This window comes from Gossypium hirsutum, chromosome D05 (genome assembly GCF_007990345.1).
Source record: "Gossypium hirsutum isolate 1008001.06 chromosome D05, Gossypium_hirsutum_v2.1, whole genome shotgun sequence".
NCBI classification, from domain to species: Eukaryota; Viridiplantae; Streptophyta; class Magnoliopsida; order Malvales; family Malvaceae; genus Gossypium; species Gossypium hirsutum.
The window spans coordinates 20,620,240-20,729,857 of NC_053441.1; the positions used below are offsets into that span (position 1 = coordinate 20,620,240).

A 109,618-nucleotide genomic window follows, 5' to 3' on the forward strand; every position below is an offset into this window, starting at 1 on the left:
TTTAAATATCAATTTGTAAGTTAAGTATAAAAAATATTATAAAATCAAACTAACATGTGATGAATCTAAAATAGGGTTAAAATATGAAAAATATTACTTTGTGTGAGATTATAAACAATTACTTACCATCAAAATTTTATAATATTTCCTACCAAGAATTTAAACCTTTTATCATATATAATATTATTTTAAGGATAAACTACCGATATAGTTACTTTTATTTGTTTTAAGTTATATGTTTGAAATGTTACGTTTTAGTCACTTGCGTCATCGATTTGTAACATTTTAGTCACTGAGACATTAATTGTCGTTAACACTATAATAGTAAGCTGACATGACATGTTAAATTATCATTCAAATGAAAATTTTTGGTTAAATTATACAATTAGTCCCTATATTTTTTTTATTTTGAGCAATTTTTTTTTCTTTTATATTCTTTTAACTTTTTTTTTCCTATTCTCTTCTACTTCTCCCTTTGTTTCCTTCCCTTCTCCATGCTCCCTTTCTCTCTTCGATTCATCCATGCTTGGCTTCCAATCAAGTTTGCTTGGGAATATCCAAGAAGGTTTAGATCAATTTTATTTGTCAGAAAATAAAAGAAAATGAAAGGAATAATCTACACGATTTTGTCAAAATTTGGAAAAGAAAAAAATTGTTTTGAATATAAAGAATTCAATTTAGATTTAGATTTGATTAAGGATATGGTTTTTAATATTGGTTAGTTATATCTAGTTTTAGTTTCAAATTAAGTTATATTCAAATCGAGATTTGATTTAGAATGATTGGTATTCGGTTTTGAGTGAAATTCAATTTAAGAATCATGTGAAAGAAACAAAAAACTTAGTTTACTTGGTGGGTAAAAATTATGTTTCTACAGTAAAGAATATAAGAATAGAGAAAATTAAAGGGGAGGAAGAAGAGAAGGAAAATAAAGAAAAAAGTTAAATTGTTTAAAAAAATAAAAGTACAAGGACTAGTTGTGGAATTTGACCTAAAATTTTAGTCTGATATGATGAAATAACAGGTCACGTCAGATTACCGTTATACCATTAACAATAGTTAATAATTCAGTGACCATGTCGTAACAAAATGATAAGACTAAAACGTAAAATTTTAAATATAAATGACTAAAATAAAACTCAAGACAAACAAGAGTGAGTATTTTAATACCCTTGTATTAATGTAAAACCTTATTCCAAATTTCATCAGCGTCCGAGAGATTTATCGTTTTACTAAATGCTTTGTAGGGTGTTCGGAGGATTTTGTAAATTGCGTGGAAACTCAGAACACATATTTCAGTTCTCAAGGAAGGCGAAGCCAATGTTTTTGGAATATAGTAAAAGTCCTAAAATCACTCACAAATACAAGATCCAAAACTCACATGACTTACTGCATGTGACTCAACCCCTGATTTATTACATGTGACCAAACCATAGTTCCAAATCTTAACCCCTACTTACAGTATATTAAAAAAAACAAAAATATCTCTCCAATAATTTTTAATTTCCAAGTTAAATTACTTACTTTATTAAATCAAAGTATTAATTTTTGTCAATTTTAAAAAGTTAGTAATTAATGCCAATTGAGTCTTAGTTCAATTGATATCGGCTTTGTTGTTAGTACAAGAGAATGTGGGTTGAAGTGCGCTAAAATGCATTATCTTCTTATTTAAGGGTTAGGGAGGGGCTATGAGTATTTCTAGGCATTGTATCAAAAAAATAGATATGATTAATCATAATGTTAATATCTTCCGTTAATTGTACATAATTTTAATTAGTATAATAAGAAAATCTTGCTATTGGCGTTTTCCATATTTTATCAATTTGATTTTGAATCTAAAAAATTTAACAAGTTTAGCCTCAACATCTACCTATGTTCTGGACTAAATTTTGTTAAACCAAGACCAAACTAACAAAAAGTTCAAATTTTTAGGGCTAAATTTTTTATTGTGCTAATAAAAAACATGTATAATTGATGAAAAACATTAATGTCATGATTAATTATTCTTTGTTACTAACTTTCGAAATTGACAAGGATTACATTGCTCCGATTTTTTTAAAGAGGAATCAATTTATTGAATATAAAAAATTAAGTACTAGGTTTAGTGGTATTGGTAAGACATATTGTATTCTCAAGTAAAGATCTCAAACTTAAATTCAAATTCTAGAAATAACATTGTTAACTCTAAAAGATTTAATCTCCATGAACTATAAAAATGGACACGATGAAACAAAAGGACTATTCATGCATCATTTAAAAACATTTACGATGAAATTGGTATTTTGAGAGTAGACAAATATATATTGTGAATACTAAAATATTTAGGGTAAACTACACTTAATGTCATTGAATTATTAGTAAATTTACACTTTAGTCGTTCAATTTTAAAAAGATACAAAAATGATCTTTGAACTATTCAAAAGTTAGCATGCACTTAACTTAAAAAGATACAAAACGGTCAGTGCGGTAGATCAGTACTCATCTACAAGTGGTAAAATATACCTTAGATTCAAGTTGATTTGATGGTTAGTACCAAAGATCAGAGAAAAAAACTATTTAAATTTTGATTTACAAATTCGTGATATTTAAAGTTGTTTCATAAAAAAAAAGAGAAAAAGGAACCTTCAATTGATGCAATAGTGTAAACAGGGAACAATAATAATTTTAATCACCTAACCACTTAAATGAAAATTTTAAATAATTTAATGATTATTTTACCACCTAAAAATTAAATTCAAATATATGTAGGGGATATTTGGCAAAGATGAGAAATAGATAGAGTGTAAGATTAAATCGGGATTCACATGCAGAACTTCATTTCACGTTTCTTTACAACTCCCAAAGCCGAGAAGTTGGTGGCTTTTTTGATGATGCAATTGAATAGGTTTGCAGACACTCTTGTTTAAATTTCAAATTCTGTGTGGTAAGGTATTGAACTAGAACTGGTTGGTAATTTTAAAAAAATGAACATCAAAAGCATATTGTTAACGTACAAGTAGGAAGCTTGGCTAGGTACAAATTGCTTGTGAAGTGGGAGGCAGGCTGCGGGCTGGCGTTTGTTGCCGTCGGGGAATGGGCCCCATCTCAGTATCCAAGTGGGCAAATCCTAAAGACATCATCATCGTCTCTCCATGCTTTTTATATACACAAATTGTATCAACTCTCCTGGGCTTGATTTTATGTACAAAGTGCATTCCTTTTTTTGTTTAGGTAATCAGGAAAATTAAGAAAGTTACAAAAATAAACCCACACCACTTTTTTAAGTTCAGACTGAAACATAACATGTATTTTTAGTAGGAACACATGATATCATATTAAGCAAGAGAAAGAGCCTATGGAGATTGAGGCCAACCCAGAATTCCTGCTTCTTCGCCATTTCCTTCGTAGAATCTCAGCTCAAGTTCCTCGAATCTCCCCTCATCGTCATGCCACATTCCGTCATAGATGTCGTAATCATCGTAGTCGCCCATTTCAAACTCCCAGGCCAAATACTCGGAATTGTCAGAGTAGTCCGAGCAATCATCATCCCAATCATCCATCTCATAGTAATCCATGACAAAGGGCCCTAAGACCTTTAATTTCGGGAACTTTTCCTTCATCAACTGACTATCGAGTTTCACATCCCAGCAGCCTCTTAAATCCAAAAGTTCAAGCTGGGGACAGCTGGCAAGGATGTTCATAACACTCCCTGTGCTGATAAGATGATAAGCCATCTCGAGGCGCTTCAACCTAGGCATCGTAGTAGCTATGGCATTTGCCTCGTCATCCTGCAAGAGCTTACCAGCTGCATCCAGTGGGTGCATGTTGCGGCACAGGGTGACAAGCAGTTTGCAATGCCTCCCAATGGCCTCTAAAGCTTGGGCACCGATTTTCCCACAGTAACTCAAATCCAAAAAGGTAATCGTGGAAAGCCTCCCCGCAGTTCGTTCAACCACCGAATCACTCATTTCGCTTCTCCGCACTCGCAAAGTCTGAAGGGAACCAGCACTAGCAAAAAGCAAGAAACACAAAAAGAAATACTGTATCACTGAAAAATGTCCATTGAACAATGATCACTTAAAGGTGAGGGAAAGTATAATACTATGTTGCTTGAAATATTATAATTGTCTCATTTGGAATCTTATCATACAAGAACATCAAAGCACTTATAATCTTATCATACACTTCATACAAGAACATCAAAGCATGTATAATCTTATCATACACTTACTTCTCAGTGATGAAGGAGAAAATGGAATCATTGTGGAGGCCCGAAACACATAACTTGCGGAGAGATCCGGAGCTTCGGGTGATGAGCATTCGAAGCATCCGATCAAGATGGTGGGGCTGACATCGACTGCTCCACTCTTCAATGTCTACCTCTTGCCAACAATAGGGCCCTGTGACAGCCTTCCTCCAGGATTTGCAAACGCTGGGAATGACTGTTAGTATCTCTTGTAGGGACAGGTTGCTGAAGATCAACCCAAGTGCATCAGGAATTAGTTCATCCCAGTGACGAAACTCAATTTGCTCTTCCATCTGATCTTCATTAAGGAAATGGTGGGCAAAAGGGAAACACAATAAGCAACTTTAATGACTGTACAATAAATAACAAAATGAAGAAACTTGAATAAAAATTGGATAAGCTTAAAGATACCCCTCATTTCAAGGAAAAAAAATAAAAAAGCCCCAACACAAAATCAACGCCAAAGAAATGTTGATTTAACATTAAAAACTAAGAAATAGGACAGAGAAAATACTAAAACATTCCAAACTAACACAACAAGAAATGCAGAGTGCAGAGATATATGTTGATGTAAATGGGAGATATGAAAGTAAGATGGTAGTAAATTAACATACAACATAAAAGAACACAAAAAAAAAATGCATCTTTTTAAGAGAAGAAACAACAAAATTAAGAGTAATTTAGAGTAGTATCCTGTACTCACCAAGCAAAGGAAACAGATGTTTATGGTATAATAGAAGTAAACAAAGAAACCATTTTATAGATCCAAAAAGTCCAGGAAAAAAGAAGAAGAAAACTTGCGGTAAAGATTCAAAGGCATGTGAAAGAAGGAAGCAACCAAACAAAGTACACTGCCAACTTGTGCTAAAAACTTAAGAACCTATATTCTTAACTGGCTGGTAAAAAAAAGGTTTAATCTTTGGATTTGGAATCTAAGAAACAACTTCCAAATACTCTACTTTCATTTTCATACTTTGGAAAACAGCATAAATGTGACAAACAATAACGAACTCAAAAAAATAAAATCAAATCAAATCAAAGGAAAGAAAGAAAACTCAAAGATGGGTTACCTCAATAAACTTTTCTTGCAATTTGGATTATGCAAAAGAATCCCCCAGTTTATCAGCCTCAAAGACCGGGTTAAAAAACGAAAAGTAACTCATAAAAAGGGGGGGGGAGTAAATAAAGCAACAAAAACGTCTATATACTCACCTAACAAAGGCATCAAATGCAACCCAATAAAGAAGAACAAGAAAAAAACCGAAAGTATATTAAGTAAAAAAAAAACAAGAGAGTTGCAGAAAGGGTAAATGAAATATAAAAATACGATGTTAAAAAACTCAGGAGAGGTGGGGATATATATAAATAAAAATATAGTCTTTGGTTTACAGAAGAAGGAAGAGGAAAATGGGTTGCTGTTAATGACAGATTTGGGATAATAAAGGCATAGGTTTCATGCCATACATTTAAGTCCTTTTGAAAATATTGAAAAAGACAGAAGGGGAGTGAAAGCAAGCGCTTTAGATATTTTTAGTGTGCGTTTTAAGGAAGACCGGGAATTGGGAAAAGGTGTGGGAAACCGACACGAGTCGGTTGTTTAACGGGTTTTTTAGAGGGAAAGGTTGTTAATGGTTTTACGCCAAAGTTTACAGTGGTGGTGGGTTGCTTACGCCTGATCGTGTACTGACCAATTGGTTCATTGGCGAAGGATTTTCAAAGCTTCTGGTTCCGATGCTAATCTGTGTTGGAATTCTCAGTCCTTATTTAACCTCATTTTTTTTACTTTTAAGTTTGGGGGTGAATTGTAAGGCTGGTATTCTTGGATCCATGAAAAATGGCCTTTTTTTTTAAAATAAAAAATTGAAATTTAATCAATTCATTTGAAGGAATGATGGGAGGGGAGGGGGTGACATGAAAATGACGTAATAAAAGAGAAAATGGTAGTTGGTTCACTATGACAAGTCCACATCGTGCCATTGCCCAGTTTACACATGGACAATTTGGTCTCTCTCGCCTTGGAAGGATGACATTGGGTTTCAATTCAAGATCAGAAAACGGGTTGGCTTCATTAATACCTCTCTTGCAATAGCAGCCCAGAAAGTAAGCCTCCGAAGGACCGAAAGGATCCAAACTCAACCGCCACCTATTACAAGTTACAGCATCTAATTTGGTGCATTAAGACTAAACATATTACACGTTAGTCACGGAATTCTAAGAACTAATGTCCGACAACTATCACGGTCTTTGCATACATATATCAACGCACAACATTTGTGTTTCATACCACTTATCATAATTAGTAATACATTAATGAATTATTATTCCAATGTTATTTTAGTAATATAATAAATTCAAAAGGTTTTTTTAAATTCATATTTACATAACAGCATAAAAAGTAAGTGAGTGGTTCATTTATATCGATATAAAGTTCTTTTGTATTTTTTTTGTATCATTAATATTTTAACAATTCAACGGTTGAATTTATCAATATAATTGTTCTTGTTATGGAATATGGATGTAAATTTTTGAACTAATTTGATAATATTTTTATTATATTGATCTAAAATATCTGCTGAGTTACAGGGAGCATTTTACCAGAGGTTTGTATACATTAATATTTAGTAAATGGTTGAAAGTTTTCTACATAAAATAATTAATTAATATTTTTAAATTTAAATCAAATTTAATATGTTTGATCTATATAAATGGAATATAAAATATGATGATTGAATCGTTAAAATATTAATCGTATAAAAATATATAAAAAAATGTAAAACAATTTTAATTTTACACTTATACATCCCTCCACTAAAAAGTAATCTCTTAATTAATATATACTTGATTGTCAAAAACTTTTTATAACTATCACGTGAGGATAAATTCTATTTTTGCTCTCTTTAATGTTATCAACTTTGAGAGTTTATTCGCAACCTTTTTATTTTCCAAGGCAAAACCATGGATACATATGCAATTCACCAAAGCAATGAAATTATCAATGTCTCATTTAGTTGGGCGAATCAATATATATCTCGGTGATGGAATTGATACCTCAATTACAACGTTTAACCCTAGGCATGTGTCTTTTTCTTAATATTGATGGAGTTATTCAAAATTCTATAGCTCTATCTGCTACAGGAGGTGTTTTACAAGACGAAGCAAGGAAGTGGTTACTGAGTTATAATCAATATTTATGGAAGTGTTTGGTAATCGAAGCTGAGCTATAGGACATTTTGAATGGCTTACTTTTGATTAAAAAACAAGGATATGACAAGGTCATCATTCAATTTGACAATCTCGAGGTTGTTGAAGCCTTATGTGGAAACCAATTAGTTGGGTCGAGATCATCTTTGTTTAGAAGAATTCAACATATTCTGTCATGCAGAAACAAATGGCCCGTGAAGTACGTTCCTAGTGAAACAACTCAATTTTGACCCTAATCGAATATAGTGGTTTTGAGACCACAAATCCGAGTTAGGAAAATATTTTAAAATTTTTATTGGTATTTGCAGTATGTGAATTACTATGTGTGAAAATTTCGTATGAAAATTTGATCGTTTGAGTGCTCTATTTGAAAAAATGACTTAAACGCGTAAAATAAAAATTTAGGGGGTTAATTTAAAAGCATCAATTTGTTGATGTCTTTTTAATTGGGAGGCTTAAAGGTGCAATTAAACCACTATATAGATAGTGGGCGGTTAAGGACAAATTTAACCTTAATAAAAATATATTATATAATTAGTAAATAAGGTTAAATAAGTAAATAGTTATATATTATAATATATGATAAGTAAAAGCATGAAAATTAGGATTATTTTCATCTCCCTTAGCCGAAACTAGGAAGAAAGAAGTCATTAAAGCTTGGAAGGTTCGGCCACGTTCATGCCAAATTAAAGGTTCGTTTTTGAGATTGTTGCTTTGTGTACTACAAGACCCATGCTTTAATTTTAGAATTTGATAGTGATTTTGAGATATACCATTGATGAATGTTTGAATTTTGTAATAGTTGATGATGAAAAATGAAAGATATGTGGAAGATTAACATGTTTTGTTTTTGAATTTTTGGTGAATTTGAGTAATCAGGGCTAAATTGTGAAAATAAAATTTTGAGGGGCTAAAATGTGAAATAAATGAAATGTGTGGACTTGTATGAACACTAGGAATATTCGGCCCTAGCATGGTGTGGTTAAATTTTGTGTATTTTGTGTTTTGTGCAAAAAGGACTAAATTGCAAAAAGTGTAAAATGTCAAGGGGAAATGGCAATTTTCCCATTAATGTATTTTTGGATTTAATTGAATGATTTGATGAATAAAAATGCTAAATTTGAATATGTTTAGATCAAGAAACGAAGAAACCAGAATTGGATCGAGGGAAAAAGAAGGTAGTCGAATAGTCGATCGCGCCCGCCGATATCCGAGGTAAGTCAATTAGCAACTAAATATTATCTAAATTAAATTTAAAAATATTTAATTATCATACATATGATAAGTTGAAATTTAAAATATGTAAGTTGAATTAAACTTTGTTATGTTCCTATTTGATAACTGAATATATGAGTTGATCTTGGTAGGTTGTTTTAATGACACAAATTATATATATGTTAGCTAGATATACTTTAAGTTCAATGATATGAAACTAATAGTAGAATATATATATATATTCATAGATATGTAATTCGAATGTAAGACTTATTTCTTAGGTTGAATTTAAAGTTTGAATTATAAATTTTTGGTTCGAAAGTATAATACAAGTTCTTGAGCTAAAATTAATATTATGAATTACATATATTAATATGTGTGTGGTTCGAACATACATAAATATATATATTCAAGTTCTTGAGTTGGAAAAATTAAGGTATGAATTTTATATATCTAAGGAAGTTCGAATATAGGTTGTAAAGTCTTTTGAGCTGAATTTAATGTTTTTGAGTTATACTTATGTGGTTCGAATGTATGTTTACTTAGAATAATCGAATATAATTCAATGTTACGGATATACGGTTGTTAAGTAAGAGTTATGTAATTAAAAAGATCTTTATGAAAGATCATCTTTGTTTATGAGATTCTCAGGCTTTGTGCCTAGCAGGCTTAATGCCGGTGAAATATTTCAGACTATACATCTAGCAGGCTTAATGCCGGTGTTCTGAATCAGGCTTCAAGCCTAGCAAGCTATGTGCCGGTGATTTTGTTCAAAACATGTGATTAGAATGTTCTTGTCAATGTAAAATTAGATGCAGTTGGACATGCGAATGAATTTTGTCTTCAGGTATGTATTAGTTTAATGAATGAAAGGAAATAAGGTAAGTTGGTTGTTTGAGATGAAATATTATAAGTGATTATAATATTGTAAGTTATCATGTTTCTTTATAGATGTGAATCAGCTTATTTGATAAATAAGTTATCTTAAAGAAGGCTTATATATTTATACATATGTGGTAAGGTATGTTTGGATTAATAGAAAGGTAAATGGAAATAAAAGTATAACCAAGAGATGTATATTGTCTTTATAAAATAAGTTAATTGCTCTTTCATTTTATTAGTTAAAATTTTATCTATGCTATTGGCTTATTAAGCTCTCAATGGCTTACTGTATGTGTTTGTGTCTGTTTATTTTTGTTTTATAAATTTTGAAGTTGTTACGAGCTCGGGGATTCGTCAGAAAAGTACATCACACTATCAAATAACTACGGTATTTTAAACTTAGGTTTCTTTTGAGACTATGGCATGTGGAATTATTTATTTTGAAAGCATGTATGTATTAAAGCCGTGCGAATATGGCTTAAATAACTTGGTTTGGTTTGAATTAAAGATTACGCATATTATGGTAGTGGTTTGGCATTATATGAAATATGTCTTATAAATGAATGTTATGTGCAGTTGTTTGATTTAGTTATAAGCTATATATATATATATAACATGATTATAGATGGAAGTATGCACTGTTTTAGAATTGAATTTGATCATGAATGATAATAAAAAGTTAAACTCGTGAGGTTGGATCTTATATGAAAGTATATATGTAAAAAATGAGATATGAAATGCATTATTATAAGTTAATGAAATGAAAACTTTGCAAATGGTTTTTGTATAGATAATTACGAGTATGCATATGCGGTCTTAGTATTTATATATGTATGTTTGGTTTGGTTATAGATTAATGTTAAGTAAAATGTTTTATATTTTAATTGAACATACCTAGATAACTTGATGTTAGTTGAATTATATAATGTGAATTATATTTGTGTCTTTTAAAAAAATTAAATGTGATCAGAATATTTGTGCGTTTATATCTATATATAGATATCATATCAGGATGTTATTTATAAGGTTAAATTTTTTTTATAAGCTGTACTTGTATTATTTTGAATTTGACAAGTATAGAATAAGTTTTATTGTTTATATGCAAGATGTTTTAAATAAGTGAATAATAAAAAAAATTATTTATTTAGAACTGTTTGTGAATTATGATTTTGTATTCAATTGTGATATGTTTGGTAATACCTCGTAATCCTAATTCTGTTACACCTAGAGACAAGAACTAGGTAGCGGATGCCTTAGCAAAAATGACCTTGGTAAACGTTGAAGATTTACGCTTGTTTGATGATCGTCTTGTAAAGATTCAAGTTGTTTAAGAAGAAGATAAAGTTAGAGACATTTTGAACATGATGATTTCTTTATAAGCATTTTGGACTTTTGAGTTTATTTTATATAAAAAATTAAAATTTTATTTGAATTTTAATTTGACATAATTTTATTTTATGATGCAAGAATTAATACAAAAAAATCACCGTTAAATTCATTAATTTTTGTCTCTAATCCACAAAATCATTCACGTCAGAAAGGTGAGTTAGAATAAATATTATATAAAAAATCAAAATCATAATTTCACCTCCATATAAATCGAATATAATATATTACCACCAAATTATAAAGCATAGATCATATAAAACTTTAGAAAGTTGTATAAAATTAATAGGACTCTTCTTCTAATAAAAATATTCATTTAATATAAAAAATAAAATTTATTAAATTATGACACATCTATAACATGGGTAACAAATATATTATATTTTTCTCAAAAATTATGATTTTTTTCTTTAAAATATGATATTTTGGATTCAAATCCGATTTTATATAAAAATATAAAAAAGATAAATATATATATATATTTCTTACTTTGTCAAATGACCGATATTTGATAATTTCCTAACTAAGGTTCTGTTCGATAAACAGTTGCAAAGATCAATTCAATCAAAGTTAATAGGGATAATGGCACCATTAGCCCCTGTACTTTGGCGTTTGTTCTAATGTGGCTCTAAACTTTCAAATTCTCCAATTAGACCTTTGTACTTTATTTCTGTTTACTAAAGTGAACCCTGACCCAGACGACATTTTTATTAATGACGTGACAATTTCGTCCAATGTAATTTTGCCACGTGTACCAGTATTGACTTGAAGACTGCCTGGCGGAGACCTTTATGAACAAATAACCTTTTTTTTCTTCTTTTTTATCAATTTAAATTTAAATAGAATTTAAATTTATTTTTTATATAAAAAATATATAATTTCAGGAAATTTGCACAACAATAAAAAAATGTTTTACATAAATTCAACCAAACACTAGAAAATATCATATTTTCTAGAAAATCAATCTATTTTTTCAAAAATGATTTTTCAAAAGCTACTTTTAGTTAATCAAACAGACTCTTAGCCCTCCAATGTTTATAGGTTCTATAAATTTAGTCATAAATCTAAAAAAATAAACAAAATTAGCCTCAACTTTACACATTTTTTCAATTTAGTCTTATTAAAAATTAAATATTAAAAATATTAAAATATGTATTTAAAAGTTTATTTCTCGATAAAAATCCATAGGATTTTATAAAATTACATACAAAATTATAAAGATATTTATAAACAATTGAATATCTATTTTTCACATTTTCTAACATGAAACTTATTTATAAATAGAACAATTTAAGGGGGAACACATGAAGAAGGCTTATGCAAATTCAATTTTCCATTTTTTTTCAACATTAACAACCACTGTGTTCAAGTTGGATAAAAAACTATAGCGTGAGATTGGAAAGAGTGAGAATTGATGTCTTTAGGTTGTTACCTAGAATAGCTTTGTTGCATTTGAAATTGTGTTTGAGAGTGGGCACAATTGGAGATATATAAGCGAGGATGTTGTTTTGAAGACTCAGTTGGTGGAAGGCCATGTCGATAACTTCACAACCAATTTCTAGCTTAATGGCGCGATGATGAAGGAAGTGAAAATCGAAGAGTTTGGAGTAAGGGCTATTAGTGCCAATGGTAGTGAACAAAGGCAGTGTCCAATGCTCAACAAATTTGACAAGGACAAGGAACAAGGAGTCGTATAATAAAATTTATTATTTATAAAATAAACTAAAAGAAAAAAAGAGGAAAAGTTTTAATTTGGTTTAAGTTTTATTTGCCAGTTTTAAAAATATATATTTTATTTATAAAATTATCATTTTAATAAATAAATTTAATGGAAGAAAAAGAGAGAAATGAGTATTCATTTATTTATAATATTGTATGTAATTTTATCAAAAAAATAAAAATTTATTTTTAAAATTTCTAAGTTGTTTTATTTTTATTTCTTTGTAATTTTAAGAAGACAAAATTGAATAAAATGTGTAAAGTTAAGAGCTAAATTTGATAAATTTTTTTAGAATGATGACTAAATTGATATAATTTGTAAATATTGGAGGGCTAAATTTATTATTATGTCAATACAAAATCACCGTTAGTGATTTAATGGAGGAGTGATCAAAATATTAAATTTCGACAATATTAATAATTAAAATAAAAAAAATTAAACTTAAATATTCAAAATAATAACACACTTTGTTTTAGAAAAGAAAGGCAAAAATTGTAAACATAATAAAAACACACATATTTCAAAACCTATGTTAAAAACACTTAACTTTTTCTTTTAAAATCTTCATCAGCCAACACCCTAGTATTAGTAGTTTATAGATATCACATTTTCCTTTTTTGCACTTTAATTAATGAATGAATGAATCAACATAAATAGATATTGCCAATAGGATTGTGCCTTTCAAAAACAGTCACCTAAGCTTATCAAAATCCTTCCAACTTTTCCACCCAAAATTGATGTACATAAATCATTGCAAAACATTAACCCCATTGGGTGTTTCAACACAACCGATGGCCCTTCATTACAAGAAATATATCATAAACAAAAGAAATACAAGGAAAGGAGGGGGTGAAAGAACAAACCGAATGGATTGATGGGGTGCCATTGATTGAAATCAGGATGAGGAACTATCTTGTCTCCATAAAACATTATTCCCAGCGAAAACTCAAAGGGTTAATAAATCTTCAATTAAAAGATAATATCTTTGTTATTTCCAAAACACAATTAGCAATATAATGACATGCCATAGGTCATATCTATTACCTCCTTAGCTTAAAGACAAATAAGCATCTCGTATATTTCAGTGTCATTAACCGACAGAATGCTACAAGTTATGTCATTGAATTGGTGAACAAGGATTTTATCTAAGCTTCAATGGGAAGAGACACAATGTGCAAACACAACAACCACACATGAAAAAGGTCCAAAGCTTTCCTGAATCAGTTAAACAGAGTCCACTAGTTGAGCCTTATCATTAACAAAAATAAAATAAAATCATTTAACTGTGGTCGGTGCACATCTGCTTCAAACGTAATACAGAGTTCTCCACCTTGAATGGCTTAGAAGACAGCATCACAAATAGGACAAATGGTTGGACTCAACCATATATTATCCCACACTGCTCAAAATGTTATTTCATATATGGATGAGGAAATCCCCAGATGAGTTATTCACCTTGAATGAGGAAATCCCAAGATGAGTTATTCACCTTGAATGAGGAAATCAAATGGTCGTTTTGTATATACCACAATTCTAAGAGGGAGGAAGTGAGGATTGGTAGTATAATTCAGGGGCTAGGCTCATGATCAAATGGCAGTTATCAATCAATTGCAAAGCATTTGAAAAAATGGAGCACCTTTTCTCTATAAATTCATGCAAAATAGCTTTACTTCAAGATCAGACAAAACAAAACCAACATTATATATAATGATCAACACAAAATTCTTTTTATTATAAACAATTAGATTAAGCCAATGAAACAATAAACAATAAACCCAAAATAAGTTTACCACTTAATGAGCCATCCAAAGAGGAAATGCTGCATGATAGGAACTTTTTCAAGCACTTCAGCTTTATACATTTTAAGCATCGCAGTATTCACCTTATTCCAATTAGGCACTCCACTTATATCATTCAACAACGGCGAATGCTCTGCAAATGGGCCCTTTTTCACTTTCTTTACAAACTGAATACAAGAAAGATACATGTACTCGCTCGAAAAGTTGTCCAAAATATCATCATTATGAATCGATTTCGGCTTCATGTACTTATGATCAATCAACTGCGAACTCCCAAATATAAACGGCAAGAAATGGTAATCATCTAAACCCCAAACCCCATGGGAGCCCGCTGGTTCCAACCAATAAATAAGCTGAAGCTTCTTCATTAACTCTAGATATTTGACAAAAACTCTAGCCACCACTGCGTGGTAATCTTCTTCTTTAATGATTCCCATTCTGGCTAAGCAATATAACCAGGCTGCGAAATTGGTTTCGTGGCCGGTCCCATAGTCGATTCGGCTCGAGTTACCGAATCTTTCAGTGAAATAAGGGATGATTTCGACGGTGGATGGTTTGAGATCGTCGGGGAGGAACCGAAGCATGAGGGATTCGACGTTTTCAGTTAAGCGTTCATGCCAGGTTCGATAAGAGGTGTTGCCGTAGCGAGAGGATTGTTGAACGGGTGGAATTTGGTCGACCCATAGCCCGCAGGATTTCGATAACGGAAACAATCTTGGAGATAGTGGGGGAATCGTGGCATGGATCGAAGATTTTATGGCCATACATGGATTCTGACAAGGCTACAATGAATCCTAGCTAATTTTTAGACGCTGCGGAGTCGTGGAATTTGGGGATGTCCCCGGGGGATGTGATTTTCTTGGCTGGGGTCACAAAGTGGAAGGGAGGAGCGATGGTGGGGACCTTTTGAGATTTAGGTACAGGAGCCAGGATTACGGCTTCCGTATTATTGGGTCGGCATGTTGAGTAGGAGGAGCGATCTTTTACGGGCTAATGAAATTTTAATTTTTATAGTTTATATTTTTATAAATTTTAAATCAAATTTTATAATTTTAGGGGATTGAAATATAATTTTATCTTTATTAATTTAAAATTTTAAAAGAATTTAATACTTAAATACCAATTTTTCATTTTAGGACATTACATTCGCTTCTTATGTCGAGGGAATTGAAAGGTCGGGCCACGAGGTTGGGGCCAGGGGTGGTGGTTCCATTTCGATGAAGGAAAATGAGAAGAGAATTTTGGCGGGGTGATGGAGTGCGATTTTAACCAAAGGAAAAAGAAAACTCTCGTCGGCCGTTGCGAGTGTCCCAGAAGCAGTGGGTATTTTGGGGCGAAAAGTGCACGTCGTAGGAAGGCAATGGAACATTTATGCGTCTTTCTAAGCCCGAATATTTATTAGATATGGCCTTGAGTGGCTCCCATTTAAAATTAAAAATGGAACATAGATTTTACAAAATTTAATTGAAATGATGCATCACGTACAAATTTATTACAATATTTTTACAGACTGTGTTTGTACAGAACAATAACGGATGGAATTCATAATGTAGATACGTAATAACATTAAGATGTCCTTCGTTCCTATTCTTAGTTTTGTTTGCTTCATGACAGAGTTTTGCATGTCGAGGTTTGAGGATCCCACATCGCTGGGAGCAAATACTTACGCCCGTTAACCCCAACTGCGTTATAGCTAGCCCCCGTCGTTTCGCCCACCAAAACCTTTCCCGGATACCCCGGGAAAGCTCCTTTCCCGAATATCCCCGTACACGCGCTCACCGCCTCCAGTGGCGCCTCTGCCGGCCCTTGAAAGTACCCGTTGTTGTACGGGTTCACCACGGTTCCTGCCAAAACCGTTGCCAAGTTGATCACCATTCCGTCCACCCCTACGTCTCCGTTAGGAGCAACCAAGGGTGGAGTTTGCGGCCCGTACACGGGTTGATGAAACGGCCACGCGCAATAACCAGGACACTGACTCACCGAGTTACCTACCCAAGCGTAAGGGAACCTGCTATTCTTAACCTGAACCGAACCATGCGTACCGCACCGGCTCATGCAGAAACCATGGACCGCCACGTCAGAGGAAGTCAAAACAACGTTGACCGCTTTACCATCTCCATATCCATATTTGAAAGCCAAAACTTTGAGTTGGGAAGTTTTAAGAGCTTTGCCTAAAGAGTACTTGTCATCGAGAGTTTGCTTCCCTACAACAACGCTGCTGGAACCTCCCTTGTATTTGGCAGTCGTTCGCCACCAGGAGGAGACAGAGGGGGATGACGTCGTCTTGGGGTTGCTGAGAGAGTTCAAAAAGTCGACGATTATGGAACGCTGCGTAGATGAGAACTTCCCATACCAAACGAGATTAACAGTAATATTACCCTTAAGAAGAGGACCATGATGGTATTTAAGGAGGGGTGATTGTTGTTGTTCGAAGGCTGAGGAAGAAGATGGGAAAGTTAATGAGAAGAGCAAAAGAAGTGATAAGAAAGGGATGGGTGCCATGAAAATTTCAAAAATAACAGAGTTCGAGGAATCCTATGAAATAGGGGTTTGGGAGTGGTGGACGGAAAGCAGAGAAGGGAGTATTTATAGGGACGTAGCGTGGGACAGCTGGTGAAAATGAGGGAAATGTTGGGTTTAAATGGAGCCACGTAGGGTTGACTCCACTGCGCAATAAAGATGCACAGTAACTATTATTCCTGTGTGTAGTCTTTACTGTGGGAGTAGATTTGGATAACTATTCCCATTATGCATGTATTTTATGGGTAAAGTGTCTATTTCTATCCATTACTCAATTTATTTCCGAGCAAAATCGTACTTAAGTTGGTTTGAATATGTCTAAATCCTTTTCTGTTTTTTTGGTAATACTTTAATAAGGCCAATTCGGTGGTTAAAATATCATTAACCATAGGTGATTCCTCCTTGACCCTTGTATTTGGCTAGACACGTAGGTACAACTATTTTGGTGGATATTGGACTTAATTCAAGATGGGTAAAAGTTATTTTTAAGGTTACAATAGAGATGATCAAATCAAGTTCAATGAATTGGGTTTGACTTTTTTGTGTTTGTAAAAACAAGTAATGAAAACATTAAATTAGGATGGTAACGCGGTTATTAGTTAAGCTGGCATACGCTATACGCTCCCCTTCCCCTTCCCGTTGCATTTACTTTTCAACCATGCTTGTGTATAGAGTCAACTCATCATTTATCCAATTTGATGTAATAGTTAAGTCCGTTAAAAAATCAGTTCAACCTCTAAAAAATTATATATTTTTATAATTTAATATAATCAATTGAAAATAAAATAGACATTCGCGCATTCGGTTCCATCAACGCACCTAACAAGTAAAAAAAAAACATTAGCTTTTGCTCAACTAAAATCCATTAGGGTTTCATGGCACCGCCCTCTTCCAATAGAATCAGTAGGTGATTACTTATTGATGAACACCACTAGTTGGTCCCACAGTCTTCTTTTCTTTTAGTTGGTACCACCAAAGTCTTAAAATTCGAGATACATACAATTAAAATTGTCCATACTTTTTTATTAACAACCTATTCCAATATACAATAAATCCATTGGTGAGACCTAAATTTTGTTTGAATTAAAGTAGTAATTTGGATTCAATCAAATGAGCCATGTTGGTCCCATGCATAACCCATGGTGCATTCCAGCTAGTTCCATGATTTCTAAAGTAGAGGTATAATTCTGAGCATTGCATTTTATTCGGTTGCATTTTAAAGCTCCTATGGATTTTTAAAAACCCGAGTGATTTCTATACTATGAGGTTTGTATTGAATCCAATGATTAAAGTCTAGAAATGGATGGCTTCTTAAGGCACAATTTGTCAAACAGTTAGTGATCACGGACGCTAACTTTATCAAGTGGTGGGCTTTTTTAACGACTGATACTCCGGCGGATGGGCCCAAAATATGCAATTAGTGAGGTCGGCTAGCTTTATTTTGAGGTTAATGTTTTGTTTTAAAAGCTTAAGCTATTGGTGGATCCTCATCATGATACGTTTATTTTATCGCAAGATGATCACTGTTCAATACTTTTTAATTAATTTGTGCGTTCGTTTTTTAATTTAAGAGTTTACAAGTTGAATTATAGGTACAAGTACAATAAAAAAAATACAAGTTTAATTAATTATGTGGCACCCCACATCTGACTCGGTCGTCGAATCCAAATATATGACATTACATTATGTTGCTAAAATAACTCTCATTAACTTGTCATAATTTCACAAAGTAAAATTCATAATTTCCATTCAAAACAACAAACTCATTCATTATGATCAAATAAATACATTCATAGTACATAAGAATCTATTTCATTTAAATACAAAGTTATACCAGATCAAATTCAGAGTCAGGACTTGAAGCCAAACTCAAATGTCAAATTTCGAGTTTCTGTCTCAAGACAAGCTTCATTTATAATTTTGGTATTTTTACTTCGATATAGCAACTCTCGAGACTTAGTCTCAAGGCAAGCCTCCTCTATGTTTTATTTTTCCTTCGATGTTTGTATCTCTTGAGATAAGGTGTTCTTATCTCAAGACTTGGAGCAGGGTATAACTTACTTAGGTTCAATGTTTTATTGTCTTGAGACAAAAGGTCACTTGTCTCGCGACCTAGGTGAGATTATCTCGAGACCAGCTTGGCATGTCTCAAGACATTAAGCATTTGAAATGCACAATAATGTAAATTTTGTTCTAACGATCCAGAAACATGCTCTTGTTGCCTCGAGACTTAATGGTTTTATCACACAAAAACTCACATATTAACCATGACAATTTACAATTACCTAATTCTTTAAACATGTATTGTGGTATTTTAATAAAAAAAACTTATTATAAGAAAACAAGGGATGTGTTTAAAATATATTTAATTACAATAGACTCAAATTAAATCATTACACAATGGAAATTTATTTATTACAGACTCGAAAGGTGTCTTCTTAGACTACACCACAACTCTACTTTATGCATAATAGTCCACTTCGCCACCACCTAGGCTCACTCCTAGCGTTATTCCTCCAAGCGAAGTCTTAGTGAGCTGAAAAGAAATAACAAATATTGTAAGTACAAAAGTACTTAGTGAGCTCATGAACCATACATTGATGGATGCTTTGCAATCTTGTAAGAATTTCTATGAGTCAACTACTACTCTGCATCATTTACTTCGGCTGATACCATATAGTCTTATGACTCCCATATGCATAAATTATCATTCTCTTATTATGCTTGATCTTTCATATCTAATTAACTAGAGAATCTTTATAATTATTTCATAAATCTTTTGTCCCATAATACTTTCTTAACATAATATATATCATCAGAAAACACTTCAAACAGTCTATACCTTAACCATATTCTTAATTCAAACAGTTGTTCACTAACAATTATCATGGGTGGATACTCATATATGTTTGGCGAATACTTATGTAGAATATAATACTATCAATCCATACTCAGTCATATCCTAATTTAATACCACACATATCCTTATTGATAAATCATTGCATAGAACACTCTGACGAATTCCATGCCGTGATATATCAAAATCCCATAGCTCAAGATAACATTAACATTGGTTCAAAATACTTAAAAAGAAGATACAATACCCCTCACTTTCCATATTTACAAATCATTATAACGGATACCCTTCTTGACATATAGATACCCTTCTTGACATATAGATACATATATCTTTTTCATGGAAAACCCTTAAGTCTTAGTCCCTCATAACCCATAACATATCAGTACTTCACCTTAGCTTTACTATTACAAAACTAAAAGAATTTACTCATTCCTTACAATAGAGATGAACATTCAGGTTCAGATATTATCAGACATTTCTAACAATTTATGCCACATAGGCCTAACAGAAAATGCCACACAAGCAACCATATAGAGTATGTACCAAGGTATTCCATTCAAAATCTGCCACAAAGGCATTTCTTTCAGAGTTCGCCACAAATGCTATTATTAGCTGTCATGTTTACGATATGGATTTGTCTAAACTCACATTACATGAGGTTTGCTAATCATCGTATTGGGACACATAGAGAACTCGATTGGGTAATCACCATTCCTTAGTTCTTTTTCAGAAAGTGTCATGGTCATGGACTTTCCTTTAGAGTTTCATATCAGAGTTCGTATTTTTTTCCCTAGTGGACTTCACATATACTACCGTGGTAACTAGACACATACTCACTTTACAGAATTTTCATGCACTAACACACTCTAAGCGCAACATTTTAATTCACTAGATCATCATATACTTAAAATTATCAAATTCACTATCTATATACAGACTATACTTTTCATAGTTTTAGATTCATAATTCAATCAATTTCTTTCAAGTATCTCTCGATATGAACAGTATACATGCAGGAGTCAGCATAGAACTCACTTGATTCTCACTAACGGTGGTTCAAAACTTCAGATATGGATATCCATCTCGAACCAGTACCAACCACTGCTTTTAGAACATAATAACATCATTAAGACTCATTTGTATACAATTTACCATCAATTCGAGCATTGACAACTCCCATGCAAAGCCTTATACTTACATCTTACAGTTCATGTACCTCTTGTAGACTTACTCCTTCAAAATTTAACATGTAGAATAGTAATACTTACTTATCAATGGAATAACCACTGATCATGACATAACCTTAGCTTCTAGATTATCAATAAATAGATACATCCAAACTCAAAAAAGGTATCAATAATTTCTACTTAAGGAAGAAGAATAAGAAGAAAAAGGACGAAGAAACCCCTTTCAGAATACACTTTCAAAACACGCTTAGTGGAATTTAATAAGTGTCTTACGTATCAGAACTTGCCTTTTTACTGGCCTACAATTTTTAAGAAAAATATAAATAAGTTCCTTTCATCAAACTTATCAGGCTAAACTATACATTTCTAAATAACCAAACTATACCAACTTGTACCTTAAATGCCAATTTAGTGAGTGTAACAACTCAATTTTCGGTGGTGCAAGATAAGGCGGTTTCAAAATCCCATTTTCGTAAATTGAGTCTATAAATATTATATTATATAACTTTATTAAAGTTTGGTCTTTTAATTTTGTTTATTAATTGTTTAATTATGCTACAGTGACTAAATTGTAAAAGTCTTATCGCTATTAATTTTTAATTGGCCAAAGATATAGGGACTTAAACTATAATTAAACAAAGGTCTAAAATGGTAATTAAATTATTTTTATATTACGGTTAGTGCATGGTGATGATTTCTCCACTAAAGAATTTTAATTATTGGTTCTTGTTAATTAATTACTAATCATACTACATACGTTATCATCGTTCTTCATCCATCTTCTTTTTACCAATAGTGAGTCACGTCGAGACGTTGAGTGCCTGAGGTCATGACGGGACATACTGTTTTGACAACGTCACGAAGTCGACTTCAATCCTTTTAAACTTTGCAATTTGGTTCTATTTTGTGTTCAGGTTGATAAAAGAGCTTTGGTAAGCTCAATTAAGACTCATATTTGATTGTTTAACATGAAATGAGAATGGTTACCATTGAGTTACATGTGCGTATGAATATTTTACTGTAATTTAACTGTAGTTGCTCCGACAACGAATGTAGCATCCTGTAATTTAGACGTACAATGAGGGGTAGGGCGAGGGTTGTTACTGTGAGGGGTAGATTGTAATGACTGCTAACTAAGCATGGAGTAGAAAGGGTGGGTTTTACCTGAGCGGTGCTGATTGAGGTGAAAGATGAGATGAATTGGTGACAAATGGTGAACTATTGACCAAGTTTGGAAAGGTGTGGATCGAACTAGCTACGAAATTGGTGAGGAATTAGGTAGTGTTGAAGAAGATTAGGACAAAGTAAGTGAGATGGGTTTTGGAAGGAGGTTAAGATTTTGGTGATGGTTTGGTTGCTTAAGTGGATGAGTATTCTAAACCCAAATTCAATCCAAAGGGCAATAGTGGGGGAGACAAAGAAAGGCCTATTAGGAACGACAACAGTAGGAAGCCTTGAGACAAAAGGAAGAGTGGGCCTATAAGTTATTCTATTGTGATGACCCACATATGATCAATGATTATCCAAAGAAGGTCGCACTCTCTGCTATGGAAACAAAAGTGGAGTTAAATATGGAGGATAACAATCTTGGTTCGATACTAAGGGGTGTCAAAGATAATACGGGTCATGGCTGATGTTTGTAGACATAATCGTGGTCGATAAAAAATTAAATGCACTTGTCGACACAAGTGCAGTTGATTTGTTCATGTCCGAAGAGGTTGCTCGTAAACTTGGCCTCAAGATTGAGAGTGAGTCAGGTCGAATCAAAACGATAAACTCAGAAAGTGTTCCAATCAAGGGGGTTGCAAAGAGAGTGGATCTTCAACTTAGCTATTGGACCGGTAAGGCATCCATTAAGGTAATACCACTTGATGACTATGATGTTGTGGTTAGATTAAGTTTTCTTGACCGGGTTAATGTATTTTATTGTTCCTTCGAGTAATTACATGGTGATTTCAAATTCGAACCATCAATGCATGGTGAGAATGACAAGGAAAAAAAGTTTGAAGGGAAAAACATTGTCAATAATTCAATTTGCTAAAGGAGTATGTGGAGATGAAATCTTCTATTTAGCCACATTGAAGATCGAGAAAATCGTTAAGTCCGTTGGTGAGATCCTGAAAGAAGTGGGTCAATTGTTGCAGTTATTTTGGGATGCAATGTCCGCCTAGTTACCCAAAAGTTTGCCACCCAAGAGGGAGGTGGACCAAAAGATCAAGTTAGTGTCCAACATGGTGCCACCAGTAAGGTCCCTATATCGTATTTCTCCGCCAAAATTAGAAATGTTACGAAAATAATAGAATAAGCTTTTAGATGCGGGATTCATTAGGCCATCTAAATCTCCATATGACGAGTCTGTGTTGTTTCAAAAGAAACATGATGGATCGTTGAAAATATGCATCGATTATTGGGTTCTAAATAAGATTACTATGAAGAACAGGTACCCTATTCATCTTATTACGGATTTGTTTGATCAGCTTGGTAGCGTGAAATGGTTTACCAAGTTGGATTTGAGATCGGGGTACCATCAAGTTCGAATAGCTAAGGGGGACGAGCCAAAGACAGCTTGTGTGACGCGGTATGGTTCGTAAGAGTTTCTTGTGATGCTCTTCAGGCTCACGAATGCCCCAGCTACATTTTGCACCCTAATGAATAAGGTACTTTAACCTTTTCTTGATCATTTTGGGTTGTTTACCTTGATGATATTGTGGTGTATAGTAAGTCTCTCGAAGAGCATATAGGACATTTGAGGGGAATATTCCAAACTTTAAGGAAAAATTAGTTGTTCATCAAAAAAGAGAAGTGTTCATTTGCCTAACGAGAAGTGTCATTTCTAGGCTACATTGTGGGAGGTGGCAAGATTCGAATGGATAGGAGTAAGATTCGGGCCATTATTGAGTGGGAACCTTCAACTAAGATGACGGAGTGGAGATTTTTCCTTGGGTTGGCGAATTACTATCAACACTTAATCAAAGGCTACTCTAGAATTACTACACCCTTAACAAACATGTTGAAAAATGGGAAGGTATGAGATTAGAATCCACAATATGAGAAGGCCTTTAATTAATTAAAGAAAGTGATGATGAGGGAGCCTGTACTTGCTTGCCAGATTATTCAAAGCCTTATGAGCTACGCACGAATGCCTCGGATTATTCTATTAGGGGAGTATTGATGCAAGATGCGCATCCAATTGCTTTTCAGAGTTGAAAGCTTAATAATACAGAGTGGAGGTACACGATCCAAGAAAAGAAAATAACCGCTGTGGTCCATTGCTTGTGCACATAGAGACATTATTTACTAGGTTCCAAGTAGGGGTGTGCAAAATTCAGGTAAAACCGAAAAAATTCGGTTAACCGACCGAATTCGATTAATCGGTCGGTTAACCGAATTTTTTCGGTAGGGGGTCGGTTAATTATTTTTTGATTTTTCGGTTAACGGTTAATTCGGTTCGAAACCGGTCGGTTAACCGAATTTTTCGGTTAACCAAAAAAATTAATAAATAAAATTATAATATATAAATAGGTCCACTATTCACCTAAACCCAAGTATTCAACCCAACCCAATCATAAAATTAAATTACAAATAATTTAATAAATAAAAATAAAATTTTAAAACTAAGACTAAAACTAAAGTCTAAAAGTCTAAAAACAATTTATTTATGTAGTGATTCAATTTGGTTAATTCGGTTAATTTGGTTAATTCGGGTAATTCGGTTAATTCGGTTAATTTTTAACCAAAAATAAAAAACATATAATTTTCGGTTAATTCGGTTAACCGACCGAATTAACCGAAAAAATTTCGGTTCGGTTAATTTTTTTGAAAAAAAATTTCGATTCGGTTAATTCGGTTAATGTTATTTCGGGTCGATTAACCGGTCGGTTAACCGAATGAATACCACTAGTTCCAAGTTCGTGGTCCTTACCGATAATGTTGCCAACAGTTATTTTCTAACCTAGAAAAAGTTATCTCCCAAACAGGCTCATTGACAGGTTTTCCTAGCTGAGTTTGATTTCACAATAAAGTATAAAGTCGGGGAGTGCCAACATTATAATTGATGCACTTAGCTGAAAGATGGAGTTTGCGACAATCAACCAACTTAATGGTTTCTTATTGGAATGCATTCGATAAGGATTGTCTCATGATCCCACAACTAAAAACTTGATTGAGCTTGCCAATGAGAGGAAAACAATGAGATTTTCGCTTGATAGGAAGTTGCTATTCACTCATGGGTACTGTCTCTATGTGCCCCATTATGGAAAATTACGCAAGGAAGTCATGAAGGAGTGTCATAACTCGAGATGGGCGGGCCATCCAGGAATGCATTGTACATTGGCCCTTTTGGAAGATCGTTACTATTGACCTCATATGGGTGATGATGCGGAGACTTATGTGAAAACTTGTCTAGTATGCCAACAAGACAAGGTCTAGTTAAAGACTTCGGCCGGTTTACTACAACCTTTGCCCATTTTGAAAGATTATGGGAGAGTGTATCCATGGATTTTATTTTTGGTTTGCCTAAGTCTGATGGGTTTGCAAGTATTCTTGTTGTGGTGGACAGGTTTTCGAAGTACGCGATGTTTATTTCGGCTGCCAAGGAGTGCCCTGTTGAAGAGACAACTTGTTTATTCCTTAGACACGTGGTAAAATATTGGGGAGTGCCATTGTCTATCATCAGTGATCGAGATGGGCGATTCATGGGCCAGTTCTGGACAGAGTTGTTCAAGTCAATGGGCTCAAACTTGAACTTTTACACAAGCATGCATCCGCAAACCGATGGGCAAACCGAACAAGTGAATGCATTGTTGGAGACATATCTTCGGCATTATGTTAGTACCATACAAAGGGATTGGCCAAAGTTGTTGGATGTGGCCCAATTTTTATACAATTTGCAGCTAAGTGGGGCCACGAATCAAAGTCTGTTCGAGATAATGACGGGCCAACAGCCACTCACACCCAACGCTGTTGTGACCCGTTATATAAGACCAAATCCAACAGCTTATTGATTTGCGAAGGATTGGCAAGAGAAGAATGACTTGGCTAGAGCTTGTTTACACAGGGCAAGTAAGCGCAACAAGAAGTGGGCCAATTAGAATTGAAGAGATGTACAGTTTCAGGTGGGTGACTCAGTTTTTGCCAAACTACACTTGATTTTGTGATATACGGGTTTGCACAAGGGGCTTGTACGAAGGTATGATGGGTCATTTCGAGTTGTGAAGAAAGTAGGCAAGGTGGCCTACAAGCTTGAGTTGCCAGCAAAGCTCACAGTCCACCCAATATTTCACTTAAGCATGCTTAAGCCATTCCATGGGGATTAAGAGAATCCGAATCGAGGCAAGTTCGAACAAGCACCAATGAGGGTAAAGGTCTTTTACGACCGTGAAGTTGAAAACATGGAGGCAAATCGTGTGATTAGACGAAAGTACCATGGACTGCGGCATGAATACTTAGTTCGACGGAATGGGCTTACCGACAGCGAAGAAAGTTGGGAACCTGCCGAGGCATTGTGGTAGTTCCAAAGAAAGATAGACTAGTTTCATGAGGAGGACGAAACAATGGTGTCGCTAGAACAAGTGGGGGAGAATGTCATGGGTTGCGCATGGGAGCCCGCAACCATGACAAACTTGTAGGATCCATCGAATTTGAAGGAGGTCATTTAGCCCAATCGGACTAGTCCGTTGCTTGGAGAGATTGAAAGCCCATCTCCGAAGCTTGGCAAATATGGAAGGTGATCTTCAAAGATATGTGATCCTAGACATTAAATGTAATCTTTAGAATATACGGTTCTGTAATCTTAGAGATTTGACATCTAGATAGCTTTTAATATTAGCCATTGATGTACTTTGATTTTTACCGTTGATTTTGGGGAGGGAGACTCAGCTATAAATAGAGGCCTCTCCCCTCATTGTATTTCATTCAGTTATTAATAGAATTTTTGAGAGCATTCACTCAAACTTTTCTTTCAAGTGTTCTTGCTTTTCTGTGGCTTCTATTCATCTTTCGAGTTCGTTCTTACTTCGTTCTTTCATTGTTCTTCGTGGGAGCCTTAGAATAATTCTGTTGAATCCTCATTTGTTACGAGTTAGGCTGACTTAGGCGTTTTTGAGCGAAGAAATTGCCTAAGGCCGCACGGATCGCACGGGAAAAATCTAAGTCCGTGACACTAGGTCCAAGTTAAGGTGTGATAGCCCGAAATAGGGCCTAATCGGAATAGTGGTTTTGTAACCACAAATCCGAAGTGAAATAGTTTAATTTTATAAATTTTTATTAGTTACTGATTGATTGAAATATTGTGTGAAATATGGATAGGAAATTTTAATACTTTAGTGCTTAATTGAATTTTTAGGACTAAATTGAGAAAAATGCAAAGTGTGTCTAATTAGTGATTAAATGACTTAATTGAATTATTGCATGAAATTGGAAGTGTTTATGTGGCAATTAGACCATAAATTAGTGTTATGGACACAAAGGGTATTTCTAGAAAAAAATATCTAAGTAATGGGTCAAGGGCATTTTTGTCCAAATTGGGTAAAAGACAAAATAAAGAGAAAATAAGTGTCCATCTTCTTCAAAAAAATCAGAAGCTTGCTGCCGAAAGTTTCAGGTTACCATAGTTAAGGGTTTTCATTTTCCTAAGCTCAATTGTAAGTGATTTCTTGCCCCGTTTTTAATTATTTTCGTATTTTTATGCTTATTGAAGCTTGAATTTCATGTTTCTACCATTTAATTTAAATGAAATTAAAGTTTAAAAATTGACCCATTCATGATATAATTGTAAATTGATTAGTGATGTTAGATAATGAATGTTTGAAGTGTTAATTACAAGTTTTACTAGATGAATTTCAATGAAAAATGTTGAAAAAGGGCTAAATTGTGAAAGATGGTAAAGTGTGCATAAAGTTGTGATTTTGTGAAATTGAGGCCCGTTATGAGCATGAAATATGATTTAGTGAAGTTTGAAATTTAAGAATTTAGAGAATTTTATTTTTACGAGCTTAGGGACAAAAGTGGAATTTTTGAAAAGTTATGGGGAAAAATGTAAATGTGTCAAAATGTTGTGTATGAATTGTATTTGAATGGAATATTGATAAAATGTATTAAATTGTGTTAATATAGATCAAGAAAGAAGAAATAGTGCAAGTGATCGGGGAAAAGAGAAAGTTATCGACTAAATTACAAAAATAGTCGTTTTGCATCCGAGGTAAGTTATATTTAAATAATAGTTATATTTGTATAAATTGTGAATTATATTTGATATGTGAATTAATATTGAATGTGGAAGGAAAGTTGTTCATGAATTATTCAAGTGATAAAGTGTTGAAAATAAAGTGTTAATTGTAAATTCCCGGTTGAACTTAGGAATAGAATTGGATACAAGTGACATGTCACTAGAGACCAGTGTTACAGTGAGTCCCGGGTGCTGGGTGATCTAGCATGTGTTGCAGACACCTGACAGCTTGTGTGAGCAGACCCGTGGACATTTCCAGTGTTATTGATCAGTGGTAGCTTCGGCTACATTTCAGTGGTAGCTTTGGCTACATCCAGTGGTAGCTTCGGCTACATATCAGTGGTAGCTTCGGCTACATATCAGTGTGGCACTTATGTGCTAAATCTCTACGTATCCGTGTATATTCCAAGTGTTCAACGGGATTAATAATGAATTAAAGTGAATATGAAATGTTAAGTGTGAAAATGTATATGCAAGTGAATTGGTAAGATTGTGTATGTGTAAGTGATTGAAATTGCTAAGAAATATTTTGATTAGTTATATGTTAAAAGTGTTAATTATTAATTGAGTAATTATTGTTTACATGTAACTTACTAAGCTATTTATAGCTTACACATCTCTTTCTTTCCTTTGTTTTATAGTGATTTGAACTTGATCGAATAGTGGACCGTCGGAGCTCGTATCACACTATCATAACCATCTCGGTATTATGTGCTTTTCAAAATGTTTAAACTATGGCATGTATAGAGTCTTAATCATTTTGAGCATGTCCAAATGATATGGCTAATGTTAGCTATTGAAGTAGTTATTAAAGAATATGTTTTGGAGTTATGTATGTTTAAATGGTAACTAATTCAAAGAAGCAGTTTCTTTGACAGCAGCAGTGACGTGAATGTGAAAAATCACCATAAATAGTAGAAATGGAATTAGAGGGTGAATGATATATAGAATTAAAGCTTATCAAGTCTATTTTTACATGAAAGAAACGGTGTAGGCAAAGGAATTTTATATTTTGAGATATTTAAATTTTAGTGAGACAGGGTCAGAATGGTTTTTTGAAGTCCCCTGTTCTAACTTTAGAAAATCATTATAAATTGTACAGAAATAATTATAGGTCATAATTTATATGTTTAGATTCCTTAGTGAGTCTATTTTCAAAATAAATTAATGGTAACCTTATATGAATTCTGTACAATTAGATATTTGATTTTTAGCGCCAAGAGGTCAGATCTGTCGAGCTGTGAAACAGGGGATACTTTAATGAATAAACTGTACTAATGTGCTAAGTCAAAAATTCTGAAACTTTTATGGTAAGTAGGAATATGAGTCTAGTTTCACGAAAAATTTACGGATTTAAATTTTGAGTTTCGTAACTCAAGTTATAATTAAATTAGTGACAGTTGCGCAGGTGGACAGTGTTGTTATGAACAGTGAATTTAATTTTAAAAGCAAATTTTTATGCTCCGAATCGGTAAGTTAAATTGGATGACATCTCGTACTCGATTCCAGAGACGGTCTCGGGTAAGGGGTGTTACATAAGGTAGGGATAATTGATAATTTTTAGACACTCATATGACTTGTTTATAGTAAAGAGAATAAAACATTCGCTTATTTTGAAAATATCTTATTTTTTACTAAAGTTTTTACTTATATTTCAAATTGCATGTTTAAATTTGTACTAACTACTTTTTATTTTTTGTCTAGCTATTTTAAAACGTATAAAAAAATTAATGAGAGAAAGTTAAGCCTAGGAAACAAATTAAAAATATAAAAGAAAAGTAGCGGCTTTGCATGAGTTGGTTAACGTAAATATTATAAGTTCGGGTTAAGGCGGTAGGCAAAGCAGGAGACAAGCACCATTTTCTAAGGGTGGTTTCGGTGCTCATTTTAGGTAGTATTTTTTTAATAACATTTCATAAATAAGAGGATAATGTATTTCAGTACACTCGAACTCACGATCTTTTTGCATTTACAACAATACTAATATTAACTGAACTAAGACTCAATCAACATATTTATGAAGATTATATAAATTATTCTGAACCAGGAGAAGTAAAAAAGATTAAATAAAGGGTTTTAGGATATTTATGGAGCTTAACTTTAATAAATTAAGAGAGAAATTTATCCATGCTTTGATGAAGCCTAACTCGCGGAGTTTAAGTACTTATTCATGGAAGGAATGAAAATCATTGGATTTCAACCTTGGTTTTTGCAATTTTAATGAGTTTAACCATTGCGCCATATATTGACTCAAATACTCATTTTAATGCTTCAAATGTATTTTTCTAAATTAATTTATATATATTTATTATATTAATCACTCACAAAAATTTATCATATTTGAATTATAGAATCCCATTTCACACTTGATTCAAATCAAATAAAACTTGTCGAAACAATTAATTAAATAATCCTACCTCTTAAAAGATTTGATTAAAATTTAAATAACCTTCAAAGCTAAAGTGATAGTCTAATGATACATAATTCCCGTCGCATTAAAATCATATATAATGTATATGTGCATAACCAAGATGTTAAAAATCAAAGGTCATTTTGTTTTTGTTTTCAATTTTATCAGATATATAATTTTGTTCTTCAATTTGACATGACAAGCAAAGTGATGAAAATATGAAACCCTTGGACCAAACTTAAATTAGGAAAATTGATTGGCGCACTCAGAACTAAAAAATGTAGTCAACAGCTGAAAGTGCAAGTATTCATTCATCGGAAGATTTGGTATGTGGCAAAGGCCGATGCACTGACACCAAAGGAAAAAGGTCGGAAAGCCAAAGGCGTCGTCGGGGGATTCATACTAAAAGAAAGAAAAAGAAAACAATGTACCTTATTATTTGGTTAAAGAGATAAGACAAAATCACACGAGTGGGAGAAGATGGATTGTCCGCGGACTTGTCGTGAAAGTCATGGAGTGAGATGGTCGGTGTGCTGCCGCTGCCCACTGGGATGTGGCTATGAGAATGGCGTGAAAATGGGGCGTGTCTTTATGCGCCTTTGTCGTTTTAGTGAATGTGCGTGTCGTTAACATTGACAGGAAGTGCATTTGGTTCATCAATTCTCGAATATCACATTCTGGATTATTATTATTTCGAAATTTTGATTTGATCTAATTCTCATAAATTATTAACACAATTATTATATATATTTAACATTCTAATTTTTAATGTCTCAATTTTACTATTTCAACCAAAGTCACATTTAACTATTATATATATAATTTTATTACACAATTTTTTTTCACTCACATTGGGAGTATGTTATAATATAGAATTAATTATTTATCTATAGTATACATAATGTATTTGATTGAGTTGGTATCATGAGTCAATTCGATACAAATTAAGTCAAGAAAATTACTTATAAATTATTTTTAATAAAATAATGAGTATTAACGTAATGATATTTTCGTCTTTTAAACAAAATAGCTAAAGATTGAATTTAAGACTAAAAGAGGTTTAAATCTATACTCATAATATAATTTTAATTAAAATTTCCTCTCCCCTACCTCGTGAGTCTGAAAAAATCAAGTGATAATAAGGAGATTAAAAAATACATTAACATATATATATATACCTGAATATCAAAATAGTATTATAGTGGATAAAATTTGAAAATAAATATAAATTTAAAACAGTATATACGAAAAAGAAAAACTATATATTAACACTTTTGAAAAATTAAAATCCTAAAAATAATAATTCAATCAAAACATAGCTGTTGGTGTGCTTGCTGGATAAGGCAAAAAAAGGTGATGAGGCTACGTGATTCACTTCGTTTAGTGCAAGGTAGAGCACCATCGGATGAGGTGGCTTTATATACTTTTAGTTTTGGACTCTCAAGTGCCATGGGACGAGCTGATATTAGCAGGTTAGAGTTATATGGGCTTAAGTAGAGTGGAGCTATAATTTGTCATATGTCACCTTGGATGAAACGTTACGGTAAAAATTCGGTATGACGGTTATAAAGTGAGATTCGTTAAATTATTTGTCGATGAGTCCTTTTGAAGAATTTACCTACACCATTTGTGGGCTTACTGTTAGGGTATAACAATAATGTTGGTATATGTATTTATTCAAATATTTTAACAAATAATTAAAATTAAATGAATAAATAATTTGAAAAAGCAATATACAAACGACAAAATATAACAACTTGAAGAAAAGAGAAGTAAAAAAAATTGAATGGCTGGTAAAATGATGAAAAATTCTGGCCTTTCTCTTTCGGTAATGAATACGGGGTTCATCTGAATTTATTGGGTTGCAACCAATGCCTTACACAGGGAATGTGCAATTTGGGGTGGCTAAGGGCTCCCATCTTTTGAATAAGGATGGCTAACCAACTTAAATTTCTACATAGACTCCATCAGTCTATGCCTCATGTTTTTTTTTTCGAAAATAATTAACATTTCTACTAGGTTAAGCTTTCTTGTGCTTCAGCAAATGCATCCAAAATTGGAATTATTAACCCAATTTTTTTCGTTAATAGTTTTCCAATGATTTGTTAAAATTATAAGTATTCATGTGTAATTATGAGTATGAGTTCTTAAGAAGAAAATAAGATTTTATGCATTTCAAGTATAAATCTGATATTCAAGCATGATAGAAAAAGAATAATTCAATAACAATACAATGAAAGAATCTGTGACAAAATTATACCGCCTAGATACATATTTTATACACTGACATGCTCTCATGTCTTATAATCTTTGTTTGAGACTTTCAAGCCAGTGTAGAGCAAGTTGAGGTTGAAGGGTCAAACAAAGCCGGAAGCAGATACTTTCTCCCATTCACACCATGTGCGTTGTAGTTAGCGCCAGTTGTGGCGTCCACCGGAAGGTCTCCAGCATAGCCTGGGTATGCTCCTTTACCATAAATACCGGGACAAGCAGATGCAGCCTCCAGTGGTGCCTCTTTTGGACCTTGGTAGTACCCATTTCCAAACGGGTTGGTCACTGTCCCAGCCAAGAGGCTTGCCAGGTTGATCACCATCCCATCAAGACCGATATCATTGTTGGGTGCAACCAAAGGTGGGTTCTGTGGTCCGTAGATGGGCTGGTGGAATGGCCATGCGCATTGACCTGGGCACTGTGTCTCGGAGTTTCCAACCCAAATGTAAGCGAACTTACTGTTGTGACCCTTGCTTGATCCGCCCAAACCTGAACCATGGGTTCCACACCTGCTTGAGCAGAACCCTTCGACAGCCACGTCAGCTGATGTCAAAACAACGTTAATGGCGTTTTTCTGACCACCCTTTGATGCTAATTCCATGATCTGTTGATTTGTTAGCGACTTTCCCAAAGAGTAGTTCTCGTCAAGGATTTGTGAACCCAATGTGATGGCAAGAGAATAAGGTTTCTTGCTGAGCTGATAGTACTTCTCTGTGGCTTTCCACCATGTGGCGACCGAGGGCTGAGCTATTGTAGGCTTGGAAGACGCAACGGAAGTGACGAAATCGGACACAACCGCACGTTGAGAAGGCTTGAACTTGCCGTACCAAATAAGATTAACAGAGATTTTCCCAGACAGAAGAGGACCATTGTGGTATTGGAAGAGCAAAGGCTGGTCAGGTTGGTCTGACTCAACGAGCCTCCTTGCATCGGCGGTGAAATGTAGCGAAGAGGCCAAGACAATAAGAAACATAACAAAATTAAATGTAGCCAAAGAAGCCATGATGAAACAAAGAGAAAAAAGAAGAAGCTGAGGTGAAAATGAATGTCTTTGTTCGGTTTGGGATGAAATGAAAGGAGGTAAGGAACATATTTATAGTAGTGATTTTTTAAGGTAGGAAAGAGCCAAAAAATTCAAAGAGAAAGGTAAAGGAGTGGGGATGGAGAGGTGGCATGCCAGCCAATTGACGCGTTATATTATAATCAATGACTCTCCCACTCAACCGAAATAATGCGTTAGAAGGATCCAGTTTAACGCCAGCTAAGGGTAGATAAAGACACAGAGACGTGAAGAAAATGACGAAATTGAGTGGGTATTCAGGTGAGGGAGCTTTTGAGGCTGAAGGAAAACGCGTCTTAGTGTTTGGGAATTGTGCAGCCAAACCAAGTGGGGTTTGTTATTTGCCTTTACATCTTCAATAACAGCAACTTGCTGGAATATCAAGGTTTCATAATTCAGAATAACTACTTCTAAACCAAACAAAATAATTTTCATACATCAAACATGTCATGTTATTTATTTATATAACATGAAGAATATGTTGCATGTTATCTGTCGCGGATATAAGGACCTTCATTGATTTGGGATAACTTGTTGTGTTGTTTCTATTTTTCCCTCCTAGTGGTTATTATATTTTGTTTGATTTCCATAAAAAAAATTTTCATTGATATTATTGTTAGAGATTTTCTTTAAAGGACTGCTATTTTTTTATAAGTGTTATAATTATCATATAAATACATATACGATTGATTATAAATATCAAATTATTACAATACGGATTATTTACTGAATTGGATTAAAACTCGTACATTGTGAAACTAAAAAATCCCATTATAAATTTTGAACCAGAATACTCAAAATTCAACATTTCAATTTTAAGTATTTAAAACACAATATTTTTGCCTTTATTAAGAGCGAATAATTATAATTAATCAAAAATTTTAATGATTTTTAATGTAGTTTATTATAATCAAATTTATATATAGTATATCGTGATTGTGAGTTTAATCTCAACATTTATATCTCGACATTGATTGTGGTCTCTCTTTTTCTTTTGTAAAAGCAAAATGGATCATAATTCCCATTTAAAGTAGACAAAGAAATGATAATTTCTTTTTAGAGTAGTTAGAGGTTAAGGTTTAAATATGTGGAAGGTTGATACAGTGTTTTAATTTTGAGATATTGAATTTTTATCAATTTTATTGTTTGTTTAGATTAATGATGTCAATGCTTTAATCTTTATATCTTTTATTAATTTAGTCATTATAATCAATTACAAACATGTTTTAAAAATACTTTTTCTATATTTTCAATAAAAGTATAAAAAATTACAAAATCTTTAAAATAAAAAAATTTAAATATGTGAAAAATATAATTTTTTTTAAAATTGTGATATTTACTAAATAGAAAAAGATTGATTTTTCAATGTGGAATAATAAAATATTATGGATTATTTTTATGATATATAGGTGAAAGAGTTTTTTTAATTTCACAAGAAGATATTTTAAAAAATCTAAATAAATGAGATACTTGATGATCTTTTAAACTCATTTATAAAGTTGAAAAACTTTATACTCATAACATTCAAATGTACAATCTTTAATAGTTTAATACATTAAATTAATTATAATTAAATAAAAATATTTCTAAAATTGAAAAATAAAAAAATAAGTAACATTTAAACTTAGAAAGCCTGAGTCCAAGTTGTAGAGCGAGATCCAGCTTTTATTCTAACACTATAGTCCTCTTAAATAAAATCCCAGCTTTACCGTGAGGGATCCAGTTGTAGAGTCTTGTAGGTTTACTGAACAGGATTCTTCCACTAAACGGTGTTTAGAGATGAAAATGTAGTTTTGCTTGAAACTTGCCTTCTTTTAAATTGTATTAGCAGAGCATTTGTCAGAATAGGACAAAGACATATGGCATGAAAGAATAAAAGGTAACCCAATCGATGTATAGCTCCTACTATTTTGCTGCCAACTGTTTTGTTTTGTTTTTTTTTCGACTTGAACCTTCCACAATTTTCAACTTGGATTGTGAAAAAAAGCAAACCGAACTAGTTTGCTGATATATTATTATCCAAAATAAATCAACAAATAAAAGAATTACATTATAAACCGAGTACTGGCTAACACTAATTTTGTTGATGGCTGCTTCAAATGGTTAGACCAAAGTTGAGCAAGATGATGTAGAAGGATCATATAAAGCAGGAAGCAAGTATTTCCTTCCATTGTTACCATGAGCATTGTAGCTAGCGCCAGTTGTAGGGTCTACAAGTAGGTTTCCTGCATAGCCTGGATAAGCCCCTTTACCATAAATTCCAGGACAAGCCGATGAAGCCTCCAACGGTGCCTCGGCTGGGCCTTGGAAGTAACCATTTCCGAAAGGGTTCGTGACGGTCCCGGCAAAGAGGCTAGCCAAGTTTATGACCATGCCATCAAGACCCACGTTGTTGTTTGGTGCAATCAAAGGCGCGCTTTGTGGTCCGTAGATTGGCTGGTGGAACGGCCAGGCACATTGACCGGGGCACTGGGTCTGGGAGTTACCCACCCAAATGTAAGCGAACTTGGAGTGCTTCTTGGCCTTGACGAGACCATCGGTGGAGCCCAAGGCAGAGCCATGAGTCCCACAGCGGCTCATGCAGAACCCTTCAACAGCAACATCAGATGCTGTTAAAACAACGTTGATAGCATTCTTTTGGTCACCCATTGAGGCTAGCTCAACGATTTGTTTGTTTTTGAGTGATTTGCCAAGCGAATACTTGTCGTCAAGAATCTGCTTTCCCAAAGACAGGGAAAGGGAAGATTTCTTGGAGGTGAGGTGGTAGTATTTCTCGGTGGTTTTCCACCATTGGGCAACCGACGGCTGGTTGCTTTGCGATGGAGGCGTGGAGGAAAGGGAGGTGACAAAATCAGAGACAATAGCCCTCTCGGAAGGCTTGAACTTGCCATACCAAATCAAATTAATAGTAATTTTGCCAGAAAGAAGGGGACCATTGTGGTATGTCAAGAGCTGAGGCTGGTCTTGCACCACTTCACTGAGCTTCCTACCGGCCAAAGAGATTTGAAACAAAGAGATGACGAGGAAAAGTTTGAGGACACTTTGAGTAAGGAAAGAAGCCATTTTGATTTTGATAGAAAAAAAGGAGGAATATATAAAAAGCTGAGAGAGGTTTGAGCTTTGGGTTTTGAGTTGTGGATTTGATCGAGGGGAGATGGGTATATATATAGGCCGAAAAATTGTGTTTGTTTATTGAACTTTAATCAATTTTTAAAATTTAAAAAAAAAAAGGGGATAGGGTTTGGAGCTTCGAGACATTGCCAGCAAGCTTAAAATAAAAAACCCAACGGTTCACCCAAGCGTGTTTTTAATAGTAAAAGAGAAAGAAAGCGCGGTCTCCCTGGCTCGCTCAACGTGTCATTTAGTTCACTCACCAATTAGAAACGGTCGTGATGAGCAATGCCTAGAAAGCGCGTGTACATATATTCCTTGTGGAAGATGGAAGCAGATATATAGGGTATGAAATGAACAGGCTGGAGTTAATTTTATTAAAGCAAGCTGGCTGGCAGTCAGAGTGTGGGCAAAGTAGTGAAGTCTAGAAATCCAAGGTAAATTGACACGTCAGTTTAGTTGCTAGGCTTCAACGCTTAGCCAGCCATACTGTGGACTTGCTGCTTGTTAGCCAGCTAGCTGCTTTTCAAATTCAAAAAACAAAAACAGACTTCTTGGTTCCTGTACTTCTTGCAGGTTAATTTTGGTGTAGTGGTTTAAAGTTTGAACTTGGAAAAAAATTCAAAAAAAAAAATCATATTACTATATCCTTAATTTCTTTTTTAGAGGAAGTCAGAAGTTTTGTATTTGGAGACTAAAGTTTATGTTAAATGATTTTCGAATGAGGCAAATATATTACGAGTGGCACAATCATGGTATCCCAATATCGCATGAGCCTCAGCACGTTGCCTAAGAAATGAGCATAGGCATCCAGGCAGGCAAAGACTGCATCCAAAGCATGGTCAAACAACGATGCACCAAGATGGTTGTATCAACTGAGGAGGCACACTTGAGACAAAGCGTAGAATTAAGATCCCCACGGGATTTCATTTCATTTTAAAAACTAAATCATCAACTGTTATTGCTTACAAGACCAAATTAAAAAGTATAGCAAACATAAAAAAATGTCACGAGCTTTATTAAAAAAGTATCCAAAACCTAATCTAGTAGTAGCAATCACGAGGCATGCTAAATTGTTACCTAGTAATTACTTGGACCACATGATTCGTATATCTTAATTAACATAATAAAAAAAGGGGGTATTCTCTTGAAATAAAATATTGTAATATGTTGAATCAATGAATTGGTTGCCAATGAGTCCACTTACAATGCCCTAAAGTCCCGAAATACTCAAAACATTAAACAATTACTGCATCGTGTTGTGTCTGAGGGGAATTTTCATATTCTACCTGCCTTCTTACATACTTGCAGACATTTCCCATTTATTTATATCTTCAGTTTTTATATTGCTAAATTGTTTTTCGTTTTCTAACTGCAACATTTCTCCGAATCTAAGCCCTATTTTTTGCAATCCAAAATCTAATCATGAATTCACTGATAAAAAAACTGAACTTCTAGCCATGGTTTTTAGCTATGCATAATAAGAGTTTTGGGAATTCCGAATTATGAATTCATTGAACGATGGATGATCTGAGTGTCAAAAGTGTTCCCCTTCTTCACACCCAGTTTCCTATATTTATGTGTTGAATTGAGCTGTGCTTAATAAGACTTTTGGGAAACCATCATTTTGAGATGATCGGAAGTCAATATTGACACTTTCTCAGAAAGTACTTGAGTGGAGCCTTCACTGGAATTGTCAACTCTCCCATATTTCCAGCTCCATCGACATTGCATATTCAATTGCAGTCCACGATTTTGGTGCTGGAATTATTTTATTTGCATAACCCTTGAAGAAATCACTTTTAAGTGCGTGAGTATATTATATTCCATTAACAGCGCACTTAGACACCTCGGATGCCGCCAAAGCAGCAGCATCCGATGAACTCGAGCAGAGCATCCAGCCTGTCTGAGAGCAGATGAGCTTGCTTTTGTTCCCATACTTGCAAACATGGTCACCAATTGCTTTGATTTCTTCAAAACCTGCACGAGTGATGCTTTGAAACTCTAAATTAATTAAACATTCAATCCCCGGTACTCAATCCATTGAAAAGTAACATCAAAGCCATGATATTCAACCATGATGGCATTAATTGAGAAACGATGGGCAGGGTGAGAGGGCCTTTCATCTATCTATTTTATGATTTTGATAAAATGTCCACTCACAATATGAGACATGGCATCCACCTCTATGAAGCATGGGATGGGGAAGGCTCTGCTCTGTTTCTTACAGTAGTCCCAAACATTCTGGAATATTCCCCATGGATGTGACATTGCAGTGAAGTTTTGTCTGTGGGTATATGAAGCTACCTTACATGGGGTTAAAGATTCTTTTCGTGGAGAACATTGCAAAAACCCGAACAATTTTTAATTTAACCACAATGGTAATAAATCTTGCAGGGTTCATGCACATAATTAAAGAATTGGTTAAGTTTCGGATATCGACTTCAAATTTTAATCTTTTATATTGAATAATAACGCAGTTTAATGATGTAAAACGAGGCGGCAACACCAATGAGATAAGAGCATCGATCCAAAAACAACTCTTCAAACTGAAGGGAATGGAAATGCGACGCAGCCTAAGGTAAGAGGCTTTTTTTACAACACATGCTGCCCATACCTCTTCAAACAATTATATTTAAATCGATTTACGAGCTTTAAATTGATGTAACCATTAGCTAAAGTTGTCCTAATCTCCATGCAAAAATAAAATGGGTTCAAAAAAGTGAATAAATAAAGGGAAGATTCTCGCTAGATGTTCTCACCTCACATCTTATCTTTTCCCAATTTTCATGATCTCTACATTTTTTCTTTAACTGCGTAGCTGCCAATGAAAGCTACCGTGCAACCGCTACCACTTTCTCAGTGCATGTACCAACTTACCCATATCCCAATATCCAAATTCAAGCTCCCTTTGTCTCTTGCAATTTCAGAATCTTTGGGTTCCTTTTTTTATCTTGAAAGCTTTTCGAAATGAGTTTCCATTGGTTAGCCAAAACAATTCCTCTTGTTATTGTACTGATTTACCTAAGCTTAGCCAATGTTTGCCTCGGAGCAAGAAAGCTAAACTCTTTATACTAGCAACCACCCCTGGCTTTGACTTACCATAACGGTGCATTGCTTGAAGGCAATATTCCAGTCTCTATTCTCTGGTATGGTGAATTCTCACCTCCTCGGAAATCCATCATTGCTGATTTTCTACTCTCTCGGATCCCTCCCCTGCAAAACCCTTGGTTTCTCTTTGGTGGAACACTATCCAAACTTACATGAAAAAAGCAGGCAGAAGCGATGCTCGTATTGTTTTAGCAAATCAAGTCACCGATAGGAACTATTCCATCAGAAAAATTCTGAAAAAATCTCAAGTTTCCTTGTTGGCTAAACGAGTTCACTCCGAACCCGATGGATTGACTTTGTTCTTACAGCCAAAGACGTGGCTGTCGAAGGCTTTTGCACGAGCAACTGTGGATTCCATGAACGCTAAGGAAAAGTCCGTGTTTGTATGGGTTGGAAACTCGGAGACTCAATGCCCAGGTCAATGCGCACGGTCAAACGCCGCCAATGGAGACGTGGGTGTGGATGGCATGATCATAAACATAGCTAGTCTTCTGGCTGGGGCCGTCACCGGCCCATATGGAAATGAAAGGAAATACTTGCTACCAGCCTTGTTTGACCCTGTTACTTCTCAATGTTCAACGCTTGTGTGAGACCCTCACGGGAATTATAAGTTTGTACTATCTATTAATCTGCTGTTATATGTGTAAATAAATCTTACGCTATCTTACCTATAAAATGAGTTTGTATGAGGGGGGAATGTAAAATATTTTATAGTTGAGGATCCGGGTAAAAAAATATATCACCTATAAAATTACAAATTCTATGAGGCAAATTTAAATTATTTATTTATTTTTCATTAAAAATTGATTAATTTACATTACACGTGACATGTCACTTGTCATTATTTGGTTATTGCATCAACCACGTTAGTTTTTAACAGCGTATATAAATGATTTTTTTTACTTACTCTTTAAGTAGAAGTGGTAAAAAGCAATCCGCTCCATAGTACTTTTCCCTACATGAGTCTCATGCACTTTTGATAAATTACTATCCGCTACTTCGTTAATATTAGAGAAATAACAAATAAATATCCCTAAACAGTTTGGCTATTTAAAGTTTATGTAAGAATTAGATGAATTTTAAGTTGGAATGTTAAAGTTAAAAGGTTTAAAAATTATAGTGTATTAGGTTCATATCTTATCATTTATTAGTTTTTAGGGATAAATATAAAAAAAAATATATGGACTTTGGTTTAATGTGCACTTTCATATATGAACTTTGATTTTGTAGAATTTTATATATGAAAATTTGATTTGATTTAACCATCAGAAGTTATTAACATAATTATTAATATAACATCATTTAATGTTTATATATTGAGTACACAAATACTTATATTCATCTGATCTAAAAATAATTTGATGTATTTATTTCTTTAATTTGTATAATTGAATTAAAATAAAATTTTCATATGTGTATATATATTTAAATCACAATCAAAGCTTCATGTTTGCGCCAAATCAAAGGGAAACACAGTAATGAGAATATAATTTAGTATCTGTTTTATAATTAAATTGATGTAATAATTAAATAAACATGAAAATGAGATTACATAATTCATTCTGACTATTAAATAATATATTGATTAGTTTTGTGAACCTCTTAAACTAAAGACCTTCGTCCTTTGGTAATGATTACACATAGGACAACACTTACGGCTATAAATTAAGCCCAACAGCCTCCAAAAGGAATGACCCTGGCCGACTTACAAGCCTTTAAAACAATAGTTGAAAAATGACACTGCCCTCAACAACCCATTTCTGCCTAATTACATTCATCTAAATTACAAAGATTTGGTTAATCACGTTTTCCGAATTGTGAGAGAGTTAATAGTTGAAAGTATTGTATGAACACAATTTAGCAACATAAATTCATTCATGTTGCACACTCGACTCTTCAATCTTCATTTATTTGATCTTTGCAAAACATTGATAAATTGTTCATTGGAAAACTAGCAATCAATAGTCATGTTTCATATTTATCAATTCACATAATGCCAATGAGAGGATACCGTTTACTCTTTAATCAAGTTATGAATTCCATTGTTATTATTAAAATCATGCCATACACAAGTAATGTACCCAACATACCGGCTATGGGCTAAATCATCTTTAGAGTATAAGCCTCCACTTATATCAAAGCACGAGAGTTACATACGCATGGTCAGTGGCTAACTCAGGATTTAGGTAAATCACACCATGAATGCCACAAGTGAATTATTTCACAAATGGATTCAAAATTAATTCAACTTGGGTCCAGCCTAATGTATCATTTATGTCTCTACCCCTGGAGTCAACTGCTCTGATAGTCAAAACTAGTTATTTTCCCAATTGGAATTGTAGACGACATAATAATCGTTCTAAATATTTGAATCAAACATTCACTTTAATTTTTTGACAAGATTACAAACTTGTTTAGATTATCTACCGAAGTAAGTTGTCTTTCTTGCATTGTAAACGTTCTTATAGTTCCACTTATCATCAGTTTGAACTTAGACAATCAATAAGCTAATTTTTGTTTGTCATAATTTTGTTATGTATACAATATATGGAAGAAAGAAACACAAAAAAACATAACAATGAAATATGAAATTAACTTTATTTCTTCATCGTTCAAATACATAGAAAACAGTTACATGTTTACTACAATATGGGCACATTTCCCAACATTCTAAATAGGTCGAGCCTCAAGTAAGCTCTTTTTGGCCTGAGCTTGTAATTTTTTTTATTGTTTTGTCATTGTTTTGCTTTTATTTCTATTTTTTTGTTGTCATTTCACTATTATATTATTACTATTTTTTTGTTATTATTTGGATATTGTATAACCCTTGTTATATTGTTAATTTTGCTACTATTTTAGAGGCATTTGCTTGTTAAATTGCACATATTTTAGTGTTATTTAAATATAAATATTTTTTTAAAAAAGTATTTTAAATTTATTGAGAAACATTTATTTTAATATTTTTGGTTTATTTGATATATTCTATTTTTAATTTATTTTTATATAAAAATAACAATATAAAAATATAATACGCGTGAGCTGGTGATCATGGATTAGGCGGCCCGGCCCGGCCCGACGGCTCACCCGAAATATGGGTTTGGGCAAAAAACGAGTCCCGTTTAGAAAATGGGCAGGGCCTTGGGCAAAACTTTTTTGACCCTGGCCCGGCCTGACCTGAATATATAATAAATATATATTTTTTATTTTTAAAAACATTTCCCATTTCCCCATTTCCCATTAGACATTTAGTATTTATATAATAAATATATTTTTTATTTTAAAGTATTTTTAAAATATTTTTTATTTTTAAAATACATTTCCAAATATAATAAATTGGTTGCAAAAAGGACGATGAGGATGATGTTTCTTTGGTTGCTTTTTAGGATACTTCCTTTCTAATTGTTGAAAATTTAATTTAGCTTACAATTTATATTTTGTTATAAAATTAAATATGTTAATTGGTTAATGTTGGATATTCTAGTTGCTTGATTATATTTTGCAGGTTTTTTTATACAATTTTGGTGTTTACTAAAAAAAAAAGGGTCAGGCCAGGCTTGGGATTAGAAATTTTTCCCGGATCGGGCTTGGACAAAATTTTAGGCCCATATTTCGGGCCGAAAATTTTTCTAGGCTTGGCCTGGCCCATGATCACCTCTAACTGAGTTTGATCAAAATTTTAAGCCCATTTTATAAGTCAGGCTTGAACCTAAAAAATTAACTTAAAATTCTATTGAGGTCCGGCCTGACCCATCATCACCCCTAAATGTAATATATGTGCTTTTATTCGTATTGATTTGATAATTATGATGATATTTCTTTTATCTTATAAATAAACAAACTATAAAAAGAAATAAGATTAGAAAGAAAAAGTTGGATTTATGAGTTGATATAAAATTGATAATAGAGTTGAGTGATTTGATTTAATGTAAGCATTTAATTATTGATACATAAAAATCAAATGAATGAGAAAGAGAAAGAGAATGTAGCATTTAATTTCTCTGTCAAACATAATGAAGATCAGATAAATTGAATTTTGGTAATAACCCAACCTAAGAAACGCAACAATGGAAGTGGGGGTTGCTGATTTTGTGAACTATTGTCAGTAATTTCACATTATAAAAAGATGTCTTAACCTGTGATGAAAATACGAGTAGATGGGTAGAACAAATTTGGTAACAGTGGGTTAAATTTAATCAACACATAAGAAAGCGATTGAGGTTAGGAAACAGATATTCAGCGCTGACCTATTCTTTTCACTGTAGTGTGACTTGCTTTTTAGGTTTGCTTCTAAAAGTAAATCCCCATTTTCAACGTAATTATATTAAGTTTGGTTTAGCAGAAATAATGGAAAAATGATTTAAGTTTGGGTGGAGGAGCAAAGGGGGAAATCTCCTCCTCCATCACGCTACTAACACATCAAGGAATGGTACGGGTTAAGGCGGTGGGAATAGTCTGCCACCGCCTAAGAAGAGTGGGGAATCTGATTCTGTCGCCCTAACTTCATTATTCATAAAAGAGGAAGAATACTATTGTTTGGTTTGATTCCTTCACTAACAGATAAGAAGGCAATTCAAATCTCACTTTCTTTTCATCATCAAATGCACTTTTAATTTAACCATAATGTTTCATCCTCTATTCTACCAAATTTAGATACTTTTATTTTAATTTATTTTGTAATTAAGAAATTATTCTAGTATGAAAAGTTGAAAATGCCACTTGCATGAGGGCTATTATAAAAGGGGTCCCGAATCTCCCCCCATCAAAGCATAAATCTTTCTTGTAGTACTCCTATTTTTATAAATTTAGAAATATCAATCAACAATGGATTCCTCGAGTCATAGGCATCATGCAGTATGTATTCCTTTCCCTGCTCAAGGTCATATCAATCCCATGCTAAAGCTAGCCAAAATACTTCACCAGAAGGGCTTTTATATCACCTTTGTTAACACTGAGTTTAACCACAAACGTCTACTTAAATCCCGAGGACCTGATGCTCTTAATGGTCTCCCTTCTTTTCGTTTCGAGACTATTCCCGACGGCCTTCCGCCGACCGATGTCGATGCCACCCAAGACATCCCTTCCCTCTGCGACTCCACTAGCAAGACTTGCTTACCCCACTTCAAACAACTCCTCCGCAAGCTAAACGATTTCGCGTCCACATCCAAAGTTCCCCATGTTTCTTGCATTGTTTCGGATGGTGTCATGAGCTTCACTCTTGATGCAGCTGAAGAACTAGGCATCCCTGAAGTTCTGTTTTGGACCACAAGCGCTTGTGGCTTCCTCGGTTACGTTCACTATCGCCAATTAATGGAAAAGGGTTATACACCTCTCAAAGGTAATTTTTATCATCCAACTTTATAGCTCTACTTTCACCACTTGCTCTAGCGCCACCATTGTTGTTGGGTTTAATTATTATTGTTATTTTCGATTTGCAGATGAAAGCTATTTAACCAATGGGTACTTGAATACCGTCATAGATTGGATACCGACAATGGAAGGTATCCGATTGAGGGATCTACCTTCTTTTCTTAGAACAACTGATCCGAATTTTGTTATGCTTGATTTTATTTTATCTGAAACCGAAAGAGCTCGGAAGGCGTCAGCAATTATATTGAACACGTTTGATGATTTGGAGCACGAATCATTGGACGCACTCAACTCAATGCTACCCCCAGTTTACTCAGTGGGTCCTCTGCATCTTGTTTTGAATCACAATGTGGATAATAGTGAGTTGAAACAAATAGGATCGAATCTTTGGAAAGAAGAGCCAGAGTGCCTCCAATGGTTAGACTCCAAAGAGCCCAACTCTGTTGTTTACGTGAATTTCGGGAGCATCACTGTGATGACAGCTGATCAGCTAAACGAATTTGCTTGGGGGCTAGCGAATAGCAAACAACCTTTTCTGTGGGTCATTAGACCCGATCTTGTCGGTGATGAATCGGCAGTTGTGCCAGCAGAGTTCGTAGCGGAGACCAAAGATAGAGGCATGTTGGCAACATGGTGCCCGCAAGAACAAGTCCTGAACCACCCTTCGGTTGGAGGATTCTTAACGCATAGCGGATGGAATTCCACGATTGAAAGCATATCCGGCGGCGTGCCCATGACATGTTGGCCGTTTTTCGCGGAGCAACAAACGAACTGTTGGTATTCATGTACTAAATGGGGAATCGGCGAGGAAATCGACAATAATGTTAAGCGGGATGAAGTAGAGAGCCTTGTCAGAGAGCTAATCAAAGGAGAAAAGGGTAAAGATATGAAGAAGAAAGCTGTCGAGTGGGAGAGAAAAGCAAAGGCGGCGACTGTCAATTCTGATGGCTCGTCTTACAGGAATCTCGACAAAATTATCCAACTTCTATGCACACCTAGAGCTTAAAATCAAAGCCTACTTTATTTGTTTGATTCAAAAGAAATATATTTTTAAGTATTGATAAATAATATAAGATATCACTAATTTGAGTTAAATTATGGAGTATAAATTTAAATATTAAAGTATACTCTAATCTCGCTTTTAATTTCTTAAATTTAGAAATTAATTTTTTTTGATAAACTGGTGGAAGATGTTATCTCCTCCTCCATCATCCAATACCCAATTGGCTACTAACACATAAAGGAAATGGTATGGGTTACGGCGGTCGGAATTGTCTGCCGCCGCCTAAGAAGAGTGGGTAATGTGATTGTGTCATCCATTATGGAAGAATACTATTGTTTGATCTGATCCCTTCACTAATATGATAAGAAGGCAATTCAAATCTCACTTTCTTTTAATTATCTAATGCACTTTCAGTCAATCATAATGTCGTCATAGAAATTTAGGGAGGAGTTCAATTTTTAGGGTATAGATTTTAGCTAGGTTGATTGTTTTGGTCTTTTGTAGGACCGGACGATTAAGGTCCTCATTAATTAGGAGATCGTGATTAATGGCATCCATTTATTATTTTTCAAAAAATAAAATAAAAAGAAATAAGTCTAGTTGTTAACATGCATATAAACTTTGGACTAATAAACAGTAACTAAGTTATTGCTTTAGGTTAATATATTTTCATGACGTTAAATATTAAGTATAATATAAAAATATAGATGACCATAATGATGCTGTAATATCTATATTTTCATAATGCTTTTAGATGTCTTTAGACTTTAATGACATATGATTCGGTTCCAAAGAAGATAAAATTATAAAATAGAAGGGCAACGTCCTCTTTATTTCAACCTCTAAATTTAAGATACCAAAATATGGTAAATCTTTTTGTATGATAACATTAATGATTATGATAGTTTAATATCTTTATTGCTTTTCAACTAAATCAAGTAAATATATTTACAATTTAATTTTGTGTTTTAATTTCTAAAATAATTATATTTGCAATTTACTTCTGATATTTGAAAATTATTTTTTCTCATTTTTGGAAATATATTATATATATAAGAAACAGAAATATGATTATTATAAACCTAAAATATGTTGATTCTGTTCGAATAAGAACTACAGCATGGTGCAATCAAAAGGATTTATTTTTGTTCCAAATCAAAAAGAGCTTTAACTGGTGAATGAATACTTTTAAAGGATCTCAATAAGTATTTTGTTTTCACTTTAACACGTAACACTTTGCATATGTCGGAATGCACCCCAACCAATTTAATAATGATTTATCACATTGCTTTGGAATTCTAGCATTTGATCCTTCATATTTTATTGAAATTTGGTCAATTGCTCTAGCATCTCTACTTGCATCTGCTCTATTCTCTTCAATCTTTGATCCATGCCTCCTGACTTTGCTTGGGTACTGTAACAGTGTTTCGTTGGTTAGTTAGTTTCCAGATTAACTTGAATGATTTTAATCGATTAGGCTCTTTTAGTGGACTTTAATGTTTATGATGTCATGCAATGCGAATGCATGCAATGAATGCATAAAGAGATGTTGATTCTGATTCAATTCCATTTAGAAAACTTTACTAGAAAATAAATCTCTTTACATAAAATAGATATTTATACGACCTTGCCCTCATAGGCGGATATATTCGATCCTCTTCTTCATTCGAGCGTTAAGATAAATCTCACGAACTCTTCAAAAAACGTCTCTTCTATCTCCTTTTTGCTCAATCCAGGCCGTAACTTGTTGCTCACTCATCCTCGTGATGCTTGTTGGCTTCTCTTTAAGAAGGTTCAACAGCTCTTGAATAATCTTTGCCATCTTGAATCCTTGGGCAACGGAGCCATAGTCGTGTAGTCCTCCATTAAATTATCATCCTTCTCTTATCATGTGTTCTTGGACCATATTCGGACAACCATATTGTCATCCACTTTATCAAGAAACCCATTTTCTTATGCCAAGCTCTCTATTTAGCAACTGAACGTGTATCAACACCTCTTTTTAAGATGCAAATGCAATGCAATCATAATAAAAACAAGATAAAAAACAAGTTAGTACAAAGTAAAAGCAAATGAATAAAGTACCTACTCGGGAAACCACTAGGGTTTGGTGTAATTATTCCTAAGGTGGGCAACTAGGGTTCACTATATGTAGTTTGGCTCTAAGGTAAGGGTACCTGAACTAGCAGATTCCTCGATCCTCACCCATTATAGGCTCATACGGACCAAGTTCAGTTCAGGGGAATACATTTCCCTATGGCTGCACGGAGATGAAAATCTCACGAAGACATAGGTACGGATGTATCCCAAAAGCAATCCGCTATCCTACACGGAGTTGAAGACCTTACAAAGGGAATAGCTTCCCACTCCCACTTAAAAGGATATAATCGAGTGGTCATGTAATGCAATATGCAGAAACATCAAAATTCAAACCAATAAAGTAATTACAAACTGAAGGAATTATAATCGTAACAAAAATGGACAAAATACAACAAAATGATCGTAAATTTAAACCAAGTTTTCGGGTGATCTCTAGGCATTCGGTGTGATTCTACCTAGGGTAGGCTCCTAAGGCTCACTATATGCGGTTCGGTTCTAAAGTAAGGGTACCCGAACCAGCAGATTCCTCAATCTTCACCCATTATAGGCTCATATAGATCAAGTTCGGTTCAGGGGAACTCATTTTCCCTATGACTATACAGAGATGATAATCTCACGAAGGCATAGGTACCGATGTATTCCGAAAGCGATCCACTATCCTATACGAAGGTGAAAACCTTACGAAGGAATAGTTTCTCACTCCCACTTAGAAGGGTAAAATCATTCAACTCATGTAATGAATAATGCAAAGATCAATTAAGCAAGAAAATGAATGAATGCACAACGATCTCATGATTTTTTTAAAAATTTATTTTCTCGACAATAAGACAGAAATAAATCAACTTTGTGGCTCAACTCTCGTATGTGTCCCCAGCGGAGTCGCCAAACTGTCGAAACCATTTTTTTGAAAAAAGAAAATTTAGGTTGTTGACTTTAAAAAATGAAAATTGGGAGTCGCCACCAATCTTTTATTGAGGTGTGATTGGATCACCTAAAAAAATGGCTTTGGTCTACGAGTTTTAGAAAAATGGATCCGGGAGTTGGTTACGTACGAGGAAGGATTAGCACCCTCGTAACGCCCAAAATTGGTACCTAGTTAATTAATTAGTGTCTTAATATCGAAAATTTGAAAAATATAATCCTTAGCAAAAACTTAAAAACGTTACTTATTAAGACCCTTATCATTTCGGAGAAAGAAAATGTCACACCCAATGCGTTAGGGCACAACATTCTAATTTCCTCAAAAATGAATTAGTCTAAAACTCGTGTAATAAAGATTTAAAAGAATATTCATTTGTTTAAGATTTAAGAAATCGCGGCCCAATACGTTAGGGCACAATTCCTCAAAATCCCACACTTGAAATATTTCCTTTTTTTTTTCAAAAAATCTTTGTCTCGAGAAATCAATACGTCACATCCAATACGTTAGGATACAACATATTTAACTCCCCAACAACAAGCTTTTTATTTTATATATTTTTTATTAATGAGCAATCCTCGATCGTTGGATTTAACGAAGAAAATCGGAACCCAATACGTTAGGGCTCAATTTCCTTGAAAATCCTAAATACGAGTGTTATCTCAATTTTGAAAATTTTAAAATCGAAAAAAAAATGATGTGATGCTACATTAAATATAAAATGTAATAATAAATACAACAATGGTATAGAAATAAACGAAATTAATGTACATAAACAACGACATGTAAAATATCAAATGAATATAAATGAAATCATAAATCAATAAGCAAATGAAAGAAATAAACAAAAATATAAAGAGAAAAATGTACAAAATATATATACATTTGAAACTATGAAGAATAAAAGAAATAAAGATAATTTACTCATAAAATTTTGGGTTATAAAACTTATATGTATATAAAATACATAATGCATTTATGAAAACAAGGAAAATATAAATATATATAAAATATATTCATGCATTTATAAAAAAATGAAATATATAAGTATAATATAAAAACGTGGAAAATATTTATAATAAGCTTTGAATGGAGTATAAATATATGTGTATATATTACAAAAATGTATAAACATATAAAAATCATAGAATATGGGCAAACGTATAAATATTATGAAATATAAATGTGTATATATATATGTATAAAAAAACTATGAAAATAAAATAATAATAAAGTATGTATATAATATGTATATATATTAAAACGTTTAAAATATATATGTATATATATTAACATGCATATGCGCACATATATGTAGGTATAATAATAATATATAATATAATAATAAAAATAATAATAACAAAATTAATAAAATAGACTAAAAACCTAAAATGAAAGATTAAGGATTAAATTGAAAATCAACAGAATTAAAAAAAATGAATGGCCCAATTAAAAGGCACGAATAACTCATAGGGCTCTAATGGGAAAATATCTCCATCCTTTGAAACGCGTCATTTTATTAGGGCTAAATAAAATAAATAAATAAAATTCGCAGTGGTATCACATTCTCCCTTTTTTAAAATCGTAAATAAGTAAAAAATAATCGAAAAAGAAAAAAAACAGTAAACTACCTTTAAAAACCTACCAATCGTTCTCCCTTTTTTATTGATTCTCTTTTTTTTTTTACAATGAAGGGAGAGGCCTCTATTTATAGCTGAGCCTCCCCAAATCCAACAGTATAAATCAATTACATCAACGGCGAAGACTAAAGGGTATATACAAATTAAATCTCTAAGATTACAAAATCATATCTTCTAAGATTACATATCATATCTAAGATTGCATATATCATATCTAAGATTGCATATCCTCGAAGATTATGTTTCTATATGTGAGTCCGGGCTAAAATTGGGTATTACAGGGATCATTTGGCCCACAAGAACTGGCCCGATTCAAAGAGCTATTGGGCAAGCCTGTCAGATTGAAGCCTGGTTGGCCCGATAATGAAGAGATGGCAACTTAGGCTAATATGGTAACTAATCTTAGAAGATAGAGGGAATCATATCTTGTAAAGATTAGATTAGATTTGATAAGGCTTATCTTGTAAATCCCTAAAATTAAGGGATATGGTTAAATCTCATCCGTCGATGTAAATGTATCTTGACCGTCGGTTGTGGGGGAGCTCAACTATAAATAGGGAGTCTCCCCCTTATTTGTACTCACTCCATTATTGTTTCATTATTCTTTGTGAATAAGAGATATAGAGAGCATTTACTCAAACACCTTGTGTGCATTCTTTTCTGTGGTTCTTTGTTGTTCTTTTTTTGGCATAAATCGCTTCCACTCTTCAATTGGTGCCTTGGAGGAGTTCTAAAAGAATCTTCACTTTTGGGAGTTAAGGCTGACTTGAGCGAGTTTGGACAAACGGATTGCGAGACGAAAGGTCTAGCCCCGTGACAACCTAGAGCTTAAAATCAAAGCCTACTTTACTTGTTTGATTCAAAAGAAATATCTAAGTATTGATAAGGTTATATTATTTTTCCCTTACAAAATTAATATAACATTATCACTAATAAAATTCCATTCGTATTATTTATTTGTATTAAATTATGGAGTACAAATTTAAATAATAAATTATACTTAATTTCATAAATTTAGAGTTTTTACGTTTTTAATTTAAAATTCTAAATATAATTATTATCATAAATTTGACTTATATAGATATAATAAAAATATGATGTGTAATATTATTATTTATCATTAACAATATAAATTGCTTTCTAATATGATTGGACTTTTTTGCATAAACAATATATAAATAAAATTAATTACTAGAATATTATACTTTGAAAATTGTTTGATGTTTTAATTTATTTGTCAATAAATTTAACTCATGTATATGCATGGAAACTCAAAAAAAAAAAAAACTTTCATCAATCATAAATCGATATTAAATTAAAGGTTCTTTAATGTAGAAATGAAAAAAAAAACCTGGAAGTTTTAAAAATACTAAAATCCTGGATTCAACATATTTTATATATGGAAAGATGTAGCCAACTAGATACAGGGTATAAAATTACAAGGGAGGGGAATTTGGCACGTTCAAATTAATGTTGTAGTGTCAACTCCAAGGGTGATGTGAGTCATAACTCATAACTCAGTCACATCTAATTTTATTTACATTAATTTGGTATTATTTATATTTAAGTTGTGCTAATTTCTTTTATATTGATACGGTTATTTAAGTAAGTTACATATATTTTAATTTATAAAGTTTAGTGCATATATTTTTTTATGTACATTATACATTATTACTCTAACGTGATTGGGTAATTTTGGATTTTACAAATTTTATAAATCATCTTTGCTAAGATTGTTACATATTTCTCCCCTGAAAACTAAATGAAACTATCAAAAAACATTTGCAAACATTGTATCATGCAATGTTTAACAAAAGTAGACAATGTAATGACTCGATTTTAATTAGTGTCAAAAAATATTATTAGATTTAATAATTGAGTCTAAACTGAAAATTAAATTACGTGATCATTACATAATTAAATATGTTTGTACATAATTTTTAATATAGTAAAATCATCGACAAAATTAGAATTAAGTTATGTAAATTAATTAATAATTAATTAAGATGAATATTTAATGATTTTGATACTTAGATAAATTGATTTGTTTTTTTTTATTTAAATCAAGAGAGGTAAGTTTGAAAATGTAAAAGGGTTCAATTGGTCCTAATAGTATTAATAATTTATTTGATTGAGTTGATGCCATAAATTAATAACAATATAATGATAAATAATTTAATCCATTGTTCTTTTAATTTTGATATCGTACATATTTCATGTATTATTATTGATTAATTTTAAACAATTCATTTCATTATTTATTATATATTATTTTTAAATATATATTTATGATTGCAATGTGCATGGAACAAATAGTTAGTAGCCAAAAAAAAAGGAAAGTGGGGCCTAATATTTTGGACAGAGCAAGAAAATCCAACTTAAGATGTAAGAAGGTTGTATTCACTGTTTCAAACCCCATTTTGATGGAGAAGGAATGAAACACAGCTATACAGTGTTGCCTTCCTCTTTTGGAAATCTAACCCAATAACTAATTCCATCCTAATCATTTTTTTATGTCTTGCTTTGCCAGTTCTGCGTAGAACAGACGTCTTTTTGTCTTCTTTGTACCGATTAGGTGATCATGTAATAATATATCTAAAAAAGTACAATTATTTACTTCAAAAAATCATTTTTCTTTTCTTTTATAGTTAAAATAGTCACTTTTGTGCCTCGAGTTACATTTTAATTTTTTACTTTTGAAATATTATGTTGTAATCACTTATGTTATCATGTTGTAATATTTTAGTCACTAAATTGTTAATTATCGTTAACGGTATAACGGTGAGCTAACGTGTCACGTTAAATAATCATTTTAAACGAAAATTTTAGGTTAAATTCTATAATTGATCACTATATTTTTTTTTCATTTTGAGCAATTTAAATTTTTTTCCTTTATGTTCTTTTAACTTTCTTTCTTTTTTCCATTCTTTTCTGCTTCTCCCTCTGTTTTTCTCCTTTCTTCATTTCTTTTAACGTAGTTTTTCTATATTTTTCATTTGTTAAAACTAGTAAGCTCGTCTCACTCGAAAAAATTAAATTGTTCAAAAAAAAGTATAGGTGCTAGTTTTAACAAATGAAAAACATAGAAAAATTACGTTAAAAAAATGATTACGGGAGGAAAACAGAGGGAGAAGTAGAAGAGAATGGAAAAGAAGAAGAAGAAGAAAGTTAAAAAAACATAAAAAAATGTAAATTGCTCAAATGAAAATATATGAGGACCGATTGTATAAATTAATCTAAAATTTTTATTTGAAATGACGATGTAACATGCCACGTCAACTTACCATTACACCGTTAAAGACAATTAACCGCTCAATAACTAAAATATTACAATACGATAATGTAAGTGACTAAAACGTAACATTTTAAATATAAATAACTAAGATATAACTTGAAGTAAAAAGAAAAAAAAAGAAATGATTATTTTAATAATTTACTCTTTTCTTCTCCATGCTTCTAAAATTCACCAGAAAAAGAATAGGATAAAATCATAGGTCATCACATTATTAAAATGAATTATTATTTTGTACATCGATAATGTCGATAATGAAGTAAAAAAAGACTATGAATTTGAGATAATGTTATTTATTTTTAGAGCGTAATAAAATAAAAAATAACTAAAAAATATTTGACGTCATTTTAAACATGCTTTTTTTTTTCTCTCTACTGACCATAAACAGAATAATGATCTTATTAAGATATTTTGATATTATTTATACAAATATTTGAAGAAACAAGGTAAAAGCGTAACCGGATAGAGGTGAGGGTGCGTATGCTGCAACCAAGAGTTTGCGTCCGAAATGAAATTGTTCTCTGCATAATTGCCGCCTAAGAACGCCACATAGTTTCCCATACGTGGCACTACATAAAACAAAGCTCAACCTCTCCATTTCATCAACATCCCAATCTGTCTACCATCTCCATATATCTTATTATTTTAAGTTAAGATTTTTCTTCTCTTTTTATTAGGGTCCATTTGCTTAGATGTAAAAGGTTTTACAGAAAATATTTTCTATATTTTCCTGTGTTTGTTTCACAAAAAATAGTTTGATTAACGGAAAATAACTTTTTTTTTGTAAAATGACTTACCCTTTTGAAAAACGTAAGTAATTTTTCGAAAAAAACTCCTCTATAGATAATTTTATTTTTATATAAAAATCAACTTAAATCAAGCTTAATATTATTATATTAATAATAATTTTTATTTTTATTTTTATTTTTATTTTTAAAAATATTTAAAATATTAACATACCTATTTAATTATTTATATGTAGTCATATAATAAATTATTATTTTAATAAATATTTCAATTTTATTTAATAATAAATTTTAAAAATAATAAATTTAAATAATATTCATCACATATTATTGAAAATATTCAATATTAATATTTTATAATAAATATTTATTATTCACCAAAAACAATAATAAATATTTATTACAATTATAAATATATTTATAATAAATGTTTTGTAGTATAAAGGTCAAAATATGTCATAAGTCTCTATGTACTCTTCACAAATTTGCAATTTAGTTCTATACTTTTATTTTTAAGAATTTAGTCCCTCTATTTTTCAGGTTTAAAAATCAAGTCCAATTATTGACATTATTAATTTTTTTGTCAATTTTGTTGATATCACATTTTTAAATAAAAAATACTTACTTAGTAGTCATGCAACTAAAAAATGACATTGTAATGAATTTGAATTTAATAAAATATTTTTAATATATGCAAAAAAAATGTAAAATATAAAATTATAGATATAAAATAAATTGAATTAAACAATTAAAAGATAAGAAAATCTCAAATGTATTTATGTTTCATTAAAAATAAATTTTATAAAATATTTTTAAGACATCTGTTAAACAATAAAAAAATATTTTATTCGACCTGATAATGGGGAATTTGGAGTTGAGAAATAAGCCCCATGCAATTTGTATTCCATTCCTTGCACAAGGCCATATAAACCCCGTGCTGAAGCTTGCCAAGCTACTTCAACACAATGGTTTCCATATCACCTTTGTGAATACAGATTTCAATCATAAATCTAGAAGACTCTGTGCTCTAAATCCTCACCCGTCATTTCGTTTGAACCCATTATTGGAAAATATAGATTTTTTAGAAGTTTTGAGGCATATTCTCCATTAATATTAGTAAATGTATAGATTTGAATTATAAAATTATGATTTTATATTTTACTCCATGAGACCTTTACAACGTTATATCATATGAATGAGAAATTGATGCTCAAAATAAGCCACTTGTGAATTATGTTGAGAAAAATGAAAAGTTTAGTCCAATAAATATCAAGTGTGGAATATGTTTATATTTGTAAATCAATCTAGTAGGGGTGTGCATAATTCGGGTAAAACCGAAAAAATTTGGTTAACCGACCGAATTCGGTTAATCGGTCGGTTAACCGAATTTTTTCGGTCGGGGGTCGGTTAATTTTTTTATGATTTTTCGGTTAACGGTTAATTCGGTTCGAAACCGGTCGGTTAACCGAAAATTTTTGGTTAACCGAAAAAATTAATAAATAAAATTATCCAACCCAACCCAAACTCAATTACCCAACCCAATAAAACTAAAACTAAAGTTTACCCAATTACCCAATCCAATAAAACTAAAACTAAAAGACAACCCAATTTACTAAAGTCTAAAACCCAATTTACTTTAATAATTTATAAATTTTTTAAATTTTAAAAATAAAAAATAAAAAAAAATTCGGGTATTTTTCGGTAATTCGGTTAATTCGGTTAATTCGGGTAATTCGGGTAATTCGGGTAATTTTTAACCAAAAATAAAAAATACATAATTTTCGGTTAATTCGGTTAACCGACCTTATTAACCGAAAAAATTTCGGTTCGGTTAAATTTTTTTAAAAAAAAATCGGTTCGGTTAACGGTTAAAATTTTTGGAAGGTCGGTTAATTCGGTTATAGTAATTTCGGGTCGGTTAACCGGTCGGTTAACCGAATAACACCCCTACAATCTAGTGGTTATTGAATGACTAAACTAATGCTCTCCCTCGCGCACAAGGAGGTGCAAATCCAAACCTGCCGGAGTTGGGGCGCACTCGCATGACGTGTGCAACCAAAAGTTCTTCGTCGTTGATCACCGCAGCCGTACTATTACTGTGCTCATCTTGTTGTTGTATCTTGGGAGACAGTAGACCAACGCTTCTCCAACACAAAACAGTTTGATCTTGTGATTTAAATAAATGAATAATTTACATTACTATTATTTTAATGTCGACGTTTGTGCAACACCCATTTCCGATTGTCTCCCTCCAATTGATGTTGATGCCACCCAAGACGTTCCATCTCTCTGCGACTCCATTTCCAAAACCTGCTTGCCTCACTTCAACAAACTCGTCCATAAACTCAACACCGACCCCGACGTTCCGACTTTTTCTTGCATTGTTTCCGATGGTGCAAGGAGCTTCACCCTCGATGCAGCTCGAGAATTTGGTGTCCCTCAAGTTATTTTTTGGACTACAAGCGCTAGTGCTTTCTTGGGCTATTGCTACTTTGGCCAACTCATAGGAAAGGGCTATCATTTTGAATATATTTGAGGACCTGGAGCATCAAGTTCTACGTGTACCCTCCTCAAAGCTACCTCCCGTTTACTCCCTTGGTCCTCTTAACCTTTTATTGAACCATCAGGTCCACCACAACGATTGCAAACAACTTGGGTCAAATCTATGGAAGGAAGACCCCATCTGACTTGAATGGCTAGACTCAAAACAGCCCAACTCTGTGGTTTACGTGAATTTTGGTGTCATCAGTGTGATGACACCTGAGCAGCTCACAGAATTCGCTTGTGGGTTGGCTAATAGTAACCACTCATGTTGTGGGTTATTTGGCCTGATTTAGTATCCGGAGACACTGCAATTCTACCATCAGAATTTTCGACAGTGACGAAAGACGGGTTTAGTGGCAAGTTGGTGTCCGCAAGAACAAGTTTTGAGCCACCCTTCTCTTGTTGGATTCTTGACACACAGCGGATGGAATTCTACCATTGAAAGTATATCATTTGGTGTTCCAATGATATGGTGGCCATTTTTTGCTGACCAGCAAACCAATTGTTGGTTCTCTTGCACTCGATGGGGAATCGCCATGGAAATTAACAGTGATGTTAAGAGAGATGAAGTTGCTGGGCACGTTAGAGAGTTAATGGAAGGAGAAAAGGGCAAAGCTATGAAGAAGAAAGCTTTAGAGTGGAAGAAGATGGCCGAAGAGGCCACCAACACTCCCGATGGATCATCTTATGATAATCTAAACCACATCATAAACCAGGGTTTGCTCCATTAGTCCATTAGATTAAATCACTTTACTTTTAGATTTTACATGTTGATCAATCTGTGTGCTTTGTTCAGATTTTAAACGCTGTTACCTTCCCAAGAAACATAGGAAAAGACGCAAACAAACTATGTCCTCTTCAACAACAAAAGTAGTGCACCATTCGGAGGGATTTGAGACGACCAGTAATATTGAGACAATCAGATCCAAAGAAAACTTTGGATCATCCTAATGTTATTGGGCTTAAAGCTTTGATCCATTCATTCTTTCAAGTTTTGTAAGTCACGACGTGAATGGTCTATCCGTGTTATATGTTTCATGAGAAGACAAAAACCAGAGCATGAATAACTCGAAACATGCTATGATATGCAGATAAAGTTGTAAAGATGAAAGATTCATCTTATTATACATAGTTATTTTTTTCCGGATTTTTGGCCGGTGATATAAATTAAGGGTTTTAATATTCAACTTGCTAAGAAAATATTAAAATGACAAAATTGAGGGACAGTGCACTGTCATAAGTATCAATAAGGAGAAGTAGCATATTTCCAAAGCCAAAAATATTAAGAGGAATTATACATTATGCGGGCAAAAACTGGGTCCAATATTCATTTTAGGTTAATGGTTATTATTATTAATTATGGTAACTAGTAAATTTGCGACCTATTCATAAAAAAGAGTTACATCATTAATTCCACATATTTATTAATTCAGATTGACCCCATACATAAAAGAAAATCAGAAGATGCTGAAAGGTAAATTGTTAAGCAATTTTTTTTTAAAGGGAATGTGCTTCGCTTTTGGTTCATACTTCTTACAGTGTAGTTCTGTAAAGGATGTTAAAACTCCTAATGAATGAATAACTTAAGATAAAAACTTTTGGGGAAAAAAATAGAATAAGGGGGAAAAAAATCAGCATAAGGGTGGTTGATTAGTCCTCCTTTTCCTACCTTAGGCCATAGCAGTAACTTGATGCAGTAGTCAGCTATGGCTAAAATGTTGAGAATATAAGAGTGAAATGAGGTGATAAGAAGGGCATAAAAAACTTATCAAGATTGTACAATTTGAACATTTTGGCATCAGGGATGAGTTCTTCCCTTTAGGTTTTTGGACTTTCAGAAGTGATGGCCCCAGATTCTGATTCTGTGGAGGTAGGTTGAGGAGTCTGTGAATCTGAGACCAAAATCAGTAACAAAATTTATGATAAGCATATATATACATACATATATAAAATTGAAAAGAGCAAACCAATGATAAAGATGAAGCAGTCTACTTTAAAATGTATATATATTTCCATAAGGAAATAATGCCCCGCATGTGATGTTTCACTGAGCAGCAGGGCCCCTCTGCCTGCCTGGCTTCCATGTTATGTCTTTATACATCACATTGGACTGGGGGCATTCTAAATTTGGAAATCCAATAGCCATGCATCTACTAGAGAGAGAGAGAGAGAGAGAGTTACTCTTTTACTGAACATTGAGACAGCTAGCTTAGCAAAGCCAGTATCTCTCAGCATATTAATGTAAATCTGGGTTACTCTTAAACTCAATGGGATTTTTAAGACAATTTTTTGGTCACTCTTTTCAACGCAATTCAATTAACTATATATTGTGCTTTAAAGTCATTCCTTTTTTCATCGTCATATTCCAAGAAAGGTTATTGGCCTGATCAGTCCAATAGAAAAGCAAAAAGGTTTGTTTTGTCAAAAGAAAGTGTGAATACTAACTTTGCTACTTAAAGTCTAGTTAAATAAATCCATATTATTCATATATAGGAACACATAAATAGTTAAAACAATGGCAGTGAATAACATGGTTAGTGGGCCTCTCCAAATTCGACCACTTGACTGCATGATCAGAATCAATCAAACCATCATCCCTGATACTTGAACCACATGTCACTATTTGTTTACACCATGCTCCTCTGTCATGACTTTCTATTTGACCCATCTTTTAGGTCATGCCAATAGCCAGACAGCTCATTCACATGTTTGAGGTTGCCCCATGTGGCCCCCTTCCCATTTGGCGCATGCTAAACTAGAACGCTATTACTATATATTATCTGTGGCAGACTGTGTATGTGAAAATCAGAGGAACAAGGCAGAAAATTACTACCACTTACCAAGTATGAACACTAAAACCATATGAGCATTTGGCTCAGGTGCATTCTGATTATAGCTTTGGAAAAGTAGTTGACTCAGTATCATCACATATGTATGAAGCCTAAGTTATGTTGGGATACAGTGGTAGTAAAAACTGAAAGGAATAATTATTTACCTGCAGGAGATGGAATTGGATGCCTAGTGGGATGAAAAGGTGGGGGAGGATAGGTGGAGAAGGACCCCTCCATTTGTGAAGGATAGTAAAGATAGGACGGTCCGGGGATACGTTGAGCCTGGGGTGCAGAAAATGTTCCCCTGGGAGCTTGCAAAGAGTAGCCAAAATAATATGGAGACCCCATTGAGGTTGATGATGAACCATACAGTTGATGATAGTATTGTGCCTGCTGGATTTGTGGATTATAGAGAGCCTGCATTCCCATTTTCAACATTCCTTTACCAAATATGGTTGCCTCAACTCTTTGCTTAATATTAAACAACTTAACTATTAATATTGTTAATTTTCAGGTGAATTATCTTATGAAATTGACTGAGGTCTAGGTTTCTTCACTTACTTGGTGATACCCGTATTCAGGACTGTAAGTTGGGAACCTGGAAAGATAGAATTCATCAACAACTTTTGTTAGAAATAGGAGCAAATTAAAGGGGAAAAACTATGTTTTCCCGTGGAAGCAAATCGCAAGAAGCACCATCCATATTTATTAAGGAATTAATTATAGATAGCATATAAGATGTCCACCATGAAGCAATTATTAGTACTAATAACAATATCGGCTTTGGTATATACTTGAAATTAATTCAAGGTATTGACTCTAGTGTTTATGCATGTATATAACATGTACACACACAAATATATATATATGTTTGATGTAAACGAAGGATATCATATCAACTTATTCCGTACATTTCAGTGTGGAATATGTTATAAAAATCTGCCAACAAACCCAGAAACTAAAAGTTCAGACACCCCGCAAGTGATCACTGATGAAAGTTTGTCAAGAAAGAGAAATTGGTATATTCTTGCAATGGTACTTTAGTTAAATGTATGTCACACATCAAGAAATGTAAACTATAAATGAGTTGGATCATTACCAGATGAGAGCATCGAACAACTTAATTACTATAACCTGATTTTTTTTTCTTAAAATTTTTTCTGTTTTCACTCAGGGATGCCTGCCATTATAAGCAGGCTAAAAATGTATCCCTTAATTTGTATGAACTCATATACATCTGCATTATTTGGGACCACTTTGAAATATAAATAGGCACTACAAAGCATTGCCATATGTTCTACTAATCTTACTGGATTTCCCAATTTGATTAACTGATCACTTAATTTTCATATACCTTAAAAAGTAAACTAGATTGTAAGTTGATTAATAAATGGAAATGTGATCATACATAATAAGGAACTAAAAGCTTAATTTGTAAGGATCATAAACGTCCCTCTATCAAACCTTTTTCATATATATATATTTGGTTTGCTTCGCCAAAGAAATGCTTTTAGCCTTTTCTTAAAGACTCAGTTGATCCCAATATGTATCATTGACTGCATTAATTAATATAAGGTTCCCATTTCCATTTTTCTTTTTAATCCAAGTGATGACAAATTTGCATAATGTAAGTAGACAAACACTAAAATATCCAAGTTATTTAAAATTTTAAAGGCATGCATGTACCACTTCCTCTAACTGGTGCATGTGGACAAGCAATAGCTTTGATTTGATTGAAAAAACAATAGGGAGTACTCACCCATATGGTGGATAAATGACAGGTGGTAGTGGCGGCGGTGGTGGTGGAGGCACTGCTGCTGCAACTCCACTATACGACGGTGTACCTTGCTGTGCAACTCCCTGAAAAGGACTGCTACCTTGATTTCTTCCTGCATTAAAATCAATCATATCCATTTCATTATTGTCATCACCTGTTTTTTTTTTTTTTTCTCTTTTCGCTTTCAATAATTGAACAAAGAGCATGGGGGACCTCGTGGCGGTGAAGGTCTAGGCCTTCCGAGTGAAGCAATGTTACAATTTGCTCTTCTTCCACCAATCACAGGATTTGGATCAACACAAGCCCTCCGAGCTGATTCAGGATCACGGAAAGTAACCTACACAAATGTAATCATACGTTTTGGATCAACACAAGCCCTCCGAGCTGAGTCAGGAACACCTTAATGCATAACAACATATGAGAATGTAAGAGATCAGATATAAAACTTACAAAGCCATATCCTTTAGATTTGCCAGTGTTTTTATCAGTGATGATAACAGCTTCAAGAATCTCTCCAAACTGCTGAAAATACCTACGCATTTCCTCAGTGGGGGTCTCCCAAGCTAGTCCCCCAACAAACACTTTGGTAAACGTTGTGTCACCAAAAGGTGATCGATAATGTGGATAAGCCATGGCATCTAAACAAACAAAACAACAAATGGGTAACTTTCCTTTTGCATGAAAACCCTCTCCTCCTTTTTTTGGATGAATCACATTCACGGTTGACAAGAATGGATCAGAAAGCTGAATCTTGTGCAGTTCCACCTCATTTCCTTTGCTTGTTGCTCCACTGTGCTTGTCCTTATATCCATTTCCCTAGTCCCCCACCCCCACCCTTTTTGTTCACCACAAAAGAATCATTGAAGAGGGTCAGAGAATGAGATGAAGCCTTGTTTATGATGTTACAGAAGTTGTTGCCTGTTGTTATTATTTGATGAGTTGGTTAATAAAAGAGAATGCCAGAAAAGGAAAATAAAAAGGGAGAAGAAAACAGTAGTTTAAAGACACAGAGACCCGACAGCTGCAAACGTTAATTTGCTGTCTATTGAGATATTGAGAGAGAGACAGAGAGGAGAAGGGGCTTTAGCTTCGTAATATCGAATGACAGCTGAGCCAGCGTGACTGCACGCACTTGAACCTGTCCCTACGTTAATATAATCTCTTAACTCCCCCCCTCAACCCCTCAATACAGTAGTCTTTTTGAGTCCTTGCCTGAAAATTTGAACTTTATAAAAAAAAAAGCAGATAATTTATATAAGCATAATACTAAATAATATGATTTATATACAGAAATTATTTAATGTGATTGGTGTGTCTTGTCTTGAACAACATTGCCATTGGTGATTGCTTTTGGAGAGGAAATAAATAAAGAAGAAGGCGAGTAATTAATAAGAAAAACAGTGATTGCAGGGCCTACTTCCATTATATATATATAAAAAGAAAATAGAGAATACCAGGCTTGTATAAGCTGGAAGAGCATTTAGAAATCAAATAATCCATCATTGAAAGGACCATTGACTCTCTGATGATGTTATGGTCCAACCAAGAGAACCCGCTTCTTCCACTAAGCTTTTGCTTTTCTGATTTGATGAATAAAATGACTAAGATTTCAAACTTGTTCATTTATAAATATTAATCATTTACTTACAAAGTTTTACATTTTTTTTATCAATTTTAAGATTATTTATGCTTGATATACCGTTTTAAATTTTTTAAATTTTTTATAAAAAAAATTACACTTATTCAATTAAAAAATTCATTTTATTAAAAGAAATTTAAATAAATTTTATTAATTAATTATTAATTGAGTGTTGGTTTTGTTACTATTGTACAAACCTAAATTTCTTCTTATTTAAAAGTTGGGATGGATTATGAATAAACTTAAGCATTGTATAAAAAAATATTTTTTATTTATTATACTATTCTATTTATTTTTGTTAGATTCAATCTTTATAATTAATAATTTCAACTAAAAGTAATAAATATTTGCTTTTCATCTTTTGTTTTGCTTAGCGGTGGTGGTGTCTGTCTCCGAGCTAGCTATCGCCTATCTTTTTTCTCTCCCATCAACTCTTTCTTTCTTTTTTCTTCTCATTCATTACACACGTCTTCTCTCTTTTCAGTTTGTAGATCTATTTTGTGTGTATTTTTATTGTCTTTGCAAGTTATGATGGAAAGATGCATATCCACCATTTGAGTCTCCAACAATTATTCCAATAATTACATATCCGATTTGACCTATGGACGAATATGCAAGCATACGTTTCATGCTTGTTTGAGTAATAGCAATGAGATTCTCCAATATCATGCTAAGAATAGCTAGGATTTCCAGAAGAAGATGCCATTCATTTGATGAGAAATAAAAAGGAATATCGAAAATTCGAGTGGCTGAAGCCGAAGCAGCTACTTTCGAAGTAACAGAAAGAAAAGCAACGACTAGAGTGGGAGAGTCAGAGTCGAAAAGAGGATTCCTTACTTCTTTCTCTCATTCAAAACCGTGCATGAGACTTTCATCTCGCACGGCTCCTAAGTGATAAAAGTAAAGAAGAACTTATCTTCTTTCTTTTTTTTGATTACCTTCCTCACGTAAGTATAAGATCGAACCCATTCGATTTCTAAAACGGATTACTAATCCTAAAGAAATAGTTAATATATTCAAGATAATTACGTATTTACAAAATACCGTCTCAATTCATCCTATTTCATCAGATCCGGGATGTGATATGGTTCTGAAGGATGAACTGGGCAGTTCCAATAAGATTTCATTCTTGAACAAAAATCCATTTTTTGATTTATTTCATCTATTCCATGACCAGAACAGGAGCTAAAACTTCACCAGCCGCCAGTAGTTTTTCTTGGAAAACGGGTGGCTCTTTGTCAACTTCTTAATTTGTTTCTAGAGTATTTCAGAATAATATAAAATTTCGCGTGTCAATTTGGACCTGTGTTGTCTTAAGTTTTATATGTTTTTTATTTATTTTTCTATTGTTTAATAAGTCTTCAATTTTAGAAGTTTTTGTCTGCTATTGTAGCACGTTTTTTAGTCTTACTTATGCATGTAATTTTAGTTTTACAAATGATTTTAGGGATGATTTTGTTGTCGTCTTCTCTACTTTGGGAAATGCTCGATTCTTTTGTTGATTTTTGCTCGCCGCTTTGGATCATCTTGGGCTAATTTCATTATCGTATTAAATGTTTGCAAACACTCCACGTATGTCGTGCTTGAGTTGTGACAAAGCTAATTATCAACGTGTCATATGTTCTATTGATGCTGAGGCTAAAGCCTTTATTGTGTTGGTGGAGCTTGTCCTTCACCATCTACGACGAGTGTTTGCTATTTTTTTCTCTTTGAATTGTATGGTTCCATTCATTGAATGAATTAATGAATTTACCTTTCAAAAAAAAAGTAATAAACATTTAGTTAGTTATAAAATATTTTAACTAATTTTAAATTAAATTATTGTTTAATATAATCATATATTAAACATGATGTATTCTCCAATTAATATGTGTATTTTTTAAAGTTATAAGTATAATCAGAATTGCAAATATAAATAACAAATTTAATCATTATCAAAATCTAGACCAAAAAGCCAAAATAAATCTAAATACAAGGCGCGCATATATATATATATATATGATGAGACATGAACTAAAAATCACACATGAATTATAAATAATAATCAGATTTGAACTTGATATCTTAAAGTTGTTAACCGCCTATAAATTTATCTTTAGAAAATGTTATCAATAATAATTGTATTTTGTTTTGTTTTGTCTTTTCTTTTCTTTTTCCTTTTATTTATTTTTAATAATTGTTATGCAAATATATTTTGATTTTTCAAATTAAATTAAATTATATGTTGATGTTTTGAATTTTTTTCTTTACTTTTTTATATTTTAATAAATTTTTCATTAAAATATTCTAAATAATAACTAATTAATTTTATATAAAAATAATTTAATGAATTCATCTAAAAAAATCAATATATAACTTAATTAAATACAAATTTTAAAAAAAAACTTAATTTTAATTAAAGTCAATTAAATTAAAATTTATACTAATTCAATATGCAATTTAATTTTTATTATTTTGTAATTAAAAATAGAGAAGTGGTAATAAACTAAATAGAAAACAGATAATAATAAGAATGGTGGTGGTGGCATAATGGTCTTTTCATTTAAGATATCTTAATAAATAAATTTCAATGGAGTTGATGAAATTTTCTTGAAATATGATGGATAAGTTTCTTTTATTATTATTTATATAAAATATCAGTTAGACCAACTTATCTCATTATTATTTAATATTTTTAAAAATTAATCATCATACAACATGACAATAATTAATTAAATAGTCCCACATAGGCTTAATAATTTTATTTAAGACACGAGAAGAAAAACTAAAATACAATTGAAAAAATAGCATAAATTATAAAAGAAGTCAAAATTGCGTATAAATACATAATACCTTGAATACGTTAAATTATATATATATATATGGTTCATATATTCCTTCACTTCTTCTCTCTTTCCCTTCTTTCTCTTCTTTTTTGTTGTTCATCAAAATAAGTTAAAGCTGGCCGCATGCCTGATGAGGTTATAGAAAGTCATATGATAATGATATATGCACTAACCATTATACTAACTTGTGGTGTACAATTGTAAGCTTTAAATATATATATAAGTACATAGAAATACACAAAAATAGATCCTTGAATATTCCCACATGAATCCTCCTCTAATCACAAGCCTGTTTTTACATACAGAAAATGAGAATATTATTTATATATATCAAAAGAATATAACAGTTGGGATCACATACATAAAACTAATCACTGAACAGCGATAGAAAATCATGTGCAAACGAGGGAGTCGTTGGGCGGGGATGACTGCATGCGTTTGAAAACAACAACATCATTCCCCTTTAATTTGGTCAGTCATATTTATATAAACAAAAGCTGATATGAAGCAAAATAATAATAAATCATGGTTTAACAGATTAAAGCATTATCATTATATGTATGTGTGGAAGAGCATTAATTATATTGTCCACAACCGCCAGCGAAAAGCTCGCCCTTTTTTTTTTTTTCTCTCTTGAAGGATTCTTCCCCATTTCCCAATTGGAAACGCATGTTTGTCATATCCTTTGTTGTAAAGCTAGCCATGGTTTAAAAGACAGTGGATCGAGCTTTTATATCAACGAAAATAATAATAATAAAAGAACCCTTTTATTGTTATTTGTGGGGTTGATGAGAACAGGCAAAGAAAGCCAAAGAGAGGGGGCTCAGTTTATCTAAGCTAAGCTTTGTTTGTTGGCAGTGCCAGCGTTAGGGACGATGAGACAGCTATAAGAAACTATTTTTCTAATATATATTTATGAAAACTGTGCAAGTCCGTGAACTGGCTGGCTGTTTTCTCCACGTGGGGGTCGTATCACTCTTTGAGAACAATGAGCTGGAATTCATCTACTTTCTCTCTTTATATTTTATTGTTATTTATGATGGGTTTCATCTGTTCTTCCATTGTTTTCATGGTTGAGAGCTGAGGCCCACCTCTACTGCTTCCATCTATCAATGAATGGCTAATTAAAGTTTGCAGTCTCACCCAAAAAATAAAAGCACTTTCTCCCACATTCTTTCCTTAGACTCACCTCACTTCCGGCTTCAATTCTCCCACCGCTGCCATAGTTGAAATTTTTGAGATGGAGCAACAAGATGTGTTTTAATTGTGGTTGGTCTTGAAAATAAAATCTTTGTGCTATCTTAAAAGTAAGATACTAGATCCCTGGAAAGGGGGGGGGGGCCTAGCTATGTCTGAAAAATCAGAGGGCCTAGTGTTAAATATCTTTTGACTTTTATAGCCGATCAGTCCTTAAGGCATTTTGGCATCAAGACATATAGTTAAGCTGTTTTAGCAGCAGCTATTAACTCCCTTAGTAAATGGTCTTGCAATGTCATGTGATGTCTGAGAGATCTAGATTTGAGGATTGTATATTGCATTCAAAGACCTAAATTAAGACTCAAAGTGTAAAACCCTAAACTGAATATTCTTGGGTTCAAATCATGGCCATGGGCTTTGATGATTGGCCGGGATTCACTTTCCATGATGAATAAAAACCAAACATTTGGAATCAAAATAAGTCACCAAAACTATAGGTTTCTAACTTAAAAATCAGATTACATCCGTAGCATATTCGATTTATTCATACTGTGATTTTGAAGGAATGATAAATTAAAGGAAGCAAAATAAGGTTGCGTATTGCATAACCAAGATATCAAATAGAAATTTGAATGTGAAATATTACTTTGTTGAGTCACTTGAGGGTGTTTAAAATTTACTGAAAAATGATATTTAGCCGTTTGGAATAAGATTAGTCATGTAATTAGAGTTTACTTATATTTATTTTTTTTAAATACAAGAATTTATTTTGTATTATAGATAGCATCAGTTGAGGAGCTTCAAATGCCCTTATGTACATTTATTTACCTGCCCATTATCCACCGGAACAGGATGGCCTAAACAACGTTAATAGCCTGATCGAAAACAAAAAGAATACTATAAAAATAGAAAAGGTTTTGTATGGAATATGGACATCAACATATATCACAAATTTTTCTAAAAGTTATGATATTTCAAAAGTATTTGAATAAAAATATTATATTCTCAAAACAAAATTAAATCAATTTAAAATATGAGTTAAATTTAGACTTGAGATTTGAATTAACCCGTTTTTCAATTTTTGTAGTAATATACTATTTTTACATAATTTATATTGAGTTTGAATTGAATATATATAGCATTTTAATGTAAATATTAAAATAATGTGTTAATTTTAATAATTAATTGTGTACATTTCAATTTTGATAAATTATAAATTATATGGATTAATTATTTATAAATATAGATAAAATTGGAAACACAGTCGAATTTAGACCGTATTGATGCTAAACGAAATCTTGGCCTGAATCAGTGGACAAAAAAAATATTCCTAATTCTCATGTGGACCGATGTTAAGGTTTTTGTTGGGCTTTTATATGAAACGATAAATCAAATTTTTATAAAATTTGTGCAACTTTGAACCAATTGTAGGGTGGAGATTTGAAAGGTCGGCGTATATACAGTTTTTGGGGTGAAAGAGTGCTGAAATCTTATTAAAAACGCATGGACTGATTTGGCAAGCAGATGTGGTGCCTCATTACTAGACTTACGAACCCATCACATTCATTTTTAGAAGAGTAGACAGCATAACACAAAGCCATAAAAACATTTTAAAGCTTATTAGTAATAAAAATTAAAAGACAAAATAACAATGACTTAACTATATCCTAATTTTCCTTTTCCTTTAATGAAACTGTGTCGGACTTTTATTATTATAAATAATAACCATTTTATCTTCCCTAGTTACCATTACAACCAAAATTTTAACCGCTTAACAAAACTTGTTTTTATCTTTTAATAAGGTTAAGTTGGAATTCAAAGTCTCTTCTCCGCAATATATATCATATCTAAAGGTTGTATATATATTGAAAATCTTGAGAAAATTGGTTTATTGATTTATTTTTATAAAACTTAATTAATTAAAAAAAATTTAAATCATTTGAGGTTAATTTTTTTTTTAAATCTTAACTTCAAATATGTTTTATGTTAATTAGAGTGAAAAATAAAATTAAGTAATAAATAAATTTTTGGTTAAATGATAAAATATAAATGTTGAAAGTTATAAAAGTTTACGTTTAAATTCTATTATCTGTATTTGTATTTTTTATTTTAATATATAAAAATATAAAATAATATTCCCTACTTTATAAAGTGAGAATATTGTCGTTGTTACTAGATATAAAAAAAAGGGTAGGATAGTTGTCTTATAACTGAAGTTTTGTATGAAAAGAAATTGGCTTGGCATGTTATATTCATTGTGAATAGGTGAGATATTCCTCAAAACAACAGAAAAAAAGCAGAATTGGCCTTTTAACATTCCCAAAGGAATTGGAGGTACATCTCTTTAAGGTACAGTTAACTGAAATAGTTAGTTTTTACTCAACAAACATTAGGGGTGGTGGCGCAGTTGGCTAGCGCGTAGGTCTCATAGCTTCTGAGTTATCCTGAGGTCGAGAGTTCGAGCCTCTCTCACCCCATCTTCTTTTTTTGCCAATGTGTGTGTGCCAGCCCAGTATTGTCAATGTCGTCAGGCTTACGCTATTTTGCGTCATGCACGCCTATGCCTTCGCTCTAAAATTGGATGGGCTTTATACCGTGTTCTATAACAACAAAACCCGATTTTATTGAGCCGATTTTATTGATAAAAAAAAAGTCAAGTGAATCGATAAAGTAATTGCATTTAAACATTTAAAAAATAACATAAAGTAAAATAAGAAATAAAACTGCCATAGAGATGAACGTAAGCGTCTTTGTCAATACCGTTAACCGTTTTTTACTTATAGTTCCTTTTGTTTCTGTTTCGTCCATGAAAGAAATGTTTTTCCATTCAAATTTTATTGCAATGTTTTTATGTGCTTCTAAACAGCAACTTATTGATGACTAAATAATCAAAGGTGTATTAATTATATATTTTGTTTCTCAATTTATAAAATATTATCGAGACCTTTGAGCATCAGAACACGTAAATCGTAAACGATGTAGAACTAGGTTGTGACTTGTCTTTACAAATCATGGATGTATGCAATGTGTGGAATAAAGTTGCCATTTCCACTTTCTTGGAACAAAGTTTTGAGTATACTGTTTTTTGATCCTTCGCTCTCCACTTTGCACTATCCTGTCACAAAAAGTTTGGGGCCTCATTCATCTTAAAATTAATGTGGTTTTTGCACTATCAATGTATTAATGATTGCTTTCCTTAATTGCTCACTGTCTTATGCGTATTATCTTAATTACAAAATAGTATTTTGGGTTAATTTACGTTAGATATTATTAGAAATGTGTATCGGGATAATATTATTATCTACATATTGCACATATAAATAATTATTTTTTAATATAAAAATAAATTAATGTGTTTATTTATTTACATATACATGATTGAATTAAAATTAATGTTTCACATCGTTAAATTTACCTATTAATTGTATATCCAATTTCAACTAACTTTAACAACCGTAGTAAATTTCCAAAATGCATAAATTAATTCGCAATTGTACGGCATTCCCAACAAACAATCCACTAACAAATTGCAATACAATATGTGATTTGAGTTCAATTTTTTAATCGAGATATAGCATTATCACTCTTATACATCAACTATATTACTCTCTTTCCATTAAAAACTTTCATAAATTTGCACTAAGTTATATTTCTTAGAATGAACAATGTTAATACTCAGAATCTAGTCACCAAAAATATATATTAATACTCTGAATCTCATACTCATTACAATAATAGGCTTTCTTTTAAATAGGCATATATTAACTTTAATGTTTAACAGGCAAGGCGTTAAATTGCAAGGTTAGGCAAGTTGTTGTTTGTCCCTAATGGAAAAGTGGTAATCATGGTAAGCTTTGAAGTGGGGCTAATTAAATAGATACAATGAACCAGGTTAATTCAAATCCAAAGAAGTTTCTGGAATTCATCTGTTTGGTTAATTAAGAATGGTGGTCAGCCTGTGAGGAAACTGTGAAAATTAAGTATCTTCATATTCACATGCGAAAAATTCAATGATTATAGCTATGTAAGAATTAGGAGACGAATGGAAATTATGGCTTTCCCACGTTTTTTAAACTCATCACATGCAATGGAGGGAATTGGCCTTATTAATGTTAATCATACTCACAGGTTGCCCTAACCTTTGACATTATGTATATTATGGTTTTTCCAAATTTCAAAAATATTATTGCATTAGACCAATACATTTTACTCTTTTATTTTTTTTTACTTAAGCATATTTTAATTAATACTAAAAAAAGTCAAATTTCCACTAGGTTTGTGGGTGGGGAGGGAGGGGGAGTGTGGGCTCCCATTGGTTATTGGCTGAATTCTCATTTATGCTCTCTCAACTTGATTTGATGCTAGTAGTCATACAAACCTTGCAAGTCGAGGAACGTAAGTATGACACAAAACCTATTGAGGAGTCTTCTACTAGTACTATTGAAGATGGTGATATGTGTCAACGCCATTTGTGAAGAAATACTATGTGATCCTATGTCTATTGTTGAGATTTCCTCTAGTGACAAAGAAAGTTGTGATGATGAATTCAATGTTCAAAATTTTTGTGAAGAGCTAAAGGGAAGTGAGAATGATTCATGTAAAAAGAGCGATAAAAACGAGATTTTGAGCGATAAAAGTCAATTTGATGGTCCAACTTCGGTGAGTGAAAATTCCTATGAGGTAAAATTAGATAATTCAATTCACATTGAAAAAGAGAATGCAAAAAAAAGAAAGAACATATACAAAGGAGAGGAATGACTATGTTATCACTAACCTTAACTTGAATTTATCTAGTGGGCTTGTTTATTTCTTTCAGGAATTCGTTGATCCTATAAGAGAAGATCTATTAAACCATTCCACCTATAATGACGATTCTTTATTGTTCGGCCAAAGACAAGATTCAAGGATGAATCTTCCAATTTTCAAGTTTGGAAAATTAGTCGACTTGCAATGAATTTTTGGATGGGATCCAGGCATTTTCTGGGTTGAGATGTTTTCATAGCGTTCAAAGAGCTATCTCTTATCTTCGAAACGTACTTTGAATCACTTGATTTCAAGTCCGGGAGCTCAAGTTATGATCGTTTTAGTGAAGATTGCGAGAGCAGAATTTATGGACAGGATTATTACGACAAATTACGAATTTCAGGCTTTAATTCAAGTTTAAATCATATTGGGTTTGATTTTTAGGCTTAATTTTGATTATATATGATCCTAATATTGTATCTATTAGGTTTTATATTCCGAATATTAAGATATTTTTAAGTATTTTAAGTTGTTTAGGAGTTTTACGTTTCTTAGTCGAACAAGAAAATTTAGTTCTACTAGAATTACTTATTGTTTAGATTAATTAGAGTTAAGAGTTATATTTTAATGCGATTTGCTAGCCTATATGAAGGCCTCTTCATTATTTATTCATTTGTGCTTCACTTTTGAGTTAATAAAATTCTCTTTGAGTTTTCTTTTAAAGAATTTTTCTTCAATATTATTTTAGAAGAGTTTTAAGAATATTTTTAGATTGTGAGAATCACTTCAAGTTTTTCTTTTCCAATGATTAAGATTCTTTACTGGGAACAAATTAGAATTGTTTGAAGAGGGTTATGGATTCATCTAATTTTCAAGGCTTTTTAGGACTTCTACACGTCATCTCCATCTTTATGTTTTTTGTTTTTCTATCATGTTCATGTTGTTTTGAATCTCGGTGAAATTCAAAGTCTTCGATTATAGAAAGAGACTTCATTTATTCCATAAGTAATCTGATTTAATCCGTAAAAGTAATCTTTTAAGTCTTCAATTTTAATTCAATTGATCTTTATGTTTTGGGCTTTAGCTCATCCAAATATTTTTAAAAATAGATAACTCAATGCTTTTGTTATAAAATTTACCTGAAGTTGTGACAATTATTTCAATCACAAAAAGAACCACAAAGTTTATCTTACCTCCAAATGTGTCAACAAATTCGACTCTTAAAATAAAAAGCTTCATAGTAATTTGCCCCTCGTTGAGAATGAATGATTAAATGCCAAAGTTACATATTTTATGTAATTAAATTGGTTAATTTATGAGAGTGCACCACTAATTTTTCCATGTTTTTGTTGAATTTTGTGCAGGGGTGCAATTTGGGGCTAAATAGAAGAAAAAGGAAACAATTGGGCTAGATTGAAGAAAGAAGCAAAGAAGGAGGGCCAAAGTAGAATTTTTCCAAGAATAATTAGCTTAAATTATTGACTAGTGGGAGATTATTTTGGGATTTATTTTTATATTATGAAATATTTTTCCTTGATTTTCTATACTAGTTGGCTCTTAATTTAGCAAAGCCACTAGTATAAATAGTGGCTTATTTTGTTCATTTTAATCATCAATTCATAAATTAACTTTCATCTTTGAATTCAATCTTTCTCCATTTTTTCTCACGTAGCATCTGTTGTTCATAGTTTGTTTTTCTTCAATTTATTAGTTCCTAGTTCGCCACCTCCTTAAATCGTTTGCAATTCTTTTTTTTCAAATTCCCTTTTCATTTCCAGTAGCCAACCATCCGTTTTAATATATTACTAAATTTCTAGCCTCCATATTTAATTACACCACCCATCCTTTCCACCTATTTTTTTTACCTTATCCAATTATGCCCAATACCATCATGTCCCAAACCTTAGCCAACTAAACCCATTTTCAGCTTTAGGCCGAAATTAGCCTCGTTAAAACCCGTGAGTTACGAACCCGAGCAATTTAACTCCTAAAATTCCAGTACTTATTACTTCTCCGGATTAAGAGTATGATTTTGTCAACTCACAAAGTCAGATCAACATTAAGTCAAAAAAGACGTCGTTTGATTTAGTGTGGTTAGACGTACAGTTGGAATTTCGAAAGGAACGTTTCTAATCGGTTTTCTGTGAACACATTGGCGTGCCAAGTGGAGATTGCTATTTGGTTCCGTCAAAAGAAGTAGTAACCGGATTTAAATGTCCCACGCGGTTGAGTAGGGCTGTGCATAATTCGGTTAACCCGATTTTTTTCGGTTAACTGACCGAGTTTGGTTAATCGGTCGGTTAACCGAAAAAATTCAGTCGGGGGTCAGTTAATTTTTTTTTATTTTTTCGGTTAACGGTAAATCGGTTCGAAACCGGTCGGTTAACCGAAAAAAATCGGGTAAACCAAATTTTGCATGGTAGGGCCTAAAATAGGTCAAATTAAACCCGGCCCAATTTTTTCTCAAGCTCAACACCGAACTTTTTGGGTAATTTTCGGGTAATTCGGGTAATTTTAGGGTAATTCGGTTAATTCGGTTAATTCGGTTAATCGTGTAATTCGGGTAATTCGGGGAATTTTTAACCAAAAATAAAAAACACATAATTTTCGGTTAATTCGGTTAATCGACCTTATTAACCGAAAAAAATTCGGTTCGGTTAACGGTTAAAAATTTTGGAAGGTCGGTTAATTCGGTTATAGCAATTTCGGGTCGGTTAACCGGTCGGTTAACTGAATGAACACCCCTACGGTTGAGGGCATTGGTTCGAGCTAGGCTCTTCTAGAACACAAAGCTGCCGGAGTTCTAAATCACGAACGTTTTGTGGTTGTTCGATCAGTAAGGGTTAGTTATTGGACGTTCCATAACTAATTTACACAAGGAAGAGTTGGTGTCCGAGGCGTCCTTGGTAGCTATAACTAGCTTATTGGAAAAGAGGAGTTCATCTAATTTCGAGGACGGTTCAAAGATGAGGAAAATTCGTGCCTAAAGCTGAGCTTATTCTAATTAATTTTTCTTCATATTTATTTAACTGTTTTTATTATTCTTTTTTCAACTTTTTCTTTTCACGCATTTTATTTATTTATTTCAGGTCTTCAAATTTTATCCCCCCGAACTTTTTGGGCACGACAACTGCCCCGACATAAATCTGGTCAAAAGATGAACAATTTGTAGTAAACCCAGTCTCTGAAGGATAGACCCTACTCCCTATACTGCTTAAATCACAAATTAGGTGTAGGTTTATATTGGTGGATTCGACACCCATTAGTTTTGGCGCCGTTGCCGAGGACTGGCAACACTTACAAATTGTTTAAATCATCTTCATGACCAGATCTTCATCCGGAGATCTCAAATACGACCCAGAGATCGACAATCAGTACGAGCACGACGAAAAGAGACAAAAGCTCTTAAACGTGCAAGTAAGGCAGAAGATAACCTCGATGAACCAGAAAGGATGGTGAACCGAACCATATGTCAACTAGCCGCTGCTCCCAATGAGTAAACACCATTATGCATCAACTATCCAGCCGGAGAAACCCCATTCGAGTTGAAGTCAGGCCTAATCCACATTTTGCCCACTTTTCGAGGCTTGAAGAACGAAAATCCACACACTCACTTGAGAGAATTCCACATGGTCTGCTCAAGCATGAAACCACAAGGAGTAACCGAAGATAAAATTAAACTTCGGGCCTTTCTATTTTCTTTAGTTGATACAGCAACAGAATGATTATTTTACTTACCCCTGGTTCTATTACAACGTGGGATGACTTATCTCGTGTTTTTCTTGACAGATTTTTCCCAGCATCGCGAGCAGCTGAACTTAAGAGAGACATAGTGGGAATCTGCCAAATGGATAGTGAATCACTTTACGACTATTGGGAGCGATACAAAAAATTGTGTGCAAGTTTTCCTCAACACGGTTTGACCGAACAATCACTTCTTCAGTATTTCTACGAGGGTTTGCTCCCTATGGAAATGAAAATGATTGACACGGCTAGTGGGGGCACTTGTCAATATGACTCTTCAAAGGTCAAGAGAACTGATATCCACCATGGCGGCAAATTCTCAACAGTATCGGCCGAATTCAGAACCTACAAGACGGGTTAATGGGGTAAATGTTTCATCCTTAGAAGATAAATTAGATAAGATTACTAATATTGTTCAATCTATGCTTACAGAAAAGAAGAATCGGACCCAACTGTGTGGAATTTGTACTACATCTGAACATCTGACGGATTTGTGCCCAATCCTTAACGAAAATTCAACAGCACATGTTGACGCTGTCGGAGGCTTTCTGAGACCTCCGCAAAGAAGCTATGATCCTTTCTGTAACACCTAAAATCCCGGGTGGAAGGATCATCCCAACTTAAATTACAGAGCTAATGTTCGATATAATCCATCATACCAACCGAGACCTCTGCAACCACCGCAACCGCCACCCAAGCCGAGCACATCTCTAGAAGCTGTTATGGAAAGACTTGCCGTCGATGCTGCAAAATACCAACAGAGGACAGACGCATCAATACAGGAGTTAACTAATCAAGTTAGTAAACTCTCGATGGCAGTTAATCGTTCAGAATCTCAAGGTAAATTACCTTCTCAGACAGAGCAGAATCTTATGCAGAATGTAAGTGCAATAACTCTTCATAGCGGAAAAGTTCTGGAAACAGTTCCAGAAAAAAGTCATGGGTAAGACAAGGAACGGAAAAAGTAGATCTCAGATCCAAAAGCCAGACCAAAATCAGAAATTCAGAAACCAGTCGTGATGCCACCTCATTTTCCAGGGAGGCTCGCAAAGGATAAGAAAGAGGAGGAAAAAGAAATCCTCGAAACGTTCAGGAAGGTAAAGATAAATATCCTTTTGCTCGACACTATCAAACAAATCCCTCGTTATGCGAAATTTCTCAAGGAATTGTGCACTAGCAAGAGGAGGTTAATAGGTAACGAAAGAGTAAATATAGGAGAAAATGTCTCTGCAGTACTGTAAAAGAAAGTTCCGCCTAAATACAAGGACCAAGGTATGTTTACTATTTCTTGTGAGATAGGTAATGTAGGCATTAAGAAGCCATGTGTTATTTAGGGGCTTCCATTAATGTTATGCCTTATCCTATTTATAAGTTGATTAACGCGGGTCCTTTGAAAAAGACAGGAGTAATAATCCAATTGGCGGATAGGTTAGTCATCTATCTCGAAGGGTTGCTTGAAGACGTCCTTGTTAAAGTTAACGAATTAGTTTTCCCTGTAGATTTCTACATTATTAATATGGAGGATGATAACTCAACTAATTCGTCTGACATTTTGCTTGGAAGACCATTTTTAAGTACCGCAAGTGCAAAAATTAATGTTCGGAGTGGAACACTTACAATGGAGTTTGACGGTGAAATCGTGAAATTCAATGTCTACGAAGCTATGAGTCATCCTAACTCACTATCAAATATCTCTAGCATTGATATTATAGATTGTTTAACTCAATTCTATTCTGAATATCATGACTTTGATGAGTTAGAACATATCCTTTACAGAAGCATTGACATGGATGTTTTAAGTCGTCTCGATGAATTATCAATTATAGAAGAACCTTTGCGAGAAATTGTCAAACACTTGGAGACACAACCATCGTCAACGAATCGAGGTAACCAATTTGAACTATTACCTTCCCAAACTAAAATGTTACCTTCGATTTTGCAGCCACCAACCTTGGAGCTTGAAGCATTACTAGACCACCTTAAGTACATCTTTTTGGGCAAGAAAGATACCTTACCAGTGATAGTGTCAAACATGAAACCAAACAGAGATGCTCAAAGACGCCTTAATCTACCCATGATGGAAGTAGTAAAGAAGGAGATCCAAAAACTCTTAGATGCTGGAATGATATACCCGATCTCCGACAGTGATTGGGCTAGCCCGGTTCATGCCGTGCCCAAGAAAACTGGCGTGACAGTAGTGAAAAACTCATCAGGAGAGCTAGACCCTACCCGAGTCCAGAATGGATGGAGGGTTTTCATCGATTATAGGAAGTTGAATGCAGCTACCCGAAAAGACCATTTTCCACTTCCTTTCATCGATCAAATGCTCAAGCGATTAGCTGTGGAAATTCAAAGCGAAGAAACCCGGAAGTGCTTTAAGGAGAATGGTCAACGGCTAAAACTCTTTTACGAGAATTTTAAACACACACAGTTGAGGAGATTATTCTTGAAGAGCCCAGCGCTTGAATAACAGGTCGTCGAGCTTAACGACGTTAAACAAATAGCTGTTGGGAGGCAACTCAAATTTTCTTTTCCTTTATGCAAATAAAATTTTTGGTAAAATGGAAAATGAAAATGCATGTCAAGGATTAGTTCTGTCTAATGAAAGACTTGGTACTTAAGAATGTCCGTTGGGACTCACCTCTCTTTCCTGTGAACTTACTTGGTGCATTTATCACGACTGTTTTACCAAATCTCGTAATCTTGGTTTTTAATAATTTATTTCTCGAGTTTATAGCTTAGCTAATAAATTTGAAAAAAAAAACATTTTAATTTTCCTATTATTATTTACTTTTACTATTTTATTTTATTTTATTTTCATTTTTATTTTTGCCAGAAACATTTCAAGACAAAATTAAATTCCACATGTCAACCCACAAAATTCTTTTTATTTTAACCAAGGCCCACTCTACCTATGAGACCACTCTCCACGACGTTGAAATACATGGGGAGTTTCTTTTTCTCTCTTTCTCTTACTTATCTTTATTTTATTCTTTAAATTACATTGGGACAATGTATAATAAGTAGCGGGGAGGGAAATATAAATTGGTTCTAATTTGCTTATCTGTCATCGCTATTTTTGCATGTTTTCGGTAAAAGGTAAAATTTTTCTTTTGATGGTACACTTATGACCCATTTAGCTATTTAATTTTTACACATGAAACTTTTTAATAACCTAGACTTAGTGGGTAAGAAATTTTTGGGAATTATGAGTTTGCTTGACTGCTTACCTTTTATCATATGTCAAATCTTTTCAACAAAAAAACAAAAAAACAAAAAAATAAAAAATAAAAATAAAATACTCCTCTGGTACGAATGTTAAGAGTGAAAAACTTGGGCTGTACATCGGGTTGAGTAACCAGAACGTGGTGCTTGGGTTGTCATCACATCTTGCGTAAAAAGGTTCGTGTGGCTGCCCAATTTCTTTGCACTCACTCCGCTAACAAGTTATCATGAGTAGGGCGAAATAACCCGATTAGAGACGTCCGAATTGAGTAACCGGAACATGGTGCTTGGGTTGTCATTATGTCTCGCGTAAAAAAATTCGAAAATGTCCTAAGTACAAAATAAATAATAAAATAAAATGAAGTGTAAGCCTATCTCTAATAAATTCTGAAATATATTTACTTACTCCTTAGGCTAGGTTATTTGAGATGTTAATGTGCTAGGATTAAATTGTTGAATTGTGCAAACAATGGGGGTTGTTGACACCATTTTTTTATGAAAACGGGGTCGACTTGGGTTTTGAAAATGAAAACGAAAATGGGAGTCACCACCAATCCTTTTTGATAAGGTGTGATCGGGTCACCTTGAAAAGTAGTTGTTTTTAATAAACGATTTAATTTTATTAAAACAACGGTTTTGGTCCACGAAATTCAGAAAAACAGGTTCGGGAGTCGGTTACGCACGAGGAAGGGTTAGTACCCTCGATACGCCCAAAATTAATACCTAGTTGATTAGTTAATATCTTAATGTCGAAAATAGAAAACTTTAAAGAAATTTAAAATACGATCCTTAAAAAACTCGAATGGCATGGATTAAAATTCAAGAGGATATTTGGCTATTTGGTTAAACGAGAAATCGAAACCCAGCACATTAGGGCACGTTCCTCGAATTTCAAAACACAAAACATTGCCTTACTTTAAAATTTTTAAAAGGATATTTAACTATTTGGTTGAACAAGAAAAATCGAAACCCAGCACATTAGGGCACGTTTCCTCGAATTTCCAAACGCAAAACAGTGCCTTATTTAAAATTTTTAAAAGGATATTTAGCTATTTGGTTGAACGAGAAAAATCGAAACCCAACACATTAGGGCACGTTTTCTCGAATTTTCAAACGCAAAACATTGCATTATTTTGAAATTTTTAAAAGGATATTTAGCGATTTGGTTGAACGAGAAAAATCGAAACCCAGCACATTAGAGCACGTTTTCTCGAATTTCTAAACGCAAAATATTGCCTTACTTCGATTTTTTTTTGAAGTATGGTGTTAATATGCATAATGAAATAATAAATATGATAATGTGAACAAAAATAATATGAACAAAAACGAATAATAAAAAAAATGAATCAATCATGTATATACCATAACAAATACATAAATAAATAAATAAATAAACTAAAACATAAAAATGGACATGTGTATGTACATATAAGGGAACTATATATGTATGTATATACATAAAATTATGAAAATATGAAAAAAAAATATGAATTATAAGATATAAAAATATAAGTATTTACATGTATATGTATATAGATTATAAAATGCAAAAATATATAAAATATAAGTATTTATAAAAAAGTGTGTATGTACATAAATTTATAAAAATATGAAAAATATATGTATATATGTATTTTAAAATTATTAAATATAATATATATATGAGTAAGCATATACCTATATACGTATGTAACTATCATAAAATATAAAAAAATAAATTTATAGGTATATATATATGATTCATAAAATATAAAGAACATATATAAAATACATATTTAAAATATGAACAATATGTAAGTACATATATATATTTATGAAAATAAAATACATATATAGACATGTATATAGATATGTATAAAAATTGTGAAATATAAAAATATATACATAGGTACGTATATGTGTATATAGATAGATTATAAAAATATGTATATTATATAAAAAAAACATGTATGTATATGCAGCAAAAATTTCAAATTTAAAAAAAAATGAGCAAATAACAATAACAACAATTAATAATAGCAACAATAATATGGAGTTTATTAAGAAAATAAACAAAATAACAAAAGGGCTAAATTTAAAAAATAAAAACGAAATTCGGAGTTAAATCACAAATAAATAAAAGGGGAGGGACTATTCTAAACACACGCGAGGCATGGAGGGACTAAAAGGGCAATTTGTCCTTCTCCTTTAAAACGACGTAGTTTCAGAAGAGACTAAATTAAAAATGCAATAAATTAACGGGGTAAATTTAAAAATAAAAAACTTGATTGCGAAAACATTAAAAAGAGGAAGGGCTAAAAGTGCAATTAGCCCTTCCATTGAAAACACGCGCATCCCCCTGGAGCGGGTTGGGTCACATGCGGGTCGGCCTTAAAACAACACCGTTTTGGTGCCTGAGAAGGCTGCCCAAAACGACGTCGTTTTGGAAGCCTATTTAAGTTAGTTTTTTTTTAAAAAAATTTCATTCTCCTTCTCCTTTTCAAAAAAGAAACTTCAAAAAACACTCTCCCCCCTCTCTCTTCTCCGGCCAAGGGCCCGGCCGAGAGCTACCGCGTCGGTCGCTGATCGTCCGCACCGACGCCGCCGTGCACGGCGGCGGGGAGACCAAAAGTCTCCCTTTTTTCTCTCCGATGCCTTTCCTCGGCCTCCTGAACGCTTCGGTGACGGCAAAAAAGGGTAAAAATGCCTCCTTTCTTCTTTTTTTTTTGTTTCGAAAATAGGAAAAGAAAATAAAATAAAAAGAACGAAAAAAAGAAAAAAAAGCAACAACCTTCTTGTGTTTTTTATTTCTTTTTCTTGTTAAGAGATTACAAAAAGAGATCCCCTTTTTACAAAACATAAAGATCGGTCCCCCCTTTCTTTGTTTTACAATTTCGGCTTTTATAGCCAAAAGAAAAGAAGGAAAACCCAATAAAATCCCTGCTTGCTACTTTGTTGTTGATTTTTGTTGCGTATTTGCAGGAGACTGGCTGTGGCAGAGGGCAGGTGAGCAGGGATGGGACGTGCGGCGGCCAGCAAGTGGACGACCCTAGGTGCGGCGCACCTAGGGTTAGGGTTTCCTGCTTCTTTTTTTGTCTGATTAATGTTTTAGGCTAGGGTTATTTTGGGCCTAAGGTATTGGGTCTGTTGTTGTAAATGGGTAGAGGGTTTTGCTGGTATGGGCCGTGGGTTTGTTATTGGGTCAAGTGGGTTTTGAATTTGTTTTTGTAATTGGGCCCCGGGTCAAAAATTGGGCCCTACAGGGGTCAAGTCCTATTTTGGAGAAAATTTTCCTTTTGCAGATACATACAAAATGCTCGAGGACTAGCATAAGCTAAGTAGGGGGATTTGATTAAATGCCAAAGTTACATATTTTATGTAATTAAATTGGTTAATTTATGAGAGTGCACCACTAATTTTTCCATGTTTTTGTTAATTTTTGTGCAGGGGTGCAATTTGGGGCTAAATAGAAGAAAAAGGAAACAATTGGGCTAGATTGAAGAAAGAAGCAAAGAAGGAGGGCCAAAGTAGAATTTTTCCAAGAATAATTAGCTGAAATTGTTGACTTAGTGGGAGATTATTTTGGGATTTAATTTTATATCATGGAATATTTTTTCTTGATTTTCTATACTAGTTGGCTCTTAATTTAGCAAAGCCACTAGTATAAATAGTGGCTTATTTTGTTCATTTTAATCATCAATTCATAAATCAACTTTCATCTTAGAATTCAATATTTTCTCCATTTTTTCTCACGTAGCATCTGTTGTTCATAGTTTGTTTTTCTTCAATTTATTAATTCCTAGTTAGCCACCTCCTTAAATCGTTTGCAATTCTTTTTTTTCAAATTCCCTTTTCATTTCCAGTAGTCAACCATCCATTTTAATATATTACTAAATTTCTAGCCTCCATATTTAATTACGCCACCCATCCTTTCCACCTATTTTTTTTTACCTTATCCAATTATGCCCAATACCATCATGTCCCAAACCTTAGCCAACTAAACCCATTTTCAGCTTTAGGTCGAAATTAGCCTCGTCAAAACCCGTGAGTTACGAAACCGAGCAATTTAACTCCTAAAATTCCAGTACTTATTACTTCTCCGGATTAAGAGTATGATTTTGTCAACTCACAAAGTCAGATAAACTTTAAGTCAAAAAAGACGTCGTTTGATTTAGTGTGGTTAGATGTACAGTTGGAATTCCGAAAGAAACGTTTCTAATCAGTTTTCTGTGAACACATTGGCGTGCCAAGTGGAGATTGCTATTTGGTTCCGTCAAGGGAAGTAATAACCGGATTTAAATGTCCCATGCAGTTGAGGGTATTGGTTCAAGCTAGGCTCTTCTAGAACGCAAAGCTGTCGGAGTTCTAAATCACGAACGTTTCGTGGTTGTTCGATCGGTAAGGGTTAGTTATTGGACGTTCCATAAGTAATTTACACAAGGAAGAGTTGGTGTCCGAGGCGTCCTTGGTAGCTATAACTAGCTTATTGGAAAAGAGGAGTTCATCTAATTTCGAGGATCGGTTCAAAGACGAGGAAAATTCGTGCCTAAAGCTGAGCTTATTCTAATTAATTTTTTTTCATATTTATTTAACTGTTTTTATTATTCTGTTTTCAACTTTTTCTTTTCACGCATTTTATTTATTTATTTCAGGTCTTCAAATTTTATCCCCCGAACTTTTTGGGCACGACAACTGCCCCGACATAAATCTGGTCAAAAGAGGAACAATTTGTAGTAAACCTAGTCTCTGAGGGATCGACCCTACTCCTTATACTGCTTAAATCGCAAATTAGACGTAGGTTTATATTAGTGGATTCGACACCCATCAACATTATGTATAGCGTCGAAGTGAGTAAACATACATGGAATCGGCAGGCACGCTCCAATGTAGGAGCCGAAACCACGTGGCTGCCGTAGTCTATTCCGTAGACTAGAAGTGGCTGGTGAGGTACAGTCCATCTTCCATGGCCAGCTGAAGTCTAACAATGCACCAAGGTGGAAGGATGCGTATTTAACAACGTAACACGAAACGTCAATGCAGAATTAATTAATTCTGGAAAGGCAAAACAAAAAAAGGTTCCTACAGTACTGCTATTGTATTAATTATTAATTAACACAAGAAATGATCCCACAACATGATTCGATATGTCCCTAAAAACGTGCCAACTTCATTTTTCATGATTCTCAATTATTATAAATAATTAAAAGAAAATCGCACAAAAAGCAACAGAAAAGGAATATTTATTCTTTTATACGTGTAAAGGCTTTGAATTTGTGTCCGTATAAGTATTGGGGCACGGTAGTCCTGATTTCAACCAGGCAATCAATGGCGTTGGGATCGAATATGAAAATGGGATCACCGACGTCGTTTTATAGGGAAATGGTTTTGACCTTTTATCAAGTGGGAATTAATGTAATATTATCCTGTTGGTGCATGTATGTATGTACCTGGAAGTCAAAGGTTGGAGGAAGATCTGAATATCAAAAGTATTATATTAAATAATAAAAGTGTAATGTTTTGTTATCCAAAATTTCCACCTCAACCAAGACTGTATAATTTGATAAATGGAATGGTGCGAGTCTTTTTCCTAGTTTCAGCTCCCGTGTTTACGTCATTACCTCAATGACAACACAAAAACAAACAGCGCACGTAAAGAAAATAGAATAGCTGAGATCTTCGGCCTCCATAACTGACACGTCATTATTTTATGTCACCGACAGAGGAACGCGGCAGACCGGGCCCTACAGTTTGTTCTCCGACCTTTTTTCTCAGGGTGGTCCATTTTTTTTTAATTCCTCAAAATCTAGTGTGCGTTTGCATGTGTGTGGTAATTACTGTTTTCTTATTACAACTAAAAATTCTCCATTACTAAAATAAATTTAAATACCTTTATTTCTGTATTTTATTTTGAAATTGGTCTTGATCCAATGCATCTATTAACCCCACACACTACCCTATGTGTGCAGATAACTATAATTAAAGTACATTAAGTATTAAAAAGCTTATTTATTCCGATATTCATTACATATTTTGATTAAAATATAAACAGATCGAAAATAGTTAATTTATAAAATCATGATGCGAAAAACAGATTCAGGATGCCACTCTGGAGCTTAAGAATTTTTATCATCATTCTTAACGAAAATAAATAAATAAATTTACGGGGCAAGATTTGTCACCGTCTAGCGTTCCCGGCAGGAGTCATTAAACAAAATTAATGTCTTAATTCGTTGCTCTACTGTCGGTTTTATACAGCTTTGGATCCCAAACCTACATTAATTATGCTAACTACAATCATAATAAATTGAAGTTCAATTTATAATCATAAAATATATTTGGCACCTTTTAATAATTACTTACGAGACTAAAAAGCTGAAATTTTAATTTTTTTAGAGTTAAGATAAGAAGATAATGAATTATCTTATAAATACATACACACTTAGTTCAAAAATTTTAATTTTCTTTTATCTTCTTATCATTTTAATTTTAAATGTTTTGAAAAATTAAATAGGAAAATATATTCTTTTGATTTTGTTTCAATTTTTAAAAGTTCACAATTATTAATCTTATAAAATTCAATTTTTTTCTACATCAAAATATTTGTCTTAAAGACGTAACAACTTGAACTACAGATGTTAAATTTTTTCCTATTTATGACTAATTAAGTAATTTGTTAGTAGATTTGGTTTTCAAAGAAAAAGGGGGAATCTTAGTTGAACCCGTTTTTGTGGTGATTTATTTGCCAGTAAATATTTAAAATCCAGCGGTGAAACAAATTTACTGCAAAATAATCGGGGATTTTAATTAATTTATATAATGGAACCTTCCTAAAACCTATCAATTTCAAATATTTATCTCGATTCTCATTTTGTTTTCTTTCTCAGCTTTTCCCGAGCTCTGTCTTGATTGGTTCCTTGCCAAAAATCGCTTACATTTCTTACAGTATCAAACGGAGCTCGCAAAATCGCGATAAAGAAAACACTCAATTTTTCTGTAGATTAAACAAAAGGAAAATTTCTTCTTAGCATCTCCATTTAATGAAATTACGCTGATTTTGAGGCTGGTTTTCTGCTATTTTTTCTCCCATTTCTAGCTCTGCTCCCCCCAACAAGGTACCCCTTTTTTTTTTTTTGGTGTTGTATTTCCTTGTTCTTGTTTTCTAACAGTTTAAATTTGTCTGATTTGATATGAGTTCCGATTTTCAAATGTTTGATCCATCATGGGTTTTGCTCATTTTTGAATCTGGGTTTTCGTTAGATTTTAGTATTGGGTAGCAAATATCAGTTAATTTTAATGAAAAGTACGTGATTTTGAATGGAAATGAGCTTACTATTTGTTACTTTCGGGTGGCGGCCCTCACTCATAGTTTTTTGTATGGAAATTTATCTACTTACTTTCCTTTATTTTCTTCCTTTTCTAGTTTCAGTCTTAGAATCATTCGAAACGCTTTTCTTCTTCTTCTTCTTCTTCCTTTAGAAGCTTAAATTTTGATAGGTACTCTAAGAGTTTCACTTTCAGCAGGGTTTATGGATTTAGTATCTTAAAATTGGGTCAAGTCTAATTTTGATCTTATTTAAGAGCAGTAAGTCTTTGGTTAAGTTAAAAACCATTTCATGCTTGTCCTTATTACTGGGCTAGCTAGGTTCAGAGAGTGATTTGTGTGGGATTTTTTTCCTTCCTTTTTTGGTTTCAACTTTAACCTCATTGTGTTATTTCTTGAAACTGTCCTGTTGAAATATCAGGTTAGTAAAATGCCCCGGCCTCTGCATCGAGGTGTATCTGGTATACGGGTCTCAGGCAACAGCAATGATTTTTGGGATGCTGAAGTGAAAGATAACACGGAGAAGGAAGATTTGGATAGAAATCATTCTTCTAGTCAGAGCTTTTTGTCCCTCAGGTCTCCTTTTCGGTTTTTTTTTCAAGATAATTCTCCATCCAAATATGGTGTCACTGAGAATGGTTTTACAGCTGATCCCTTCGGTGGTGGGACTCCAAGAAGCCGGCATAGGTTAACAATGCTGTTTTTGAAGTTAAGTTTAGTTGTGATCGTGATTCTTGCTCTTACTGGATCATTTTGGTGGACCATCTCCATTTCAACATCATCTAGGGGTCATATATTTCGTGGTTATAGGCGACTTCAAGAGCAGCTTGTTTCTGATTTGTGGGATATAGGGGAACTTTCTCTTGGTCCTTCACGGTTGAAAGAAATAGAATTCTGTTCTGAGGAGTTTGAAAACTATATTCCTTGCTTTAATGTTTCTGAGAACGTTGCTTTGGGTTATTCTGATGGTAATGAGTATGACCGACTATGTGGGCATGGGTCAAGGAAAAGTTGTTTAGTTCTTCCACCTGTGAACTATAAAATTCCTCTTAGGTGGCCAACTGGGAAAGAGGTCATCTGGGTTGCTAATGTTAAAATTACTGGTCAAGAGGTATTTTCCTCTGGCAGTTTAACCAAGAGGTGAGTGGATGTTTCTCTTGTCAATCAAACTTTGATATCTAATTGCCTTCATCCACCCCACCCTTCCCTTCCCTCCTTACCTATTTAAGTGTTTCTTCAGCTCCTTGCCTTGTGCCATTGCAGGATGATGATGCTGGAGGAAGATCAGATTTCTTTCCGTTCAGCATCACTTATGTTTGATGGCGTGGAAGATTATTCTCATCAGATTGCTGAAATGATTGGACTGAGAAATGAATCTAACTTGATACAAGCTGGGGTAAGCGAAATTTTACCTTGGAACTTGCGTGTTGAGCTCCTACTGTTGAATTCTTTATGATTTTTTTCCCTTGTCTATTTTATTCTAATATTAATAAGGTTATTTCTGTTTAGCTTCAAGGTTGGCCTGTATTTTTTATTGCTTTATTATCTCTTACTTGACTGTAAACTGTTAATGATACCTTTTGGTTGCTCATTGCACTTCTTGGAATTTAAGCCTGAATTAGCTTAAAGCCTTCTTAATAGCTATCATGATCTGGAGTGCCATAATTCTATTTACTTTCTTCTGCATTCCAAACACAGTTAAAATGTTTCTACTCCCCCTACCTGATCTGAATTTAAGGCTACTGTTGCAGGTACGAACCATCTTGGATATAGGATGTGGTTATGGTAGCTTTGGAGCTCATCTTTTTTCCAAACAGCTCTTAACGATGTGTATTGCAAACTATGAGTCCTCAGGCAGCCAAGTTCAACTCACTCTCGAAAGGGGCCTTCCTGCAATGATTGGTTCTTTTAATTCGAAACAGTTACCATATCCGTCTCTTTCATTTGATATGCTGCATTGTGCACGTTGCGGTGTTGACTGGGATAAAAAAGGTATAGTTTAAACTTTGGTGGCGTAGAATTTGCTGCCACTTTCCACATCTTTTCATCCGTCTCCCCCTCCCGCTACCCTGGTTTGTTATAATTTCTTATGTTGAGAGACTCATTTTGTGTTAGGAATAGAAATAGGGCTAGAATCATTATTGTATGACATAAAAAAGTTCTGTTGAATATTCTGTATATAAAAGGTCCTTTATGAATGTTTTATTGGTTTTTTGGCAGTTAACTCCTGCCAGCCAAAGGATAATTTAACAGAATACACAAATTCCATGGTCAACTTCCTTTATTATTGCTTAAAGTTCTGAAAATTTGCCTCACCTTCAGCTGCTCTTATATTTCCTAATTTGAATGTGTTATCATCTGTTGGCAAAATGTGTGCCACAGATGGTATTTTATGCCAAATTGTGTGACTTCTTTTGTTTTTATTGTTTTGTTGTAATAAAAGTTTTATGCCAAAATGTTGTGCCACAGATGGTATTTTCTTGATTGAAGCTGATAGAGTTCTAAAACCGGGTGGATACTTTGTGTGGACTTCACCTCTTACCAACGTTCATACTTTTCTTCGGGACAAAGAGAAGCAGAAAAGGTGGAATTTTGTTCGTGATTTTGCAGAAAATCTCTGCTGGGAGTTGATATCACAACAAGATGAAACTGTTGTATGGAAAAAGACCAATAAGAAGAGTTGCTACAGCTCCCGGTAAGGCAATTTTTTTAATCCTATTTACATAAATTTTCTTCAAACATTTATGTATTTTGACTATGTGAATCTTGGAAATCTTTATTACTCGAGAGCAGTAGGTTGTCCTGATCGTGTTATTGTAATGTATGTATCCAGGAAGCCTGGTTCTTTTCCTCCTATATGTAGCAAAGGACAAGATGTTGAATCTCCATATTATCGACCTCTTCAAAACTGTATAGGTGGAACAAATAGCCGCCAATGGGTTCCTATTGAGGAGAGGGCAACATGGCCTTTCAGGTCTAATTTGAACAAGAATGAACTAGAACTATACGGTAATTTGATGCTCTTTTCAAGGTTGTATTAGAATTAAATTCCATCAAGCATTGATGTCAGAAATTTCTGACTGCCACTCTGATTTATCTGTTTTACCAGGTCTACACTCGGAAGAACTTGTTGTAGATACTGCAAACTACAAAACAGCTGTTCGTAATTATTGGTCCCTTCTGTCCCCCCTAATATTCTCAGATCATCCAAAGAGACCTGGTGACGAGGATCCTTCTCCACCTTATAACATGTTCAGGAATGTGCTAGACATGAATGCTCGCTATGGTGGTTTTAATGCTGCATTACTGGAAGCAGGGAAGTCTGTCTGGGTCATGAACGTAGTCCCAACAACTGGACCCAACTACCTTCCCCTGGTTCTTGACAGGGGATATATCGCTGTATTCCACAATTGGTGATTCTCTCCTCTAGCTATAATTTTTTTTTCTTTGTTGCAGTGTTGTTTCAGTATGTTCTTTATATGGATCTAAAATATGAGCAGTCTTATAGTAATTTCTATGGGGCCAAAGAATGATTTTCAGCAACTTGATGTACTTTAGTAATAAGCTTTTCTCTCTAAGAGTAAAATAAAATCAAATGCAGTGAATGAAGAAAGCATTTGTATATTTAAAATGTATGCATCATGCAACAATATTAAGGGTTGAACTGAAGGAAACTCTGCTAGACTTATCTTTCTATTTAATGTTTGATGTGTTTACTGGAACTCAAGTTTGAAGTTAGTACGACATATTAGTTGATTAGGTTCACAGTTGATTAACCATGTTTCTAATTTTAATGATGTGATATTCTTGCGCTGGTACTTATCCGAGCCACTTATATCTTTCCTTTTCTGTTTTATGTTATACTGTCTTATGATCCATCTGCATCAAATTCAGGTGTGAAGCATTTCCAACATATCCCAGAACTTATGATATGGTGCATGCTGATGGACTTCTATCCCTTGAGACTAGTCAATATCGCAGGTGCACTATGCTTGATCTTTTAACGGAAATAGACAGGTTGCTTCGTCCAGAGGTACTAAACCAAAGCTATCAATTATTTAAATCAGGCCATATTTTAGTTCCTTTTGTGGTTGCCTTCTGTTTCTCTGTTCTTGATCAGTGGATTTAAGTTCAGTTCTTAATGTGTTATTATTACATGCCAAACACCTTTTTCTTGTCATTCTAACTGATAATCTACGTAAGCACTCAAGGAAAAAAGAAGCAAGCACTTATTCATTTGGTTTTTCTCCTTAACTAATGTTGATTTGAGAACTTTTGTAGCTATATATTTGGGGTTTGATGTTACTTTCTCTTGTAGATTTCAATGTCTGTATGAACATTTGTATATGTGACAATGATCGCTTTGCTGGTTGGCCTTTGAAATTAAGAGATCCAATCACCGGAGAATCGCTTCTTCTATGGATACCACTCAAAATATTATTTGTAATAAGTCATACTCATTCAGCTCTCTCATATTGCTTCTCTATCATGGCTTAGAGACATGACTCACACTTTCATACTATGCAAACATCTATGCATATGTTAAATTCTATCAACTGTTAGTAGGCCTTTTTAACACTACCAATGTTTACTGCAATGTTTTAATGCATTCAATGGTGGATGCAGGGTTGGGTAATAATTCATGATAAGGCTCCTCTTATCGAATCAGCTAGAGCTCTAACTGTGCAGTTGAAGTGGGATGCCAGAGTCGTAGAAATCGAAAGCAACAGTGATGAGAGACTCCTAATCTGTCAGAAACCATTCTTTAAGAGACAAGCAACAAGCTAAGAACAATATCTGGAGAAGAAGCCCCAAAATTTTTCAAGTCTTGGTATTCAAATTCATTTTGTGCATTTTGAACAGAAAGAAAGAAGAAAGCAGCAAAGATAGTTGATGAAAAACAAAAATGAAAGCCGCAAGGCATGGATAGGGTCTTGTAATTAATCGAAACAGAGGCGCCATTGCAAGTGAAAAACGTATAGCTTAGGTTTAAAATTTTCATGTTCTTTGTTTCATTATTACTATACAAAATACATGATTTAAGGTTGTGCAAAAAAGGTTACAGGTTAAGCTTCTAGCTGTGCAGCATAGAGAAAAGAGAAGAGAATGAATTGGAGAGAATGAAAAAGAAAAGAAAGAATTGCTTGTAAGTGCATTTATGATGAAAATTTATAATTCATGTTATGATTTTCTTCGAAACCAATATGGTGGATGGTGCTATTGATCTGAATTGAATTGAGAACTCAAGTGAATCGTTTTCCTTTGGATTTGATTTGAATTATCAGTTGAATTTTCTACTGAATTTTGTAATCAAACCAAACTGTGAAACCAAGACTTTAATCTGGATCATGATCAAGGATTAGTTTCAAGGCGAGTTAAATTTGTTTTGTATGAGATTATGTGAACAAGATATAATATTTTGGAACGATAAAAAGGGTTTGTTTATGCAATCCTTAGAAACAAACTTCATGCACTAACACTTGATTATACCACACAAACACAAATCAAATTACCAAACATACAAAAAGAAACAGAGCGGGGTTGATATGTCTGCGAAGCAAGCAGTCTTTAGGTTCACTCACAAAGCAAAAACAAGGAAATAAAGAAAAAAATGCCCATGAATTGTCCAGGCAAATTACTGGTAAAATATCTTAACGGGATGAAGAAGCCAGTGCAGGTAATTTGGCAGATGAGTGATAGCGACTTCGGCTCTTCGACTTGTTCTTGTTCTTATGCCCCACCCCCACACTGCCCCTATGCACACTGGCGGATGTTGAAGCACCTTGGCTTGTTCTTTTTGATGCTTTTCTTCTGGAGCTCCAACTGCCACTCCCTAGAGCAGCTTTGGCAACACTATCAGTGAGCACTTCCCTTGCCCTTTGTGGTTTAATGGGTTGCTTGTTCAGGTACGTAAGCTTAGGGAGCAAGCTACAAACTGCCTTTCGCAGCTGGTCGTCACTAACGTTGCTCTGAACTGGATTTCCCAACAGATTCAATGCTTGCAATGAGTTGTAGTTGGCGACAAGCTGACCCAATGCCCTTGTTGTCGTTATCTTGTTGAAGCTCACGTCCAATACTGTCAACTTCAAGAACCTATGTAGCCCTTCAACATCACTTATCTTGTTCCCAGCAAGGTACAGTTCTTTGATCAGTATGCAGTTTGACAACCCTGGCATCATTAATGAAACACAATGCACTTTTAGAACTACATGCAAGTTGTCTAAGGAGAATGTTTCTAGGTGACAGGTTCACGAACTAGTTACCTACCATGTCCAATTCGAGCAATGCGGTTATAACTAAGGTCAACAACTCGCAATCGAGTTAACTCCCTGAGTCCTTCGATGGTGCTGATCTTGTTTCTTGACAAGTTGAGTATGTGAACGCCCTTTGGCAATGATCCAGGAGTAATATGGGCTGCCGAGAAAGCAAGAATCATAATCATATATCAGCGTGCAAACTGCAAATTAGTTATATCATCAACTTCTTTTCAAGAGCTTACTTATAAAGTTGTTCGACAAGTTGACAGACCGAAGGCTGGTGAAACCTGAGATGATTGGAATAGCTTTCAAACCTATTCCTGATATGTGAGCAACGGTTGAGGAAGAATTGAGAGTCTGAATGACACTATTGGCATGTAAAATCTCCTCAGAGAGATTGATATCCGGACGGCGAGTGGAATAGGCAGTGTTTCTTGCTGGTGATTTACCAGTGTCTGGAGAAGGTGGAAATGTGATGCCCTCTTCATCATTCACATCATCAGCAGGCTGCACAATTTCGGTTTCGAGATCTCTCACCCATTCATCGACTCTTGAGAATGATGATGATGGAGCAGGGAATGCAACCCATTGGTTCTGGGGCCATAAACCAGAAACTCCATTATGAAAACCTTTCCAGCTCCGGTTGTCATCGCAGTTGCCAGTGAAGCCTTTGTTCAAGGACTCTCCCGTAAACGATCCCGGTGATTCCATCTTGCTCAGATTCATTGCTTGATGTAGATCAATTGTGTCTGAAGAATACCCACCTTGCTGGTTCAAAGTAGCAGTGATAGGAGCAGGTTGCGGTTTGGTCATCCAGTTGTGAGAGTTCCGGTGGCTCCAGAGGAAGAACTTCCACCATAACTTTCTGCTTCTGGAAGGTAGAACTTGACTGGAAGAATGTTTTTTCAACATCACTCGGTCGGCACTGCAGCGAGTCATCACAGAAGCAGGGCTACCGAGATTAAGTCCTGCAGATAAGTCCTGCAAGTCTTCAAATGACTGAGATGGAGGGAAATGATCAGCTACCTCTCTTAGCACATTCCTCCTCTCCAAATCGGAACACGAGCGCTTAAGCATAGGTGAAGCCCAGAACTCAGCCCTCCTCATCCCAGGATCACTAACATGTCCACTTTGGACCTTATCAACAGCCTTTTGAACCTCTTCCTTGGCTTCAGTTTCAAATGAACCTGAAGAAGCAACCCTTTTGGTTCCAAAATCAAATTCTTCACTTGAGTTGGCCACATGGGCTTGGAGATCAAAGTCAGAGAATTCTCTCTTGATTGATGCATTCTCTTCATGCTCATCTTCCCCTTCATATGCTTTCTCTACTGCTTCACATCCAACAGGGCTCCCATGCCTGATCACCTTGACATTGCAATCCTCCTTAAACCCAACAGGTGCTGGGACACTAAAAGTTGTCGATTTCAATTCATCGCTCTCTAAGGGCTTCACCGGTTGTTGGAGCTTAATTTGGAGGGTTCTACCATTCTTTTGCTCACCAGCCCCCTACAAGTGAAACAGATTCAAGCCAGATGAAGCAGGAAATCATTACATGCACAAAATTGAAGTCTTATGTTAGATTTTTAAATCCCATTCTCACCTTATCTTTCTTTTTCCTCGCGGTCAACAAAGAGAAACAATTGAATTTGGCCATTTTATGAAGGACCTGGGTCAAAATCTCAGAGAAGCCTAAATGTATATATGCAATGAGTGCACCGTTTTATTTTCGCTCTTCCGCCTCTTGAACGTAAACTATCTAATAAGCTCACATCTCTAACCGATTCTAATTAACAATGGAACTTGAGTTTGTGGTTTAAACGTTAGCCATAATCAACAGGAAGGCACCAAACCAAGGAGCGTGTAGAATCTGAAGGCGAATGACCACCGGAAATGAAAGGGCCAACGCCTTCTCCGGCTCGAGAAGGTGTCACTAGATTGTCGGCCAGAGTTGAAGACCCAGCTTCTTTCCAGAAGCTACTTTTAAATCTGTCCTGTTTAAGAAGAAAAGCAAGCAAGTGGTTAAGAAGACTCCAAAGCTCCTTTAAGGTAAGAGTTAATTTTTCACTCCTATTTGAGCAAATATCTGTGTCAGTTTGCCTTGTTATTACATAACCCCATTAATAAAAGAATCTCACTCAAGACGTCTCCCAACTCCTCATTGAAGTATTACATAACCCCATAACCTTTAAGGTTGACACCAAATGGGTTACAACACTCTCAGATTCGTAACTTAAAACATGGGATCTAGGATGCAGGTGAAGTTTCTGGCACAGATTAGTTAAAGAAGAAAAAACAAAGTAGAAAGTTGGAAAAAAAGAAAAACTAACCTATTGAAGCTAATCTCCGCCAGAGTGTTATCCTTGGAACGCCTTTGTTGAGCAAAAAGCAAGGAAATGGTTTCGAGGCTTTGGATAAATGAAAGAGCAGATTATTTGAGAAGAAAGGTAGAGGTGCTAAAATATGGAAAGACGAGACTGGAAATAGCGAGAGATGGCTGGTTGTAAAGTAATATAGTAAAATAACATACGCGCATGAAACACGGCGAAATGGTTATGGAATGGAATCTCAATTGTCAACCTACCCCTATAAAATTATTATTAGTTAATTTTTTAGTAAAACCAGTGTACGGATCATATTTAACTTGAGTCAGGGAGACTAATTTGGGCTACAATGAAAGAGATTTATTAATCAAAATTTTGTCAGCATTTTTCACGTGGAAAAAACAAAGGGTTCGTATTTTTTTTGGAAAGTAGAAAATGTCTTTGTGAGTTAAGAGTGATTTGGAAAGTACATAGGATCCAAGAGTTTGATGGAACTCTCTCTGCCTTTGGTTCGGTCATCGGTGCTTTTGACTTTACAAGCTTTCCTAGATTTCTCCTGCTCAGACAGATGCATTTCGTCACGTCTGCAAGCTAATTGGGTGTTGCATGTGATCTAAAAATCGATAGCTTTTAGTGGCGATGAAATAGAAAAAAGTTGATGAATGGACAATGCTACCGTAGACTGCACTTATCAGAGTACGGCCCATTTTCCAGCTTGCCATCATCATAAATCATTCCATTGCAGACAGGCATATGAAGACAGCCAAATTGCAGTGCCGTGCAATTTCATCCCAACTGTAAACGTCCTCTTTTATCTTCCCGTCTTTATCTTGCTTCTGACGTCTAACCTTCTTTTTTTATTTTATTTTTTGCTTTGATCTTATTCTTTTCCATATTCTCTTTTAGATAATATCGCTAAAATTACGCAAATTTTGTGAACCACGAAATCAGCATAAAGGAAGATTAATAATTCAATTAGCATTTATCCTTACCACGCGCTCCCTCCCTCCCTGCCTCCCTCAACCCCATCAATCATCATCATTCTTCTAATTCCTTAATCAAAATAGAGAATCAGTTTTTTACGAAACAAATGGACCCTAAAAAATTATTTCTCGTCTGAAACAACACAATGATCAGGACGGCCACCACCCATGGTCATGCAGGAAAAAAAGTGACTTTTCTTTATTACATGACTATGACGTCCACCTGCTATGATATTGATTTGCCTCTTAGCTACTTCCCTACATATAATTGCTTCAACTATCACGTATCCTCTACTGTTCAAAACTATATCTACACATCTCCCAGATTTTCAGGGAAAAGGAAGAAAAGAAAATCGAGTTCAAGTACATACGAATTACGAGTATAAATACAGTGTTTTTGCCGACCTATTTATGATGCAACAGCGCATGCAAAATATTTCCTCTCAAATACTACTGGATTGAAGGTTTTTTAAAGTTGAAATATGATTTTGATAATGACATGAAAAATGATGGGTTTTTTGTTTTTTAAGTTGTTCCCCTGTATCCATGTCGTGGACTGAAAACCAACCTCTTATTATTTCCTAAATAGAATATGGCAATGTTCCTATTTGGAACATTTTTAAAATTTCAAGCCTGTTTTGGTCTAAAATATATATGGGGTAATAACTAATAATATATAGCTCTTGGGAACATCAAGGCCATGAATAGTGTGCCAAAAGGAGGCAGAGAAAATATAAATCTGGGAAAATGAATTGGATTTTAATGCTGTTTTGTTTTTCCCTTTTTTGTCGCTTTTACACTTGATTGCATTGCATTTGATCTATAGACACTACCTAAATTTGACATTTAGGGTCAAATTACAATCTTTCTTTCTTTCCGACACGGTAAAATATAATAACACCATCAGACGGAACTTCGCTTCTCTTTGACTCTGAATCATCCGTTGGCTAATGATGAGCCCAAAATAACAGATTTAGTTAATATTTGAGTTAAAAAAAAATCCTTCTTTTGCTTTCAATCAACATTGGCAACTTGGTGTAGCCATAGGTTTCAATTTTTAACCGAAAGTGCATGTCTTTATGGGTCTTACCCCATGCACGGAAAAACGAAATGAATGACAGTCTCTAATTTATTATTGCTCTCTTTTATGTTATCCATCTGCATTCATTGCACTTTTGTCTGTTCCCTCTCAACCTTGACACTCCTAAACCTTGACGAGAGAATAACAGACAACGACCATTGAAGATGGTAGACCATAATTATATATAGGTGAGCTAATGGCTTCTATATTTTCATAGAAAGCACTGAGCTGAAACTAGTTGGATGGCAAAAGTCTGCATATGGGTTCGTCCCAGGCTGCACATCTTTTTCCTTCGATCCAAAGGATCTCTTCTTCATCAGCTGTGTTCAAATTAAGGGTATACAAAATATTGGTTAAACCAAATCAAATAAGTTGAAATAATTTTCAGTTTATTCGATTTATTTGGTCGATCTTTCATTTTGAATATATTGATACATAGGGGACTAGGTCGTGAAAACAAGTGGTTCACAATGTTTATAACAGGACAGAAGCCGTCTAGTACAGTGGCCTGAGAAGAGAAGGTGGCGTTGTAGCAAAGGTAGGAGAATGAGGAGTGCGGATTTCTTTCCCCTTCCCTCATGCCACGAGTTATACTTATATATATATTGCCCTTTGTCCCAGTTAGGCACCACGTGTTAAGTCATTTTAGTGGATAAATGCAAGTGGTTAAGTGGTTTGGTGTCATATGCTTAGGTAAAGAAAATCATGAAATAAAATAAGATCATATATATTGGGATAACGAATTTTATTCCAAATAGATTAAAGATATCCTAACATATTTACGACAATGTCATTGCACGAGCACTTGGTAAAGTAGTTTCTGTAGCTATATATATTAAGAGAAAGATCAATCATGGTATTAGAATAGAATGACTCTATGACTTCCACTGTGTCTAAAAATATTGTTTTCTAAACCGATTTTTCCAACAACTGACCCATCTATGAAAATGAATTCATATGATGAAGAACCATATCTTAAAGATTGGATCAATTCAAATCAAAACCAAAAATCAAATCTTTGAATTTAAGGAGATTGGATTGTCTAGTTAAAGACTTAGATATTTTTGAGGCTTAACCCACAAATTGGAATCTAAGCTATACCCTTCTTCTTATTTTGGTACTAAACCTTTTTTTGGTCACAAGTGTTACCTAACTATTTTTTCCCAAGTTGGTAACTTTCTTAGTTAAATCGTTAAGTCTATTTTAAAAAAGGCTTGACCCACAAATTAAAACGTAAAATATACCTTTTTTTCCCAAGTTCCTAAACTTTTTTTTGGTTGCAAATGGTACCTAAACTACTCTTTTGGCACTCATTTTACACGAAAATATTATATCCGTTAAAAAAATTCAATCAAATAATAAACCGTCACATCAAATAAACTTAAAAATGATATATTTTTTAATTCTTTTATTTATTTTCTTTCTTCTTCCTTTATAATGTCTAACAATACCAACAATGCTAGAATTTTGCCCTATCAAGTTCAAGATGTTGGCAATTAATTATGTTTTCAAGCTTCACCACTTGCTTGCTCGACTCGACGAAATCGAAAAATTCATTTCATCTATCAAAATTAGTGTTTTTAGAATTGGACCGAACCAGGAACTAGTCGAGGAACTAATCTAAAGATAGGGGGTTGAACTGATTGACATGTGGACTGATACAGACAGGTTGAATCGATTTTCTCAATTATTTAAATATTTTTGTTTTTGTGAATTTTATAATAATTTATTTGATCGAACCGGATGAACTGATCAAATCGAGATCTAGGCCTGACAAGTTTAACCATTAGCTTGGTTATGTAGTGTAACACCTCAATACCCAACCAATCGTCGAGTCTGAGTTACGATGTGTCACATTCGTTGTCGGAGCAACTACAGTCAAACTATATTCAATTACATCTATTAAATGATAAATTTAAACCAATACAATCATACAGTACAAAACATAACTATTTCCGGGTCTTATACGAGCTTATGAAAGCTTTAACACTAACTCAAGGTCAAATTAGGGCTAAATTGTAAAGATTCTAAAATACATAGTTGATGTCTCAACGCAACATATTGGGTAGACCTCATCGCAACGTTTAATACTCGGCGTCACACCATGGCATGGCAACTTGGTCTCGTCGCGAAGTCAACCATTCAATGTCGCAATGTGACATACTATTTTCAAATGGTTAGGTTTTGGTACTTGTTTGCAATCACCTAAAACTTTTCAAATTCGTTTGCAGTTATAATTTCAACCAAATCTATATACCTAATGAAATCTATTATGTCTAAAATATCATTTATACATACACGCCTTCATCCATTTCAACAAATTCACTCAAGTACATGAAACAATTTATCCATGTCCTTCATTAAACTAGTTGGCATTTATACACATATGTATACAGACACATTACCAATTAGCCTATTAACATACCACAAAATATGTCTAACCAAAAGTTACAACATTCACAATATCATGTACATGAACATATGACCAATTAAAAATACTAATTCTGACTCAACATAGGTACATGTCATATAAACAACAAAATAAACTATACAAACTTTTGTTGAGTCTAGGATCTCTGTCTGGATGTTGAAGTTGATGCTCAAGGCCTAGATATGAACCTACCCTACGCACAGAAAATAAATCGTACGTTGAACAATAAAACTCAGTGGTATTTCTATGATTCAAATCAAAGAATTAAAGTTTATATCAATTGCATACATCCAATTCAAAGACCATTAACAACAAATTCATACATATTTCATGCTAATCCTTAATCACATATCAATATATATAAGCCACAAAGTGCACCAAATATACCAAATGAATCAACTATGTATTACTTAAATAACAAGCTTGTTAATCATACAATACCAATATCATTAATATTTATTTTCCTATTCAATTTAACACATACAATCAAATCCACATTTCAATTCCGAATCGAATCAATCATTCTTTATATTACTGTATTGACCCTCAGGCTCGTTAACCGGTTCGCATGGTCTTTCACATGCTATCGATAATCAAATATCGTTTTATAAATATCTGTAATAAATTTTATAACATTTAATCGTTTTCAAATATTAATTAACCAATTCATAATTTATATTCTCTGTTAACATGACTCAGACTCGAACGGATACACTGATCCTAACCAACACACTAATTTGGCTCCTAGTGTCTCATCAAAATGTCCGAAGTAAATACCAGCACTCATCGGTATAACCAAAATAAAAATTGTGCCCTAAACTTATCAGAATGTCCAAAGGAAAATGCGCCCAACACTCATCAACATATAGCCGAAGTAACCTGTATTCAATCTGTCCTATGGCATACTAACTATATCCAACTCTGCCTGAACTGTTAATAGGGTAACCAATAATCTAATTTCATTATATAGCTCGATTTACATTTCATCATTTCCAATTCATAATCCAATTCATTATTTTATAAATAACATAACATATTTCAACCTAATTCAGACCCAGTATCATACATTCATCAAGTTATACTATTTTCTATTTTATTCAATTTAGTCCTCTATTTCAATAATTAATCTCAATCATAGCAATTCGATTCAAATAATCATTTCCAACTCACCTCAATATCATACCATGCAAAAAAAATAATATAAATATTCAACAATTAAAGTGATTTGAATCATACAAATACAAATTGAAACTTGAGTTACTCATCGTCAGCTCTCGCCTTTCCTTTCCCTTTCGATGACCTTATTTCATCTTTAGTTACAAATAATAATTCAACAATACAAAATATCAAATTTCATATCAAACCAATTTCAATTACAAAGTTAAATATATTTTTCAATTTATTCAATTTAGTCCCTAAACCTAGGACAAACATCAGTTTTTATCTAGACCTTCAAATTAAAATCTAATTTCACATATATTCGTTAGGGAACTTATAATTTCTATTCCTACTAAAATTTCATAACAATTTTCATTTTATTCAATTTAATCCATAATGTATGAAACTAACAATTAGATTGTACAATTAAGTATTTTTCTTAGTCTAAGCTTAATTTTTATCAATTTAACACCTAAATCATTCGATCCTCAACAATGACATCTTATCAAAACTTCACCAAATCATTGGGTTAGCTTAATCAAGCTCCCAAGGTAAAAATTCTATAAAAATAAAAGAAAAGTGGTTAGAGACTTACTTGAATTAAAGACTAAAAGCTTCGATACCCTAGCAACGATGTTCTTATTTTTATTTTTCATTTATGGTCGGTTGGAGAAGATGACATTTATCTTTCCATCCACCAATTCTCAGTTTTGTACTTAAATTAATGATTATTTAACTTTCATTAATCATATTTTTAGTTTTAATTAATCTTAATTTACTAAATTAATCTATAATCACTATTATGGTCCACTAGAGAATGTTTAAAAGTGGTTTATTAACCATTTTGACCCTTTGGATAATTACAATTTAAGTCACTAAGACATTTCCTAATTAAAAATCTATAACGATTGGACTTTTAAAATTTAGTCATTGGGCCTCAATTAAACACAATTTCGACTAAATTGACTATTCAAATTTCAATTCATATAAATACTAACTCTGCAAATATCTCTATTTAATATTTACAGACTCAGTTTACGAAAATGAGATCCCAAAAACCACATTTTCCGACACCACTGGAAATTGGGTCGTTACATAGAAAGGAAAAAAGGAAATATATAAAAGAAAATAATATTTTTTGTATTTTTTACCACATGTCAAATTTTAATTGGTTATTTTTTAAAAATAGAATTAATGGTTTAACTAATGATTGAACTAGTAGAGGTACCAACTTGGGGAAAAATAGTTTAGGTACCACTTGTGACTAAAAAAGATGTTTAGGTTCCAAAATGAGAAAAAAAATGCATAGTTTAGGTTTAGGTACCAATTTGTGGGATAAGTCTTTTTTTTTTCAATAGACTTAATGGGTTGCCTAACAGAGGTACCAATTTAGGGGAAAAAGTAGTTTAGATACCACTTGTGACCAAAACAAAGTTTAGGTACCAAGATGTGAGAATGGATATTGTTTAGGTACCAAATTGAGGGTCAATCCTATCTTTGAAATATCTTAAACTTTATCAGGATATTGCTTATGCTTCTTTAGCTGCATAGAGAGATTGATTGTACTTGATCTAATATTGTTAGCAAGTCGAAAAAACATATATTGAGAATAGAATACTTGTATAAATTTTGTACGGAGAGTTTAACACTTATTTTGTTTATTAGAAATTCACTATTGTGGGGCATTTTGTAAGCAAACAAGTAAGCGAGTTGATTTACACAGTATTTAGGAAAAAACTTATATGTAGAACAAGATTTAAATCAGTGTTAGAGAGAACTATAGAAAGTCTCGCGAATATAAAAAAACTGAACTAAGTTCACGTTTATTCTTTTGGAGTTCTGCCAACAATTTTAACTGCTTCTATAATGACTTCCCTATTTTGCAAATATTGACTGCGTTTTCTTTAATTAGGAAAATACAACAGTAACAGATTACAGAATATAAAGTCACATTTACTTAGCTAAATTTACATTTTATTCCATGAGTGTTGAAGTGGTTGAATATTAAAGAAAAAATGTTGTGAGAATATTTTTTTATTTTTCAAAATTTAAGAAAAATACTAATTCAATAAAAATGTTTTTAAATATTTGGTATCCAAGGAATCTGACAAAGTCATCAGTTAAAATAAAAAAAGTGTAGACCCCATGGATTCACAATCAATCGTGTTCCTCCAGGTCAACATCACTACTTCCCATGTGATCACTGCCAATTGTCAATCCAACGATCAAAACTTCTCCTAAATCCCTCACATGCACCGCGTTGATTGAACCCTCATCCGCACCCAACATTTTTCGACTTCTCCAAGGGTTTTTCCGACTTTTTCCTCATCCTCAAAAGTCCCTCTCAGAAAACTCAATCCAGACCGTCGATTCACCCTCCTCAGCGAACCACATCTAACGGCCAGAAAACAAAGTACGGCATTCCTTAAAAAGCAGTTTCCCTTCCTTTCCCCAGCTCCCCCAAACCGCAAAATCTAAAGATCAAAGACTCAAAGACAAAGAAAGCGGCCATGGAGAAGGAAAGAGAGCAACAAGTTTACTTGGCAAGGCTCGCTGAGCAAGCTGAAAGATACGATGGTAACTACCTTTTTGTGGATCTTTCAATTGATTCGTGAGATTTTGTTTGCTTACTTTTTTTAATCCTTTATTTTCTCTGATTTGATCGGTAGTCTTATTCTGTTTCGTTTTTGTCGTTTTAACTTGATCTCTAGCTTGATCTGTAGTTTAGAGAATAGTAGAGGCTTTGGTTCTGATTTGATGATAATATACTGAAAAGAGGTGATGAAGTTGAGACTTGAGTTACAACCTTTTTTTAAAAACAAAATTTGTAGCAGTAGATAAATATTAGCTTATCTAGGCATAAAGAAGTCCGATTTGATAAAGCAATTGCTAGTACTTTTTATTAATTAAGGTTAAAAACTTGTGGAGAAATAAAATGCTTGTTTTTTACTATCATTTGAGATGTTTATGTTTAAGTTTTTACATTTTGAGGTGTTGCTCATTTTCTTAAAAAAAAACGGTGTTTTTTTTTCTTTTGAATTTGCTATTAAGTTTCCCATTTTAACAAATTTGAAGAAGCAAAAGACAAATTAGCAAATATATGTATGTTTGGGGCTCATTTTTTGGTTTGTTGGAACCTCAGCTCATTTGGAATCTGTTTTAAAATTGTAAAAAAACTTTACTATTTCAGAGATGGTTGAGGCCATGAAGAGTGTTGCTAAGTTGGATGTTGAGCTGACTGTGGAGGAGAGGAATCTGTTATCTGTGGGATATAAGAATGTGATTGGAGCAAGAAGGGCATCCTGGCGGATACTGTCTTCAATTGAACAGAAGGAGGAGGCCAAAGGTAATGAACAAAATGTGAAGAGGATAAAGGATTATAGGCAAAGGGTTGAAGATGAGCTCTCAAAAATATGCAATGACATTCTCTCAGTCATTGATAAGCACCTCATTCCATCTTCCTCCACCGGGGAATCAACTGTTTTCTACTATAAGATGTGAGGATCATCTTACTTTCGTTTTTGTTTTATGGGGCGGTTTGAGTGTGAATATTTCCTTATTTGTTGCTTTTTGTGTAACAGGAAAGGAGATTATTTTCGTTATTTGGCAGAATTTAAGGCAGGAGATGATCGTAAAGAAGCTGCTGATCAGTCACTTAAGGCTTATGAGGTGCGTTGAATTCCCTCCAAATCCTGCTTTTTTTTTTTTGCTCTTCTTTTACCTTTAATCAGCCCTCCTCTTATCCTATTTTGATTTTTATTGTAGGCTGCCACTTCCACTGCAAGCTCAGATTTGCCTCCAACTCACCCAATTAGACTTGGCCTGGCTTTGAACTTCTCAGTTTTCTACTATGAGATATTAAATTCTCCCGAGAGGTCAGAAATTGTAGGAATCTTTCTACCCCCTGTTTATGCACAATCATGTAACCTACTTCTAAATTTTCTTTCCATTGGGGAGAATGATCCCAAAGCTAATTTTTCTTTTCATTTTGTGGTAGTTTCAGAAATACTTTCCTTGGTAACCATTGTTGTTGTTTACTTATTTTAATAATTATAGATGGCTATTATATGAGTTCCACTTTAGCAGCTAGTGTTTATCTAATGTGATGCAAATCGGAGCAGGGCTTGTCATCTGGCTAAACAAGCATTTGATGAGGCTATTGCCGAGCTTGATAGCCTTAATGAAGAATCTTACAAGGATAGCACCCTTATCATGCAGCTTCTTAGGGACAACCTCACCTTGTGGACCTCGGATCTGCCAGAGGAAGGAGGTAAATATTTTGTGTATGTTTCTGTGATTAATAAGAGAATATATATGTATGGGCACATTTGGATTGCTATGGTTCACTTGTTGTCTGACTGGATTTTATGTATTTATAGTTAGTTTCAAGAAGCATGATCTCCTCCTACTAATCACTTTCTGCTAATACAAGTAATTTCTATTGTCAACTGCCTCTGATAATTTCCTTTTTGCAAATTTGCTATTTGGTAATCCAGGTGAGCAATCAAAAGCAGATGAACCTCAGGTTGAGGTAAGAAAATTTTAATTTTTTAAGCTGGACTGATCGTTGATCAACCGATGAATTTTATCTCTGGCATGTTAGATTTTATTGTGGTGTGAATCTTGATTGCATTCATACTCTTTCATTCTGCTGTCTACAAATAAACCTCTTTTTCTGTCTTCTCAAAATTGTTCAATATCTTGGCAGAGTTAATTGGATGGAAGAGTATTCTTTTAAGACTGGGCTTGTCGAGGTAGGAAAGGGGCTTGCTGCTAGAGTGACCTGCTTTCAACTCATGGTAGTAGTACCAGGATTTGTTACCTATGACATGGTTCGATTTGTTTATCAGATGTTTTCGGACTGTTGTTCTGTGTTCTCTTCTGTTTAAACATAATTGAATCGGTTACTTTATAGTCTTTATGACTTACTTCCTTATGTTCAATTTTTTGTTGTCTTAGCTTCTTGTTTTTCCATGTGTTTCTGATTGAAGCACACTACACCTCGCTCATTCTTCAGTTTTTTGCTTGGTTTTGATCTTAACATAGCTTAAATGCCCAATTTGTTTGAGAAGTTTTCTGAACAAGGGGATTGATATTTGTGTAGCAGCAGTGTTCGATTCTGTGTGTGGACCTTTTTGCAAAATTCCTGACATGGGTCATCGTCTACTTTCAGACATCCATATTTTGGCCTCCAAATAAGCAAATGACCATCCTCCCCAGTCCTACTGAAAGGGTTCTTTGGGATAAATTATCTTTTTCATTGAACTCAACTGTGAACTGGAATATTTATATATATAGTAAGAGCCTAAGAGGGAAGGGCTTGTTTAGATTTGAATCTTGAATTTAACGTGAGCTAAAATTTCAAAATGAAATTAAGAATCTAACAGAAATATTATATCCTTGAATATATGGGCCTGGTTGTTGAATTCGGTATTCGAGACTACTAACTCGTTTGCAAATGGTAGCAGATTGATACAACACGTATGGGGAATAATGATTGAAATTCACTAAAGGAAGATGAATTTTACTGAATAATCAATTCCTTAGCAAGAATTTATGTTGTGGATTTCCCTAACAATAAAACTAAGCATCTGATGCTCAGAAGAAAAGTGGGAGGGATGCATCTAACGGGGGCTCCTTAGGAATAGCTTAATGGATTCTGTGTCTCCCTCTGTTGATTTTGATTTTTCATATGGACGTAAATGATGCATAAAATCTAGGCTGTTTTCAAGGTTATCTTCTCTGCTTCTCCTTTGCAAGATGAAAGATGGTTTTCATTGTTGGGAATGGGAGATGGGGTGGACGGTGGAGGCTGCAAATCAACTAGAAATGATTTCAAGTGCCTGTAAGACTCTTTTGGCTTCTCTACGATGAAGGCGTGTCCCGTGCCCTTGATGACGACGAGGTGAGCATTATCTCCCAGATGCCTGCATTTTTTGAAAAAAAAGAAAGAAAAAAAATCCCTCGATCAGCGGAAAGTTTTTTTTAAGTAATTTGATTCCCAAAGCTTTGAAGAAGATGCGAACCTTTTTAACCTGTGACCCAATTCCAAAGGGAAAATTTTATCATATTCTCCCCATAAAATCAAGGTGGGCTGAAAATAGTGAAGTCACAAAGGTTGAAAGCAAACTTGGTTCAGAAAAAAAGCAGCAAATGGTTAAAAAAACAAAGAACGGTTTAAAATTAAGATGAACCTGAGAGATTTTGGTAATGTTTGATAATTTTCGATCTTTGGGTATTGCTCGGATCAGCTCTTTCTTTTCTTCCGTGTGCTCTGTACACATAACCTGTTTGTATATGTGGCCCCAATTAACATAAAGAAAAAGACAACCCCAAATGAAAAGCAGACGTATTGAGGCAGTCGATTGGCTATTAACAAAGATGAGAAATTTGTGCTGGTTCTAGAGACTGAAATCGTTGGTTCACTTACGTCAATGAAATCCGCGAGCAGACAAGAAGGGACCAAAGTCGAAGAAGGCGGCTTGAACATAGCAAAACCCAAGAGTTCCCTAAGCTTCTCAGGCGTTTGGGGTACTAAAATATCGGCAGCTTCTTCCAAATCAGATACCTTGAAAACTCCTTCCTTCAAATCTTTCTCTTCCATGCAAACTCCAGCGCAGCAGATCACCACTCGCTCAACAGCTTCACTGAACTGCGCTGCTAAACTGTACCCAACAAACCCACCATAGCTGAGGCCTACCAGGCTGAGTTTCTTCACCGAGTTGGCTTCCATCACTCGCATCACGCACTGAGCCTGAAACGATTCGGAGCGTTCAGGCCGAGTCGTGTAGGAGTCCCCGAAGAAGACAAGGTCGGGTACGAAGATGTTGAAGAAAGGGATCATCTTACGAATGGTGTCACCCCATTGCCACATTGTGTTGGCTCCCAGTCCATGGATGAGGAGGAGGTTAGGCTTGGAGTCATTATGTGTCTTGGGGACCCAACAGTGCATGACGGTGCCATCTTGGAGGTCCGTGATGGTGGATCGAAGCCCCGCTTTGAGGAATGATGATTTGTAACACCGGTTTCTGGCTGCGGTTAAGCTGAAACACCTTGTCATTTTCTTTTCTTAGAAAACCTATGGAATCATACAACCTAAACTCTTCCGCCAAGGGAGGGATATGATTGTCCTCTAATCACTTGATAATGATGGATTTTGGTTTAGTTTATGTGATGTGAGAGGGACATAGATAGCACTATTAAAATGGATTTTTGAGGAATAAAAATTTGTGGGTGTAGAGGAATAAAGAGTTACATCAGATCTTGGTCTGATTTGAGAGAGATATTAAAACTCAAAACAATGGAGGAAGGAAGATGAGAGATAAAGGATATGTAAATGTAATATGACCAACCAAAGCGATTGAAGCCAATTTCCACCAGCAAGTTCTTTTCTTTTTTGTAAGGTTTTTTTTTTTTTTGTGGGGGACATTAAATGCTATAGCCAATAGAAAAGATTGGAATTTGTGTGAAAGAAAGAGATGGTGTTGTCGGGACCATGTGGGTCTGGCTGGGGTTATTCTGTTTTCTGCTTTTCATTTAATCTAATCTTTTATTTCCAAGTCAAAATTTTTTAAAATGATTTTTCATGATTAAATTATAAATATTTAAAAACACAGTATAATTATTATAATTATAATTATAATTATTATTTAATGTTTATTTAAATAATTAAAACTAAAAGTTTGTAGGCCAAAGTCCCAGTGACGCCGCCCCTGCCTATAATAGTCAAGGAAGCAGTCATCAGGGGTAAGTTTTGTTTAGTTGAACTTCCATACGGAGATGGATTACCAGATAAAAAATGTGTGGATGTAAGTAAAGCATACTAGTCGTTGAACTGCTGCTAAGCTTATTATTATTATTATTATTAACGATAAGAGACATTCAAGCTTCACAACATTTTCTCTGAAAATTTTTTATTCATAATTTAATTGTTTTTCTTAATTTGATTTCTATACTTAAACTCAATTAAAGTAGGAAAAAATGTTAGTCATCAACTAGATTTTTACAATTTTTAAATAAATATTTTTAAAAAATTATATAAATTTCATGGAATGACAAAACAGATATAATCAAAGAAACTATTTTTATTTTCAAATGGAAGGTGCAGTGTTTATAAAAGCATCCGGGAAAGTGGGAAACGTAACAGTGCTTATCGTGCGGCTCTCTCCTTAATCACAATCAATTTGGGGTTAATTCCTTTCATCACGTGCGCTTCTATTTTGAAATTTGAGAAAAATCAGCTCTAATGAATCAACATCAAATCCACCACCTCTATAATTGCTCTTACTCTATGTTTAATAATTTAATTTAAA

The 109,618-nt window shown here is 33.7% G+C and overlaps 11 protein-coding genes, 1 non-coding gene and 2 pseudogenes across 18 annotated transcripts; 6 read left to right on the forward strand and 8 right to left on the reverse strand.

The window, feature by feature from the left end:
• Positions 1-3,175: 3,175 nt before the first annotated feature.
• Positions 3,176-5,761, reverse strand: LOC107905098 (F-box protein FBW2). Of its 5 annotated transcripts, none has more exons than XM_041094272.1 (3): positions 5,438-5,761; positions 4,211-4,518; positions 3,176-3,987 (listed from the first exon to the last, which is right to left on the reverse strand). In XM_041094272.1, exons 2-3 carry the CDS (start codon positions 4,516-4,518, stop codon positions 3,333-3,335), a joined length of 963 nt encoding a protein of 320 aa, XP_040950206.1. In that variant the 5' UTR covers positions 5,438-5,761; the 3' UTR covers positions 3,176-3,332. The 5 variants fall into 5 exon arrangements, with proteins under 5 accessions (XP_040950206.1, XP_016687157.2, XP_016687162.2 ...); XM_016831668.2 differs by having other exon boundaries at positions 4,211-4,523; XM_016831673.2 differs by having other exon boundaries at positions 4,929-5,761.
• Positions 5,762-14,360: 8,599 nt separating this feature from the next.
• Positions 14,361-15,420, reverse strand: LOC107905099 (serine/threonine-protein phosphatase 2A activator). The gene has a single exon (XM_016831674.2). It carries the CDS (start codon positions 15,190-15,192, stop codon positions 14,416-14,418), a length of 777 nt encoding a protein of 258 aa, XP_016687163.2. The 5' UTR covers positions 15,193-15,420; the 3' UTR covers positions 14,361-14,415.
• Positions 15,421-15,887: 467 nt separating this feature from the next.
• On the reverse strand, positions 15,888-17,004 carry LOC107905100 (protein EXORDIUM-like 2). The gene has a single exon (XM_016831675.2). It carries the CDS (start codon positions 16,928-16,930, stop codon positions 16,034-16,036), a length of 897 nt encoding a protein of 298 aa, XP_016687164.1. The 5' UTR covers positions 16,931-17,004; the 3' UTR covers positions 15,888-16,033.
• A 15,830-nt stretch (positions 17,005-32,834) lies between these two features.
• On the reverse strand, positions 32,835-34,066 carry LOC107905101 (protein PHOSPHATE-INDUCED 1). Its single transcript, XM_016831676.2, has one exon. The coding sequence runs from the start codon at positions 33,902-33,904 to the stop codon at positions 32,954-32,956; it is 951 nt and encodes a 316-aa protein (XP_016687165.2). The 5' UTR covers positions 33,905-34,066; the 3' UTR covers positions 32,835-32,953.
• A 1,869-nt stretch (positions 34,067-35,935) lies between these two features.
• LOC107905102 (protein PHOSPHATE-INDUCED 1) lies at positions 35,936-37,207 on the reverse strand. The gene has a single exon (XM_016831677.2). It carries the CDS (start codon positions 37,022-37,024, stop codon positions 36,065-36,067), a length of 960 nt encoding a protein of 319 aa, XP_016687166.1. The 5' UTR covers positions 37,025-37,207; the 3' UTR covers positions 35,936-36,064.
• A 2,359-nt stretch (positions 37,208-39,566) lies between these two features.
• On the forward strand, positions 39,567-40,859 carry LOC107905103 (protein PHOSPHATE-INDUCED 1-like; annotated as a pseudogene).
• A 4,005-nt stretch (positions 40,860-44,864) lies between these two features.
• Positions 44,865-46,645, forward strand: LOC107905104 (7-deoxyloganetin glucosyltransferase). The gene is made up of 2 exons (XM_016831678.2): positions 44,865-45,518; positions 45,619-46,645. Exons 1-2 carry the CDS (start codon positions 45,005-45,007, stop codon positions 46,554-46,556), a joined length of 1,452 nt encoding a protein of 483 aa, XP_016687167.1. The 5' UTR covers positions 44,865-45,004; the 3' UTR covers positions 46,557-46,645.
• A 9,464-nt stretch (positions 46,646-56,109) lies between these two features.
• Positions 56,110-59,265, forward strand: LOC107902588 (7-deoxyloganetin glucosyltransferase-like; annotated as a pseudogene).
• Positions 59,266-59,269: 4 nt separating this feature from the next.
• LOC107905106 (RNA-binding protein 38) lies at positions 59,270-64,001 on the reverse strand. Of its 2 annotated transcripts, none has more exons than XM_016831679.2 (7): positions 63,857-64,001; positions 62,853-63,614; positions 62,616-62,739; positions 62,385-62,514; positions 61,187-61,223; positions 60,790-61,042; positions 59,270-59,686 (listed from the first exon to the last, which is right to left on the reverse strand). In XM_016831679.2, exons 2-7 carry the CDS (start codon positions 63,033-63,035, stop codon positions 59,613-59,615), a joined length of 801 nt encoding a protein of 266 aa, XP_016687168.1. In that variant the 5' UTR covers positions 63,036-63,614; positions 63,857-64,001; the 3' UTR covers positions 59,270-59,612. The 2 variants fall into 2 exon arrangements, with proteins under 2 accessions (XP_016687168.1, XP_040950207.1); XM_041094273.1 differs by having other exon boundaries at positions 60,790-61,096; positions 63,857-63,996.
• Positions 64,002-70,455: 6,454 nt separating this feature from the next.
• Positions 70,456-70,540, forward strand: TRNAM-CAU (transfer RNA methionine (anticodon CAU)). Its single transcript is given in 2 exon segments — positions 70,456-70,493; positions 70,505-70,540. It is a non-coding gene; the product is annotated as a tRNA-Met (tRNA).
• Positions 70,541-86,594: 16,054 nt separating this feature from the next.
• LOC107905107 (probable pectin methyltransferase QUA2) lies at positions 86,595-92,278 on the forward strand. 2 transcript variants are annotated; one of them, XM_016831681.2, is made up of 10 exons: positions 86,599-86,866; positions 87,497-87,651; positions 87,723-88,215; positions 88,339-88,471; positions 88,827-89,067; positions 89,545-89,770; positions 89,909-90,084; positions 90,185-90,488; positions 90,970-91,108; positions 91,702-92,278. In XM_016831681.2, the coding sequence occupies exons 3-10, from the start codon at positions 87,770-87,772 to the stop codon at positions 91,861-91,863; spliced, it is 1,827 nt and encodes a 608-aa protein (XP_016687170.1). In that variant the 5' UTR covers positions 86,599-86,866; positions 87,497-87,651; positions 87,723-87,769; the 3' UTR covers positions 91,864-92,278. The 2 variants fall into 2 exon arrangements, with proteins under 2 accessions (XP_016687169.1, XP_016687170.1); XM_016831680.2 differs by having other exon boundaries at positions 86,595-86,866; positions 87,497-88,215.
• Positions 92,279-92,562: 284 nt separating this feature from the next.
• LOC107905108 (uncharacterized) lies at positions 92,563-96,525 on the reverse strand. The gene is made up of 5 exons (XM_016831682.2): positions 95,660-96,525; positions 94,933-95,323; positions 93,575-94,838; positions 93,343-93,489; positions 92,563-93,244 (listed from the first exon to the last, which is right to left on the reverse strand). The coding sequence occupies exons 2-5, from the start codon at positions 94,984-94,986 to the stop codon at positions 92,727-92,729; spliced, it is 1,983 nt and encodes a 660-aa protein (XP_016687171.2). The 5' UTR covers positions 94,987-95,323; positions 95,660-96,525; the 3' UTR covers positions 92,563-92,726.
• Positions 96,526-103,568: 7,043 nt separating this feature from the next.
• On the forward strand, positions 103,569-106,249 carry LOC107905110 (14-3-3 protein 7). The gene is made up of 7 exons (XM_016831683.2): positions 103,569-103,883; positions 104,497-104,803; positions 104,888-104,975; positions 105,072-105,181; positions 105,428-105,576; positions 105,803-105,837; positions 106,015-106,249. Exons 1-7 carry the CDS (start codon positions 103,817-103,819, stop codon positions 106,018-106,020), a joined length of 762 nt encoding a protein of 253 aa, XP_016687172.1. The 5' UTR covers positions 103,569-103,816; the 3' UTR covers positions 106,021-106,249.
• A 554-nt stretch (positions 106,250-106,803) lies between these two features.
• Positions 106,804-108,871, reverse strand: LOC107905109 (uncharacterized hydrolase YugF). Its single transcript, XM_041094274.1, has 4 exons — positions 107,737-108,871; positions 107,501-107,593; positions 107,333-107,400; positions 106,804-107,233 (listed from the first exon to the last, which is right to left on the reverse strand). The coding sequence occupies exons 1-4, from the start codon at positions 108,364-108,366 to the stop codon at positions 107,023-107,025; spliced, it is 1,002 nt and encodes a 333-aa protein (XP_040950208.1). The 5' UTR covers positions 108,367-108,871; the 3' UTR covers positions 106,804-107,022.
• Positions 108,872-109,618: the final 747 nt, after the last annotated feature.

Bases quoted from the DNA above. Each gene is read 5' to 3' on its own strand.
- LOC107905098 (XM_016831668.2), bottom strand. The intron at 3,988-4,210 runs GTAAGTGTATGA...GCTTTTTGCTAG, and splicing joins TTCTCCTTCATCACTGAGAA to TGCTGGTTCCCTTCAGACTT.
- LOC107905099 (XM_016831674.2), bottom strand. From the start codon at position 15,192: ATGGCCATAAAATCTTCGATCCATGCCACGATTCCCCCACTATCTCCA.
- LOC107905100 (XM_016831675.2), bottom strand. From the start codon at position 16,930: ATGGCACCCATCCCTTTCTTATCACTTCTTTTGCTCTTCTCATTAACT.
- LOC107905101 (XM_016831676.2), bottom strand. From the start codon at position 33,904: ATGGCTTCTTTGGCTACATTTAATTTTGTTATGTTTCTTATTGTCTTG.
- LOC107905102 (XM_016831677.2), bottom strand. From the start codon at position 37,024: ATGGCTTCTTTCCTTACTCAAAGTGTCCTCAAACTTTTCCTCGTCATC.
- LOC107905104 (XM_016831678.2), top strand. From the start codon at position 45,005: ATGGATTCCTCGAGTCATAGGCATCATGCAGTATGTATTCCTTTCCCT. The intron at 45,519-45,618 runs GTAATTTTTATC...TTCGATTTGCAG, and splicing joins GGGTTATACACCTCTCAAAG to ATGAAAGCTATTTAACCAAT.
- LOC107905106 (XM_041094273.1), bottom strand. From the start codon at position 63,035: ATGGCTTATCCACATTATCGATCACCTTTTGGTGACACAACGTTTACC. The intron at 62,740-62,852 runs GTAAGTTTTATA...ACATTTGTGTAG, and splicing joins AATCTAAAGGATATGGCTTT to GTTACTTTCCGTGATCCTGA. The intron at 61,097-61,186 runs GTAAGTGAAGAA...TTTAATATTAAG, and splicing joins CTGAATACGGGTATCACCAA to CAAAGAGTTGAGGCAACCAT.
- LOC107905107 (XM_016831680.2), top strand. From the start codon at position 87,506: ATGCCCCGGCCTCTGCATCGAGGTGTATCTGGTATACGGGTCTCAGGC. The intron at 88,216-88,338 runs GTGAGTGGATGT...GTGCCATTGCAG, and splicing joins TCTGGCAGTTTAACCAAGAG to GATGATGATGCTGGAGGAAG. The intron at 90,085-90,184 runs GTAATTTGATGC...CTGTTTTACCAG, and splicing joins GAATGAACTAGAACTATACG to GTCTACACTCGGAAGAACTT.
- LOC107905108 (XM_016831682.2), bottom strand. From the start codon at position 94,986: ATGGCCAAATTCAATTGTTTCTCTTTGTTGACCGCGAGGAAAAAGAAA. The intron at 93,490-93,574 runs GTAAGCTCTTGA...CTTTCTCGGCAG, and splicing joins CTTGTCGAACAACTTTATAA to CCCATATTACTCCTGGATCA. The intron at 93,245-93,342 runs GTAGGTAACTAG...TAATGATGCCAG, and splicing joins CATTGCTCGAATTGGACATG to GGTTGTCAAACTGCATACTG.
- LOC107905110 (XM_016831683.2), top strand. From the start codon at position 103,817: ATGGAGAAGGAAAGAGAGCAACAAGTTTACTTGGCAAGGCTCGCTGAG. The intron at 104,976-105,071 runs GTGCGTTGAATT...TTTTTATTGTAG, and splicing joins AGTCACTTAAGGCTTATGAG to GCTGCCACTTCCACTGCAAG. The intron at 105,182-105,427 runs GTCAGAAATTGT...AAATCGGAGCAG, and splicing joins ATATTAAATTCTCCCGAGAG to GGCTTGTCATCTGGCTAAAC.
- LOC107905109 (XM_041094274.1), bottom strand. From the start codon at position 108,366: ATGACAAGGTGTTTCAGCTTAACCGCAGCCAGAAACCGGTGTTACAAA. The intron at 107,594-107,736 runs GTAAGTGAACCA...ATATACAAACAG, and splicing joins TGCTCGCGGATTTCATTGAC to GTTATGTGTACAGAGCACAC. The intron at 107,234-107,332 runs GTTCGCATCTTC...CAAAAAATGCAG, and splicing joins TTGGGTCACAGGTTAAAAAG to GCATCTGGGAGATAATGCTC.